The sequence below is a fragment of the Phoenix dactylifera genome, unplaced genomic scaffold (genome assembly GCF_009389715.1).
Source record: "Phoenix dactylifera cultivar Barhee BC4 unplaced genomic scaffold, palm_55x_up_171113_PBpolish2nd_filt_p 000304F, whole genome shotgun sequence".
Lineage (NCBI taxonomy): Eukaryota > Viridiplantae > Streptophyta > Magnoliopsida > Arecales > Arecaceae > Phoenix > Phoenix dactylifera.
Window position 1 is genome coordinate 418,726 of NW_024067778.1, and position 121,275 is coordinate 540,000.

Genomic DNA, 121,275 nt, shown 5'->3' on the forward strand with positions numbered 1-121,275 from the left:
ACTTACATGATGAGCTCATGGGGGTGTTGATTGACTTGTTTCCCTCCATATCGAACTTCTTGAGCATCTTCTTGATATATTTGGCTTGATTGATGAAGATGCCTCCTTCAGATTGTTTGATTTGAAGCCCGAGGAAGTAGTTCAGCTCTCCCATCATGCTCATCTCAAACTCACTCTGCATCAAATCAGCAAATTCCTCGCAGAGGCGATTGTTAGTAGCACCGAAAATGATATCATCAACATAAATCTGTACTAATAACATATCCTTATTTTTCTTTTTCAGAAATAATGTTGTATCTACATTTCCCCTAGAGAATTCATGTTCTAATAGAAATTTACTAAGTCTCTCATACCATGCTCTAGGTGCTTGTTTTAGACCATAAAGTGCTTTGTTCAGTTTATACACATGATTGGGGTATTGATGATTTTCAAAACCAGGAGGTTGTTCCACATATACCTCCTCATTAATAAACCCATTTAGAAAAGCATTTTTTACATCCATTTGATATAGCTTGAAGTCCTTAGAGCATGCATATGCTAATAATAGTCTAATAGCCTCAAGTCTAGCTACGGGAGCAAAGGTTTCATCAAAGTCTATACCTTCTTCTTGATTATAACCCTTTGCTACTAGTCTAGCCTTATTCCTTATAACAATTCCATTTTCATCTAGCTTATTTTTATATATCCATTTTGTACCTATAATTGGATATTCAGAAGGTCTCTCTACTAGATCCCACACTTTGTTTCTAGTAAATTGGTTTAGTTCTTCTTGCATTGCATTTATCCAATTTACATCATTTTCGGCTTCTTCTATATGTTTGGGCTCAAAGTGTGAAACAAAAGCTAGATGGTTATTCAAATTTCTAAGGGATGCTCTAGTCCTAACGGGTTGGGATGGATCATCTAGAATTAGTTCCTTAGGATGCCCATGAGCATACCTCCAAGCTTTAGTTAGCCCATGATCCACTATAGGCTCTTGGTTTGATGATTCTCCTTCAATCAACTTTTGATTATCATCTTGTAATCCCATCTCATCTATCTTTTCTTCAAGTATTTCAATATCATCATCAAAATTAACCTTCTTACTAGATGAGATGTCACTAGAGTCATCAAAAACAACATGTATAGATTCTTCTATAACTAGGGTTCTTTTATTAAAGATTCTATAGGCTTTACTAGTTGTAGAATAACCTAGGAATATTCCTTCATCAGATTTTGGATCAAATTTTCCTAGATTATCTTTCCCATTATTATGTACAAAACACCTACATCCGAAAACATGAAAATAGTTAACCTTTGGTTTTCTGTTTTTCCACAGTTCATATGGTGTTTTCTTTATGATGGGTCTTAATAGAACTCTATTTAATACATGGCAAGAAGTATTAATGGCTTCTCCCCAAAAGTACTTAGGGAGGTTACTTTCACATAACATCGTTCTAGCCATTTCCTCTAGGGTTCTATTTTTCCTTTCCACAACTCCATTTTGTTGTGGTGTCCTAGGTGCTGAGAAATTATGGGTTATCCCCTTTTTACTACAAAATTCATCAAATAATTGATTTTCGAATTCGGTACCATGGTCACTTCTAATAGCTATAACTGAGGACTCTCTAGCATTTGTTACTTCCTTATGGAACTTCTTAAACATAGAAAATGCTTGATCCTTATGCGCTAGAAACATGACCCATGTGTACCTAGAGTAATCATCTACTATGACTAGACCATATTTATTTCCACCTAGGCTTGTTGTTCTAGTTGGACCAAATAGGTCCATGTGTAATAATTCTAGAGGCCTAGAGGTAGAGACACATTTTATGGGTTTAAAAGAATTCCTAGATTGTTTGCCAAATTGACATGCTTCACAGATTTTGTTCTTTTCAAATTTTAACTTTGGCCAAACCTATCACGGAATCTCTTTTTAACTAATTTAGTTATTGTGTCCATGCTTGCATGACCTAACTTACGGTGCCATAACCAACCAGCATTATTATCTTTAGTTTCATTAACAACTAAACATTGGTTATATTTTGCAAGGTCTTCTAGGTCTACCACATATACATTTCCACGTCTAATCCCTTTAAAAACTAAACTATTATCATTAGTATTTGTTATAATGCACAGTGATGGTTTAAACATAACATCATATCCTTTGTCACATAATTGACTAATGCTTAACAAGTTATGCTTAAGACCATCAACATATCTAACATTATCTATAAAAGTAGAAGGGGTGATTTGAACTTTACCAATACCAATGATGTGACCTTGGTTGTTGTCTCCAAACGTCACAGCACCTCCCTTCTTAGCTTCAAGGGTGAAAAATTGGTCTTTATCACCCGTCATGTGCCTTGAGCAGCCACTATCCAATACCAGCAATTTTTGTTGACCTTGGCTGCAAGACACTCCTACACAAGCAAATCATGTCATCTTAGGTACCCAAGTTTTCTTGGGTCCTTCATGGTTAGTCAAGTTGGTTCCTTTTGGAACCCATACCCTTTTAATTTTTCTTTTAGTTTTACTTTTCCTAAAATTACATACATTTGCTTTATGGCCTACTGTACCACAACAAAAGCAGGTTATTTTCTTAGTTTTTGTTTTCCCAGCTTTAACAAAGAAGTTACTAAGAAGTTTTTGCTTATTCCTTGGTTTATATCCTAAACCGGCTTTATTAAACACTGCACGTTGACTATTTAGTATCATGTTTAATTTTTCAGAACTATAGGTAAATCTTTCAACTAAGGGTTTGTATTTGTTAAGTTCTTTAGTTAGTGTCTGATTTTCGGCTTTTAGATCATTAAGTTCTTTAGTAAGATCCTTATCTAAGGTTTGTTTATATTTTTTAAGTTGTGAAAATTCCTTAGTTAGTTTTTCATTTTCTTTAGTTAAGGTGTTGGTCTTTTGAGTTAAAAGTTGGTTGCTTGTTTTAAGTTCTATATTTTCTTTGGTGATTAAATTCTTATCCTTAACTAATTTATCGTATTTATGTAGGTATGATTGATTAGTTATTTTCAGTTCTTTATTCTTAAGATTTATAGCCTTATATTCTACCATTAATTCATTAAATGCATCATAAAGTTCATCAAATGAAAAATCATAGTGCGTATCGGAAGTTACCTCATTTTCGTTGGCCATGAAACAAAAATTGGCCTTCTCTTCTTGTTCTTCATCCGATGATGAAGATGATGCGTCGGAGTCCGATAGGGTGGTGACAAGGGCTTTCTTCTTCTTCTTGTACTTGCTGCTCTTCTTTAGTAAGGGACACTCAGCTCGGATGTGTCCCGGCTTTTTGCACTCATAGCAGCCGGTCCCCTCACTTTCCCTTTCCTTACCTTTGTCCTTGCGGTAGGAATTTGAGGGGCCTCTCCTTTGATGATAGGACTTCTTGTGGTTGATGAATTTCTTGAACTTGCGCACAAGAAGAGCCTCACCACCATCTTCCTCATCTTCTTCTTCTTCACTGCTGCTGTTGCAAGACAAGTCCTTGTTAGAAGAAGTAGATTTTAAAGCTATTACCTTTTTCTTATGGGAGGACTCTTCCTCGTTGTGTTGTTTCATGGTAAGCTCATGCGTCATAAGGGATCCAAGGAGCTCTTCAAGTGGAAGCTTGTTCAAGTCTTTAGCTTCTTGGATTGCCGTCACTTTAGCTTCCCACGACCTTGGTAGACACCGAAGGATTTTCCTGACAAGTTCACTGTTAGTATAGTTCTTGCCAAGGCTTTTTAGGCCATTGACAATATCAGTAAACCTAGTGAACATGCATGTAATTGTTTCGTTAGAGTCCATTTTAAATATTTCATATTTATGAACCAAAATATTTATTTTGGACTCTTTCACTTGATTCGTGCCCTCATGGGTCACTTCAAGTCTGTCCCAAATCTCTTTTGCAGAATTGCAAGTAGAGACCCTATTGAATTCATTACGGTCTAAGGCACAATAGAAGACATTCATTGCTTTAGAGTTTAATTGTGCCTTCCTCATGTCATGTTCATCCCAGTCCATTTCAAGTTTAGGTACCTTAACACCATCTACGTATATGGATGGGATGTATGGCCCATTTACTACAATGGACCACATCTCATAGTCTTGGGCTTGGATGAATATTCTCATCCTAGCCTTCCAGTATGAGTAGTCAGATCCATTGAAGAAAGGGGATCTTTGGGTGGACTGACCCTCAATGTGAGAAGATCCAAATGGGGTTGTCATTTTGATCTTTTAACTCTTGAGTGGAAGAGTTTTTGGCTCTGATACCACTTGTTGCCCAGATAGACAACCCAAGAGGGGGGGGTGAATTGGGTTTTTAAATTAACTTAGCTAATTAAAACTTTGTGGATGATTAACTAAATACTATAGCCAGTTATTTAATTAAAGCTAAGTGCTGTGAGTAATGTGTGGGGAAGAAGATGAGAGACAATGCACTACAAACACAAAGTTTTATAGTGGTTCGGAGCTAACCCTTGCTCCTACGTCCACTCCCCAAGTCTCACTTGGGAATTTCACTATAACCCCCTTGGATTACAGCCGGTTGTTTTGCAAGCTCACAACCGAACTTGTTGTTTTACGAGCTCACAACGAACTCGGTCGGTTTTTCCAGGCTCACCGACTAGAACCAACCCCGATTGTTTTCCCGGGCTCACAATCAAACCCTTACACTCGTTGGTTTTAAACCGGCTCACCAACCAACCTTAATCTCCTTGAATCAACCCCCCGATTGAATCAAGTAAATACACGAGATAGAAGAAAACAGAAGATAGCTTCTCAAAAAGCAGATTTAAAACAATATAATCGTAAAGGAGTTAGAAGCCCTCAAACGCTTTTAAGATGGTGAAGAGGTGTGGCTTCTGGAACTCCGGTCTCCTCTTGAAAGAGTGATCGACTTGAAAGCAGGAGGAGGAAGCTTTGAATGCTGGGAAGATGTTGGTGGAGCAGTAAATGCAGATCTTCCCTTTTTCTCGTTGAAGAGCACTTAGAGAGCTTGAAGACTTGAATGCTAGGAGTGGAATGTGTGTTCTCTACCTTGCTACAGTCTTCTGTGGCTATTTAAGCCAACCCCCACGGAAACTAGCCGTTACTCTGCTTTTTCTGGCCGTTCTGCACACTCTGCGCAGCCTGACAATGTGACCGTTGGTGGGTTGGAGTCGACTCGCGCGATCAGGAGTCGACTCGGCTGTAGCAGGAGTCGACTCGAGCTTTTTCGGAGTCGACTCGGCAACTGTTCCCAGTTTGAATTAAAGTTGCCGTCTTGACTGGGAGTCGACTCGTCTTGACCCGGAGTCGACTCGCCAACTTCTGGCGCTGACCTGGCAATTTTGGAGTCGGCTCATCCTCTGTAGTCCGTGGATCCAAATTTGAATTTTGTCCACTCGAGTCGACTCGACTGTCCTGGGAGTCGACTCGAATCTCAGAGCCCGAACTCCCGATTCTCTGTCTTTTGGCTCATCCAGTCTTGGAGTCGACTCGAACTTCCTTGGAGTCGACTCGGCTCTCAGTTTCCGAAAGTTGGTCTTCTGCCTTTTGACGTGAAGCTTGTCTTGGAGTCGACTCGAGCTGTCTGGGAGTCGACTCGAATCTCAGAGGCAGTAACATGGTCTTCTGTCTGTCGATGGTCGCACAGTCTCGGAGTCGACTCGCGTACTGCGGGAGTCGACTCGAATCTCAGAGTCCATAAAACGCTCTCTGACTTTTTCTTTGTGTACCGCTGGGAGTCGACTCGCGTTCCACTGGAGTCGACTCGAATCTCAGAGTCCATAAAACACTCTCTGACTTTTTCTTTGTGTACCGCTGGGAGTCGACTCGCGTTCCACTGGAGTCGACTCGAATCTCAGAGTCCATAAAACGCTCTCTGACTTTTTCTGTGTGTACCGCTGGGAGTCGACTCGCGTTCCACTGGAGTCGACTCGAATCTCAGACCTGAAAAACTGCTCTTCTGTCCTTCTGTCTGTTTTCAGTCGGAGTCGACTCGTACTGATCAGGAGTCGACTCGAGCTCGTGCCAGTGACCTTGATACGCTTGGAGTCGACTCGTGAAACTCGGGAGTCGACTCGTATCTCTGACATTGGTTCATGCAGACTTCTTAACTTATCCAAAATGCTATGAACCAAGTCTAGAGACACTTGGACAGGATTTTCACTGAAGCACTCAATTGAATTCATTAGTAATCACAAGATATACTCCAATGCTTTGAGCTCATCAAAATCAAATGGGATTTTAATCAATCACTCCACACATCTCAATCGAGGACAGGGCTTTTGACAGGGAGCATTAAATGCATCGGTTGATTTTTTCGAAGCATCACCATATCTGGCATGTCCCGAAGCGCCATTAATACAGCGATCCTGATGAGTCGCTCACGCCATATCTCAAGCTGACACGTGGCCGAATATGTTTGAGTAGTCGAATCAGCACTTTGATCAGTATCGTCGGTGCTTTATATAAGGGTAACCCCCTCTCTCAGTTTAAACTCTTGCTTTATTTGCTTTATTCACAGATCTTCTTGAGTGCTCGAGTGCTCAAGCTTCCAGGTGGTGCTCCAACGAGGTTTCTCTTCTCTGGCTTCGGCGTCCTACGTGTTCCTCCATTTCTCGATGGGTACCCACTCTCGGTTGCTCCGCCTTCTTTCTTTGTTTTCTTCTCCATCATTTTCTTCATCTCCTCCACCACCATGAGCGATGTCGAGGTCAACACCTCATGGGGAAGTTGGTTTTCCAACCACTCTCCTCAAGCTTAGCAGTCCTCCCCTTCAGGTGAGGCTGAGTCCGATGTCCAATCAAGCCCAGACTATAAGGCGTTAGTCCTCACTCAAGAGAAAATGGACCTCATTCGAGCTCAGTATTTCATACCTCCCGAGTTCACCTTTAGCTTACCGTTCATGATGACCGGGTGACTAGCCCTCCTCTTCTTGGCTCGGCTTGTATAAGAAAACCCTCAAGGTCGGGCTGAGATTACCCTTTCATCCTTTTTTTGTCTAGTTGATGAGGGTTTACAGGCTTGTCCCAACCCAACTGGTTTCGAACTCTCGGCAGTCCTCATCGATTTTCTTTCTCTTTATCTTCTCTCAAACATCCGAGTCTTGGTTTTCCTCTTTCGAGGATGCTTCTGAGGAGTCAAATGAATAGAGAAGTCCCTCAAAACATCCACTAAATACTTCAAAACTATCAACAACAAAAGAATACAAACAAGAAAAGTACAAATGAATGGAGAAGTCTCTCAAAACATGGAGGACCTGAAAGAAGGATGCAAGTAAGCTTCTTAACTGATATATCTATCACTTTGTGCTCTTCAAGACACAATTATTTTAATATAACTCCTACATATTAAATGCAATACTCCACCAAACTATGATAATACATCAAAACACATAAAACAACTGAACAACTAACTTTCAGATGAAGTTACTGCAAGAACACCACAAGCAATAGTAAAAGGTATAAATACAAAATTATAGTAGTACGAACATTATAATCACTCAGCTAAAACATGATGGCATGTCTAATACCATGTCTAATATCTGGAGTTGACTATCTCAGGGGAGGATGCTGCTCTACTTCCGATGAAGCATACAGACAGGCCATATGAAATTACCCGGGATAATGCTTGTTTGCGATGGTTATAAATCAATAGAAGCATTATATTATTTTTATATCTTCACATTCAACATTGCAGAGACATGGATGTAAATGATCCTCCAGTATAAGTCCTATCAGAACAATCTGATCCATTCATGTCAACAAGGTTTGTGTTGCCTATGCTCCTCTCTTGGACCTCATCACGGTAGCTCCACCTGCGACCAAGTCACGGCCTCAGCAGAGGGGGGAGGAAGAACCCTCTCTGCCTTACCTACACGCGGCAGGGGAAGAAAAAGAACCCCTCAGAGGAGGGAAGGAAGAATCCTAGTGTGGCTGTCGACAACTATGGCCACGACGGCGATCAAGCATGACGCCGGATCCACAGCCGGAGACCCTAGGTATTCCTTCCCCCTTCCTCTTCCTCTTCTTCTTTTCTTTTATTTTGTTATCATAGGGTAAAAGAAAACGGGGTTAGGGTTTACCTCACTCCGAAAAGAACCAGTTGTGGGTTCTGAAAACCCTTGCTGAGGAGGAAGAAAGAGGGGGGCGTCGACGGGGTGATGTAGGCACGATGATCTCGTCCCGGGTGAGAGTTGGATCGGCCGATCGGGGGGCATGATGTAGCCATGGTCGCCATTGACGGGGAGGCAGAAGTAGTCGGAAAGGGGGAGCTGGGGAAGAGAGGGCACAGGCGGAGGAGAGGAGAGGGGAGACAAGAGAGTAGAGAGCTCGGATGGCGCTTGTCACAAGCCCTAAGTCCCTAATCGGAACTTATAGGGTTCTGGATGAGGCCAATATTTTCATACAAGGGAAAAACTTATGAAGGGTGTATCTATTTCCTTAAACTGGGTTGTATAATTTATTTGGGCCAGTATTCATGATCTTTTCCTTAGGATTTATGCACCATTCAACAAATTGCAACTGGATTTCACAAAATTCTTGAAAAAAGAGATTTGTAGTTAGATATGTTGTGCCTAAAAGGAGCTCGGTGATGTTATAGAAATTTTTCAAAGCTTGACAAAATACTTTTCCTCTTTCCATTGATCATTTGTTGGACATATAATCTATAAGGATCAAAGCACTGTAATTTCTTGAAGGCTTCCTTGTAGTGACAAGCATCCCTAAGCATTATATACGTGGAGTTCCACTGTGTAGGGACATCAAGGGACAAACCTCTGTGTGTCTTCAAATTACAATTGTTAACCCTTTGCTCAAACTCCTCAAACTGTAATGGAGAGCTTCGAATGATCTTTACCATTTTTTGAATATTTGAAATTGCCACATTAATTTTTTTCAGTCCATCTTGCACAACTAAATTAATAATGTGTGCAACACATTTCAATGAAAGAATTGGCCATTACATATAAGTGTTTGTTGAAGTCTTTCCACAATTTCTTTAGCACAAATATCATTGGCATGATCATTGTCCAAGGTTAATACAAATAACTTACGATCTATATTCCAATCAATTATATTTTTGATAAATGTGTTGCACAAATTGACTCCCGTACGTCTTCCTCCCACATGCATAAAATTAATTATTATTTTTTCAAAATCCAATCATCGGCAATAAAATATACTGACTTATTTTGTCTGGAAGTCCATAAATCCATAGTTGTACTTATCTGGAAAGAAAGTAGACCAAACATATCATAGACCTTCTTTTCTCCTTAAATATGTCTCCATAATCCCTTTTTTAAGAGTTATGCAACTCTTTAATTCAAAAGATGGCTTCAAAGATTTAATAAAATCCATAAATTCTTCATGCTCAACCATAGAAAATGGATATTCATACATAACAAACATCTGTATAAGCTTCTTTCAGCTAACCTCTTCATCATATTTATGTATCCAAAGAACAAGTACCCTCCTTTCCTGTTAACAATAGTTGCAATATTTGTTGGCTTTAGCATCAACATCTTCAAAAATCGATGACACCTAGCGAGATGATTTTCAAATTAATGTGTTGTCCCTAAATTGCTGAATCCATTAAATGTTCTTTTGCAATGATTACATCTTGCTTCTTCTTTTTAATAATTTTTCCACTTACTTCTTTTTCTACTTGACTTTACAAAATCATCCCAAATTTTAGATGTTAGCTTTTTCTTTTTTTCTTTGCCCATCTGTTGATTTGTAGGCTCAACTAATTTACTATTTTTAAATTCAACATTTCCACTAGAAGACATGATTTATAACAACTGTATTCAAATTACAAGAAATAAAATATATGATAAATAAAAATATATTTACGAATATACATAATAGTATAATGATGCAAGAACTTTTAACAAACATCATTGTACCACAAGACAAAAATAATGAAAACTTTTAACAATTATTTTGGTTGGTATAGTAGAATTTGCTACCATGCCTGAAGTTGGCTTATTCGCATCTCTGCTGTTTGTAATTATAATGAAAATTAAAATTCAGAATTATAGAAAAGGCATGATCAATAATGAAAAGCAATTATAAACAAAAACTTATAAGCAAAAACTTTGTGCAATGGATCTAAACAATAGCTTCATCACCACTGAGTAAGCATTAAGCTCTAAATGAATCATGCAGCAAGGATTCTCTAGATGTTCATGTATAGTCCATGAAGAAAACTTCGAGTATACATGATCATTAATTTCTTTTCTAAATTAAATAGTTGTGGTCCAAGCATTTGCATGTATAAATTCAACATAATTCCTATTACCAACTTTTACAGGATTGAGGTTTCACCTTGTTTGTTTGGTTCTATTACAGTCCAATCACCAGAAAGGGAACACATTTAACTGTTATTGTTTTTTGTTCACTCACACAAAAATACATAATCATTGTAATAAATTTGGGACTCTGTTTGATGTTATTATCTTTTTATTTCTCTCTGAAAAAGTGCTTTAACATTCAAACCATTGTAACCAACAAAATGACTGTAGATGAGAGCTGAAGTGGGTCAAACTCCAGAGTGTCAGACTTTAGAATTGGTGATGAATTGCCAGCGAGATTGTTCTAAACTTGAAGGAATAGGTGGATTGAGTTTGGGTCTTCAGAATTAGCTCTTTTTTCTGCATCATTGCTGAAATATTTCATACTATTCTAGCCCTAATTTTCGACTTCTACTAACATTAACTAAATGGATTGCAACGAAGGGATTCACAAGTCTCCCTTTTCATACTGCATGCGAACTGATCCATGAAGGCCAAGTATAGTGTGGAAAGCACCCTGACATGATGAAGATATGACACAACGACACTCTGACCACCAGTTTTAGATGAGTCTCGTGTTTACTTTAGAGAGAAACAGAGAGCCATGATGATAAATCAAGAAGAAGAAGAGATGCATCAATTGGAGTAGAGAACAGGTGATTATCGAAACTTGAAGAGGCATTGACTCGTGATTTCGTGAAGTTCTTGAAGCAAAGGAGCCTGCTTCCGACATCAAATGCCATATCAATAGTATGGTATAGACGAATATTTGAGGAACAAACTAAAGATTTAGAATTTCCTATGGGCTTTGGATGGGGCAATTTGTTGGTTATTAAACTTGTTTTTTAATATTAGTAACTTATGGTTTGATTTTCTATAATTGCATATTAGTATGGTGAGGAGTTACATGTTTTTTGGATTTTTAGTCATGTGAGAGTTACATGTCTTTTGGGTTTTTAGTCATGTGGGAGTTACATGGACTTATAAGAAATTTATTTAGAGGGAGTTATTTGATATTTATTTGGGGTTATGAATGGTGTAATGACTAATTCAATTAGGAAGGTTAAAAGATCATCTAATGATGCCTACAAATATCCATATACTCTAGTTGTTTTTTGAATTAAGTGGAATACAAGTTATTCATGTGTGCCTAAAATCCTCTCCACTTTTCTTCCATAGAATAATTTGTGAGTGTGAATCCTCTTGATTTCCAATAAAGTGGTATCAGAACCAAGACTTTTATTGTGACAAAGAGCGATGGCAAATGGAATGCTTTCGTTTCTAATGCCGCGGTTCACCAAGGATAACTATGAAAATTGGTGTATCCATATGAAGACAATCTTGGGATCTCAAGATTTGTGGGGGATCGTTGACAAAGGCTATATGAAATCAGAGAATAAAGATTCCTTGACTCCAGCTCAAAAGGAGTCCTTACAAGCCACAAGAAAGAAGGATCGGAAGGCCATCATGATCATCCATCAATGTTTGGATGATGGCATGCTACAACGAGTTACTAATGTAACTTCTTCGAAGCAAACTTAGGAGATTCTCCAACCTATCAAGAAATTGACAAAGTCAAGAAGATTCATCTTCAATCTTTGCGTGGTGAATTTGAAGCCTTACATCTGAAAGAATCTGAATCAATCTCGGATTACTCTTCAAGGCTGTTGACCATCGTAAATCAATTAAGAAGGTACGACGAAAATGTGAGTGATACGAGGGTTATTGAAAAAATCCTTCATTCATTGGATCCCAAGTTCAATTTTATTGTTGTAGCCATTGAAGAGTCCAAAGATCTAGACTCCATGACAATCGATCAACTCATGGGGTCACTACAAGCTCATGAAGAGAAGGTTGTCAAGAAGCAAGAGACTTTAGAGCAAATATTACAAACAAAAGTCTCTTTGAAAGAAAAATAAAATCGTAGTTGGAAAGGTGAAAGAGGTCATGGACGTAGAAATGGACGTGGTAGAGGAAGAGGTGGTCGTGGATCATCCAACAAAGAAGAAAAGAAGCAAGAATGGTATCAATCAAGAGGACGTGGAAGAGGAAACAATTTGAGATCAAATGGAGGGAGGTATGATAAATCTCGAATTCGTTGTTATAATTGTCAAAAATATGGTCATTTTGTTTCGAAGTGTAAAAGTCCTCAAAATGCCAAAGAAAAGCTAACTATGTTGAAAATGAAGAGACGGAGCAAACTTTGTTGTTGGCATGCAAAGGAGAAGAAAATGGAGATCATGATTTATGGTATCTTGACAATGCAGCTAACAACCACATGTGCGGTGACAAAAGCAAATTTGTGGAGTTGGATAAAACTGCAAGCGGTAATGTGGTTTTTGAAGATTCTTCCAAAGTATCGATCAAGAAAAAAGGTACAAGTTTGATTCGCTTGAAAAATGGTGATCATCAATTTATTGTTAATGTTTTCTATGTCTCAAGCATGAAAAATAATATTTTGAGCTTAGGACAACTCTTAGAGAAAGGCTATGATATTCAAATGAAAGATTTTAGTCTTTCGATAAGAGATCAAAAGGGAAGTTTGGTGGCCAAAGTTAAAATGACAAGAAACCGCATGTTTTTGCTCAACCTTCAAACCGATATTGCTAAATGCTTGAAGGCTTGTGTTGAAGATCCAAATTGGCTTTGGCACTTGAGGTTTGGGCACTTAAATTTTAATGGGCTAGAATTATTGGCCAAGAAGGATATGGTGAATAGGTTACCCTTTATTGACCACCCAAATCAACTTTGTGAAGGATGTTTCTTTGGCAAGCAATTAAGAAAAAGATTTCCAAAAGAAGCCAGCACAAGAGCAAGGGAACCACTACAACTTGTTCATTCGGATGTTTGTGGTCCATTCAATCCACCATCTTTTGGTAAGAACAAGTATTTTCTCTTATTTATTGATGACTTTAGCCGGAAAACTTGGGTGTATTTTCTTAAAGAAAAATCGGAGGTGTTTGAAGCATTTAAAAGATTCCAGGCACTTGTTGAGAAACAAAGTGGTTTTGATATAAAGGCTATACGATCCGATAGAAGAGGTGAGTTCACATCAAATGCTTTCAAAAATTTTTGTGAAGAAAATGGAATTCACCATCCTTTAACGGTTCCAAGATTCCTGCAACAAAATGGGTTGCGGAGAGAAAAAATAGAACCATCCTTAATATGGTTTGGAGTACGTTAAAAAGCAAGAATATGCCTAAAGATTTTTGGACCAAAGTCATTAATTGTGCAGTGTACTTATCCAACCAGTGTCTTACTAAGAGTGTGCCAATCAAACACCACAAGAAGCATGGAGTGGAAGAAGACCAAATGTCTATCATTTGCGTGTTTTTGGAAGCATAGCCTATGCACATGTGCTGGATGAAAAGCGCTCTAAGCTAGATGTCAAAAGTAAAAAATTGGTCTTCATCGGTTATGATGCAAGGTCCAAGGGCTACAAGTTGTACAATCCAAGAAGTTACAAGATCATTACTAGTAGAGATGTTGAATTTGACGAAGCAAGTTCATGGGATTGGAATTCTCCAAAAGAAGAGTATGACTTTTTTCTTTTCTTTGAAGAGGAGGAGCCCCCTTCTCCACCTTCAACACCTCCATTATTTGCTCAAGTGCAATCATCTCCATCATCAAATGAGTCAAGTTCAAGTGAAGGACCAAGAGGCACAAGGAGTCTTCAAGACATATATGATGCCACGGATGAGGTAACGGAAAGATTAAGTGATTTAACACTTTTTTGTCTTTTTGCCGGTAGTGAACCTCTAAGCTTTGAAGAAGAAACTCAAGAGAAGAAGTGGAGAGATGCTATGAATGAAGAAATCAAAGCCATAGAGAAGAATGAAACTTGGGAGCTCACCACTCTTCTTGAAGGGCAAAAGGCAATCGGAGTCAAATGGGTGTACAAGGCAAAGAAGAATTCAAGAGGAGAAGTCGAGAGGCACAAGGTAAGACTTGTTGTCAAGGGATACAACCAAAGGCCTGGGATCGACTATGATGAGGTATTTGCATCCGTTGCTCGTTTGGAAACTGTTAGATTAATTATTTCTTTGGCGGCACAAAACAATTAGAGAATCCATCAAATGGATGTGAAGTCCGCTTTTTTGAATGATTTTCTTGAAGAAGAGGTTTATGTAAAACAACCTTTGGGATACATTGTGAAAGGGCAAGAAAACAAAGTTTTGAAATTAAAGAAAGCCGTGTATGGCTTGAAGCAAGCACCAAGAGCCTGGAATACCAAATTTGACAAGTATTTCCAAGACAACAAGTTCACCAAATGTCCTTATGAGCATGCCCTTTACACAAAGGTCAATGATAATGGAGATATATTTGTGGTTTGCTTGTATGTAGATGACTTAATTTTTACCAGCAACAATTCTATTATGTTTGAAGAATTCAAGCAAGCTATGTCTCAAGAGTTTGAAATGACGGATATTGGCCTTATGGCTTATTACCTTGGCATTGAAGTGAAGCAAATGGAAGATGAAATTTTCATCTCTTAAGAAGGTTATGCTAAAGAAGTTCTTAAAAAATTCAAGATGGATGATAGCAACCTGGTGAGCACCCCCGTGGAATGTGGAGTCAAATTATCAACATATGAAGATGGAGAAAAGGTAGATCCTACATTCTTCAAAAGTCTTGTTGCAAGTTTAAGATATTTAACTTGCACAAGGCCGGATATTTTATTTGGGGGGATATTTTATTTGGGGTTGGACTTGTTAGTCGGTATATGAAAGCTCCTACTTCATCTCATATAAAGGTAGCCAAGAGAATTCTCCGCTACATCAAAGGTACCCTAAATTATGGCCTATTCTATTCATTTGTTGATAACTTCACACTTGTTGGATATAGTGATAGTGATTGGGCCGGAGATATGGATGAAAGAAAAAGTACGACGGGATATATTTTCTTTATGGGAAGTGCGACTTTTATATGGTCTTCAAAAGAGCAACCTATTGTTACACTTTCTACTTGTGAAGCGGAGTATGTTGCTATCTCAAATTGTGTTTTGTTAGGCCATTTGGCTAAGGTATTTGTTGAAGGAGCTTCATATGTTACAAGAAGAACCAACGTTTTTTGTGGACAACAAATCAGCAATAGCATTAGCCAAGAATCCGGTGTTTCATGAGCGTAGCAAGCATATCGATACAAAGTATCATTTTATTAGAGAATGTATGGCTAAGAAGTAAGTAAAGCTCAAGTACATGAAGTCTCAAGATCAAATTGCCGATATTTTCACTAAGCCCCTCAAAAGTGAAACTTTTTGCAAGTTAAAAAGTTTGCTTGGAGTTGCAAAACCAAGTTTAGGGGGGGGGGGTGTTGGTTATTAAACTTGTTTTTTAATATTAGTAACTTATGGCTTGATTTTCTATAATTGCATATTAGTATGGTGAGGAGTTACATGTCTTTTGAATTTTTAGGTATGTCAGAGTTACATGTCTTTTGGGTTTTTAGTCATATGAAAGTTACATGGAGTTATAAGGAATTTATTTAGAGGAAGTTATTTAAGATTTATTTGGGGTTATGAATGGTGTAATGACCAATTCAATTAGGAAGGTTAAAAGACCATATAATGATGCCTATAAATATCCATGTATTCTAGTTGTTTTTTGAATTAAGTGGAATATAAGTTATTTATGTGTGCCTAAAATCCTCTCCACTTTTCTTTCATAGAATAATTTGTGAGTGTGAATCCTATTGATTTCCAACACAATTGACATCGCCAACTACCTCACACTGCCACGCACAGCTGGCCAGTTGCTAGTTACCAAATTGGATGGGAACTATGGACCTAGGAACCTCCAAAGAATCTCACGACCGTCGCCAGTTGTAATCGCCGGGCTTTGGTTCTTTGGAAACTGAGACCCCAACTTCTCAAAAACCATGTGGGACTAGTTCCAAAGTAGTAGAGGCATGCAACGATTTCTATGGCACCTCCAAGGAATTTCATGGCCATCACCAGTTGCAATCGTCGGGCTTCAGTCCGAAACCCTAGCTACTTGAAGACGATGAAGTCACGAAGAGCGGGAGAGTCGAAGAGAAAAGAGGGGTACTCGGGTGGAGATGGCTGAGTCGAGGGAAAAGTGGAAGGAAGGAAAGATTATTAAAATTTGGGTGACGGATTTGGGTTAGCATCTGCCATCCAAGTTCGATAAAATTGTTAATACGGATATCCAAATCCGAATTCAGGAGAAGTAGGTTAATCCGACTCAGTATCCGCATCCGGGATATTTTATAGTTGACTATCCGATTCAATTGGATAAAAAAAAATAGTAGATCTAAAACATAAACAGAGACGAATGTGATGGAATAAAATTCAACCCACTTTCACCCCTAATTCAGCAAGCTGAACTACAGGCTGAAGAGCCGATCTTTACAGCTCTCAGCACAAATAGCTCACCCGGGTGCCTTTCAAAATTAAAAAAAAAAGGGTTTCAAAATAAAGAAGACCAAAATGCATTATAATATTTTTTTAAAAAAAAATTAAAAACAAGAGGATTAAACAAACAAAAATGAAATATTATTTGCATGTAAGACTGTAAATAAAAGGAGCAGCTCCCGGCGAGGATCGAACTCGCGACCTTTCGCTTACGAAGCGAACGCACTACCACTATGCTACGGAAGCACACGCGGCGTTTTTGTCAAAAACCCATTCCAATTGTTGGTATCACCGGCGTCCGAGCGGAGAACGGGAACCCGCGCCTCCCCTTCCACAATGGAGTCCCCGCCGGAGCCTCCTCCATGGCTTACGACCTCATTCAACTTATTCTCGCTATCTCCACCTGGTAATTTTCTCTCTCCTATTTTCTTCATCTACAGCTTTTTTTTGGAAAAAATAGAAATAATCTCTTTAATGCATTTAGTTTGATGTTAGTTGTGGTTCAGTGATTTCAAAAGGTTTTTCTAAGCGGTGAACTTCATGAGAAAACTGGCTTTTAGCTTGTTCTATAATATGTGGTTTATGGTGTCAGAGATGGACAGATGAAGTTACTCGGGAAGGACAAACACCCAAGCACAGCTTCAGTCGCAGGAGGCTGTCCCCAGCAAGCTCTTGCAGGTCCTTCCACCTCCATCTCGTTTCCTTGCTTTCTGTTAATTTCTTCAATGATTTTTAGTAATTTGCTGCTACTTTTGAGTTTTTTGTTGCCGATGAGTTCAAAATATAATTGAATTGGTCTAAGAAAAGTCAGCAAATTAAGAATTAAGCTTCAGTCTGCAGTCAAAGTCTAGGTACTCGAATTAAAGCAGATCTGAATATTTTGAAATTTTAAGTAGCGTAACTCATTTTTGAAGAACAGAAAGATTTTATATATTCTTCTGGAGATGTACATGGATCGCCAAAGAAGTAGCGGTTCTGTTGTTGTGCAAATAATTATTTATTAATGCAAGCGTTTTATGCCCCATGGAAAGCTTCTCTCAATAGTTTCGTGCTTCTTTCTGTATCACCTTTCACTTATAACCACTGTCGCTAGATTCTGAGCTGTGGTTCGTCTTCGCTCGGTGTGCACTGACCAGTGAGAATCGAGGAGAGCTAAGGTCAGGTGAGACCTAGGAGATCACAAAAATTGGTTGCAGCTGAGGCCAACCTACAAAAAGCCTACTTGCTTGAAGGTTTTCGACGGAAGAGTAGAATATTAGAGCAACAACGACAATCAGTGAAACCAATAAGAAGACAACTAGTGGAATGGAAACTGGAAATAATAATTAAAAAAACACACCAATTGAGATTTGATAAAGTTAACGATAACATGTAAGCCTTCATTATAGATGGATCTATGCTAGTTGGAAGGCAAAAAGATTATCACTTGTCTGTTTAGGGTGTAAACCTAGCTTATCATCAACAACACTATTTGAAATGCTGTTACCAAGAATCTTTATCTGAGGACTGCTTGTTCCATTCCAATGTTTGGTTTAACTGCATATATAATGGAAAGAAATGAACTTTTTATTAGTTGTCCTGTAATTCCTTTCACTAGATAACGTATACTAAATATGGATTACATTAGTATACATATATAATGTTATTTAATATTTATTACAACGCAATTACATTATTGTTAACAACTTCATCATTCCTAATAAAAATTCAGAATAAACAATTGCCAAATTCTCAATTTCTATCCAAATATTTTATATATATAGGTCCAAAAAATAACATATATTCTAAAACTCATCAATTCAAGCATATTGAACATATTTATTTATATTAAAAAAAGATTCATCATCAGACTAATGTATAAATATCTCGAACAGCACGTATCACAAACTAATCAAAATAATGACAATGTCCATGCAACATTCCAACAAAACAAGTTAAAGATCCCTACATTAGAATTACTGCATCTCAAATACAAGCATCTAGTAGCGCCCACATACAAGCTTCTGCTTCTCATCATCATGAATAGGAAAAAGGATACCAATTATTTCATGATCAAAACTGAACACCCCGTACTGCTTGCTGTCTTTCAGACAGTTCCAACAACTCTTTGTTTATTTCCCATCTTTTCTTGGAAACTGCAGCATTTATCCCAATTGCAATACTAAGTCCAGCAGTCACATATTTAATGTTGGACCCAATATTTAGCACAGGCTCTATAATATATATTCTCCCAGGGCATTGGTGCTTTTTCTTTTCTTCATTTTACCAGACCCTCCCTCGGCTTGGCATAGCAGTTGATGTTTAAGTGGCAGGAAAGATAACTTCAACATCATAGTCCAAAAAATTCATCTAAAATCTCGTTTAAGTTGTCATTACTCCCTTCCACATTCTTCATCATCTTTTCTGAAAATTATATTAATCTCTTCATTGCAAGGATGGCTTGTTCCTAAATTGAGCTACATCCTTATGACACTGCAAAACATAAAGAAGAAAATAATATTAAAATAGCTAGACAACCAGTTTTTTGCTTGTAACTGGTGCATCCTAGACAAACTTGTCAATGGTCACATATTTCTTGATGTTGTCCCAACCAAACTTACTTATACTTCCATGTTACATATCATGCACAATGATGAGGTCCTTTTTAAGTCTTGATTCAATATGTAGCCTTCCTAGATCCGAATCCAGAAAATTTGGTGTATCCGCATCCGTATCCATATCCGGAAGATTTTTGAATTAACTATCTATATCCGTATCTATATCCGTATCTAGATCCAACCAGACTAAAAAAATAGTAACCAAATTTGACCCAAATCGAATGTAAAAATAGTTACGGTCAGATATAATCAGACCCACTTTCAGCCCTATTTAGCTTAGATTTATTTTGTTAAAGAAGACATTCCTAACAATCAAAAAATATTTTAAATAATAACAAAAATTAAGAAATAACAATATCAGATCATCATCATCATCATCATCATCTTTGCCATGATAACACAAGGCACATCCAATACTAGGTAGACATCAGTAAAACCGCAATTACCATACATGCATGAAATGCAATTATTAATGAACCAAGTTGAGAACTATAATAAAAATATAAAAGGAAATGCCATGAAAGGAAATTGTACATGTGATTCCATAAAAAAATTTATTAGCACAGACAATTGTTCTTAGTTGTTATACGAATATTTTCAGAGATCTCAAATTAAAATAAATGCAAATAGCTTATCTTAAAAGCCATACAACTTTATCTAGATTGTCTGCTTTCTTTCCAATTATCAAACATTATAAGTGCCAAATCATCTATCTATGCACTCCATTGATCCGATGGCTTGACAACTGTAATTGGATCGATCACCATCAATTTTGTTGGATATTTGATTTTGCACCTTCACCTCTTCCTCCAATGGATCTTTGTTCATCTCCATTCTTGCAAAGTTATGGAGAAGACATCATGCCATGCTGATTCGATTTTGTATCTGGATTGGGTAGAAACAAGGACTCGTTAGAATTGCCCAGCATGGCTTAAGCAGGCCAAACATCTCTCTTTCACGTTTCTAGCTACCGAATGCTTCAGTATGAAAAATCCAGCGCATTTGGTTGGTATCCTTCCCTCAATAAACTTAAATGATACTGTTGCCCTCTAAATGGTACAAGGAATCCCTCTCCATCCATGTATGTAGCATAAGATAGCAGTAAACTAAGATCAAAAATAATTTTGAGTCAGATAAAATTAAATAGTAGAACAGAAGATCCAACTCAAATTTCATGCATTAAAGACATTGTTCGCAGTCAGATCTTATCTTATGACCCTTAACTCATTTCTCCTACTTATAGTTTGCCAAAGCGCTCTGCTATCAGTAGCTGACCCCTCCCAACCTAGTAGAACATAGATGAATTGCATATCTTGCAAGAAAACTCCTAAGATGTTGGTAGCAATTTCAGTTTTCAATGTTTTTACTTAGGCTTGTCTTCTTTCGGCACCTTTAGCTTGATGTATTCTAACATAAATAAGAATTTGGCCACCTTTTTCATGTATTTAATTAATACAAAGTAGTATTGTACCTCAAATCATTTCCACCTTTCATCCATGGAGTGTGCAACAATTGGCTGAGGTAACTTGAGTAACTATCCTTGTATTCTTATGATGGCATGCTAATTAAACATTATTAAAATACATACTTACTAACTTCTCTGATCTTTGAAATTGAAATTTGGTAATCATGTTCTTAACATGATGGGCAAGGATATGCAAAAACATAACAACTTGTTTTTCTATGCTTATATTTACTATTAATTACCTAATGGTTCTAATCATGAAACATATTTGTTGTGGTAATAAATAATCGGAGTGATATGGCGCAAAAGGATTCATCCAAGTCCAAGTGCACAACCTATGTTGCTGTTTCAGTGCAATCTCAGCCTAGTCTCCTTGGTCGAGGTGGGGGTTAAGTCGAGCAGATCATAAGGGTTCATCTCCTGAGACGGCCTTTTTCCCAGCTCAGCTCGGCAATGTTGACCGTTGACCCACATGGAGAAAAATTCCCCCACAGAAGAAGCAGCTTGGCTTCTAAGGATGTGCCTAGTCCCGTCACATGCCAGATTGATGCAGCATGACCCCAAGATTTTTATGGCACGTCAGTAGGCTGTTACGCTACAACTCCGAGTTTGTTGAGATGAAATTTCGAAAGATTTAAGATCTCAACTATAAATAGGTCCAAATGGCTCTCTGAAAAAGGTAACAAGAAATTCACTTGGCTGGGAGAGATTTTGTCTCTCTATTTTTCCTATTCCTTCTTCTTCCTTCTTCATTCCCACCAAACCTTGACTAACTTAAGCATCGGAGGACCGGAACGAAGCTAATCTCGCGAGCTTTTCATCCTCTTTCTATTATTGTAGGTCCATGGAGGCAACCTACATCAATGTTGTTGGGGAAAAAACCCAAATTCAGTCAGTTTAGAGGCGCTCGGCTGGAGAGCGCCGACCAGGAAGGTGCTCGACTGGAGAGCGCCGACCAGAAAGGCGCTCGACTGGAGAGCGCCGACCAGGAAGGCGCTCGACCAGAGAGCGCCAACCAGAGAGGCGCTCGACCAGGAAGGCGCTCGACCAGAGAGCGCCGACCAGGAAGGCGCTCGACCAGAGAGCGCCGACCAGAGAGGCGCTCGGCTGGAGAGCGCCGATCCAGAAGGCGCCGACCAGAAAGGCGCTCGACTGGAAAGCGCCGACCAGAAGCAACCCCGCCACAGTACACTCCGCTAGGTGACCTGCTCGGCACGGCACCTGTACCAGGCCCGTGCCTTAGCCGAATACCCAATCTCCGCCTAATCCTCCAAAAGATCTGACAACTAAGTACATGACTCCACTACAATCTGTCACCATCCCTAAGTCATCAAGGCACAAGATCTCCGCAGGAACTCAGCACGACCTGTCATTAATGCATAAGACCCCCTCAGGCCTCCGATGCACTGAGTCATTAAATGAACACGGCTCAAGACGATCTCCGGATCACTGAACCATCAAAGCATATGGCTCACCCTGACCACCGGTTCACTCAGCAATTAATGCACTTACCGTCTACGAACCCAAAGCCCACCACGGCCGGCCGGTTCAACCACCCCAGCAGGTCCGATCAATCGTGACGGCTCCCTGACTCCGGTCTGATCCGGCCTCATTCTCCACAACGCCATTAATGAGCGTGATCGTGCCCAATTATTACAAAAGAAGACAAATTCCTCTGCCACCTTCCAGGTAACACAATATCTCTCTATAAGAGGGAACTTGGGGGAGACCACCACGACAGGACCAAAAACAAGGGGATTCTCCTCCTGGACTCCCCCCACATATTAGCCCCCTCTGACTTAAGCTTCGGAGGGCCGGCGCAGGAAAATCCGGCCACCGGCTTTCTTGCAGGACTTTCCAGGAGGACGCCACCAGTCGACGTACTGCCATCCACCGCCCCGGCAGCGGAGCTCCTCCCCTCTTGGTTCGCGGCAGCCCCCGGGTCCAATTTCCAGCAACAGTTGGCGCTAGAGGAAGGGCCCGAGTTGCTGCCATGAAACTAAGAAGTAAAGGGGCTTCCAATGCCTCTCGACGTCCTCCACCTAGTCCTGGACACTCTGTCCAGAACTCGCCACCTCCGGCCGAGTCAACTCCTCAAGTTCGGCCGGAGCAGTTTGATGCCCTGGTGCAACAGGTGCAGGCCTTGGCTACTGCTGTCCAAAGCTTGCAACCTAGGGGCGTCCCGACGGTACTACTCCCTCCGGCCCCAGTTCAACCGGAGCCTCCTACAAGTGGACTTTCTCTTCGAGGTCAGGACTCTCAAGTCCATGCCTCCCTCTGGAGAGAACACCTAGCTAGAGGCCCTGGTGGCTGGCCACAACCCTCAGAGGCCGAGTCAGTTCCAGGACAACTTGCACCAGAATGGGCCGCTGCAACGATCCCCCAGAATGATGAACTCGACAAGAAGGTCGAGGAGTTGGAGCGCCAGATCCAGGCACTCCACGGAAGGAAACTGGGACGTAATGGTGACTTTGAGTTCACCATGAAGTCCCCCTTCTCCCAGCAGATTGATGACGAACCAGTCCCGCTGCGGTTCAGGATGCCCCAGGTGGAGCCCTACAACGGCAGGGTCGACCCCCTTGACCACCTGAAAAGTTATCGGGTTTTAATGGCCTTACAAGGAGCCTCAGAGGCCATGATGTGCAAAGCTTTCCTGCAACGCTCCGAGGACCGGCCCGGCTTTGGTTCACCGGGCTGAAGCCGAGTACTGTTTCCTCCTTTGAGCAGCTCGGCAGGCAGTTTGCCAGTAATTTTGCCGTTAGCCAGCCCCAGCGGCGGGCGTCGGACTCCCTCCTTGATATCAAACAAAAGGAGGGAGAGTCCTTCAGGGAGTACTTGGATCGGTTTACCGCCGCAACGTGGGAAGTCCGGGAGCTCGACCAGTCGATCGCCATGTCAGCGCTAAAGACTGGAGCCCGGTCTTACAGGTTCCTCTTCTCTATCGAGAAGAATTTTCCTGCGGATCTCACTGAAATGCTCGTCCGGGCGCGGAAGTATGCCAAGGCTGAGGAAGCCGTGGCTACTAGGCGGAGCGGGGCCGAGCAGACCCCCAAGAGAACAAAAAAGACGCCGCGAGGAGCGTGGCCAGCCCAGAAGCCCGTCCCCGCGCCGAGCCAAAAATCCGCCCCGCCAAAAGAGTCCACCCCGACTACGGGGACCGCCTCAGCCGAGGCCATCATTCCGCCCGAGGTTTCCACCCCGGGCCCATGCACCCGAAGGGAGGTACGAAAACTATACTCCCCTCACCGCTTCCTCGGGCCGAAATCCTTATGGAGATTGAGGGTCAAGATTACATTCGACTCCCACCTCCGAAATGAGATTTCGGAGCTCGGCGCGATCCTCGGAAGTACTGCCGTTCCATCGGGAACACGGCCATGATACTGAGGACTGTTACCAGCTCCGGAACGAGATCGAAGCGCTCATCCGCCGAGGGATGCTCGATCGATTCGTGCGAAGCCGGCGTGAAGAAAAGAAGCCGGCCGAGGAAGCCGTGCAGCTTGAAGGTTCAAATGCAAACAGGCCCATCGCCGGCATCATCAACACCATCCGGGGCAAGGCCTCGGTTGGAGAAACCTCAGGGGAAGGAACCTTCTCGAAGCGCCTACGCGCCTTGGAAGCCATCTCCTTCTTAGATGATGATCTGGAGGGAGTCGAAACTCCCCACGATGATGCCGTTGTCATCTCTATGATTATAAATAGATTTAATGTAAAACGCATCTTAATCGATAATGGAAGCTCGGCGAATGTTTTGTATTTCAATGGCCTACTGTAAAATGGGGATGACAGAGGAGCAACTACGGAGGATGAATGCTCCATTGGTCGGATTTACTGGGGATTCAGTCCCAGTAGAGGGCGAGGTCGACCTCCTGGTCACGGTCGGGCTCGCCCCCTGCGAAAGTACCGTGAGGATGGACTTCCTTGTGATACGCCTGCCCTCGGCCTACAATGTCATCCTCGGAAGACCAGGTCTCAACGCCCTCCGAGCAGTGGTTTCGACTCGCCACTTGCTCGTGCGATTCCCCACCAGCCAAGGAGTTGGCGAAGTTCGTGGGGATCAGACGGTAACCAGACGATGCTACATGGCGACTCATGAGGCGAAGCAACCAGCTAAGGTGCCTATCCCAACAACCGACCAGCCTTCAGCTAAAGCTCTGGAAGCACGAGTCAGCCCTCAGAAGGAGCGGGTAGAGCCTGGTGAGCTACTAATCCAAGTTCCTTTGCGTGAAATTTTTTCCGAGCTAACCGTGCAGGTCGGCTCTGGCCTCAATGAGTACGAAAGAGATCGCCTCGTCAACTTCTTGCGAGACAACATGGACGTCTTCGCGTGGTCGCCCGCGGATATGCCGGGGATAGATCCAGAGATCATGGTCCACTGGCTCCAAGTAAAGCCAACCTGCAAGCCCGTGCGACAAAAGAAGCGAGGCGCCGCCCCCGAACGACAACGAGCAGCAGCCGAGAGGTTAATAAGCTCCTTGAGGCTGGCTTCATCCGGGAAATATCCTACCCGGAGTGGCTCGCCAATGTGGTCCTCGTTAAAAAAGCCAGCGGAAAATGGCGCATGTGCGTGGACTACACCGACTTGAATAAAGTCTGCCCAAAGGACAGCTTCCCACTCCCCAGCATCGACCAGCTCGTGGACTCCACCTTGGGGCACGAGCTATTGGCGTTCATGGACGCCTTTTCGAATACAACCAGATCCGCATGGCGCCAGAGGACGAAGAAAAGATGGCCTTTATCACCGACGGGGGCACTTACTGCTACAAAGTAATGCCATTCGACTTAAAAAATGCCGGGGCAACTTATCAAAGACTGGTCAGCCGGATCTTCAAAGACCAAATAGGCCGAAACATGGAGGTCTATGTTGATGATATGCTGGTAAAAAGCAAGGCGGCGCAAGATTATGTGACCGACCTCGATGAAGCATTCTCCACACTCCGAAGGTACCAAATGAAGCTCAACCCAGCCAAATGTGCATTCGGAGTCACCTCCGGCAAATTCCTTGGTTTTATTATTACACAACGGGGAATCGAGGCCAATCCTGAGAAAATCCGAGCACTCCAAGAGATGATGCCTCCGAGGACAGTCAAGGAGGTACAACGGCTCACAGGCCGAGTTGCAGCTCTCGGGAGATTCATCTCCCGCTCGGCCGAGCACTGCTTCCATTCTTTGCGGCACTAAAAAAGCCAAAAAATTTTCTATGGTCGGACGAGTGCCAACAATCTTTTGAAGAGCTCAAGCATCTTCTGGCCTCCCCTCCCCTGCTCACAAAGCCTCAACAAGGTGAACTTCTCTACCTGTATCTAGCTGTTTCCCCTGTAGCAGTAAGCTCGGTCCTGGTCCGAGAGGAGGGCAAGCTCCAAAAACCAGTGTATTACACCAGCCGGGTCTTGAGGAATGCTGAGACCCGATACAATAAGCTGGAGAAAACTGTTTATGCCTTGGTTATCTCAGCACAAAAACTCCGGCCTTATTTCCAAGCCCACACAATGGCCGTGCTGACCGACCAGCCAGTAAAGCAGATCCTGCAGAGATCGGACCGCGCAGGCCGGATTACTAAATGGGCCATCGAGCTCGGGAAATTTGACCTCGAGTACCGACCCAGACCGGCGATCAAAGCGCAAGCACTCGCCGACTTCATAGTCGAGTGCACTATACCGGACGAGGTCGAGCCCGAACCCGAGCCTACGCCAACAAAACAGACCCGAGTTTGGCATGGACCTTACATGTCGATGGCTCTTCAAACTCGGAGGGTAGCGGAGCGGATCTCATCCTCACCAACCCGGAGGGGGTGGTCGCTGAGCAAGCCCTACGCCTCGAGTTTTCTGCTTCCAACAACATGGCGGAATACGAAGCACTCGTCGCCGGGCTCAAGCTAGCCAAAGAGCTAGGAGTAAAAGACCTGGAGGCCCTCAGTGATTCTCAGCTCGTCGTCAACCAAATCCTGGGTGACTTCGAAGCAAGAGACCCCACAATACAAAAGTATCTTCAGAAGGTACGAGATCTCGCCTCGTCCTTGGATTCTTTCCGCATTCAACATGTTGCCAGGTCAGAGAATCTCAGGGCCGACCAGCTGTCAAAGCTGGCGTCCTCTCGCATAAGCGAGCTCCCTAAAACGACGGCACTGGAGTATCTTCAAAAACCCAGTACGGAGGAGCCCGAGCAGGCCCTCTGTGTCGAGCTCGAGCCAAGCTGGATGGACGAGATCATCAACTACCTGCAAGACGAAGTCCTCCCCAATGATGAACGAGAGGCTCGCAAATAAAGCGCTCCCGCCACCCGGTACATATTGTATGAGGGAAAGCTTTATCGGAGATCTTTCACCTCTCCCTCCTCAGATGTCTTCGACCAACAGAGGCCGATTATGCGATGCGCGAAGTCCATGAAGAATTTGGCGGAAATCATCTGGGAGGACGGGCATTGGCCCATAAAATTTTGCGCCAAGGATACTATTGGCCGACACTCCAGAAGGATGCTGTGGACTTCGTCCGAAGATGCGACCGATGCCAGAGAAATGCCAATATCCAACGCCGACTCGGCTCCCTTACTTCTATCAGCTCTCCTTGGCCCTTCGCCCAGTGGGGAATTGACATTCTAGGCCCTTCCCTCTGGCTACCGGGCAAAGGAAATTCCTGGTCATCTCCATCGACTATTTTACAAAAGTGGGTGGAAGCCGAGCCACTTGCCCGGATCACCGAGCAGAAGATGCGGAACTTCGTCTGGAAGTCAATAATTTGCAGGTTCGGGCTCCCTCGCATCCTCATATCCGACAACGGCCGCCAGTTCGACAACCTCCATTTAGAGAATTCTGCTCCGAGCTTGGCATCGACCACCGCTTCACCTCGATCGCCGCACCCTCAAACAAATGGAAAAAACCGAGGTAACAAATCGTACTAATCTTGCAGGGGCTCAAAGCCAGGCTCGACAAATCCAAAGGACAATGGGTCGAAGACCTATACAATGTTTCTGTGGGCTTACCGGACTACATTCCGTGTTCCCACGGCGAGACCCCCTTCAACCTAACGTACGGAACAGAAGCAGTCATCCCATTGGAGATCGGACTCCCTTCCCCAAGGGTAGAGCATCATGATGCCAGCTCCAACTCCTCACGGCTCAGGAACAACCTCGACCTGATCGAGGAACAAGGGAGGCCGCCCGAGTTCGCATGGCAAGGTACAGCAAAAGACAGCTCGTACTACAACGCCAGGGTCAAAATCAAATCCTTCAAAGCAGGGGACCTTGTCCTCAGAAGAGCCGAGGCCTCCGACCAACCGAGCAAGGAAAACTGGCTCCAAACTGGGAAGGGCCTTACCGAGTCACACGCATTCGGCGACCCGGAACTTACAAGCTGGAGTCTCTCGACGGGACTCCCATTCCACAAAGCTGGAGTTCTGAAAATCTCCGCGTGTACCACCAATAGAACCCCGAGGGGTCCCCCACTATTTAACCATAAATCTCATTTTATGAACAGCTTGTGCACTTGTTCGAACTCACCAAATCTCCTAAATTGTCTCAAGGTGCCAGGCTCGTTCTTCCTACCCCAACCACGGTCGGGATGCCCCGATTCAGGCGGGATGCGATCTTTACCGGCCAACGAGCTCGGCTCGTTCTCCATCGGCCAACGAGCTCGGCTCGTTCTCCATCGGCCAACGAGCTCGGCTCGTTCTCCTACCCGACCACGGTCGGGATGCCCCGAAACAACGGGATGTGGTCTCCACCTACCAACGAGCTCGGCTCGTTCTCCATCGGCCAACGAGCTCGCTCGTTCTCCATCGGCCAACGAGCTCGGCTCGTTCTCCTACCCGACCATGGTCGGGATGCCCCAAAACAACGGGATGCGATCTCCACCGACCAACGAGCTCGGCTCGTTCTCCATCGGCCAACGAGCTCGGCTCGTTCTCCTACCCCGACCACGGTCGGGATGCCCCGAAACAACGGGATGCGATCTCCACCGACCAACGGAGCTCGCTCGTTCTCCATCGACCAACGAACTCGGCTCGTTCTCCTACCCGACCACGGTTGGGATGCCCCGACTCAGCGGGATGCGTTCTCCATCGGCCAACGAGCTCGGCTCGTTCTCCATCGGCCAACGAGCTCGGCTCGTTCTCCATCAGCCAACGAGCTCGGCTCGTTCTCCATCAACCGACAAGCTCGCCTCAACTTAATCTCCTGTTCGCGATCAACGAAAAGCCCAGTGATTGGCCAGCAAATTGGACTTCTATCTTATCGGCATCCCCAAGAACGGACCCCGAGCAGAAGAGCGTCTTCAGTAGCCAGGCGAAGTTCTTAGCCTCGGCATAATACGCTCACGGTAACCAGGTACCCATTCAATTAATGTCTACATTATTTATTTTCATTCTCGGATTTTTCTATCTTATCGCGTCCCCAAGAACGGACCCCGAGCAGAAGAGCGTCTTCAATAGCCAGGCGAAGTTTTAGCCTCGGCATAAGAACGCTCACTGGTACCAGGTACCCATTCAATTAATGTCTTTACATTAATTTATTTTCATTCTCGGATTTTTCTATCTTATCGCGTCCCCAAAGAACGGACCCCGAGCAGAAGAGCGTCTTCAATAGCCAGGCGAAGTTCTTAGCCTCGGCATAGGAAGCGCTCACCGGTACCAGTACCCATTCAATTATGTCTTACATTATCCATTTATTTTCATTCTTGTTGATTAATCCGATCATCCGCCTCGGCAACCCGAGGTCCGGGCTCAAAGTTCGCTGAAGAATTTTAAGTCCAATGTCCTAAGGGCTCGGTCGAATTCTGAGCTAAGCTCGAAAATCCCCCCCGAGCCCGAGCACGTCCTAGACATAAGCATCGCTACATTACTGATCTTAGGACCTAGGCTCGGCTGTGCCGAGCCAAAGCGCAAGTCCAGCTATGTGGCGGACGAAGTTGGAGCCATAGAGCCCAATTCCTAGGAGCCTAAAAGCGGATCCAAACGAAGTTCACCGAAAATCAAATCAATTTAGCACAAGCCAAGTCGCAAGTTATAGCGAAATATGTATATCCATTTCAAAAAGGCCCGTTAGGCTAAGTACAGAGCTCGGACTTAACCTTAACAAGTATAGAGGCCACTCCGGCTTACAAAAAACAACTAAAAAATTACCACTCAAGGCTCGGGCTCGGCGACTTCAGGAGCAGTTGGCTCCTCTGCGGTCGAGGCCTCTTCCCGGTAGCCCCAGCAGCGTCGGGAGCCGCCTCGGTGACCTCGAGAGCAGCCTCGCCCGCTTTAGCTGGACCCTCCTGGTCGGCCCTGGCAGAGGTCGGAGCTTCTGCCTCCGCCTCCGAATCTTCAACCCCTGCTCCTGCTTTGAGCAAGTTCAGATCAAAATCCGGGAAGAAGTCGCCGCAGCTGGGTTACGGAAGTCCTTGAAGCTCTGGGAAGAAGCCCGTTGACGCCCTCCTCTTCCATTAAGTCGCGAAACTCTTCCGATTCACGGAAGAGCTTGACAGCCGTCTTGGACCTGCTCCCGAGCCTCCCTCTCCCGAGCCTCATGATACGCGGCTTTCCGCTCAAGGTTTCTTATTTCCCGCTCAAGCTCTAAGGTTCTGAGGCGGGCATTCCCCAACCTCTTGCTCGCGGGCGGCCAGCACCAGCTCGGCCTCGGCTAAACGAGCCTGCCGCGGCGCGCACTTCGGATCTCGCCAACGTGTGCGCGCCCTTCTCCTCTTCGAGCTCGCCGGTCAGAGCTCGAACCTCGTCCTCGGCCGCTCCGATCCTTGCCTGGAGCACCTGGCGCTCGGCCTCGGACGCCAGGCACCTTGCCTCGGCCTCCTCGTGCCCCCGCTGATGCCTCCGAGCTCGCTCCCGGTAGTCTTGCACAATGTGCATCATCGTCTCCGTCTCATGCAGATGCTGTAAAAAAGAGGCGTGAGAAACGTGAGAAATTAAAAATAAAACTTTTACGTAACTATACATGTAGGAAGATTAACTTACCCGGACGGCAGAACAAAGAGTGGAGTCCATGAAGGCATTGTAGTTCATGGACCGAATTTTGGCCTGGTCGGCTGGAAGCAGCGCGACCCGGAATATTTCGCGCGCCCACTTGAGGATTGGTCAAGGGCCCGAATCGCCCTCGAAGACCGACCAAACGGGAGCGAAAGGCACCCCGCTCCCCGTGGGCCCGACGAGCCCGGAAGGCCACCCTCGGCTGACCTAGATGGGAGCCGGCCCCGTAACCCCTTGGCTTGCTCCCCGGCTTCGGAATTGGAAGGGCTGGGGCTGGACAGGCGGCCGATCTGATTGCTGTGAAACTGGAGCAGGGCGCCGCGAGCGCCAAACTTGCTGAACTTCCTCCCTGGTCGGCGATGGGGGCCTCCTGCCGGCCAGGGATCTGCGAAATTGGCGCCGAGCACGGGAGCGCTATCGTGGCTCCACCAGAGGCCGCGCCCTCCCTCCGACCAGCTTCGGAGCGTGCGGGGTGAGGAGCGCCCGTCTCGGCCGCCGCGGTCGCCGAGACCTTCGCCTTCTTTCTCGGCTCGGTCGACTCTTCCGAGAGCTCGGCCGCCCTCTTTTGGAACCGGGCGTACAAAACCTCGCTCTTGGTCACCATCTTTGCGATATCTACAAGGACGAGCAGGATTAGAATTCGAAACTATAACAAAATGGAAAAGACACCCTACTGTTACCCTTACCATGGGGACGCGCCGAGCTCAGGCCAACGTTCACTAGAGCGTCCTCACTTATGAGGCCGTTCAGTAAGATACCGTCCCGAGGCTGCGGATGGTGTCGATGATCCCCTGCTCACGCGGAAAAAGCTTGGAAACTTTGTTGACGGACCTGAGCTGGGTCGGCCCCCACCTAGGGTCAAATCTCCATGTCCGTTCAGAACCTAGGAAGAAGAACTTCTTCTTCCAGTCAATGAATGGACGAAGGAGCACCCTGAAAGAGTAGCCGACCCGCCCGAAGGGCGATATAAAGCCACTCTCCGTCTTCCGGATTCGACTTCAACACAAAAAGTCGCCGAAAAACGTTAACAGAGGTCGGAATCCCATGCAGTAGACACAGCGACAGGAAACCGACCACTGTCCTCCAGGCGTTCGGAGCAAGTTGCGCTGGAACCAACTGGTATTCCATTAGCAACTCATTCACGAATCCGTGAAGAGAAAATCGTAGGCCGGCCCAGAGTTCCTCCAAGTACACTCCGATCCGGCCTACCGGGGGATTAGTTACCCGATCCCCCCGCCTGGCGGGCTCCAACCGGAACCCTTGTAGAGCAAAAAACCATTCCTCGGTCATTTCCACCTCCAGGACACTCATGGTGGACTCGACTTCATTCGGACCGGAACCCATTAAGAAGAAGGAAAACGGATTCTGGAAGAAAAAAAAAAAAAGAGAGAGGGGAAAGGGACCTGCGAGGTGCCGGGGACAAGAAACTTCGGACTGAGAAAAGCTGAGGGAAGAAGACAGTAAAGAGCAGGAGGAAGCCAGGTGAGGATTTATATAAATCCCTCCAAACGGCCCAGATCAACGAGGAAAAACGCTGTTCCCCGTTCGGATTACGACACGCATCAACCTAAAAGACGGAACGCCACATTTATTTCGGGTTGGCGCTTCGAACACAGAAGCGCCTCATCGAATCATACGGCCCCATCATGAGCCCACGACGCGAGGACGCTTCGGAGAAGGCGTCCCAATAATGAGGCATTTTTGGGAAAGAAGAGACGCCGCCTATTAAAGGCATCTCGAAGCGCCCAATAATTTAAAACGCGCGACAATTTAAAAATTTCCATAATTCATAATGACCCAACTGAAACTACTTCCCGCGTTCAAGCTGGTAGCCAGCTGGAACTCAGAAGTCGGGGTAGTGTTGGAGGAAAAACCCAAATTCAGTCAGTTTAGAGGCGCTCGGCTGGAGAGCGCCGACCAGGAAGGCGCTCGACCAGAGAGCGCCGACCAGAAAGGCGCTCGACTGGAGAGCGCCGACCAGGAAGGCGCTCGACCAGAGAGCGCCGACCAGAGAGGCGCTCGGCTGGAGAGCGCCGACCCAGAAGGCGCCGACCAGAAAGGCGCTCGACTGGAAAGCGCCGACCAGAAGCAACCCCGCCACAGTACACTCCGCTAGACGACCTGCTCGGCACGGCACCTGTACCAGGCCCGTGCCTTAGCCGAATACCCAATCTCCGCCTAATCCTCCAAAAGATCTGACAACTAAGTACATGACTCCACTACAATCTGTCACCATCCCTAAGTCATCAAGGCACAAGATCTCCGCAGGAACTCAGCACGACCTGACATTAATGCATAAGACCCCCTCAGGCCTCCGATGCACTGAGTCATTAAATGAACACGGCTCAAGACGATCTCCGGATCACTGAACCATCAAAGCATATGGCTCACCCTGACCACCGGTCCACTCAGCAATTAATGCACTTACCGTCTATGAACCCAAAGCCACCACGGCCGGCGGTTCAACCACCCCAACAGGTCCGATCAATCGTGACGGCTCCCTGACTCCGGTCTGATTCGGCCTCATTCTCCACAACGCCATTAATGAGCGTGATCGTGCCCAATTATTACAAAAGGAGACAAATTCCTCTGCCACCTCCCAGGTAACACAATATCTCTCTATAAGAGGGAACCTGGGGGAGACCACCACGACAGGACCAAAAACAAGGGGATTCTCCTCCTGGACTCTCCCCACATATTAGCCCCCTCTGACTTAAGCTTCGGAGGGCCGGCGCCGGAAAACCCGGCCACCGGCTTTCTTGCAGGACTTTTCAGGAGGACGCCACCAGTCGACGTACCGCCATCCACCGCCCCGGCAGCGGAGCTCCTCCCCTCTTGGTTCGCGGCAGCCCCCGGGTCCAATTTCCAGTAACAAATGTCTTAATATCAAAAGCAACAATATTTATCAAATCTGCATCCTCCCATCCTATATTGTTCAATACTAGTGAATCATAGTTGGTTAAGAGTTTCAACCTTTGAAAAAACTCAGTGGCATATCTTGTCTTAAGGGCATGTTGTGATTGCATCAAAAATTGAGTAGGAGACAAAACCATTTCACTACATGCAATATATCCAACACATAGCATTAGCATGGCAAACAATTATCACTCCCTTTTAACTTTGCATTTGGCTAAATTTAGGCAGGCTATAACTGAATAATAAAATTTCTTTTACACAATTACAATAAGGAAGCCATAAATATAAAAAAAATAATACGAGAATGTTCCAAATACTATCATAGTAAACAACAAAATCAAAAGAAGGAAAAAGGTGGCTAACACCTTGTCTAGACCAGCCCTTTAGTCCATCCAATGCCCATATCTCAAAGAAATCCGATGGATCTAGATGATGGTAGACCAAACCTGGGCACACAATAATATTACTCTTTATGTATATATCAACTAATATTTATGATGGATCTAGTGTGACAAAGAGGTCAATCCATTGAAACATTTATTTATTATTCAACTATTTGACTAAGATCCAATGGTTGATCTTTCAAGTGATATTTATTTGGGAATTAGAGAAACCATAATCCCTAAGACTCCCACTCTTATTGCATCCACCTTAATAATCCCCCTTCTCTTTTCCAACCATTCCAATCCCCTTCTCTTCTCCATTTGTCCACCACCTCCATGTTTGCCTCCCTCTCCTATCTCTAGTTTTCCCCTTTTCATCCTCTCTTCAGGTCTTCTCCATGTCTGGTTCCATCTTTGATCTCTCGTCGAACTTGACCTCACCTATAAACATTTTGAGCTAAGCTTTAATAGAGCCTACCTCGCTCAAGTTTGGCTCCTGTCGACCCCTACACCCGCCACCTCACAAAAATCAAGTTATTTACTCTTTTGTCAATCATGGAGAAAAGAAAGCATCGGAACTTTAACATCACCATAATGGAGGATCTAAGGGCACGTTTGGTTGGAGGGAGTTGGGCTTTGAAATGAAAATGGGAACAAGTGACTTCTATTCTAGTCGTTTGGTTGGGGTCTTCCCATTCCCATTCCAATTCCAATGGGGAATGAGAATGCCCTAATCCTCCAAAATCTAATTCTGACTCTCCTCCAGATTCAAATCTCATTATGATTCTGATTTCGATTTCAATCACGAATCAAATACGTTGGAGAATATGACAATTTTGATTCCCATTCCAATCTATTTTGATTTCAATTCCATTTCTAATTCCGATCACGAACAAAACATACCTACAAGTTTATACTTTATTAGCAAGTATTGAAATTGATGATTCTCAATAAGTTTTTTGGTAAATTTAAAATAATGAAATTATGAAATGGCTTTCTAAAGCTGAATGGTAGAATTAATATTATTGAGAATGTGACCTTGAAAGTCATAATCTACACTCATTTTTAATAAAGGATTTTGGTTATGACAAAATAGATAACCATCCTATTTTATCTCAAATTTGGAAATTCTAGGATTTAAAGGAGTAGATCCCTGCAGATTACACATGCAGTATGTATTGCCACCTTCACATACTATTGTAATGAGAGATAATGATGCATCTAACAAGGAGGAAATGGATTTTGATAAATGAAAGAAATATCATCTTATGTTAGCTAATAATTGCGGTAACATTACATCCATCAAGTTGTTCCACCATTTAGGTGTTTTCAAATCCAAAACTATAATAAGAAATCCGTTAACATCTTAATAATATTAAAGATACTTGACCTATCTCGTCCATGCTAGACCATAATTACCATATGGACCTGATCCACCATAGATCTAAAATGAAATCACTCCATTTTCTTTACTCTTTTTTTTTTATGTATTATAGCAACACGACCTAGGATGATTTCATCCTACATCCATGGTGGATCTGACCCACCTAATAATTTCTCCATGCTAGAAATCAACTACGAGCCACAACCTTTTAAGAGGAGCACTATAGATTTTTTTTTCTCTAGTTGTTGTGATGCAGCACTGTCACGGGAGAAGTGGCTGCAATGGTAATGAGTCACCCGGAATGGTTGTGACTGTTGTAAAATAGAGTGACAGAGGAAGAGGAAAAAAGAAGAGGAGGAAAGTGAGAGAGGAAAATAGGTAGAGAGGAAGAGAGAATAGGGAGAAGAGGAAAGGAGGAAGAGAGCAGGAGAAACGTGGGGGGAAAATTATTAAACCTTCATTAACCCTAATCATGAAAAAAGTTTCCTATATATAGGGCCCAAATACACAATTTGCATAAACCCCCTTACACAGAAATAAATCTTAATAAGCCCACAAATAACACAAATAAACCACAAATAAGTCCTAAAATGCAAATAAGCCCAAAAATAAATAAACCACAAATAAGCCCTAAAATGCAAATGAACCCAGAAATAAAATAATAAAATAAACATGCAAATAAAATGGTGGCCTAGCTGATGTCCCCATCATGTTGTTTAAGTACTAGGTTTTAATCAAAGCCACTACAATGTTGGTTTGTGGAAATTCGCAGCCTCATCCAGTTCACCAATATCTCACAAATGGAGTTGATCCAAAATGAAAAAAGAGTGCCGGCATTTTTTTTTCCTAGATTATAATTTTCTCTAAAAAGAGAAAATTGAGTCCAACCCCTGGATTAACCACCATTTTATGTTTAATCTGCATTGACCTAAACTTTATTTCCCATCCAGTTATTTTGGTAATTTTATTAAGAGGTATGCGAAGTGTGAAAGGCGTGTGAAAACAAGTCTACTTATATATAAGAGGTTAATATAAAATGCTAATCACGCGGGATCAATAGTTGACCTGGATATGCCATGTCGTCAGATTGCAGAAAATCCTAAAAAGTTGGGCTGCTCTCTCTCTCCCTCCCTCTTACTGAAAGGACTTGTCACCAAACCCTCAAATTTTACCAAAAAAAAAAATACACCTAACAATTCCCTACCAACTAACCACTGACAATATCTTCAACTATAAGTGTCATTATTCCTTCTCTAACTGTAGGTTGCATCCTCTAACTCCTCCATGGCCTCCTTCCAATCTAATCCTCTCCTCCTTTTCCTTCTCTCTTTGATGGCCGTGGTGGCCTCAGCCTCTGGTAGTGAGTTCAAACTGGGAGAAGAGAAGGCGACCCGCCTCCACTTCTACATGCATGACATCCTTAGTGGTCCTAACCCCACTGCCATCCGGGTCGTGCAAGGGCCGCTGAATTTGACGGGGTTCAACTTCAACTTTGGAGATGTTTTTGTGATGGACGACCCACTGACAAAGGGGCCAAACTCGACGTCGGAGCTCATCGGACGGGCCCAAGGCTTCTATGTGTTTGCATCCCAGGATTCAGCTGACATAGCTTTGCTATTAACAACCAACCTTGTGTTCAAGGAAGGGAAGTACAATGGAAGCACGCTTTCCATACTGTCGAGGGATGCTATCTTTGCACCGGTGAGGGAGTTGCCGGTGGTCGGAGGGACCGGCGTGTTCCGTCTGGCTCGAGGCTATGCTCTGTTGAAGACCTTCTCATTCAACACCACCTCGGGTGATGCTGTTTTGGAGTTGGATGTTTATGTCATGCACTATTGATATGTCATTGCTTGTTGCATGTTCTCTCTCGCTAGTTTACTTTGTTCTTGGATCGAATCCTTGATGTCTGATGGTTCTTTCTGATAATCGTTAAGTGGCTTTGAATAAAATTCTCACTTGTGATGTTTATAATACTTTTGTTATTCATCTCTCTCCAGCATTTGTGTTCATATTTGATGTTTTTGTGCAAGATACTTCTAGCTTGCAAAGAAAATGCACCCACATTTTGCCTGGTGCACATCGAAGAAAACAAAAGACGTGCAGGGCCATACAGAACTGATTTTTATCTAATGCAGGCTAAATTTTATATTGTTTCTTCCTGTAGAAGAAATTTTATATTATTACAAGATTAGTCCTTTTTTATTTTTTTTTTAAAAGATGAGTCCTTGACTTGGGCTTGTAATTTGATATTGTTCCAGGCCAGCTCATTAGCTCCGGTCTGCAGTTTAATATAGTTTGAAGGCAGACCCTTGAGTGATTCGGCATATTTAACAGATGTACTGTATACTATTTTACTTTTTATAGATTACTACCCATTGGTTACCATTGAAATTGTAAAAGATTTTTGAAAGAATTGTCATAGTTCTTTTAAAATTTTATTTTCTATCAAAGGACACTGCCTATTAGACTTCTAGGTGACCACTTTTACTATGGTAGATTGATTTACTAGAGCTTCTTGACAAACTCAAGGAAGTTCAATCATTAATGCTAGTTGGGAGAGGTTTAGTTAGAGCTTTTTTTTAGATAGAGTTTCTAGATTGTTTCATGGATTTTGTTAATGATTTTATTTTTATTCATGTTAGAAGAAAATAGTTCTAGTTAAAGCTGTATTCATTCTTGTTGAGAAAATATTATGGGATTGATGTATATTGGTTAATTTGAGATTTCATACACTATTAATTTTATGGAGTATAACAGTTGGAAGATTTTATCTAGCATATGATTGTAGGAAACTATTTGGTTTTAGTAATTATGCATAATAATTTTACTCATGCTTTGAGAAATTTATAGGTAGTCATGTACCTAAACATATATAGTAACTGGGTTTGGTCATGAATGCATCTAAGTTCGTTGATGTATTCAAGAGGCATCGACATTGAGGGTGCATTTGCATGGTTGCTCGTATTTACACACTTGAAGTCACTTTACGTAGGCAGGAACTCACCTCAGGTATTTGGTTGCCCTAGAATGGTCAAAGAGGCCTAAGCAAGTCTCCACTGTATGAAGAAATGGACTAAAAGATAATTAAGGTGACTTCTTTTAGTGAAGAGCCAAAGTGATCACTTCGATGAAGTGACTCTTCCTGCTTTTCCAGTAAGCCCTCTATCTCAAAGCTCGATTAGAGTTGGTGGTGAATAGATTTCCTTCTCCCAACTTTATAAGGAAGGAGGGAATGGGGAGTACTTCGATTTTTGAGAAGAAAAGCATGGGATCTTCTTCGCTCGTTTCCTCCCATGCACTTGTGCTTCGCTTGACTACTTATTCCACTGAATTTCCAAGTACAAATGGGAAGATATATATGAAGGCTAATCTAGCCATAACTCAATATGGTGTAAACAAGACGAACACAAGCGAGCTAGGCCTGGCTGAAGCTTGGCGTTTTCGTAATTGAGTCAAGCTCGAGCTAGCTCATTTAATCTCAAGACGAACTGGAGGCAATAGACAGCTTTTTTAGAAAAAATAATAAGAGCTTGTCAGTAATCACTGCATTCAGGAGGAGGAAGGAAAAGATGGCAGTGAAGCAAGCTGTAAAAGAAGATGAATGGAAAAAGAAATGGGAGAGAGAAGTGCACAATTTTGTGGTTGGGGAGCTTTGGGTCTTTCAACCAAAGTAGGATTTTTGAGTGTGGAGTCATTGATTTACATAGAGATTCGGATTGGTATTTATAGACTACCCAGTATACCAACATTGCACCAAGTTAAAAGTTTGACATTCAAATTTAGTTTAGAACGTTGCTCTTCTTTATTCCTGAAATATCTCCCACAAAGCCTCTGTCACATGTACCATCCCATATTATGTGCAGCCACTTAGCAGATTGTTTGACCATATCAAACACCCCAAAGCCAATATAACCAAACAAGCACTCTAATTTTAGTTAATGCATTAATTATCAATTAGTAATAAAATAACAAATGTAAATATAATAAGGTAGAAAATATAAATAAGCACTCCATTGATCAGCAGCAAGGATAAATTAATAGAGATGGCTGATGAGGAGGCAATGAGGGAACCTAGGAAATAGCAATTAGCACTTGCTACTTAGCTTGGTGATGAATGAGAATGGTAATGGGCTGCTGCTAATTATATGGTTCTTTGAAATGCTGTCTGACTGCCACCAGGTATAGTATGCCTAGGAAATAATGCTATTTTTATCGCCTGAAGTTGAAGCTGTGGGTGCAGATGAGCCAACCCAAGTATATATCATGCTACTCAGACTTGCTCCGCATCGGGTTGTCTTTCGTATCCGCCATTGGATCACCTACTATATAGATCTTAAAGCACTTCAAACTCCATCATTCATCCACCTGCACACCTCTCAAAGTGAGCAGTGGATGATCCCATGACAGATTCGTGCATAGGAAGGTGAGTCTTTAGTTCGCATGAATCATTCAACCTCAGTCCTCGGATTAAAAGGGTACTATAGATAAAGGCATGCTTGATAATAGATAAATGCTCAACTTTGGCTCGTATTTTAACTGCATGAGCTTGACATCGGAGTTTGTTACTAGGCTTAGCTAGCCAAGCTTCACAAAATTTTAGGACTTCTGACTTTGTTGTTTATTATATGAGCCTTAAATAAACTTTGAGCTTGGCATGTTCAATTAACTTGATTAATTTGCAAGCCTTACTCAAGGAAACCATGCTGCGCCAACCTTCTCATGAGGGATATCTTTTATTTATCAAGGTAAAATGCTTTGGGATGCCCATTAGCTGGGAGATTAAAAGTTTAGCTGCTAATGCTGGCTGCTTAATTATTACATTAAGTTCTATAAATTACACCAATCTGCTTTCCACATATGTAGGAATTATTAGTTGCATCAGATTTACTATGGACCAGTCTAACCTATATAATAGTAATTTTTTTTCTTTCTCTTTATTCTTTTATGTGTAATAGTCATATAACCTAAGATTAATTTATTAGTAGTTTAGGATGGATCTGATCCAATTATTTTTTTTTTTTTTGAAAGACTTCTCTGCATTCCCTGGCATTAGTTGTGTTGTAAACCGTTGACTACGGAGAAGAGCAGTTGTAGCTGGGCAAGAGTTGACTTGGTTATAGGTGGGGCAATTATTAATAGATTTTGGAGGACCGCAGGAAGCCTGACATGTTACCATTTATAGTTGCTAGAAGGAATGCGCGGAATTTTTAGCAAAAAAAAAAAAAGAAAAAGGAATGCGTGGGATCATGGATCTCCCCTTTGACTCTGGAAGGAGAGAGGCAGGTGATGGCCTGGCAGTTGACTTACCTTATAACGTTACGCGCTTTAGACTTCTAGGGATAACGTTAATTAAATCTATTAAACAAAAAGCCGCATGTGCATTAAAAGGAAAAAAGCCGACCAACCACGTATCTGTCCAGATCCATTCAGTTTATATATTTTTTTTAATAAATTTGATTTGGTATTAATTGAATATTAAAAATTTGATTCGATTAGAAAATAAATTCAAGCTGATCCGATCCAATCCAACCGATACATCAGCTTATATTTTATTTTTTCTTCTAATCGAAGTTTTATGTTTAAATTTAGTCCAACCTATTAGCCCAATTCATTGGACATCAATTCTATATAATATAAATTTTTTATATTTAAATTTAACCTAGTCTATTTAGTCTAGTGCATTGATTTTCAATTCAACAAATCGAATCAAACTAAATTTCTCGGATCAGTTCTAAGTAGTTTTTATTGATAGTCGGTTCGATTTTAGTTTCAGATTTTATCGATTTAAAACATTCAATTTTTGGAGATTCCTTGGATGACTATGTCCTGAAAGAATGGGCATTAGTCAGTCACCCTCCAAGAATTGATTCCTTGGTGTAGTGCTTCTTCCCCTATGCTGCCTATTGGTACTAGTGGAATACCATGGAACTGGCTATGACTCATCTGCAGCTGTTTTTCTCAAATGTAGGTTATATGGGGACTAGCTGCAATCCAAACTTAACCCTAACCCTACGAAAGGAGAACCCTAGATGCTACAAAAATAAAAGAGGTAAGGGTGGTCGTAGATCAGGCTACGAACTCATAAGTTGATATAGGCTCCTCCTTCTCTAGCCCCGTCTTGGGCAAAGCAGTATACTGGTCCCATAAGCACGTCAGATGCTGGAGTCAGTCGATGGTGTCAACCAGCCTTCCACAGTTCAGTATAGAATAGTCATATACTGTCCAACTAGAATAGCACATCAATTCGGTTATGATATGTATCATCCTATAAGAAACAAGTTGTCCCTTTTTAATGTATTTACCCCGCCGAACCTGAAGTTTTTGATGCAAAAAGGGCTCGTTTGGTTCGCGGGAAGCATTTTTTTTCCTAGGAATATGATTCCTGGGAAATAGATTCCTGGGAAGAGAATGCCTGGGAAAGTACTTTTGGCATGTTTGGTTGACCATGGGAAAGTGACAGATTTCCAGAGCACTTATGTTTGGTTGACCATCCATTTTCCTAGGAAAGTTATGTGTAATTCCTATTATACCCTTAATAAAAATTAGGTTTTTAATGCCTCTTTAATGCTGAAGGGTTTTTTTAGGGAAAAATAAAAATGCGATACTCTAGCCCCTTGACAGGTAGCTTTGCCACCATCAAATTTGGATCTAGCACGAGTTATGATTGGTAATTACAACAAAATTGCCTACATGAATACTCATATGCTGGATGAAGCATCTTCACACTTCACACTTCATCCAGCACAATGATGAGGGGAAGCGTGTGGCAGAGACTTTGATGTTCGATTATCACAGGCAGCATGGCATAGGTGAAATACTGTTTTTTACTAACTGGAACTTAATTTTCTAAGCTTTTGTGTCTGAGTTAATGGCTTCTGCTCAGTGTTATGTTTATTGTGAGTCCTAATGCTTCTCGAAAATTTCTATCTTTTGATGGATCTTCTGTAACAGAAATTCGAATTGCTAGAATTTTTAATACATATGGACCACGGATGAACATTGATGATGGTCGTGTAGTGAGTAACTTCATAGCCCAAGCACTCCGGTAATACTTCCAAGGGCCCTTATTTTATTTTATTTTTCTATGAGAATTATAAGGACTTTTGTCTGCATTCCAACTTTCTAATTGACTCCCATCTCATCACTTTTTGTTTATCTCGTTGTAATCTTTCTTACTTTCTTAGATTGCATGCAGAGGTGAACACTTAACAGTTCAAGCACCAGGAAGACAAACTCGAAGTGATATTAATAACTCGTTGCCTACATGAATACTCATATGCTGGATGGCCTACCTAAATCATGATGATAGTGACCAATAATAATTCATGAAAAGAAGGATATTAATAACCATTGTTATCTATTAAAGTAACCATCCAAATTCATACAAGTAAGCATCTAGCAACATACGAAACAAGAAACAACATAAAGAAAGTGCAAAACATGAACTTGTAGTTGATCCAAAAGTAGTGTTTACATCCATTGTTATCAATAAGGCCTACACCAAAAAGCTACCCAATACATAATATCCCAAAAAGATACACAAACCCTACCCAACTTAGCTACATCCCATTTTGAAACTCTGAGCAAAGAGTTAAAACATATGCCCTTCTATAGTCATCTGGAAGACTGAAAAAGTAATCAGTCTCCAGTGGGTCCATTGCAATTTTTTTGCCCACCTTAAGAATCTCAGATTGAGAAAGACCCTGCACCTTCATCACCTCAGAGACCACTGTCATTCTTCTATCTGCAGTCTCAGACTCGTGCTTAAAACATTGAGCCAATTTCTCAATATGATCTCCAGCAGCTGCCATCATGCCTACTACCTTAGTCATCTCAGATGTAAGATCTCTCACAACCTCAAGGGCCTCATGCCTAGCTTTCTTAGTTCTGGTTGGCCTACTTGGACCTGCAACTTCAGTATGAGTAGCTGTCTGGGGAGTATTCATATTGACATTCTGACCAACAAAATTGCTATCTGCTTCTTGGCTCTCATTGATAGCTGGTGATGTGTACGGATACTGTTGCTCCTCCATCTCTATTTTTTCAACAGCATCTGCAGGTGCTTCAGCTCCCATTCCGGTAGCACGATCCCTTCCAAAGATATTAGTCAAGTCCTCAAAGTGAGGAAAAGGCTTGTTCCTCATACCTTGAGCATTTGGGTGACTCTGCATTAAAAAAAATAAAAAAAAAGTAACACAACATGTATGAAAGGTATTCATAGAAAAAATAAACAAATTTATAATGCCAATTTACCTTAACCCATTCCTTGAAGGTATCCTCCTCACAGGTCACACACTTGTTGATGTCATCCCATCCAAATCCACTGCAGTTAGGTCCCAACATCTCTGTAATAGCATTGTATTGTTTCTTCAAGAGCTTGACCCGAGACTCGATATATGGTGTTGCTTTCAGTCCACACCCAGGAAGCTTCTCTTCTATTAGTCTCTCCAATTGCTGCAAATATCCACTCCTAAAAGTCCCATTATCGCCCCTCCAACCTCCTCGGGTTACCAACTCAACCAATGCCTCAACAAGCTTTGCATCCTCCACATAACCCCATTTTCTGTTGCACTTTGTTCTTTTGTTTCCTGTTGATGCTTCTCCAGCTATTGAGGTGCTCATATCTACATTCACAATCTCATATATTATAAATATACATTCACAATCTACAATGTATAATAGTTATACATTCACAACCTCACGACATGATCTTACATTTGCATTATCTAAATGAATGGATACAAGGGAACTATTAAGTAAGAATTTGACATAACACAAGATTATAATATAGCAAGGAAAATATTAAACAAGGATTACAGCATAACACATAATGTTCATACAAATATTAAGAGCCCCAAATATTAAACACAACAAACATCACAATTTTTTCTCAAATTCTATTATGCTGCCACTCTTCAAACATTTGGGCAGCAAGATTAGCTCTGAATGCATTCCAAGATGCAGATAACTCAATATACTCAATATATGCACCCTGCTCCTGTGAAAAATTGCCATGAGAGCACTCCTCTTCATTGTACAAAGCCTCAATAGGATCTACAGACATCTCTTTTCTAATGTAGTTGTGCAGCAAACAACATACAGAAATGATCCTACACATTGTCTTAATAGGGTACCAAGTATTGCTCCTAAGGATTGCCCATCGCATCTTTAATAGGCCAAAACATCTCTCAATTACATTCCTAGCTTTTGAGTGCCTCATGTTATAGAGCTCCTCTGGTGTAGTGGGTTGATGACCATGTCTCCACTCATTGAGGTGATATCTTTGACCTCTAAATGGAGTTAAGAAACCTTCAGAATTTGTGTACCCAGCATCGCACAGGTAGTAATAGCCTACTCATTCAAAAACATACAAAAAAAGTGAAATCAGAAAAAATTAGGTATCCTACTCATGTAAGTAAAAAATAGCTGCAATATTAGACTTAAAATTACCTTGCGGAACTTTTAATCCATTTCTACGAGAAATGGCATCCCTAAGGACTCTATTATCATGTGCTGACCCCTCCCATCCTGGTAGCACGTAAATAAACTGCATATCTTGTGAGTAAACGCCAAGTACATTTGTAGATATCTCATTCTTTCTCGATCGATATCTAGGTTTGTCCTTCTCCGAGACCCGCACTCTAATATGGGTACCATCCAATGCACCTAGACAATTCTACAATGCAAGTATGAATATAATAATCAGTACTTTTAACAATTTAATAGGCCAAAATATTGCCTTTAAAAATGTGAAATGTAATATTAACTTACCGGAAACCACATCCATTTCTCATCTGTTGATCTTTCTGTGACAGGCTCAGGATTCTTTAGCAAGTGTCTATGTAGCCTCAAGATAGCATTCAAGACAACATTAAAATGCCTACTTACTGTCTCACCCGATCTACGAAAGTACAATTGCATAACTCTATTTTTTGAGTGATGGCCTAGGGTGTGAAGGAATATTGCAACCATCTCTTCCACTTGAACATTTCTATTCCCTTCCAATTTGCTAATCGATTTAAGCATTTCACAAAGCTTCCAAAATGCCCTCCTATCCATTCTAAGTTGATCAATACAAATTTGATCACTCTCCATTATCATAAGCCTAAGATTAGCTATTCTATTCATCACCCTCTTATCAAGTGTTCTATCAAAAACATACACCATTTCTCTAGGAATTCTAACATTTACTTGTGCTAACGTTTCAAGAATCTTGGCCATCATTGACATTATCATCAACATCATCTCTGTGTATATTACCAAAATGGTACTTGCCATCTTCTTCTTTTTAGAAACAAATAAACGAGCCATAACTGCATTAAGCAAGCAAAAAGTATTACAACAAATAATTAAATTATCTATAAATATGTTGGTTCTGATCGATCAAAATAAAGGAATGCATAGACCAAAAAAGTTTCCTTTACGCTAAAGGAAGGGCCCATGATACTGATTAAATAACTGAGATTGTTTACAATGTCAAGCAAGAGCAGAATAGGAAAAGGTAATCCCATGGCACTTTATGGTCCCATCCCACCATCCCCTTCAAGTGAATACCCAAGCGGCAACTGCAACATCACAGCACAGCAGCCATTCAATCTCCAAACTCTCTCCTTTTCTCTCTCTACCAGCCAAGAGGGGAGAAGAGACCGAGAAGAGAAAATTAAAAGAATCTCCACCCTCCAAGAAGTCCATCTCCAATCCCCCTATCTTTCTTCCTGATGGCCCAGCTGGATCAGGAGTAAGGTGAGGGAAGGAAAACCAAGACCAGAACCAAAAAAGAGAAGGGATGAAAGATAAGAGTGGCTTCAGACGTGTATCAAGCCAACCAAAGAACTCCTCTCTCTTTCTCTCCACCCAAAACAGAACTACTGTCTCCAACTTCCCAAGGACTCTATTAAGGCCAGGAAACTCTCCACGTCCCTTCCCTCAAGAGGGAAGACTCGTAGCCAGTTCCTGTTCCCTTTTTATATGGGGCATGGCAAGAAACCCTCTCGGCCTTTGCTTCGTTTTGGTCATGGTTAGACAAAAAACAGGGCAAGAAACCCTCCCAGAACCCCCCAAAACGAGAAAGAAAATCCCTACGACCATAAACCAGGAATTCCACAAAACAAAAGGAGAGGAAATCTTTATCAACCTACGACCATAAATCTGCAGAATACTCCGAAATCGGGAGGAAAACATCGAATTGGAGAGATGAAACCCGACTATCATGAAAAACAGATTGCAGGAAAAAAAAAGTTGAAAGGAAATTATGCTTACCTCTTTGGATTCGAGAGGAGAATGGTAGAACTCGAATTCTTCCCAAGATTTTCGTCGGAGCTAACACCCACGAGATCGAGAGAGTGAAGTGAGAAAGAGGAAGATGAGCGGGCTTTTACGATGGAGGAGGGTTTGAGGAGAGAGATCGCGATGGTCGGTCGTAGCTTTCCCACGGAAGGGGCTTTTACGATGAGAGGCTTTTTGGAGAACAAAAAAATATTTTGATTCCTGCCACACGGGAAAGTTGCTTTCCCATGTTCCCCATGGGAAAGCCTTTCCCATAAAACATGGGAATTACATTCCCCCGGGAAAAGAACTTTCCCATCTCTCTCCTTTGAAAACTCCAACCAAACAAGAGCCATTTTATTACTTTCCCATTGACCATACTTTTCCCCCTTCTTTTCCCGCGAACCAAACGAGCCCAAAAGGATTTTGAGTCGCTTTCGCAGCCATCCATTTGATCAGAAAAGAAAGAACCCGAGCCCGAGCAGTTGGCAGTGATTTGAGAAGAAACTTTCAGACAACAGGAAGTAGGAAGCCAAGCATGCATGTGTCCCGTGGACATCATGGCTGAGTTCAAGCTACCCCGTGTACACCATAGACACATCTTACTTCAACCACTTTTTTACGCATTTCTCACACCTGATATTCATCTCCAAACTGGCTGATCCTACCTATACACCCTTAGTTGCTAGTTTTTTTTTTTTTTTGGTACAATAGCTGCTCACACTGCTCTAAGGTGAGTGCAACCAATAGAGTCGTTGGAGAGGAAATGGCGTAATGGTGAGGGGGCGGCTACAAAACACGTCCAAAGGATCTCTCCAGAGTAGTGAGCAACGAAGAAGGCGACTTAGTCTGCAGTCCTATTCGCACCCCGATACACATGAACAGCCTGAAATGAGTTACAATCTCTCACTATCATGCAGATATCCCTAAGTAGTAGATGGCCTCACCCCTCCACTTCTCTCCTCAAGGCCTCCTTCAGGTGGTGTAGAAGCTCCTCGGACGACCCCATGGACCATGGCCTGGGAAATAAGGCCCTCCGCCAAAACTGCACTGCCGAGGGCAACCAAGATGCACATGGCTGATAGACTCCTCCATGTTGGAGCACTCCTCATACATCAGGGTAATCCTTACGCCCCTCCTGACCACCATGCTCCGGGTTGGTAGATAGCCTCACGCCACCTTCCAGATGAACAAGGCTACATGGGGTGGATAAATCCTCCAAATTCTCCCACCATCAATATGTCGAGTTGTTTCCCCTCCCAGCATTAAAAGATCTCCGACAAAATTGGTAAACAAGGTGAGGTTGCCAAACTCATGGAGCTATACACATGCCTCTCTCTCTCTCTCTCTCTCTCTCTCTCTCTGCGCGCGCGCGCGCGCGCCAATCCTTAGGACACTTGGTCTGTGGCAATTTGACCGTAGGCGTGAATGGGATTAGGTTCAATGCACAACTATCCGCTAAAGCGTTGTTGGATACTGGATGGTCGTTGCAACGGGTGAATGGGCACAAGGTTGAATTCGCACTAAATTTTAGCACGCACTTTCATGAACGTACCATGAACTTGTGCTGTACATGGTTAGCCTAAGAATTTGTTGCCATCATGGCATTGCAAACTAATACTAATTCATCATATTTTTGTCAAAAGTGACAAGGGATCTTTCATGAAATTAAATGGTATAGCAGTAAAGGACTTTTCGTTTTGGAAGCAGACTTGGAGGTTTAGCTGTACCAAATGGAGGCCAATGTGGCATTATAACTAATATTAATTTCATTCACGTCGTCAAAACAAGATAAGCTGAATGCAATAAGTAAAACGTTACGGATGGAATGGACATTTGAAAGGATGCAACTCAGATAGGTTGGGTGGGGTTTAGGACAAATCTTAACCAACCGCATCTCTGTATCTCCAAATCTTAATCCAACCCCGTCTCTAAATCTCTTAACGCTGATCCAGGATTTCTATAAACCAACCAAACCGTCTCAAGCTAACTTTGGCTTGGGTTGGATTACATGGGTCTGGTCCGCTTGTGCCGCATTAGTCGAATTAGATCGGGTTGAGTAGAGATTTAATAGGACAAAATTGACACTACCAGAAAATACGCGTATAGTGACGGAGATTCCCGTCACTATACCGTGTTTCCGGTTACTAATATGGAATTTGTGACCGGAGCTCCCGTCACTGACTTCGTTACAAAAACACGCGTCGCTAAATTCTCCGTGACGGCGGCGATTCCCGTCACTAACCTCCGTGACAGAACCGCCGTCACTAAGCCGTTACAAATTCAAGAATTAAATATTTAAGAAATTATGTATTTCCCGTCACTATCCAGTTGCGGAGTTAGTGACGAAGGCAACTTGGTCACTGATTTTGTCACAGAATGCGGTCACAAGTTTGGTCACTAATCTGTCACGACCTTTAGTGACAGATTTAGTCGTCACAGACATGGTCACACATTTTGTCACTACATTTGTCATTAATCCCGTCACTGACCTAGTGATAAGTTTACGGTCACTAATTGGTTACAAACGCGCTGAGCAAAATCAATTTTTATTGACCAAAATCCTGTCACTAAGTTTATGACTGCTCGTCACGATAGTTGGTAAATAATTTAGTAACCAAAATTTGGTCATCGATCACAATCTAATAACCTGGTACATTTGGTACATTGATTGGCACATAATAATAATAACAATAATATCATTAATAGCAAAGGCATTCAACATTACGCAAAAGTCATTTTAAATGTCATTCAAAATTGGCATCAACATGTCCTGAATCTATCAAAATCAAAGTCTAAAAATATGTCATAAAGATCAACAGAGATTTCATTCCTCCTAGGAATGCAAAGACCTATCATCTAAGGCAAAAACAATTATAATGAAGCATGATCAGCAGAACCAGAATCACCATTACTCCCCGATCTGCATACTTTGGTCCAAAGCCAATCTCTTCTCTCATCTTTTGAAGAACCTCCTCTTGCCATTTTTTCTTTTCCTGCTCAAGAATACGTAGAAGGTCTTCATGAGTGTACAGCTCTGGAGCTTGACTTGTAGAGGTGGAAGCAGATGATGATTGCCCAATAATTCCAGTGAGATCCTCTAGGGGACTAAAGCCATAGACATGGCCATGAGTTGGGACACCAGTTGTGTCACGCCCCGAGCCCGAGGCGCGGCAGACGCCGCACGCCCGCACGGCGGGCCGCGCAGGCGTGCAAGGCAACGGATTACATCAAAGCAGATACAGATGTTCAAAATTGACATAATTATTTAAATTGTTCAAAAGCAGTCTTACAAAATTTCAGAATAACATATGCCAATATAATTCAAATGTCCAAACTAAACTAACTAAAATGCCAATAACTGAAGAATCATCGGAAACTCTAACGCACTCCCCAATCCCGTGCGATCAAGCCTCTGGATCTGAAAAATGGAGAAAAACAGAATAATGAGCTACACTAGCCCAGTAAGCAACAAAATATCCCAGAGTGGGGTCAGAGCATATCAGATCAAAATACAGGATAATAAGATAAATCATAAATAACATTGTTTTACTATTTTCAAAACTTATTATCATTTTTCCAAAAACTCTGATACCAGAATCTCAACATAATAGGCTACGGCCACGTAACCCAGTGGCATGGGTTGCACAAGGTGCCAAACACCACTATTATTAAGCACCGGTGGTACGGTGTCCAAATACCACTATTCTAATCACCGGTGGTACGGTGTCGAAATCGGTTCCTCACAGATTACAAGTCGACAGGTCCAACGTATAATCCCCATTGGCGGGGCCAGAACTGAACAGAACAGATCATAGCCATGCTGAGAATGCATATATATATATATAAAAATATATTTCAGAAATTGTCCAATTATATTTCATGGATTTCAGAGCATATAACATGATTTTCAAATAAAATTTAACATGTCTGACCCATTTTACTGAATGCAAAACATATATCAAAACATAATCAGTTTATTAAATAATTTAGAAATCACACTTGAAGTATTAAGTTACTTACATCTTCTCGCTTGATTCCTACTTCAGGTAGACGGATCAGGTTCACCTGTTTAAAGTTTAATTAATTTCTTGTTAATTTCAGACTAAGCAAAATTCAAAAATAATACTATTGGACATGGCCCAACAGAGCCCAAAGTTGGCCCATAATGGGCACGGCCTGATAGGGCCCATATCGGACTCGGCCCAATGGGCCCGCATAGACTCGGCTAAATAGGGCCCCCAAGGTTGGCTTCTAATTTGTTCATTTATACAATAAGATTTATTGCAGGGACTAATACTTAATTACAGGGTACCATTCTATAATAAAACTTGAGTGAGGGGACTAAATAAATATAGTTGGGGGCCTTTATGTAATAAATCTTTCCTATAGGGATCAAATACAAATTACAGGAGTCCCTATTTCTGAAATAGCATACTGCCAAGGGCTTAACTGCAAAAAAATCTGTTTATTGGTCAAATGGGTTTGGGTTTCGGATCTCGGGTTTCGGGTTCGGGTTCCAGTTCAGGTTCAGGTTCAGGTTTGGGTTCGGGTTCGGATTCTCGGGTTTGATCTGGATCCAAGTTGGGCCCATGGGGGTATTGCCCAACTGGGCCCAACCGGACTGGACTGGGCCCAACCGGACTGCAGTGGACTGGGCCCAACGGCCCAGTTTGGCCCGTGATGGGCCTCCTCCTTCCCCAAACTCCCCCCCACGAACAGGGGGAGAAGAAGAGACGGAGGAGAGAGGGAGGTGGCCGGCGGGGGTGACCAGCTTGGGTGGCCGGGGGCCACCCCTCGATCGACTGCTAGCCAGCCGCCATGGCGGCCGGCGGCGTTGCAGGGACCGACGGGGAGGAGAAGCAACCGAGATGATGATCTCGGCTGCTTGGGCTGAAACAGAGGAGAGGAGGATCTCGACGGAGGAGGGCTTACCGGCGGTCGACGGAGGTGGCAAATCCCGGCCGAGGGAGGCTCGGTCCGGCGTCAAGCGACGGCGGCGATGTTTGAAGCCGAGGGGTTGGATCTCGGAGCAGGGGAAGCTCGCGGAGGGGATCCGGGCGGCGCTCGGTCGGGAAGACACATCGATCGGAGAGGAGGAGGAGGGAAGGAGGAAAGAGAAGGAGGAAGAGGGCTCGGTTTGCCCTAGGGAGGAGGATTTGGGGGGTTTTATCACCCCCTCGTGATGGCTCTCCGCCGCGAAGATTGCGGCGGCCGAGCGAGATCCGCGGCCGCGGTTCGGCCGCGGATGAGCTGGAGGGGGGGTGCCGCGGGACTAGCGACATCCCCGCCCTGATCATCCCCGGAAGAGCCGGAGAGGATCGCAAATCGCGATCCTCTGTTCCGGCCTTCCAAAAAGAGAACGGGACTGAAGTCGGCAAGGCCTGCCGACTTCAGCCCGTGTCTCACATTCTCTCCCCCTTAGAAAAATTTCGTCCTCGAAATTTAACATACCTTAGCTTGCAAAAAGGTCCGGATATTTTTCCTTCATCTTGTCCTCCAGCTCCCACGTGGCTTCACGTTCTGAGTGATTGCTCCACTGGATCTTAACATAAGGAATCGTGTGCCTCCTCAACACTTGCTCTTTTCTATCAACCACACGTACAGGCTGCTCAGGATATGTCAAATCTTCTCTAAGCTGCAAAGGAGCCACTTCTACCACATGGCTCATATCTGGAATATACTTTCTTAACATAGAAACATGAAAAACGTTGTGGACTCCAGACAGTGAAGGTGGGAGTGTCAATTTGTATGCCACAGCTCCTACTCTTTCCAGAATCTCAAAGGGGCCCACATAGCGTGGACTGAGTTTTCCACGTATTCCAAATCGCATCACTCCTTTAACTGATCAAATAAGTCATCAATTCTTGGTAGAGGATACTTGTTCTTTATTGTTACTTTATTTATCTCTCGATAATCAATACATAATCTCATACTACCATCCTTCTTCTTTACAAATAAGACTGGGGCTCCCCAAGGTGAAACACTAGGTCTGATGAAACCCTTATCAAGAAGATCCTGCAACTGCTCCTTTAATTCTTTCATTTCAACTGGAGCCATTCTATAGGGGGTCTTAGAGATTGGTGTGGTACCAGGAATCAAATCAATTGCAAAATCAATTTCTCTATCTGGTGGCAAGCTAGGGAGGTCTTCCGGAAAGACATCGGGGTATTCATTTACTACTGGGATATCTTCAAATCTTTGATCTGACTGTCTAGTGTCAACCACTGTGGCAATATATGCCATACTCCCCTTTCTAAGTAGTCGCTTAATTTGCATAGCAGAAATAATTCGAGGGGAGGTATATGCACCACTGCCGATGAAGCTGAATTCAGTATCTCGAGGGATCTAAAATTTTATCCGCTTTTCATGACAGTTAATGGTAGCAAAGTGTGATGCTAAGTAGCCCATACCGAGAATTATGCCAAAGTCATGCGTATCTATAACTATCAAATCAGCAGGCAAGTCTTTACCTACTATCTGAACCGGACAAGTCTTGCAGACCTGATTACCCATCATCCCACTTCCAGCAGGGGTGTTAACATGCAAATCATACTCTAACAGCATGCAAGGTAGATCATGTTTTCGCACAAATATCGATGACATAATGAATGTGCAGCACCAGTATCAAATAGTATATAAGCATAAACAGAAGCAACCGGTAGTGTGCTGATCCCTCAAAGGATAATGACTAACCTTAGAGTCAAATTATTATGTTGCTAAGAATATGATTCACAAAATAAACATGTACTGATAATCATTAGATAGCAACGATTTATCTCAAAAATGATTTGTATCAAACCGCAAAAGTAGGTCTAAGAAGGCAAAGTATTGATACCATGATTCAATATGCCAGCCTTTAACTTAAACTTATAAATCATAAGATGAGAGCAAATAATGCATGGTTTATTCAAATATTTAACAAATTAGACCATATTTGGTCATCAATCAACTAACCCGAGTCATGATACGTTCAAATTATCATTATTATTATTATTTTCTTAGCATACCCAAAAATAGCAAAGTCTATCCAAGAAATAACATAATCATATCAGGATTGACCTGAGAATCAATAGTGTTCACCTTCCCTTATTAACAAAATCTTTCATTATTGAATAAAATAGTCTTTCATCATAACATGTTACCAAAACACAGTCAATATTTTTGACCAGTTTAAATTTACTCAGTTCATCAAATTTCTGCTGCACAACTCAGATCAATATTTTCCTTCTATATACGAGCTCCATGCATGATCCACATACAGATTTCAATGAATATTTTCTAGTCCAAGCTTTAAACATCTTTTTATAGATGAATCTTAAATTGCTACCAAAATAATTAACTTCAACTAGAAGCAATATTCACAGTGCCTGATATCAAGTTAAACTTTCCAAATAATTACATTGCACGATAATAACTCATGATTAATATTCCTTCACTTAATTTAGTCAAAATCTAATTAATCATAACTTGAAATACAAGTTGCTCTACCAAGAAAACTCTTAGAGTAGCTCATTCACACTTTGGTTACGACCATAATTAGGTTGCAGTCTAATTTTAGCATTTCAAAATTATGATAAAATAACTCAAATTTATCAATAACAAAAGCAAATAAATGCCTTCATCAAATGGCCTAATGTCTACCCATCTCTCAAACTTTCTGACGAATCCTAAAGATCCTAAAACTTAAGCTCCATCTGACTATTTCAAATACAATCCCTAGGAATCTGAAACCTAAGCTCTGATACCACCAAATCTGTCACGCCCCGAGCCCGAGGCGCGGCAGATGCCGCACGCCCGCACGGCGGGCCGCGCAGGCGTGCAAGGCAACGGATTACATCAAAGCAGATACAGATGTTCAAAATTGACATAATTATTTAAATTGTTCAAAAGCAGTCTTACAAAATTTCAGAATAACATATGCCAATATAATTCAAATATCCAAACTAAACTAACTAAAATGCCAATAACTGAAGAATCATCGGAAACTCTAACGCACTCCCCAATCCCGTCCCCGAGCCCGAGGCGCGGCAGACGCCGCACGCCCGCACGGCGGGCCGCGCAGGCGTGCAAGGCAACGGATTACATCAAAGCAGATACAGATGTTCAAAATTGACATAATTATTTAAATTGTTCAAAAGCAGTCTTACAAAATTTCAGAATAACATATGCCAATATAATTCAAATATCCAAACTAAACTAACTAAAATGCCAATAACTGAAGAATCATCGGAAACTCTAACGCACTCCCCAATCCCGTGCGATCAAGCCTCTGGATCTGAAAAATGGAGAAAAACATAATAATGAGCTACACTAGCCCAGTAAGCAACAAAATATCCCAGAGTGGGGTCAGAGCATATCAGATCAAAATACAGGATAATAAGATAAATCATAAATAACATTGTTTTACTATTTTCAAAACTTATTATCATTTTTCCAAAAACTCTGATACCAGAATCTCAACATAATAGGCTACGGCCACGTAACCCAGTGGCATGGGTTGCACAAGGTGCCAAACACCACTATTATTAAGCACCGGTGGTACGGTATCCAAATACCACTATTCTAATCACCGGTGGTACGGTGTCGAAACCGGTTCCTCACAGATTACAAGTCGACAGGTCCAACGTATAATCCCCATTGGCGGGGCCAGAACTGAACAGAACAGATCATAGCCATGCTGAGAATGCATATATATATATATAAAAATATATTTCAGAAATTGTCCAATTATATTTCATGGATTTCAGAGCATATAACATGATTTTCAAATAAAATTTAACATGTCTGACCCATTTTACTGAATGCAAAACATATATCAAAACATAATCAGTTTATTAAATAATTTAGAAATCACACTTGAAGTATTAAGTTACTTACATCTTCTCGCTTGATTCCTACTTCAGGTAGACGGATCAGGTTCACCTGTTTAAAGTTTAATTAATTTCTTGTTAATTTCAGACTAAGCAAAATTCAAAAATAATACTATTGGACATGGCCCAACAGAGCCCAAAGTTGGCCCATAATGGGCACGGCCTGATAGGGCCCATATCGGACTCGGCCCAATGGGCCCGCATAGACTCGGCTAAATAGGGCCCCCAAGGTTGGCTTCTAATTTGTTCATTTATACAATAAGATTTATTGCAGGGACTAATACTTAATTACAGGGTACTATTCTATAATAAAACTTGAGTGAGGGGACTAAATAAATATAGTTGGGGGCCTTTATGTAATAAATCTTTCCTATAGGGATCAAATACAAATTACAGGAGTCCCTATTTCTGAAATAGCATACTGCCAAGGGCTTAACTGCAAAAAAATCTGTTTATTGGTCAAATGGGTTTGGGTTTCGGATCCTGGGTTTCGGGTTCGGGTTCCAGTTCAGGTTCAGGTTCAGGTTTGGGTTCGGGTTCGGATTCTCGGGTTTGATCTGGATCCAAGTTGGGCCCATGGGGGTATTGCCCAACTGGGCCCAACCGGACTGGACTGGGCCCAAGTTGGGCCTGCAGTGGACTGGGCCCAACGGCCCAGTTTGGCCCGTGATGGGCCTCCTCCTTCCCCAAACTCCCCCCCACGAACAGGGGGAGAAGAAGAGACGGAGGAGAGAGGGAGGTGGCCGGCGGGGGTGACCAGCTTGGGTGGCCGGGGGCCACCCCTCGATCGACTGCTAGCCAGCCGCCATGGCGGCCGGCGGCGTTGCAGGGACCGACGGGGAGGAGAAGCAACCGAGATGATGATCTCGGCTGCTTGGGCTGAAACAGAGGAGAGGAGGATCTCGACGGAGGAGGGCTTACCGGCGGTCGACGGAGGTGGCAAATCCCGGCCGAGGGAGGCTCGGTCCGGCGTCAAGCGACGGCGGCGATGTTTGAAGCCGAGGGGTTGGATCTCGGAGCAGGGGAAGCTCGCGGAGGGGATCCGGGCGGCGCTCGGTCGGGAAGACACATCGATCGGAGAGGAGGAGGAGGGAAGGAGGAAAGAGAAGGAGGAAGAGGGCTCGGTTTGCCCTAGGGAGGAGGATTTGGGGGGTTTTATCACCCCCTCGTGATGGCTCTCCGCCGCGAAGATTGCGGCGGCCGAGCGAGATCCGCGGCCGCGGTTCGGCCGCGGATGAGCTGGAGGGGGGGTGCCGCGGGACTAGCGACATCCCCGCCCTGATCATCCCCGGAAGAGCCGGAGAGGATCGCAAATCGCGATCCTCTGTTCCGGCCTTCCAAAAAGAGAACGGGACTGAAGTCGGCAAGGCCTGCCGACTTCAGCCCGTGTCTCACAAGTTGCCTCAAACCACAAGTCATAATCACGTGGAGGAGCATCTGAGGTGGAGGCATCACCATATTTTTTGGAGTATTCAGCTGAATACTTTGCCTGCCAGTTGATTTAAAAGAAGAGAAAAACATTATGGTGGATCAAACAAGAGATAAACATGAGCAAGCTCAATAATATTTATGAATCATAAAAAAATTATACTTTCCATGACAGCTTCACTTCTCTTATCTACATATCCTCCCATGCCTTGCTTTGTCTTATGCGTCCGATTAAAAGATTCAACTATTGTTGGCTCCCTGCCTAACTTTAATTTCTACAAAAGAGAAAAGAAAAAATTCATTAACATATAATGGGCTAATTTAAGATGACTGAACAATAATATAAAAATTATTATAGAAATCTAATTGAATAAAGATATGTACCAATCGTTCGTCATGATTGACAAATGTGATTGATCCTCCACAGTGTTTAGAGATGCTACCGTTCTTCATGGTGTTTCTATTATTTTTGTTGGCTTCTGATTTCTTCTTCCATTTTGGGGAGATCCAAATATCAATTAACTTATTCCAATTTTCTCTAGAGATCCAATTAGGGGGTTTATCACGGGCTTTGTTTAAATCTCCTTTTGCTTCCAGAAGCTTTTGGCTTCTGACCTTCCCTAATGAGGTTGTCAATCGTCGCTGACAATGCTTGTTCCAAACTTCATGTACATGATGCAATTGTCCTGGAAGAATTGTGTGTATCTCCTAACAATATATAGATCGCAAGTAATCAGACTTACTATTTGTTAAGGGCAAAAGTTAATGATAAGAAATATAAATTAATTACATCACCTCAAATTTGTTCCACATTCCAACTTTAGCATGTGTAGGGACCTCCCTCCATGACAACCACGGACCATTAAAAAATTGGCGCATGATAGCAACAGCTTTGTGACTGACCTCATAATCAAAAAACCTGCAATTTAAAAAATATTCATTAGAAAATAAATTAAATACTTTAAATGCAACAAACACATAAATTCAAATTAGTGATATAAGAAAGTGATATTTTCATACATTCCTCTTTTGCACCTAACAATCACTTTTCCATTTGCATCAACAGGGGCTTTAAGGGTTGGTTCTGGGCCATTGCTCTGTCTTGGATCAATTCCAAGTTCATCATTCATCTGATCCTCATTCATTGTATCCTCATGATTTTGCACTGCACCATTCATTTCTTCATCATTTATTTCTTCATTTGCATCCAACTCTTCAATCATGTCCCCATCAGGAATGTAATCATCATCATCATGACATTCCTCGACACGCTCAGGCAACCTAGGAGGTTGAGGAGGAACTTGAGTAGCAGTCAGGTACTTCTGCATCTTTCAACAAAGAATAAAAATCTGCAGCATCCTTGTTTGGCTCTTCCTCATGATTAACTTCAAATGCACTTCTCAAATGAAGTTTCTCTTCTGGACCCATAGCTTCCATCACCATGGTTCTATATTGCTGACCATGTTCACAACCAACATCCATTGATGTGGATGCTTCTACTGCACTTGTACTTATAGGAGCAACTGCACCAAGTAACTCCCCATGTGCAAACCATGTTGAATATCTCGGTGTAAACCCCTTTCTCAACAGATGAACATTGACCGTATCACGGTTAAGAAATTTCTGGTTGTCACATCTTATACAAGGGCATCTAATCTTATCACCACTACAATACTCTAACTGAGTAAATGCAAACTCAAGGAACCCTTTAACTCCATCACAGAACTCAGCTCTTATATAACCATTTTCACTAAGTCGGTGGTACATCCAATTACGATCAACTGACATAGTTCCTCTAAAAATCAAAAAAATAAAACAACATAAGAAAGCCTAGAAAATATTAGAGAGATGATAAAAAAAGAAAACAACATAAGAAAAACCGAACCATTAAAAACACGAAAGGCAAGATCGTAAAAAATGTAAAAGAAACAAAAACTGGTATGATATTTATGAAGATGAGAAGTTATCATAAGCATGACAAAAATAAGTCATTCAATCTTGTCCCAGCATCATTGACATTAAGAAGGCATTCAATCTTTACAAAAAGCTGAACATAAGGAATTAACCTTTACAAGTTATCTGTTCATTCATCTAATACCAGCAATATTCAAAAAGCATTTAATCTTTACAAAGACAAGGAATACAAGTCAAATCATCCAAATTTACATATGGAATACTATCTGCTTCACATAGAACAAATGTGAATATACATGATCGCCTCTGATGCTAGGAAAGCATGGTACTTCTTAGCAAGCTTTTTGACCAGCTTCTTGATTGCACACTGGAAATAACTCACAACCATGAAGCAACACCACTTTCCACCACTTTCCATTATTCCTTGCAGATGAACAATGATTGTAAAAATGAATAACATGACGAAAAAATTAAAATCCATGAACTTTACATAATCCCAACCCATCAACCCTCAAAATTACAACAATAATCAGTGAAGCAGTCTAAATATATGCAAACCATTGGTAGGACTAACAAATGTGTCAGAATAAAAATGCATAATATTAAGGAGCTCCTCAAGTACAACATTATTTTTGTCTATTTTAGCAACAGTAAATTCGACACAGTGCTACCCAACCAAGTGATGTGTCCAAGTATCATAATAAAAGCAGCTACTCAGATATATCAAAGTTTCTTTCGTCTATTTTAGCAAAAAAAAAAAAAATCCCTCCTCTCTTTCTCTGTCTCCCGTCTCCACCCAAAACAAAACCACTGTCCCCACTCCCCACTCTCCCACTGTTCCGAGCTGTCTCGCTGCCCCACCACCTCTCTCTCTCTCTCTTTCTCTCTCCGGGCTTGGGCAAAATCTACCGGGATCGAGCTTGAAGAGGAGGAGGAGGAGGAGAAAACTCTTACCGGTGACTGTGAGTCGGTGACCGGAGCCGCGGAGGTTGCCGTCCGGGGGAGAAGGACGCGAAGAGCCGCCGGCCGGTCGTTGAAGAGGCGACGACACCGAGAGGAGGCGGCTATCAGGCTCTCAGCGAGGGAAAAGGGGGGGCGGCGGCGGCGGCTCTCAGCGAGGGAGGGGGGCCGGCGGCGGCGGCTCTCAGCGAGGGAGGGGAGGCAGCGGCGGCTCTCAGCGAGGGAGGGGGGGTGCGGCGGCGGCTCTCAGCGAGGGGGTGCGGCGACGGCTCTCAGCGAGGGAGGGCGGCGACGGCTCTCAGCGAGGGAGGGGGGCCGGCGGCGGCGGCTCTCAGCGAGGGAGGGGAGGCAGCGGCGGCTCTCAGCGAGGGAGGGGGGGTGCGGCGGCGGCTCTCAGCGAGGGGGTGCGGCGACGGCTCTCAGCGAGGGAGGGCGGCGACGGCTCTCAGCGAGGGAGGGGGGCGAGGGAGTGGGGGGGGGGCGGCGGCTGCTCTCAGCGAGGGACGGGAAGGGAAGGGAAGGGAAAGGTTAGGGTTTTGGTATTTAAGTCGGTTTGCAAGCCAAATTGTATATAGGCTGATTTGGGCTAAATCGTGATTTGGGCTAAATCGGTTTGCAAGCCAAATTTCATATCAAATTTTTTTTTATTTATAAGGCTGATTGGATGGGACTTGCAAGGCAAAAATATTTTTAAACTATAAAGTATGGTAAAAAAATTCTATAAAGCAGGAAACTTGCAATAGGGGTGCAAATGGGTCATGGCCGACACCATGAGATTTTAAAATGAGAAGAAGAAATTTGAGTTTTATAGAGAGCGATTGGAATTTGGATTATCGAAGAAATTTGGGCGGAACGGCGGGCACACTTAGTTTCATTTTGGATATTCCTCCTTTTATTTTTTCTTTTAATTTAGGTTTACTCAAAAATAATATTTTTAATATTTTTGGAATTAAAAATTAAATTTGGTGACAGAAATTTTTGTCAATAATCTGTTACTGCCAAAAATAATCTTTTAAAAATTTATAAATACTAGGATTACTATATTTGTGACGGCTGCATTTGTCACTGTCTGGTTGCAATTTTGGTTATCATATTGCTGACAGATACCCCGTCACTATGATGGTCACTAAGGTTTGGCGCCCATCCTACCCGCGCATTCTGTGACCGGTCTGTCACTAAACGGTCACTAAGTTTACACCACGGTGACCAAATTTCTGTCGGTCACTAATCCGTCACAAATAGTAACTGATAACGGTCCGTCACTAATTTCCCGTCACTATACGCGTGTTTTCTGGTAGTGTGAGATGGTATTTTTTTTAATTAATTTGTTGGAGTTATCAACTATTTATCAATCAAGCATTCATCAATCAATTTTAGAAATACAGTTTCATATAATTTAGTAAGTCTAAATACATAACTACATAATCATATATGTCTGTATGAAAATATAAATACAAACTATTTGTACATTTATATATTGATTTGGCTTAGGTTAGGTTAGATTGGTTCAAGTTGGGTTTGATTCAGGTTAGGCTAGAACATAACCACATAACCCTAACAATCCAGTTTCGCCAACAACCATCAAAGAATGAAACAACGATTTACTCAAGTCTCTTATTATGTTGTTGTACCACCAAAAACTACTGAACACCATGCAACTATTTCAGCTAAACTTTTATTAAGTTACATCCTGATTCAACAAATTTCCCTATAAAACTACTTGAGGTAGCAGAAACCACTAAAACAACTTTGTTACAATAACATACAGTTTCCTGGCTCCACCTAATTACAAAGCCCAAGGTAAATCCCTGGTAACCACTCCAGTGCAGCAGAATTCATTGAACCATCGCTAGATAAGCTAGATGTACATCCAGATATTGAACAAATTTGACATCTCTGTAGAAAACTCGCCTGGAAGTCATTCTTGGCATCACAGCTGATTTCATGTCAAAACGTGTCGATGCAGCTGAATTAACTATCTGTCCCCTCCGAACATCCCGCCCGTCATGTCTTTCGAGCCCATCTGCTTCATCAAACTTTGTAGGCCACCAACTCCACCAACTTGCTTCAGCAACTGAGGGGGAAGGACTTTGCTCATGTGTTGGACATTCATATTTCGGGACAGCGCACTCATTTCACCTTTCTTTGGGATTTTGAGCCCCTTCATCTTACTCCAAATCTTGGCAAGGCGCTTGTATTCCTCCAGCATATCCATGACATCCTTGACAGGCCTGCCTGAACCCCTCGCTATCCGTATGATCCGTGACTCATTCATGAGCTTTGGATTCGTGCTGTCCAGCTCTGCATTGATGCAATGTCAGAAGACATCATCACTCCATGTGTAAATCAAAGTTACATATAGTGCATTCTCATGTTGCAAGGATTCCAAATGACCAAGCTATGGCAAAACTGGTTAGTGAATCAACCCATCTGTTGGTATGGATTACTAAGGAAACTAATGTGGTTTCCTCGAGGGAATCTTCTGAGTAGCATAATGTCATCATTTTTGATCCAAATATTAATTCTATGTAGCTTCCTACAAGGACCACAATTACCTGCATTTGTCATGGAATCCATCATTGTCATATAGCGCTTGATCTTAGCCTGACTTTCCTTTTCATGACCTTTTGGCATCAATTCTGCGCTAAATCCAGGTAACATCGAGAAGACCTGCTCACAAAACTAGAAGTGAAAAAAGTTTTCCCAACAAAAAAAAGAAAAGAGAGAGAGAGATAGAAAGAGAGAGGAGAGAGAGAGCACAAAACTACAGGCTGTGAAAACAAGTCAGACTGATGACTTCCATCTTGTCAAAGTGACACTCTACCATTGAGTTATATCCCTTCCGAGCCCCATCGAGAAATAGAACTAACCTACCTCGGGCGAGTTGTGAAACTCAATATATATATATATATATATATATATATATATATATATATATATATATATATATATATATATATATATATAGATAGATAGATATATAGATATAGGAGTGGCTAATTTGTTCCTAGGGTATATCCAATTTAGTTGTTCCTTGTGCATAATGACACAAAGACCCTGAAAATTTAATTTCCCATGGATAATTTTCTAATATCTCATGAGATTTTTCAATATAACATAAGATATCTGAAAGGGCCCTAAGATCTCTTCTCCACCCTTTTGCCTATACTCCTTCAACCTTCCATCTAAATCCCACCATCGTTGTTGCTTTTATTTTTCCCCCTTCTCTACCACAACATCATAGGTAGCTCCACCAGCATCTCCAACCGGATGAGTGCCTAAATGGAGGAGCCAGCACCATCATCACTACTAGGCTCACTCTGCCTCCCCAGATTAAGATACCAGCAGTTTCCAAAACTCCTTCCTTCCCATCCAGGCTAAAGTTTGACTTGAGAGAACCCAACAGCCATTGTTTTGAACTCTACCTTCAATGTTGTCCCTAGTATCCAATATCAGCAACGCAAACCACAGGTTCCGATAATCCTAAATGGGTTTGCCCTCATGCTTGCTTTAAGAAAATCATATTCTCTTATCCATATGATGAAGCATATTTTTCCAAGGGAGTGATGGAATTTTGGTCATTTGCTAGGTCATTCTATCTCTGCTGACTGGTGGTGTTGTGGTATGCTAAATCTATCACTCCACTGGAAAATCTGTATGTTCCGGCAACTTATTTGGGAGTGGGGTTATTATTGGACAGTAGTGGAATTCACCAAATTACTGCTCATATAAATCATAGGAATGCTCGTGTTTATTGGTTATTGCTTTTAATGCATAAGATTTCAAGTTTGGTGTTGTATAAGATTAAACTATGAATTTTCTTTCTTCGTCTATATTTCAAGCGTTTTGTTTCAACAATCGAGATCAATAAGCTATTCTTATATAAATTTTTCACTCAGGAGAGTATGGTAAGATTGCAAATATGCAACTCAATCAAAGAATGCTATGCTCCCAACCCCACCTCCCCCTCCCCACCTTGTGCCATGTTACTAGTGTTGTCATAGGAAAGAAAACTAACGAAGCTGAGTCAACATTTCTGTACTTCCAAAACCAAAATTCAATCAACGTGTTCAATGAGATGTCCAGAAATTGAGACAATACCACCCAGAAAGAAATGTGAGATAGTTTGAAAATCTAGGGGCAAACAACTTACCACTTTTTTTAGTTTAACAATATTAATTCCTCTCCAAATCCCACATCCTCAAATAAATTCAAATAGTTATGGTGGGTGAGGTATCAACATTCTCTAGGACTGATGTGAGTGATTATTTTGAACAGCCTCTTGCTTAGTCTGAAGTCACAAATGAACTGAGCTTACAAGTATAATGTGCAATGATGAGGTTTTGTTCACAATATTTTGATCAGTGTGAACCAATACATCCTACATAATTATCTTTTGGGGGTCTATGCTCTTGACTCATTTCGATCTATGTATCTTTGATCCACACCATACTTGAAGTAGGAATACATGGATTGAGCAAAGATCACAAACTAAAAGCTAAACATCTGCCTCTTCTGAAGGTGACTTTTTAGGAATCTTCTGAAGCTGTTTGTGCTGAGTTGGACGCTAACCTGAGCAGAGCCTCATTAAATTTGATCACTTGGGACTAGAATTTGAATTTCCAAATTGTAGCATTTGCACATATAAGATAAATATTTTTCCCAAGACATGCTGTTAAATGGTGTGATTATGACCGCGTGATTGTAATATTAGAAAAGGTGGGTAGTTTGAATATAAAATACTAAACAAAGGGCTGATGAGAGTAATATGCGGTGGGAGAAGAGATGGAGGTGGGTAGTTTGAGAAAGAAGGGGATGAGAGGGAGGGAGGGAGGAGGAGAGAGAGGGGGAGGGAGAGGCAACAAGGAGGGTTAGCCTGTTAGTGTTTGATGAGAGAACGGAGAGAGGCAAGAGGAAAGATGGATTGGGTTGTATTGGAAGGTAGCAAGAAGAGTCAAGATGGGTTTGGCTGGTGGGAAGAAGAATGAAGGAGAGAGGACGAAGGAGGATTTGGTTGAAGCTTGAAGTGGAGAGGTGGGAGGAAGAAAGAGAAAAGGGCACAAACACTAGCATGCAGTGACCAGGACTGTGAATCTTTCAGATATCTAATGATATTATCAAATATCATGAGATGTCGGCATGGAAAAATTACGAGAACAAAGAGAGGCAAGAGGAAAGATGGCTTGGGTTGTATTGAAAGGTGGCAGGCTGAGTCAGGGTAGGTTTGGCTGGTGGGGAAAGGAATGAAGGAGAGAGGAAGAAGGATTTGGTTGAAGCTTGAAGTGGAGAGGTGGGAAGAAGAAAGAGAAAGGGGCACGAGCGCCAGCACCCAGTGACCAGATCCGTGAATCTTTCGAATATCTCATGATATTATAAAATAGGATTTTTTGCATATATACCCTCCAACATATACAAAATTATATGAATACCCTCATAAAATTGTTATTTCCATGTATACTCTTCTTTATATATATATATATATATACTTATACCATCTAACACGCCGTTAAAAAATAAACGATTTAATTTTGAAATGACTGAAATACCCTTATAGGTAGACGTGCAAAAGAAAACTTTATAAGGATACACATGTAAATAGCAACTTTGCAATTGCATTTACGCATATTTAGATGGGTATTACACTTAAAAAATCCAATAAAAATGAACAAAATTCAGTAAAGATAATTCAGTTGTTCTTAATTAAAAAAGGTGACAAAAAAAATTAATATTATCATGTCATATGATCTCATGTTAATATCAACTCTTATAAAATGAATCATGTTGCTTTTACCAAATTCTCACCTCAAAAACAAACAATAACTCAACATTTACAAATCACTAAAAAATATTTTACTAATCTAAACATCTATAATTAATTTAAATTTGATTTACTATAATTTTTTAAAAATAATGAAGAAGATATAGATGTCATAGATTCAATAATAATAATTATATCAAAATCAAATGGAGAATAGCATTACCAAAATGATCACCTAATATTTCAACTTGACCGAGTCATGATATTAAAAAAGAAAATTAGCAAGGTAGCTCAATCTTTTTTTGATTTGTCAATCCAACTGAATCATAAAAGACTTAGCAAGTACCAACCAAGTTTTGATCTCTTTTTAAATATATTTTTTGGCATGAATACCCTCATAAAGTTGCTATTTACGTGTATACCAGTATAACTTTTTTTTTTGCATATCTACCCCTACAGGTATTTCAGTCATTTTAGTTTTAAGCCGTTTATTTTTTAGCAACATTAGATGGTACTGGCACATAGAAAAAAGAAAAAAAAAAGAAGGATATGCATGCAGATAGTAATTTTACGAAGGTATTCATGCAATTTCATATATTTAGGAGAGTATACATGCAAAAAATCCTATAAAATATCATGCGATGTCGGCATGGAAAATTACCATAGTTACCTATAGAAAGTTCAATTTTTATGGGAAATCTTCCAGGAACAATCAAACTGGATGTTCCCTGGGAACAAATTAGCAGCACCATACACACATGCACACACACAATTCCTCATGATGCTCAAATAAGATAATCAACAACTCATAGAAGAGCAATGCAGTATAAAGAAGAGAGAAGCATTATTTTCATAGAGACCGTAAAAGGCAGAAATAGCACAGTTGAACCTGGCCTATAGGACCCATCTTGAGTATGTTCTGGAATTGCTCATACATAAGTCGTAGAGTAAAGCTTCCTTCTGAGAGCTTTTGCAGAAGCTCGGGCTGTTGGTCAGTAGGTACAACTTCATGAATTTTGTCCATAAATCCGGACCAGTCACCCATGCCTAGAAATAGCACCGCCCATGAGTATGTTAACCAGCAAAATGTAAAGATTGCAATATAAACAGCAGTCGTAGCGGACCTAAAAGACGGCTAACAAATGGTTTGACATCAAAAACTTCAAACTCGTCTATGTGCTCTCCTGTTCCAATAAATATCACTGGACTTTTAGTGGCTGCAACCCTGCACATAATACAAGGCATAATATAATATTTTAGCTAAACGATTAGCCTCTGATTATACATTATTAGTAAAAATAAAACCCATGTATCTCAAAAAAAGAAACTATTAACTCAAAATGAAAAGTTAAATGTAGAAGAACAAAGAAAATAAATAAGATAAGCAAATAGCAAATAAAAGAGATCTACTTGGTAGTTATCAGATGGCATCAGTCGAATAGAATCATTGCCTTTATTTTTCATCCAATATAATTTATTCTCCATAGTTAACATTTACAAAACCACCAAGCAGTTTATCATTTGTTATTTTATAAGTAGCCCATTGACTCCTTTTAAGTTACCATCTACTCTTATTAACCTCTTTAACAGAGATATAATTTCCTCCTTAGAATATGAGTCCCACTTCTTTATCAAGGTTGGTTCTCATTTTTCATTGCAAACTCAAGAATCATCACTAATCATTCTGCATCAGTTGTTATCATACTTCCTAGATGACCATTGACCCATCAAAAAGAATGCCTCCTCAAGGACAAGCATGTTGTTTCCTTTTCTTTTTTCTTTCCTGGCATAGGTTAGCAGGGTGAGTTACCTTCATGCTTATTTTGGATTAAAACTCCGGTTTTATTTGTTTTTCCATTCTTTCCGGGATAGATTAGTAGGATGAATTACTTGCATGCTCATTACGGATGGAAAGTCGCTGCTTGTACGAGCTTGCATCCATACAGTACTAGATTATCATGCTACTTATGGGCATTCAACTTGCATGACCTTAAAATTGTGGCACAAGTTTATCACAAGATGACATGCACACAAATAAAGCGCATGTGCACCCAAACATACATAAATATATATGTATATAGATTTTATGCATGTATGTCATAGGTATGTAGGCATGCATGTATGTACGTATGTATGTATATATGGAAGCGGTTATAAATTATAGGATTTTTTGCATGTATAGCCTCCATAATATACAAATTTGTATGAATACCCTCATAACCCTCATAAAATACTTATTTTGCATGTCTACCTCTTTTTTCCTTTCTTTTTTTATATATGTACCTATACCATCTAACGCCGTTAAAAAATAAATGATTTAAATTTAAAATGACAGAAATACCCTTACATGTAGACGCGCAAAAAGAAATCTTCATGCAAGGATATTCATGCAATTATGCATATTTAGGAGGATATACACTTAAAAAAATTCAATAAAAATGAACAAAATTCAGTAAAGATAATTCAGTTGTTCTTAATAAAAAAGGGTGACAAAAATTAATATTATCTTTCACATGATCTCATGTTAATATCAACTCTTATAAAATGAATAGTGTTGCTTTTACCAAATTCTCGCCTCAAAAACAAACAACAACTCGTCATTTACAAATCATTAAAAAATATTTTACTAATCTAAGCATCTATAATTAATTTAAATTTGATATGCTTTAATCTTTTAAAAATAATGAAGAACGCACATATATAAACACATATATATGTACGTATATGTGTGTGTGTATACATATATATAGAGGTAAACTGGGTTTAGCCAACTAAATTTGGGGCCCCACCCTACTAACTCCCTAGCCACAAGATTCCGTGTGCATCTCAGAGTGCTAACCCCCTGTTAACTCCTCCATGTTCTGCTATAGCAAAAAATAGAAAAAAAAAAGCGAAATTGGTCAAATCGGGATAGAGGCATGCCCCTTTCCCTCTTTTTATGCTACCTCTCCCCCTTCTCTACTCGCCGCCTTCCTCTCCCTCTTTTTATGTAATGCACAGTTATTAAACCCGCATGGAGACCGACGTGGTCAAGGGTCCAGATCACCCATCCGAATGGGTTTATATTAAAATATTAAAATCAAGAAATTGTTTAAGATAAAATATAATATAAAATATTAATAAACCTTTTGTATCAAATACCATTATTACCTCTTTAATTACATCATAAACAAAAATTAATATTGAATTATCTATTTCTTAATAGCTTGTACGAAAAAAAATTATATGCAAAAATGGGAATACATAGAAGTTGTTAATATTTTTAAATATTTTTAACAATAAAATTTGGAAAATATCATAAATAATAAAATAAAATTCATTTTCCATTTTTCATTAAAAAGAGAAGGATTTATTTTTATAAGAATAATGAAATATCACAATATAAATCAAAGGATTATTTAATGACCTGAATAATATAAATAAGTGAAATAAACTACTTATATAAAATAGAAATGCATATCATAAACTGGTGGTCTAGTGCTTGTCATCTAAGTGAAAAGTCACTGGTTCGAATTCTGAGTATCACAGTTTATTTTAGAGAACTTTTTATTGGACCCGAATCCAAAAAATTTTTAAAATCCAAATTTCTGAGTGTTATAGTTTATTTTAGGAATTTTTTTACCAGATATGAATCCAAAAATCTTTAAAATCCAATTTTTTAAGTGTTACAGTTTGTTTTAGAAAATTTTTTACTGAATCCAAATCCAAAAATTCTTTAAAATCCGATTTAGGATCAGGATCCAGCAAGATTTTCAAGTAGATATCTGAATTCGTATCTAAATCGGATCAAATACCAGAATTTCTATCCAAATCCGATCCGAATCCGATACAAAAATACATAAGATCAGATTTTATCCAACCCATTTTCCACCCTAGGAGCCATATGAATTTAATCAACGAACCACCCCAAGCACAATATATTAAAAGAGGATTATTATGGTCCTGTCTTGTTATACATAAGATGAACTATTACAATTCTTTAAATGTATGTACAAATTGCAACTAAGTTACAGGCTTACAGCACAGCGAATTTCATCTTTTTGGGAAACATATTCTGAAAGTTGGCTTTAGAATCCTTTCAAGAACATCCGGAATCAGCATTCAAGATATTTCCGCAGACAAACAAGGTCTGAATATAACTATGACTAAACCATCAAGAGTTGTAGAGTACATGTGCAGGCATGCAAGCATGAGCATACAAATATATGAAGCGTCATTTTTTTCTGAAGACAATGAAAAAGTGAAGATGAGGCAACCAGATAGTGAATCACTGTTCAAGTATAATCAACTGCACTTACGCGCTAAGTGCACCACCACCTTTTGCATGACCGTCCATTTTCGTAACAATTACAGCTCCAACTGCAACACTTTGTTTAAAAGCTTGTGCTTGATCAAATGCAGCTTGGCCAATACTACTGTCCATGACAAATATCACAAGATCGGGTTTCTGAGACAAGAAGCAAGAAAGTTAGTGCACTTCGGCCAGCATACTATAAAATTTGAGTGGGTATACTTGGAGGTAATGACAGGTGTACCGTTGCTTCTGAGACTTGACGCATTTCCTCAAAGAGTGCAGCTTCCTGTTTGTGCCGTCCACTTGTATCCACAATAATTAGATCGCAGTTTTCTTTCTTAAATCTTTCCACACCCTCAACAGCAATTTTTACAGGATCTGATTCCGTGTAGCTGTAGAAACAAGTGACCTATCATAGGTAACTCAAACACAAAGTGATGTGACCCCAAGAGTATTATAGCTTTGTTGCAGGACTACTGACCTGATTCCAATTTGAAGCAAAATCATGCAATTGATAGTACTCATATATAATTCAGAAAAACAAGGGGAAAGTAAAAGAAGAAGAAGAAGAAGAAGAAGAAGAAAGTTTGCATGGTCGAAAGTATGTGCAGTTTATAGTCCAACTACATGTGCCATTTTAACATGATTTGCTCACTGCCACAGAAATAGAAACAAAAGCAGGGCAAAACCATGAGTGGTAAACTTAAAATAAAGTAGTAAACTTTTTCTCATCCATTTGGGGTAGGTTTTATTCCAACTTCGGCCATCAGCCATGTGCTATCAACAAATATTCATGCACAGAAACCATAAACTGTGATATTTTGCCATGACAGTTTTCATCAAATTATAAGATATTTTAAATATACAATTATGGATAGCTTTACAGAGCTCTGAGACACTTTAGTTTTTTAAAAAATGGTGAAATTTTATTCTCCATGCATACAGCACTTGTATGGGCCTAATTAGGATCTCAGATATAATATTATTTTATATAGGAGAACTGAAGAAGGTCCCGTATCACTGATAAATAAACCGGGACTTCAGCTGATGTACATACTAGGACAAAGGAAAGTAAAGCCCAAAAGCTGATAGCCTCCAGTTATAATGCTGCTTGGCTAGAGGGTAAAGCATAAGACAACTTGACACAGCAGTTCTTATCTATAGTAATCCAGTCAGAACAAACTGCCAACTCACATGGCATGAGGGAATAAGATTTTGAAAATTTCACCACATACCTCCAAGTTTCATATGTCAGACAAACTGTTACATGAGTCACTCCTATCTTCTAGAGAAGATACAACTGTTGATTCATGAAATTACACTTAGCTGAAGATTTATGGAGGTGGTTAATGATGACAGAGTCAAGCATTTGACATAATTTGTACCTTTCTCTGGAAGTTGTAAACTACTTTGCATTCCAAATATAACAATAATTATAAGAAGGCATCTCAAAATCAAGGCACTTCTAGTTAAATCTTTGATGACAACTGATGATTTTCTGGTCATTTATGTGCATCAAGTACATGCCTACAAAATCTCTTAGATTTGTGCATGGAGAAAAGTAGCAATAGAAATAGCCATAACCAATAAAACTTATGTATATTAGGCTATCAATTCAAGGTCTTTTCAGGGTTGGCAACGGGCGAAAACAGAACAATGCCTGTCAGGCTGCACTTTGGACTGAGATTTGGCAATTTCGTGTTTGTGGCTAATGGCACATGGAGTTTCGAATGTTAGCACCAGTTTCCTTCATCTACTCGAGGAGATCAAACCATTGTTCCCTCCTTCAAGCAAACAACCTCCAACCAACACCAATCTAACCACCATCATTGGGTAATGACAATGCCCACTGCATGAAAACCCCCTATCCCCATCATCTCCACCTTACTCTCCCAGACACAAACACTATCTTGCCGTGTGAAAACCCCATCCTCCCCATCACCATCAATTCAGCGACATTCCATTCTTTTGTTGCAAATTGCAACATAATCAAGCTAGTTTGAGTCCTAGTCAGGCTCAACCTAGGATTTGGGGCTCTGGGCTAGGCTCAGGCCTGACTTTGTAGAAGTTCTTCATTTAGGCCCAATCTGAAGCCTAGCAGTAGTTTGGGCCTTGGTCATCCAAGGAAAAGCCAACCCAAGCCCAACCCACCTTCAGTCCTCGTATTGTCTACAAGGCTTCGAAAACATTATGAAATTAGCTCTCAATCATGCTAAAGACCTATAAACTAGTACCCAAATTTGTAACCACAGCAACTTTGCATGTAAGAGAGGCTTATCAAGCATAAATAGCCAATAGGTTGTTAGGTAGTTCTACCTTATCGGCACTCAATTCAGGTCATCCTTCGACTCTATATGAAGAGAAAGCACATCATATGTTAAATAGTCCAGCTGAAAAGCACTGTCAATATCCATCTTGAATAATTAAATATACCAAAAGGCAGGAGCGGTAGCCTAGTAACCATGGTATATCGTACCGACCCAAACCAGACGATACAGAGCGTACCGTACCGTACCGGTTCGGTACCAATACCCAATATGGATGGCGTACCGATACTCGGTATACCAAAAAAATCTCATTCATACCATACCGATACTGTGCTAATGTGGCACCGGTACAAGGTCCAGTACCAAGATAGCGAACCTTGCTAGCAACAAAAGGCTCAATCACTCGGGTGGTAAATTAGACACTAGTGTGTATGACAGCTCAATATTACAACAGAATTAGCAATGCAGCACCTTCTGTCCAAAGCATATAATGAACACAATAAGACTCTAAACTCTCTCTGTCAAGACTGAAAAGCTGAAGCCCGCTAAGAATTATCTCATTGCATACATGGGACCACACCTCAGCGAAAATTGAATTGTTGTTCTTCAAGTTTTCCTTAACAACAGATGTGTTTCTGAAGCAACTACTCGCAATTCCTTTCGAGCTCGTTTGGTTCGCGGAAAAAGAAGGGGGAAAAATGTGGTCAACGGAAAAGTAATGAGATGCCTCTTGTTTGGTTGGAGTTTTCAAAGGAGAAAGATGGAAAAATTGTATTCTCCTGGGAATATGATTTCCATATTTCATGGAAAAGTCTTTCTCATGAGAGACATGGGAAAGTTACTTTCCCATGAGGCAGAAATCACTCCATTTTTATTTTTTCCTAAAAAGATCCTTCAGCATTAAAGAAGCATTAAAAAGGCATTAAAGACCTAATTTTTATTAAGGGTATAATAGGAATTATGGGCTCGTTTGGCTCGCGGGAAGCATTTTCTTTCCTAGGAATATGATTCCTAGGAAACAAATGCCTAGGAAGAGGATATGTAGGAAAGTACTTTTGGCATGTTTGATTGACCATGGGAAAGTAACAAATTTCCAAAGTACTTATGTTTGGTTGGTCATCCACTTTCCTAGAAAAGTTATGTATAATTCCTATTATGCCCTTGATAAAAATTAGGTCTTTAATGCCTCTTTAATGCTTCTTTAATGTTGAAGAGCCTTTTTGGAAAAAAGTAAAAATGGAGTGATTTCCATCTCATGGAAAAGTAACTTTTCCATGTTTCTCATGGAAAAGACTTTTCCATGAAATGTGAGAATCATATTCCCATGGAAATACAACTTTTCTGTCTCTCTCCTCTGAAAACTCCAACCAAACAAGAGGCATCTCATTACTTTCCCGTTGACCACACTTTTCCCCCCTTCTTTTTCCGCGAACCAAACGAGCCCTATACATAACTTTCCCAGAAAAATGGATGGTCAACCAAACATAAGCACTTTGGAAATTTGTCACTTTTCCATGGTCAACCAAACATGCCAGAAGTACTTTCCTAGGCATCCTTTTTCTAGAAATCTACTTCCCAGGAATTATATTCCTAGGAGGAAAAATACCTCCCGCAAACCAAACAAGCCCTTCGGTTTAAATTATTATTGCATGAAACTTTTTCTTTTAGCAATTATATGTCCTCTGATTAATTTAAAAATTGCTTTTACTACATTAGTTCCTATATTTCTTTAATATATGCAATTTAAAATTGCAAGTATTCATTATTTTGATTCTCCAACATGAATCAAACATGTATTCAAATGCAACTATATACCAAGATCACACAAAAGAACAATATAAGACGACTCTAACTTGCAAGTATTCATTATTTTCTTGACATGTTGAACATTGTACTCAGTAAGGCATTAGAGAACTATCATCAGCATGCAACAAATCCAACCTGATTCTGTCGTTCAACATATAGAGCATATAGCTTGCACATATTACAAATAAAGTAGAATAACTAATACCTTCCATAAAAAGGAATCCTAGCTTTAGTTGCATTTTGCTTTAATTGATCAAAAGCACCAGCTCTGAATGTATCTGCACAAACCAGTGCAGGTTTCCATCCCTTCTTTTGATGATAATATGCATATTTGGTACAAGTTGTGGTCTTTCCAGAACCTGGATACACAATATTGAGAGCAAAGCAAGAAGTGATGCAATCAGAGAAAGTGAAAAAATAAAACAAGAATCAGCAAATAAAGTCAAGTTTAAGAACTGAAAGTAACAATCATGGGAAATTAGGTTTAGAAAAAAATATTTGCGAAATAAAGAATTATAACTTAACCTTGTTTAATTTAAAATAATAATATTCAGAATATTTATCATGTCACATTTTATTAACAATGAGCACTATAATGTAGCTTTTGCTTATTAATGTGTTGATGTCTAAATATAGATATTAAAAAGTTTTGCAAGAGATTGAAAATGGTATCTATATTGAAGAATACAGCGAAAATGCAAACAGACTTCATATAGATAAATCTTATAATATGTAAAAATGGTGATACTTTAAACAAAATGGCATTATTTACAAAGTCACCTCCTTCTCGGATGAACATTCACAATGAAGGATATATAGAGCTAAGTAGGCTACACCCTCAAGCATGTGGAAATTAGGGGACATGATGTTTCAAGCAAGGGGTTTAAAGATTTGAAGAATGATATTGTATGTTGTTTTTATGGACATTATGGAACAAAGAGAATATAGAAATTATCAAGAATTCAGTTTTCAAAAAGTTGTAGTGCACAATTTTTCTGACATGACCACCAACTTGAGAACTCATGGCCAAAATGTATCATCTTCCTGGCAATCACAGATTCAAAGATTTCGTAAAGAGGAACTCCGGAGGTCTGTCATGTCTTCTACTTTTAGGGTGCCAGCATTTACACCTGATGGGTGCTTAGGTATTCTTTTTTTTTTTATTTTGATTGGAAATTTAAGAAGTTAAGTATAAAATTTTATCTGAAATATTTAGTGGTATAACCACCACTCCACTATAATGATGATGCAGTGTGTCTGGATGATTGCCAAGTAATTTACCTTGCAAACCCACAAACATGATCACACTCGTCTTTCCCTTCTTGGGTGTGAAGGAAGGCTTTCCAGGATCCAACATTTTGCAAAGTTCATTAAAGATAGCCTGAGAAGAAACGACTCTGAAATTTACTACAATATAGCAGGTGAAATGAACATAAAACAAATCATATTCGGAAGCAACAAAGATAAACGGGGATAGCACAATACAAGATACGTAAAATGCCATATTAGCAACAAATCTTCACAGAAAAATAGGTTCACAGAAAGGGTTACTAATGATTTGCTTATTTGTGGAATTGTGAGCTCTTAAACAATATTATAACCTTTAATGGTTCAGGGGAGTATGACAGGAGGAGACATGGTAAAAATAATTATTAGAAGCATGAAGAAGAATAGTCCTATCCGAAAAGGAGAAGAAGTTAACAGAAATCATTCCCAGTCACAAGTAAAAAATATATCACAGATAAATAAAATGAATCAAAAGAAGAACCAGCTAGCGATGACAGCAGCCAATCAAGATCCACAAAAGCAAGTCCGATCACTACTAAACATAAGTTCCAACTAGACACATCTTAGTGTCTTCAAGAATTCCTTAGTTTTTTCTCCTCCAACCCCAAATCATATAACAAGTGGGCCAAACAAACAAAAAACTTCTCACAAACTAGTGTAATATTATTGAAGCAATCAACCATTTCTCCACATACGCATTCAACAGAAACAAGGTGCTGGATCCTGGAAAAAAAATCAATAATTCATCCTCATAGTAAAATCATAATGAAAGAGCAGATAAAAAATGTTTCTTTCTCCTTGCATAATCAACAAATACCGCATTAACTTTGTTGCTTAGGTTCCATAGTTATCCACAAAACTCACCAATCAAGTGGTAAATTAAATTCTTGGAGGCTGTTTGGTTGTCTGTGAGGTTTCTTAAGACAAATAATAATAAACATGATTTTCTCTAGAATAGGTTATATAAAAAACAAGGAGGCCCTTTTCTCAAAGAAATACTCATTTTCGAGTCTTATGACTTGCCAATTTGTACAAAACTAGCTTTGCAGGAAGTAAACAAGCATGTTTATAAAACTCATTCATTTTATGTTTTATATAAACATGTTTTAGTAAAACCTGACAACTAGTGTTACCTGGAAACTTGGAACAGGTCTCAAGTGTCTAACTATCCCATAGTGTCAGACATTGCAGCCTAGTGTGTGTGTGTGTGTGTGTCTTGGATTAAGAAGGAGAAACGGGAAAGGAGAGATAGAGAGAGAGAAAGAGAAATACTCATTTTCGAGTCTTATGACTTGCCAATTTGTACAAAACTAGCTTTGCAGGAAGTAAACAAGCATGTTTGTAAAACTCATTCATTTTATGTTTTATATAAACATGTTTTAGTAAAATCTGCAACTAGTATTACCTGGAAACTTGGAACAGGTCTCAAGTGTCTAACTATCCCATAGTGTCAGGCATCGCAGCCTAGTGTGTGTGTGTGTCTTGGATTAAGAAAGAGAAACGGGAAAGGAGAGACAGAGAGAGAGAAAGAGAAATGCCATCTGACAAACAAAATAATGAAATAGCCATGACTTTACAAGTTCTTTCAATAGATTTAAGGTTACTTAAGCTATGTTCAGATACTTAAACTGATAATAACCCAATAACTTTACACAATATATATATATATATATATAATGATACTAACTACAGTGTCCAGATAACTATGATTTTACTCTATATAAAAGACATGATAACAGCACTTCACTTAAAGTATCCAGCACTTGAGACTAAAAGTCACTCTAGACATACGAAATGTTGGTAGTTTTTTCCAATTACTTCAAAGTGGATTGTCCTGTTGTGTCCAGGTGTCCAGAAGTGCAGATGCTTCCAAAACCCTAAAAAATGAAGTGCTGAAGTAACATAGGCTACAACCAAACAAACCCTAAGACTCCAAGTGAATCATGGAACCAGGCCCTCCTCTCCCTAGCAGACTCAATCTCCATTGGGTCCATAAAAAGGATATCGATGACATCTGTCCTATCCATCTGTATCATTTCATCTACTTCATCATTGTTCAAAGACTCATCATAAACTAGACCTAAGAAAATTAGGCCCAGCCCACCCAGCCCATTTTTCAATAACCTTGGGAAGGAGTTTGTAGCCCATAAGACCTATCCAAATCCAGATTTAGCAGCCAACTAATTCTCAAGTCAAGCCTGGTAGCTGGCCAGAAACTAAATTAGCATGGCTCAGCCCAAACCGAAGTGAGATAATTATTTTGTGTTCAATATTTGACTAAATTATGGTTAGGATTGTTTATTAGAATGTAAAGAATTTAGTTGGTTGCTAAATGCTTTAGCGAAAAGCTTGTAGATATATTAATTTAGAGAAAAGAAAAAACAGGGTTACTTTGTTCCCTTTTTTCTAGTTATCTTGGGTGATCAACCTGCATCACAGTAATTGCAATTACAACCTTCTTTTCAGAAAACTTAGATATGCTAGAACCCTTATTCAACATTCCAGAAAAATATAAATCATATTGGTTGGCCATGATGTTTATGAAAGACCATTATCTCTCATATATTTTCTATCTGAAATTTTGAATATATGTTCTAGTTTTCTCTGGCAATACATAGTAGGACCCATGTAATTATCTTCCTAGCCTTTATTATGGCCTTGACCAATAATCCTATCCTCACTTTTTCCCTTGTTTCTCAAGAAATAATTTAGTCAAGTATAATCTTCAAGTGAATTAGATTAACATATCCATTTAACAATAACAGACATCAAAGCATGTCAAATAAATATCATGGTTTTGTTTTGAAGCTATTAAGAAGTTGCAAGAACAATATGCCATGTTTCATTATCATTAGAAGAAAGATGGTGCCTTTTTAGAACTCATCCATGTTAGTGGTCCTGAAAAGGCAAGTATCTGATTTTGTGAGGAAAAACATTGATGAAGCCAACTTGGAGGATGAAGAAAGATCCATTTGTTCATGAACCTAAAAATCCTAAAAAGATGAAGATTAAGGCCATGTTTGGCACTTTTTTTCCCTATTTTTTTAGCAGAAACATGGAATCTAACGCAGAAAACATGTTTGGCTATCATGTTTCTGATTTTTATAAACAACTTCCATTATTTTTGGAAAAAGTGGAAGCAAAAAATTTTCACTTTCTCTTTTTTCTAAAAGTGGGTTTCAACCCTCTCCTCTCAACCCCTCTTCTTCTGCCCGACCTCATGCTCTACCCCATCACTCTTACCCAATAGTGTCGGCTCCTTAAGTTTCGCTTGCCACCTCTCCGCTCAACGCTGAGCTATCCCTCATTCCTAGCCGTGTTGCCAACCCCATCCCCCCTCCCTCTCCCTTTGCTGCTTCCTTGGCCGCCTCTCCGCCCAACACCAAGCTCTCCCTTGTCTCTGGCCATGTCGTCAGCCTATCTCCCCCGCCCTTCATTGTCCCTTACTGGCGAACCCATTCACCTTCATGGTTGCCTCTCCTCCTCTTCCCCTCCAAAAAAATCCCATTGTTTAAGGGGGAAAAAAAGGAGTGAACCACACATGGTTTTTGTTGTAAAAAATCTGAAAAAAATAAAAAGAGAATTCCTGTTTCAGTTTTTTTTTTTGAAAAGAAAAGTACGATGCCAAACACAACATGAGGCTCTTGCTTATTTCGCAGAAAGAATGAGAAACAAGATTCACCATACCAGTGTATACTGCTCCGTACCAGGCATACCGTACCAAATTGGTAATAAACGAAGACTCAATATGGGGCATACAAAGTCTCGGTACGCCGAACTGACAAGAGAATACTTATACTAGAGGGAGAGAAAGAGAGAACAAACCAAGAGAGTGCATCTCTTAAAATCAAAGTAGTACTATTTGTTTTCATAGCACTTAAGAGAAAGAATCGGTGGAGAACCAACTAAAGAAATAAGACGAGGTATGAATCTGAATTGATCATGATGTCAAGAAAACAAGGCATGAGTTTGGACTAAATATTGTATGATGTTAGCAATTGGCCTGTTCTAACTATATGACATAATAGCAATATGAAAACCACAAGGAGGAATAACATCTAACACGACATCCAAGAAGGCATCATGTAAGGATAAAGAAGCTGAGGTTTGAGAACCAACGTGGACAGCAAAATTCACATAATTTTCAATAAACAAATTGTGTCCCTTGACTCAAATGAGCAGTGTTATCTTCTGAGTTCATGCACAAAAATGTCTGTTTGTGGAGGATTTTCCATCCAATGTGCATTGCAAGGATATCTTTTATCTTCCCATGACTAACATAAGGGCTAGGCATCACTTGTGTTGGGTGTGCATCACTTTTCTTAGGTGTGCTACTAGAAGCATATAAGATGACTACACAAAGAAAAGGTGGATGGCAGATGTAGAGCCACATCAAAGTTTCTAAAAGATGTCATTGCTTCTCGCAAATCAGATAGACTAGATTGGATTTCTTCATGGAAAATCATCAAAGAATGTTTATGGTGGGAAAGAGATACCAATGCATGAGGATCCAAAAACCCGTTAAACCAATCCTTTTCTGTTCACTCTTACTCTTCTTTATCTTAGCATGTCTCTCCATTCAACATCGTCAAGCTTCATAATCTCAACCTGAAAATGTTCTGTCATATTGATACTTTAAACTTAAGCTAAGCAGATCCCATCTAGTGCCCCCCTCCCCCCCCCCCCCCCCCCCAACCCCCCACCCCCCACCCCCACCCAACCAAAAAAAAAAAAAAAAGATCCCAGGAATCATGTATCCCTTAACTCCCTTATTAGTCTAGTGCTGTCCATGGACCTAGGTCCGACACAAGTTTGATAGAGTAAGACAGGATCTCAAAAATTGGACTAAATTTTTTATAGGGTCCATGATGGAGATAAAAGACCACCAACATACTAAATGCTTAGGCATTCAAAGAGCCAAGCTCACAGAAGGCCTGAAATATTAAAAAGTAGCCAAATTAACAAGTTCAAGAAGGCTTGTAATATGGTGTAACTTGGTATGGCTTGTAATATGGTGTAACATTTTCCTGACATCAGCTAGAATATTTCACTCATAAGTTTTTTGGCAAATTATGTTTAGAATTGTCTCTTAGAATGCACTAAAGAATTTAGTCAATTGCTAAATGCTTCAATTAAAAGCTTGTAGATCTACGAATTGAGAGAGAAAAAGTAGGATTGTCTTTTTTTCCTTCTTTCCCCTTTAGTGATTAACCTTGCACCATAGTAATTGTATTCTGCTCCTGCTTTTTTAGAAAACTTAGACATGTTATAATCCTTCCAAATTATGGAAAAGCATAGATCAAAAGGGTTGACAATGGTGTTCTTAATAGACCATTATCTCTCATAAATTCCTGATCTGAAATTTTGAATTTATGTTCTGGTTATCTTTGGCAATTCATAGAAAATCCCATGTAATTATCTTCCTAACCTTGGTCATGACCTCGACCAATGACCTTATCCTTTCTCCTTCCCTTATTTGACAAAACTAATCAAACTCAGGTCTAATCTTCAAGTAAATCAGATTGCCATATTTATTTAACAATAATTGACAGCAAAGCATGCCTAACTCATATCATGAATGTTTGTTATGAAAAGCCATTATGAAGAAGTGCTGCAAGAACATCACCTCTTGTAATCCCCAATTTCAGACTATCTCCCAAAAAAAACCCTTCCAGGTCACGATTCCTTTTTGGCAAGCCATTAATTCTTTTAATTTTTTAAATCTGAAGTTCTAAATAAAAGAAATCATGGGAGACCCAGTGTAATTATGACATTCTTCTTCTTGATACCGTACTCAATTAGAACTATACACCTCTCCTTCCTTTATCTTTCTCAATCTGATACAAAAAGTTATTCGCCCTCCTTTTCCTTCCTAGAAGTCATATTCAGCCGAAAGAATCATGATCGAAACCGTTCAAATTGCAGCAAAGTAACATATCCCATCACCCAAAACGAGTTACAGTTCCAAACAAACACCTCAACATAATCCGTACACCCTATTCCCAAAAGAAAAAGAAAACAAAAAAGGGATCTTTTTCACTTCATCAGTAAACTGCGGTACATCTATCTGGTTGACCAATATTTCAACTTCGAATTCCAGACTCAGCATACGAAATTATTCAATTTTGGATATCAAGAACGGCGTACAAAGATGTAAAAGAGACATCAAACTCGGAATAAAACTAAATCGAATTTCGCAAGGATTACAGAGGGATTGAGGGGATAAAATTTTGGGGAACGAGGACAATAATTAAATATAAGAATAGGAATGGGGACAAAGCGTACCTGCTGGATGATGCGGCGCTTGTTGTGGCCGGCGGCGAGGTCATCAAGGTTGACGATACGCTTGATGTTGGCCTGCATGTCGCGGACCATCTTGAACTGGACATCAGCCTGCAGCAGCGCCCGCGAGATCTCGTTCAGGCACTCGCTCAGCACCTTCTCATCGATGATCGTCGCGTTGCTCATATGCTGCAACGCCCGGGAGATGCTCCCGCCCAGCTGCGCGAGAACCATCTTTGCCCACCTCTGGAGCTCGGATTTGGGTTTTTTCTTTTCCGATCGGAGTTTCGAAGGAGGATGCCCGAGGGGAGGCGGAGGAACGTGGGAAGCAGGAAGGGTGGGGGGCTTCGGAGCGCTGCTCGCTTACACGCAAATAATTGTCACGTGCGATGCGCGTGATTATTATGATTAGAGTGTACCTCTCTTATTTATTGCCGACTTGCAGCTGTAGTCCGTTTTTGGTCCGGGGGGTTCTATATACACCCCCCCTATTGCTAAGGACACCCCCCAAAAACCAAAAAAAAAATACCCAAACTAACCTTTTGTGTAATTACCATATTGCCCTTGAAATTTTCTCAGTACACCCCCCTCCTCCTCCTCCGTTTCGTTTTGAAAAGAAAAAAAAAAAACACCCCTCAAACTCCCCTTAAACCCCTCGATCCATTTACATCGTTTAGGCGATCTTTGAAGGAGATTTAAGCCCCATTCGAAGCATGGACAAGCAACTAGTGATTTGGGACGAAGAATCGGCCGCAAAGGTACGTGTTCCACCTTGTTTCGAAATTTTTTTTTTTCACGGTTCGTGCTCCGTTCGGCACTGGATCGCCGAACAAAAGGCTTCTGTTCGGCTGAACAGTGCCGAACAGAAGCCTTCTGTTCGGCAACCCTCAACCGAACAGAAGCCTTCTGTTCGGCTGCATAGTGCCAAACAGAAGGCTTCTGTCCGGCACTGTGCAGCCGAACAGAAGGGTTCTGTCCGGCTCTGTGCAGCCGAACAGAAGCCTTCTGTTCGGCACTGTGCAGCCGAACAGAAGGCTTCTGGTGCCAAATCGCGTGTCTTGCTGAATTTTGTGCCGAACAGATCCTCTGATTCATTAATTCTTGGTGATAAATTATTTTATATGTAGGGCTATGCTACAACCGAATCGAGTATAATTGGATCAGAATTTGTACTGGATTACACAAGCGAATTTACAACTTACGAGGTATTATAATGTATTGTGCAATTTTGTATTAGTTTAGCGAGCTATTTTTACAACTGTGTACTTACATAAATTGTTTAATGTATAGATCTTCAAGAGTAGAGAGGACTTGTGTAATTGGTGTCGTGAAGCTGGGAGGCGAAATGGTTTTGTTGTTGTAATCAAATCATCCGATGCAGGTACCATTTCTAAGAAACCCAGAATTACGTTAGGTTGTGAGAGGGGTGGGACGTACCGAACCAAAAAAGAAAAGCGAATAAAGACTGCCTGTGGGACAAAGAAGTGTGGATGCCCTTTTGCATTAAGAGGAAAGAAATTGGATACTGCGGATGATTGGATATTACTGGTCGTATGTGGAGTGCACAATCATCCCGCTGCAGAGAATCTGGAGGGGCACTCATATGCAGGGAGATTATCTGAGCAGGAGACGGAATTGTTAGTGGATATGTCGAAGAGTTTGGTTCGTCCAAAGGACATATTATCCACATTGAAGGAAAGAGATGCCCTCAATGTTACGACTATCAAGACTATCTACAATGTACGTCAACGGTTTAAGGTTGTAGAGAAAGCCGGAAGGTCTGAAATGCAACATCTATTAGGTAAATTATCAGAGGCTAAATATATTGAGTGGCATAGGAATTGTACTAATACGGATGTTGTGCATGACTTATTTTGGGCACACCCTGGCAGCATTGATTTGTTCCGTGCATTTCTCCGTGTGTTGATAATGGATTGCACGTACAAGACGAATAGGTATCGTCTTCCGCTCTTAGAGATTGTGGGGGTGACATCTACTGACATGACATTTTCAATTGCTTTTGTATACTTAAATTCTGAGCGGGAAGAAAGCTATACTTGGGCATTAGAGAGATTGCGCAGTGTCATAGCTGATGATGTTTTGCCTGAGTTGATTGTTACAGATAGAGACTTGGCTTTGATGAATGCAATTCATAGAGTATTTCCTACTGCTAGACATTTATTATGTAGATGGCATATTAGTAGGAATGTTTTGGCCAAGTGCAAAAAAATTTTCGAATTGAAGGAGAAATGGGATAAATTTATTATGAGTTGGAATGTACTAGTGCTGTCCTCCACGGAAGACGAGTATAATGATCGCTGGAGTGCACTGCAGAGAGAGTTCGGTACCTATCCAGATGCACTACAGTATGTGTCAGATACTTGGCTGAGCAAATACAAGGAAAGATTTGTTGCGGCGTGGACGGATACATGCAGGCACTACGGAAATGTGACGACAAATAGGTATCACAAATAAAGACTCATTTAATTTTAATTTGCCTCAATTGTTATATCTAACTTTCATTTGTTTACTAGGGTCGAGAGTGCACATGCAAAGCTCAAAAAGCAGCTTGGATCAAGCCAAGGAAGTTTCGAGTCATCTTGGACTAGAATACATGGATTGATTGAGTTGCAGCACAGCTCCGTTAAAGCCTCATTGGAGAAGAGTTTATTGGTAGTGCAGCACAACTTCAAGCCAGCTGAATTCAAAGAGTTGCGAGGTTTCATATCTATAAGTGCATTAAATCATGTCCTCGCCCAATCGAAACGAGCCAATTCAGTTGGGTTTGATGATTCAAATTGTGGGTGCGCTATTCGACGCACACATGGTATACCATGTGCTCACCAGATTGCGCGGTACAGGGTGGAAGGTCGGCCCATTCCTCTCGACTGCATAGATCCTCATTGGAGGAAACTTGATATTCTGCCTACTCCCCCGTGCAGCCAATTCAGTTGAGTTGTGATGCAGAGTTAGATTTGATTGCGCTACGATTCAAGAAGTTAGATGGGGCTTCTCAATTGCAGATGATCAAGAAGTTACGAGAGATTGCAAGTCCAGATAGTACACCTCTTTTAGAGCCTGCAAAACGGAAGACCGGTTCACGTGGGCGCGCTTCAATGAAGGTTGATACGTCTACTCAACGTGACCCGTCTGCGTTTGAGTTGGTTCTATCTGGACAGGATAGTTATTCACCTGGTGTTGAGAAAGTTACCATCCGCAATCCATCTACTCAGATTCAAAAGAGGCGGCCCAAGCAAAAGGTAAGTACCAAATATTTATTTCCTTACAATAGGTATCACAACGTCTACGGAACGGTCCGTGCCGTGCCGGTATGTGATGTGCCGATACGGGACATGTCGGGACGTGCCGTGCCGAGATGTGCCGATACGGGACATGTCGGGACGTGCCATGCCGAGATGTGCCGATACGGGATGTGCCGTGCCGAGATGTGCCGATACGGGATGTGCCGTGCCGAGATGTGCCGATACGGGACATGTCGGTACGTGCCGTGCCGAGATGTGCCGATACGGGACATGTCGGGACGTGCCGTGCCGTGCCGGTACGGGATGTGCTGAGACGGATAACTATTTGGATATTTCTGCCATTGTTACATATTTTCTATCATTTGATATTATTTGCAGGTTTTTCGTACTAGAGCCCAGTCACATACGCCCATTATCTATATTGATGCTATTCCTTCTGCCTTGAGACCATACATCCAGCATATCAAGGATGTAAAAGCTGATGGGAATTGCGGATTTAGGGCAATAGCTGACTTACTGGGATTTGGAGAAGATGACTGGGTGCGTGTTAGGAAGGATTTATTGCAAGAGTTGCAATGTCATTCGGACCACTATCGCACATTATATGGTGTGGAAGGGACGATTGCTGAGATCACTCATGCATTATCATATTATGATGATTGTCCACCATATGACAGATGGATGACTATGCCGGACATGGGTCATCTTATAGCATCCTGCTATAATGTTGTCCTATACCATCTCTCGTTGCAACAATGTCTGACCTTCCTACCTCTCCGTTCTGTGCCAGTACCTCTTCTATCCCGCAAAGATATCGCTATCGGATTCGTAAATGGAAATCATTTTGTTGAGGTACTACGTTCACAACACTTGCGAATATTTAATTTTGCTTATTTAATTTTGCTTATTTATAATTTTGTAGCTATTAATATTTTCTTATTTCTAATTTTGAAGGTGTTCTTGTTGCCGGGACATCCCGTTCCGCCAGTAGCGACCAACTGGCAAAAATATCATCTTCCTTGTGCTACCGGATGGGAAAATTCATATGAAGCCCGGATTCAACAGTTCAAAGAGAGCATCTCACCTAATGTTATAATTAGCGAGACAGTAGAGTTAGATTGATTGTTTATATATGTACAATTTTTGAAAGTTGTAAATTTTTTTGGGCTCTTAGAGTCATGTACTGTGAAACTCCATCATCAATATAAATCAAAAAATATCTGTCTTCGCATTGTTAGATTGATTGTTATGTGCACTGTTATATTTGTGTAAAATAGAACGGGCCAGGCTTTACAAAGATTACACGTAAATGTACCAAAAATATATATTTTTCATTAATATCAAAATAAAGGCTCCATCATCAATCCCTATGACGCCGTCGTCGACGCGTGTACTGCTGTACGTCCGAATGAGAGGGTGCTGGATCCGAATGAGAGGGTGCTGTACTCGGGCCAGGCTCATCACCCAGAAGTAACTGATGCATCTGACAAATAGCATGAAATAGGTGCCCGGCACCTAGTGACGTAGCCTCTGAGGGACCCATCCGTACAATGTCGGTACTGATACCGAGTGCATCTGCAATACGCCGCCGGTGCATGTCAGCATCATCATGACCTCCCCTAGCTCCAGAATGAGTACTCGAGCGCAGATGAGGAGGCTGAACTGCAACGTGCGTGATACGGAGATACCACTCCATGTATCCCGGTACGCTGTCTGATGGCCGGGTAACTGGGTGGCTCCTGCTCGCCTGGCTCAGCACGTGGTCCTCCCACCGCTCCCAAAGCTGATCCATATAGGAGTAATGTATCCGGTACGAGCCTGCTGTGGAACCTCTGTTGGCTCGCGTAGGGGCTAGTGGCGCTCGAGGGATGGTCTGAATACGACCAAACTGTCTAAGAACCCTTTCTGGATGATAGGGTTCTACGATATCAAGGCACTTGATGGAGCCACTAAAAAATGCGATATCAACATATGGGCGATCTCCCCGAAGCCGATGATGGGGATCCTAAATAACCTGCAAAACAAAAGGTCCATTTCAGTTTTATACTATATCGCATATTAAAAGTACTGACAAACACAAGCAAATGGTAATATGATACGTACCTCATCGATGCTCAAAAGGTCCAATGACTCACGTAGAACCACTAAATGGTCCATCGTGGTACGGGATGGAGTACCGGGCATCCAGCGGTGCACGCGGGGACTGGCATCAGTATACTCAAGCGACGGGTGAGGACTGAGTGCTGGAAAATGCTCATAAATCCATGCCTGCAGAAGCGTCATATAACCACTGATCTGTCTCACTGATGACCTCGACGCAATCCCCAACTGCCGATACAAATATGCTAAGGCAGCTGTACCCCAGGCATATGTGCTCACCCTATCCAGATCCCGCAGTAAACACAGATACGCTATAGGCACCTTGGTCCCACTCTTATCAGCAAAGAGTGTGCAGCCTAACAAAAATAACAAATAGGCTCGTGCTGCACACTCTATCCTCTGCTGGCTGTCTCTATCAGATACAGAGTGAAACTGAGTCCTCAGCCACTCCATCCTCACAGACTGACCGCGCGATGACAGTACCTCCTGACGCGCGTCTCCAGCTGACACCCCCAACAACTCCACAAGTAGCTCCTCAGCATCCCGATCACTCATCCTCTCAGGAGAAACTGCTACTGAGGCACCTGCGACAGGAATCCCTAAAATGGCGGATACATCATCCAACGTGATAGTGATCTCGCCAAATGGTATATGGAAGGTGTTCGTCTCGGGCTGCCATCTCTCTACGAAGCCCGAAATCAGAATCTTATCGGTGAATCGATAAGAGCACTATACTAACTCTATGAGGCCCGACTGCCTCAATAGTGCTTTGAACCTGGTATTTGGTTGGTTTGAAGACCACCACTTCCATTCACCAACCTTGGCAGTATGGTTCATGCACTTTAGTGGAGCCCGTTCCTGTAATATAAATGTATAATTACTACTACTTTATAAAACATCAATAAACAAAATATAATGCTATAACAAATAAACAATACCTGTTGCCTCCAGATGGAAGCTGCTATATGCGTCCTGAAACTGATCAGGACGGACTCATCCTCTGGACCTCCTGGACATGGTCCAACGGACTCATCGTCTTCGCCCCTAGCGGGCATATCATCATGCTCTGACTCAGGAGAGGGCGATGGCATATGAGCAGGCTCGGGAGAAGCAATCCTAGCACGACGTCTCCTAGCTGACGCCGTAGGTCTAACTCTGGAGGGACCGGGATCCATGTCTGAAAATATAGAAATTCAATGTTAGGCTATATCAAAGAAAATAATTCAATTGCATACATAAATGATAAATGATAAAACAAGCCAAAAAAGAAACAAGTTACTTCTTGGAATCTACATGATTGGGTTTTGTGATAAATAATTCAATGTTACTTCAATTGCATACATAAATGATAATTCAAAAGTATACGACTCGTAAACTCAAGACATAACTCAATAATAGACTTTACCTAAAACTATGCCGCAGTTCTTAGTTTTTGTTTTTAGTTTTTGTTCGTTAACTAATGTTGTGGTTTTATTATTTGATAGAGCATTTGATATGAGATAATCATTCCAAGATCAAGAATGACATCGATGAAGGTAACAAGATCATCATATTTGGATGCACCATGTTAATGCTATATGATAATGATTCTAAATTATCCCTACTTCTCAAATTACTATCTAATCTAGTAATGAAAAACTTGTCCTTGATGTTGGGTATCCAATTCACCCTAAGGACGTGATCTAGGCTAAAATTTGGGAATAAAAATAATCCTTAGTCTAGCAACAGAAAAAAAAAAAAAAAATTGGATTCGGCCCCATGGGGACCAAGATACATTGGGTCGGCCCCATGGGGCCGAACCAATGTATTTTGGTCGGCCCCATGGGGCCGACCCAATTGCAGCGGGTCGGCCCCATGGGGCCGAACCGAAGGCACTGGTTCAAAGAACCAGTGCCGAACGATTTGGGGAGGCGGGGGCGGGGGGGGGGGGGGGGGGAGAGGTGCTCGTTGCTCGGGAGATGGCCGGGGAGGTGGTTCCGGGAGAAGCCGGGGAGGTGGTCGGAGATCGGGAGAATGCCGGCGACGAGAGGGAGAAGGGGGAACGGGGGGGTTTTGGGCGTTGGCGAGGTGCTTTGGGCGGAACAGTTCAAAGGGAGACGGAGGGGGTTTGGCCGCCGGCGAGGTGCTTGAGGCGAGGTTTTTTGGGCGGAAGGGAGAAGCCGGTGGGTGCTTTGGAGGGGAAGAGCGGGGTGGGGGGGGTTTGGGGGGTGTAGAGAGCAATTTAGGTGAGGGGGTGGGGAGGGTGGAGGGTAATTTAGGAATTTTTAATTTTTTAGGGGTGTCCTTAGCAAATGGGGGGGGTGTAGAGAGTATTTAATTTTTTTTTAATTTTTGGGGGGTGTCCTGAGCAATAGGGGGGTGTCCTGAGCAATAGGGGGGGTGTATATAGAACCACCCTTTTGGTCCCTGGCGAACTCTAAATTACATTAATGCAGCTTGCCCGCACTTTTATCAAACATAAATTACTAAATGCTGCGCAAACAATGAGATATTATTATATTTTACAAATTTCAGCAAAATTATTTAAATAAAAAATAATAATAAATATCAGAAAAAATTATGTTTTTGGTTTTTCAAATTTTGTTTGGAATTTTAATAAACCTCTAGACTTAAAAAAGCTAATGCCTAATTTTTCTTATCAATTTAAATGCCGTTCTTTCCTCAGCCACTTTATTTTACTAGAAGATCTGATGGCATTTACCAATAATTGCGTGGTCTACCATATGATGGAAGCTTTTTAAATAGATAATTATATAGCCGGTTGGTGATGATATGGTATATAGATGATGATATAGCATAGTAAATAAAAAAATTTATTTTAATGATCCGGCATATGGGTGATGACGTAGCATGTGCTATAAAATTTTCTATCTAAAAAATATTTAATTGTCGAGTGCCACATCATCGCCTATATAGCATAAATTGTGTTTTTGATCTTCTAAGTTTTACAAATATTTTTATATGATCCTCATCGTTTTAAAAAATTTTAATTAGATTCCTTGATTTTCAAGTGTAGTTTAATGTAGCCTTGTTGACCTAGTTGCAGGGCAAGTGATAATTCTAAAGTAGGCTAAGCCGTTGGATGTATTTAAAAAGCCAGAGATGACGACAATATTTAAAACGCGGAGGCTGGGGCTGGGCCCAAAGATGACCCAAAGCAGATCAAGTTTGGAGATTTGAATATTGCCACCATGGTCGTAGTGGCAATGGTGGAGAGGTACGCAGGCAAGCTCGCTATCGCTGTCGAGATTCTCTTTGAAGAAGGATGGGTCGACAATCATAAACTATACGGCTAAAGATCTCAGACGTTTTCTCCGACTAAAGTAGAACGAGAAAGCCAAGAGAACAAATGAATTAAAAATAGAAATTATTATATTTTTTTTTAATCCTCCTTTACTTTTCATTCTTCGTGGGTTCGATTCGGACTCTCTTTGTTTGCATTTCTAGAAGAATGAGATTAGAAGATTGAATGGAAGTTTAGATTAATAACATATGATGGGGTGTTATATACGAGTCATGATGGTGTAGATTTTCTTTTTGCCTTGCGTGTATTTATGTCTATTTTGGTGGAAGGTAGGAGGAAAAGAAAGATGAGGTTAAAAATATGATTAAAGATAGAGTAAAATCAACAATATAATAATATATTATTAATATAATTATATATATATATATATATATGTATATATATTACTCTTTATATTAGTGTTAACTATCCTCGTTATATTAGTTTACATTTGATTTTTAAACTATAAGAACCATATAAGAAAATTTTTGAAACTTGAAGGACCAAAAATACAATTTATGGTACATAGGTGATGATGTGACATATCGGTGATGATGTAGCACTCAGTAATCAGACACTTTTAGGTAAAAAATTTCACAGCATGTGCCACAACATCATCCATATGCCATATCATTATCCACATGCCACATCATTAATCGGCCAAATAATCATTTATCTAACTAGTTTCTGCCATATAATCAGTTACGTAATCACCTATTAATGCCAATAGGGACTTCTAATAAGGGAAAGTAGCCAGAATCCAAGGGAAGGACAATAATAAAATAGTTGAGAAAAAATACAGACCAAATTTGAACTTTTAAAAGTTTAAGAATTTATTAAAACCTATAAATTTGGAGGACCAAAAGTATAATCAAGCCTAAATGTCATAAAAAATGGCTGGAACCTTGATCTTCTAGTTATAAGCTACCCAAGTACCACAATCCACCAAGCTAAGTTGAGTGAGGCAGCTCCACCCACACGACCCAACTTGGAAATGAACCATCAGAAGCCAGATTCAAGATCATATTCTGTAGCAAAAGCATCACATCTACATACTCTCTTCACTGCACCACTATTTGCTTCTATGTAAATAACATCACCTACAACAACCTTTTCCTTAATTAAAGCATCATAAATGGTTGGATCTGTTGCTGGAATTTGGATCCGGGGGTGACCACTGGGCTAGGAAGGTAGACCTCCGGTGCTGGATCAGTAGGTGGCGGCGGTCTGGCGGCGCACGACGTCCTCCCGGAGACCTGCAAGAAGCCGGTGGCCGGGGTTTCCGGTGCCGGCCCTCCGATGCTTAAGTCAGAGGGGGTGTATGAATGGGAGGAGTAGTGAATACCCAGAGTTTCCATCTCCCGGCCCCCTCTAAAATGGAGAAGTTCCTCTTTTATAGAGGGGGCTGGGTTACCTGTGATGTGACGGGGCAAACGGTCTGTCGTACGATTGAGCATGTAGTAGAAATTAATGCTCGATCGTGTGAATCAATGCTGTTGCTGCAGGAGATTAGGTCGAAGCTCCCAAATCATCGTGGAGTCATGCCATCATTCGTAGCCACGTGGATTTGCCGTAAGAGGCTTGATGTCCGTAGACAGCAGAGGTCATACGCCTTAATTGTTGAGTGAGCTGAGTGCCTGTAGGGGCCATATGCTTTGATTGTTGAGTAAACTGAATGCCTGTAGGAGCCATACGCTTTGATTGTTGAGTAAACTGAATGCCTGTAGGAGCCATCCGCTTTGATTGTCGACGAAGGCAAAGCGTAGTTTTTCGGTCGCGCTGCGGGGAGATGTGACCACAGCGCGCGAGTCGGGCGTCTTTGGGTCTGTAGAGCTGCTCGGACGCTTCCAGGTCGGAGGGGCCATTCGGGCACCTCCAGGTCGGAGGATCCGCTCAGATGCTTCCAGGTCTGTTGCCCAGATAGACAACCCAAGAGGGGGGGTGAATTGGGTTTAATTAGTTGCAAGATGATTAATTAGTTGCTATGTGTTGTGAGTGAAATGAGAGTAAGAGAGAGAGACACAAGCAATCACAAACACAATATTTTTATAGTGGTTCGGAGCTAACCCTTGCTCCTACGTCCACTCCCCAAGTCTCACTTGGGAATTCACTATAACCCCTCGGATTACAGCCGGTTGTTTTCCAAGCTCACAACCAAACTTGTTGTTTTACGAGGTCACAACGAACTCGGTCGGTTTTTCCAGGCTCACCGACTAGAACCACCCCGATTGTTTTTCTGGGATCACAATCGAACCCTTACACCGTTGGTTTCAACCTAGGCTCACCAACAAACCTATATACCCTTGATTCAATCCCCTGATTGAATCAAGTAAGGACAAGATGGAAAGAACAAAGACAAATAGAAAAAACAGAGCTTCTAAAAAGCAGATATACAGCGATATTAATAAGAGTAAAGTTAAGAGCCCTCAAACACGTTTGAGTTGGAGAAGAGAAGGGCTTCTTGAACTTTGGGTCTCCTCTTGAAAATCTGGAAGACTTGAAGGTAGGAGGAGACTTCTTTTAATGCTGGAAAGAGTTGGTTGAATGGAGTTAATGGCCCTCTTCCTTCTTTTCCGTTGAAATCAGTTTGCAGAGAAAGGATGCTTGATTTCTTTGAGTGGAATGGTACTTCTCTGCCTTGCTACAGTCCTCTGTGGCTATTTAAGCCATCCCCCACGGAAACTAGCCGTTAGACACATTTTTCTGCCCGTTCTGCACACTCTGCACATCCTGACAATGTGTCCGTTGGGGTCGGAGTCGACTCGCGCGATCTGGAGTCGACTCGGCTGTAACAGGAGTCGACTCATGCTTTTCTGGAGTCGGCTCGGCAACTGTTCCGAATTTGAATTAAAGTGACCTCCTCGACTGGGAGTCGACTCGACTTAACCCGGAGTCGACTCGCCAAAAACTGGAGCTGACTTGGCATTCTTGGAGTCGGCTCATCCCATGGAATTCATGGAGCTATTTTTCAACTTGGCCCACTCGAGTCGACTCGACAGTCCTGGGAGTCAACTCGGCGCTCAGAGCCCGAACTCCCTATCTTCTGTCTTTTAGCTCGTCCAGTCTTGAAGTCGACTCGAACTGTTCCGGAGTCGACTCGGCTCTCAGTTTCCGAAACTCAGTCTTCTGCCTTTTTGGTGTAGCGCTGCCTTGGAGTCGACTCGGCTCTCAGAGACAACAATTTGGTCTTCTGTCTTTTTGGGGTCGCGTTGTCTCGGAGTCGACTCGCGCATTGCGGGAGTCGACTCGGATCTCAGTGTCCGAAAACTGCTCTCTGACTTTTGCCTTGAACTCCCTGGAGTCGACTCAAACTACTTCGGAGTCGACTCGGTAAGCATTGGAGTCGACTCGCGCACTTCAGGAGTCGACTCGCTGACAGGTTTTAAATTGTGTCTTTCTGTTCATCTGTCTGTTCTCAGTCGGAGTCGACTCGTAATGTTCCGGAGTCGACTCGAGCCCGTGCCAGTGCTTCTGATACGCTTGGAGTCGACTCGTAATATCCCGGAGTCGACTCGAGTCTCAGACTTTGGTTCAAACTGACTTCTTAACTTATCCAAAATATCTTGAACCAAATCTAGAAACACTTAGACAAGATTTTCACTGAAACACTCGATTGAATTCATTAGTAAACAAAAGATATACTCAAATGCTTTGAGCTCATCAAAATCAAATATGGTTATAATCAATCACTCCACAATCTCCCCCTTTTTGATGATGACAAAATATTGAGTATATGTAAAGTGAATTGCTCAATAAACAAGGAAATGAAATCTATAAATGAATTCAAGTGTCTGGTTTTTTAATTTATCCAAACTTGAAAGGTGTGAAACAATAAATTTTGGAGTTAAAGCTCCCCCTTTCATTTGGAATTATATAAGCCTTCATGTCATGCACTCAATTGTTTGGCTTATATAGATATAATGATTTGGCTTTCTTAAAAATTCAGATTCTCCCCCTCAACATATGCATTCAACTTTGTTTTGATTTTCATTTTGATTCCTTTTACATATCTATTAAATATTTCTCCTCCTTTTTGTCATCGTATCAAAAAGGAGGTAAGCAGAACATACAAGCGAGTACAGATAAATGTGCACAATATTGAAGAAAATTGTCTACTCATTGTATTGATGTATATGTATTTGTGAATACAATAAGTAAAGCTGTAAATACAAGTCAAAATACAAAAAAAAGAGCTAAGGCTTCCTCGAGGAGGATGCGGCTCCCCGGGGCATTCGTTCCGCGAGTAGGGTGACCGCATTGGTGACATGCTCTAACTGTCTGATAATGGCCGAGGTGGCCCTGCTGTGTGTCATGTCGAGCTCGGTCACAGTCTGCTGAAGTGTGTCTAGCTTGGCGATGAGCACATTCGCCAAGCGCTCGGCCCCCTGACTAGTGGTGCCCATGTCATGTCGGATGTCATCGCGCATCTTCCGAGTGGTGCTCGTGACATCGCTCATGCTAGAGAACTGGGCTTGTATCAGGCTCCTGACATTGTAGATTTCTTCCCGCACATGGGCCGTCATCTCGGTCACGGCTTACAGGGAAGGAACCAATGCAGAAGAGGGTGTAGGGGAGGGAGCAGTCGCTGGACCTCGGAGCTCCCTCAGCAGGTCGTCCCGAAGATCCCTCACTATCTCCTGCCGCAACTCCCGGAGCTGCTTAGGAGAAATGCGAACCTCCATGGGCTGAGTAGGTGGAGCTGAGGAGGAGGGTCCGGCTGAAGTGGTGGGAGCTGAGGTGGAGGGAAAGGTAGGGAAGTCAGAATCAGGGTCAGGATTGGGGGAGTGTCTGGAAGTATGTGTGGAGGTAGATGATTTCCTAACCCAGGTTTCCTCTACCTTACGAAACCCCATCCTGTGTAGGATTTCCGGACGCATGCGATCTGTCCATCGCAATGCGCGAGAGGGTTCCCCCTCAGGAATAGGAATCTCGGCCTCCCTAAAGATAAGTGTGTATAGCATGCCATAGGGGAGGGTGAGCCTAGGTCTATCTAGTGGCTCACATAGATATCTATAAATGAGTTTCGGAAAGTTGATTGGGGTGTCCTGGAGGATGTAGAACATAAGGGCTAGGTCCCTCTCAGAAACAAAATCGAAGCGGCCAGTCTTCGGAAAGAGGGTCCTAGAGATGATGCTAAGGAGGAGCCGCATCTCAACAGAAAGTGAGCTAGCGGACACCTCATCTAAGGGGGACTGGGGTGGATATCCTAGAATGGCCGTAAGGGCCTCAGTCCTATCCTCGGGGTGTGTGGGAGCTACCCCTACTTGTGGAAGGTGGAGGATTTGGGCTATGAAATCCTCGAAAATAAACAATGGGACACCGGCTACAGTTCCCTCTATTCCCCCATTGCCCCTATGGACAGTACCATAAAACTCTCTAACTAGGCCAGGGTATGTGGGGAGATCTAAGGAACAAAAATACTCTAAACCCTGGGCCCGCAATCTCTCTCCTATGGTAAAGCCCTCCCGGGAGAGATAGTCAAAATCGACGTATCTCCCGGTGGAGACCGTCTTCCCGGCGCACGGCCTCGAGGGAACCTCCCTCGGCGGGGAACGAACCGGAGGTTCTGGCCTCACGGGATCGTTCCGAGCCTTGGAATGTCTCTCGGCACCGGTCGCGGGTTGGGACCTCTTCCGGCTTGGGACAACGGCTTTACGAGGCATGGTCGACCTAGAATGGGGTAAAACGCTAATGGATGGAGGAAGGTCGACGGAAAAAAAAACCTAAGGGCGGCCGGAGACGACGTAGGAGACGACTCTAGGGTTTGTGAATAGTGGCGGCGGTGAATAGAAGTGTTGAGTAAACGCTTGAATTAGGGTTAAAAAAGTCGGATCCCGACTGCGAGTCGACTCCTGTAAGTCTTGAGTCGACTCGACCTCGAGTCGACTCCAAAATATGCGCGAGTCGACTCTCCTTATGCGCCTATTGACCTCGAGTCGACTCCCGACTGTATGCGAGTCGACTCCCCCTCTGCTGCCATCGATCTCGAGTCGACTCCCGTAAATATGCGAGTCGACTCCCCCTTACGAGCCGACTCTGAAACTTACTCGAATCGTCTCGAACTCTGGCACGCACCTAAAAATCATGCTATGTTCGTGCCGAATGAGGAAAAATCACTAAGTTATGGTCTGATTTGATGATCATTGAAAAGAAACTCTATATATTAACCACAATCTAATCATCAAAATCAATGAACTAGAAGAGAATATCACTAGGATGGATCAATCACTTCTAATCCTCTTCTAAGTACACTAAATCTCTCTTCACTCAAGGGTTTTGTGAAGATATCAGCTAATTGATCATCAGTGCAAACAAATTGAAGTGTCACATCACCATTCATTACATGATCTCTTATGAAGTGATGTCTTATCTCAATATGTTTAGTTCTTGAATGCTGAATTGGATTTTTAGTTAGATTAATGGCACTTGTATTATCACAATTAATGGGAATTTTATCCTGTTTAATGCCGTAATCTTTCAATTGTTGTTTGATCCACATGATTTGAGCACAACAACTCCCGGCTGCAACATATTCAGCTTCAGCAGTAGATAATGCAACCGAATTTTGTTTCTTGCTAACCCATGAGATTAAGTTTTCTCCTAGGAATTGACATGACCCGCTGGTGCTTTTTCTATCAAGTTTACATCCAGCAAAGTCTGAATCTGTGTATCCTATTAAGTTCAGGCTAGATTCTTTAGAATACCATAACCCTATATTCTTTGTTCCTATTAGGTATTTAAAGATTCTCTTGACTGCAATTAGATGAGATTCCTTAGGATTAGACTGATATCTAGCACACATGCAAACACTAAACATGATATCAAGTCTACTTGCAGTAAGATACAATAAAGATCCTATCATACCTCTATATAACTTCTGATCTATAGATTTACCTGATTCATCTTGGTCTAATTTGCATGATGAGCTCATGGGGGTGCTGATTGACTTGTTTCCCTCCATATCAAACTTCTTAAGCATCTCCTTGATGTATTTAGCTTGATTGATGAAGATGCCTTCTTCAGATTGTTTGATTTGAAGCCCGAGGAAATAGTTCAGCTCTCCCATCATGCTCATCTCAAATTCACTCTGCATCAAGTCAGCAAATTCTTCGCAGAGGCGATTGTTAGTAGAACCAAAAATAATATCATCAACATAAATCTGCACTAACAACATATCTTTATTTTTCTTCTTTAGAAACAATGTTGTATCTACATTTCCCCTAGAAAACTCATGTTCTAATAGGAATTTGCTAAGCCTCTCATACCATGCTTTAGGTGCTTGTTTCAAACCATAAAGTGCTTTATTAAGTTTATACACATGATTAGGGTATTGATGATTCTCAAAACCAGGAGGTTGTTCTACATACACCTCCTCATTAATATACCCATTTAGAAATGCACTTTTTACATCCATTTGAAATAACTTGAAATCCTTAGAACATGCAAATGCTAATAATAATCTAATTGCCTCGAGTCTAGCTACAGTAGCAAAAGTTTCATCAAAATCTATACCTTCTTCTTGATTATACCCCTTTGCTACTAGTCTAGCCTTATTCCTTATTACAATTCCATTTTCATCAAGTTTGTTTTTATATATCCATTTGGTACCTATGATTGAATATTCAGGAGGTCTTTCAACTAGATTCCATACCTTGTTTCTAGTAAATTGGTTTAATTCTTCTTGCATTGCATTTATCCAATTTACATCTTTTTCAGCTTCTTCTATGTGTTTGGGCTCAAAATGTGAAACGAAAGCTAGATGATTGTTTAAGTTCCTAAGAGATGCTCTAGTCCTAACAGGTTGAGATGGATCATCTAGAATTAATTTCTTAGGATGCCCGTGAGCAAACCTCCAAGCCTTAGTCAGCCCATGATCCATAATAGCCTCTTGGCTTGATGATGCATTTCTAATTAATTTTTGATTATCATCTTGTAATGTCATCTCATCTATCTTTTCTTCAAGAATTTCAGCATCATCATCAAGATTAACTCTCTTACTAGAAGAGATATCACTAGAATCATCAAAAACGACATGTATGGATTCTTCTATAACTAGGGTTCTTTTATTAAAGACTCTATAGGCTTTACTAGTTGTAGAGTACCCCAAGAATATACCCTCATCCGATTTAGAGTCAAATTTTCCTAGATTATCTTTCCCATTATTATGAACAAAATACCTACATCCAAAGATATGAAAATAGTTCACTTTTGGTTTTCTGTTTTTCCAAAGTTCATAAGGTGTTTTCTTTATAATGGGTCTTAATAAAACTCTATTTAATATATGACATGAGGTATTTATGGCTTCTCCCCAAAAGTACTTAGGGAGATTACTTTCACATAACATAGTTCTAGCCATTTTCTCTAGAGTTCTATTTTTCCTTTCCACAACTCCATTTTGTTGTGGTGTCCTAGGTGCAGAAAAATTATGAGTTATCCCTTTTTTACTACAAAACTCATCAAATAAATGATTTTCAAATTCGGTTCCATGGTCACTTCTAATAGCTATGACTGAAGTGTCTCTAGCATTTGTTACTTCTTTATGAAATTTCTTGAAAATTGAAAATGCTTGATCCTTATGACCTAAGAACATGACCCAAATGTATCTAGAATAATCATCTACGATAACTAGACCATATTTATTTCCACCTAGACTTGTGGTTCTAGTTGGTCCGAATAGGTCCATGTGTAGTAGTTCTAGAGGTCTAGAGGTAGAGACACAATTTATAGATTTAAAGGAGTTCTTTGATTGTTTGCCAAATTGACATGCTTCACATATTTTATTCTTTTCAAACTTTAGTTTTGGCAAACCTATCACGAAATCTCTTTTAACTAGTTTTGATATGGTGTCCATGCTTGCATGACCTAACTTACGGTGCCATAACCAACTAGCATCATTTTTCTTAGTTTCATTAACAACTAAACATGGGTTATGTTTGGCAAGATCCTCAAGATCTACAACATACACATTTCCACGTCTTATTCCTTTAAAAACTAAACTATTATCATTTGGGTTTGTTATGATGCATAGTGATGGTTTAAACATAACATCATAACCTCTATCACACAATTGACTAATGCTTAGTAGATTATGCTTAAGACCATCAACATATCGAACATTATCAATAAAAGTTGAAGGGGTAATTTGTACTTTACCTATACCAATGATGTGACCTTGGTTATTGTCTCCAAAAGTCACAGCACCTCCCTTCTTAGCTTCAAGGGTGAAGAATTGATCCTTGTCACCCGTCATGTGTCTTGAGCAGCCACTGTCCAAGTACCAACAATTTTTATCGACTTTGGCTGCAAGACACTCCTACACAAGCAAATCATATAGTTTTAGGTACCCAAGTTTTCTTGGGTCCTTCATGGTTAGTAGTGTTGGTTCCTTTTGGAACCCAAATTCTTTTAATTTTTCTTTTAGTTTTTCCTTTCCTATAATCACATACATTTGCTTTATGTCCTAAAGTTCCACAACAAAAACAGGTTATTTTCTTAGTTTTACTTTCTCCTGCTTTAACAAAGAAGTTACTAAGGAGTTTTTGCTTATTTTTAGGTTTATACCCTAAACCCGCTCTATTGAATACAGCTCGTTGACTATTAAGTATCATCTCTAATTTTTCTGAGCTATATGTAAATTTTTCTACAATGGGCTTGTATTTTTCAAGTTCTAGTGTCAATTTTTGTTTTTCTGTTTTTAGATCATTTAGTTCTTTTGTGAGACTCTCATTTATATGTTTATTGTTTTTAGGTTCTAATGTTTCTTTGTTCAGCCTTTCATTTTCTTTAGTTAAGGTATTATTCTTTTGTATCAAGATTTGGTTGCTTGTTTTAAGTTCTGCATTTTCTTTGATAAGAACATCTTTATCCTTAACTAATGAATCATACTTACGGAGATGAGTTTGGTTAGTTACTTTTAGTTCTTTGTTTTTAACGTTTATTGTTTTGTATTCATCCATTAATTCATTGAAAGCATCATATAATTCATCGAAAGTAAAATCTAAATGTGGTGCGGATGTTACCTCATTGTCGTTGGCCATAAAACACAGATTGGCCTTTTCTTCTTGTTCTTCATCCGATGATGATGATGAGGTGTCGGAGTCCGATAGGGTGGAGACGAGGACTTTCTTCTTCTTGTACTTGCTCCCCTTTTTCAGCAAGGGACACTCAGCTCTGAAGTGCCCCGGCTTCTTGCACTCATAACAACCGATCCCCTCATTTTTCCTTTTCTTACCTTTATCCTTGTGATAGGAATTTGAGGGGCCTCTCCTTTGATGTGAGGATTTCTTCCGGTTGATGAATCTTCTGAACTTATGCACGAGAAGAGCCTCATCATCATCTCCCTCATGATCTTCTTCTTCACTGCTGCTACTGCAAGACAAGTCTTTGTTAGATGATGTAGATTTGAGAGCTATTACCTTTTTCTTATGGGAGGACTCTTCTTCGCTGTGTTGCTTCATTGTTAGCTCGTGTGTCATTAGGGATCCAAGAAGCTCCTCAAGTGGTAGCTTGTTCAAGTCCTTGGCTTCTTGGATTGCCATCACTTTGGCTTCCCATGACCTTGGTAGACAGCGAAGAATCTTCCTGACAAGATCACTGTTAGTATAGTTTTTGCCAAGGCTTTTTAGGCTATTGACAATGTCAGTAAATCTAGTGAACATGCAAGTGATTGTTTCATTAGAATCCATCTTAAATAGTTCATACTTACGAACCAATATATTTATTTTGGATTCTTTGACTTGATTCGTGCCCTCATGGGTCACTTCAAGTCTATCCCAAATCTCTTTTGCAGAATTGCAAGTAGAGACCCTATTGAATTCATTCCTATCTAATGCACAGTAAAGCACATTCATTGCTTTGGCATTGAGTTGTGCCTTTCTCATATCATGGTCATTCCAATCCTTTTCAAGTTTGGGTACAGTGACACCCTCTACATAGATGGATGGGATGTATGGTCCATTTAATATAATGGTCCACATCTCATAGTCTTGGGCTTGGATAAATATTCTCATCCTAGCCTTCCAATATGAGTAGTCGGATCCATTAAAGAATGGGGGTCTTTGGGTGGACTGACCCTCAATGTGGGAAGATCCAAATGGGGTTGTCATTTTGATCTTTTACTCTTAGGGTAGAAGAGTTTAGGCTCTGATACCACTTGTTGCCCAGATAGACAACCCAAGAGGGGGGGGTGAATTGGGTTTTAAAATAATTTTGCAATTAAAACGTTTGTGGATGACTAACTAATACTGTTGCAAGATGATTAATTAGTGCTATGTGCTGTGAGTGAAATGAGAGTAAGAGAGAGAGACACAAGCAATCACAAACACAATGTTTTTATAGTGGTTCGGAGCTAACCCTTGCTCCTACGTCCACTCCCCAAGTCTCACTTGGGAATTCACTATAACCCCTCGGATTACAGCCGGTTGTTTTCCAAGCTCGCAACCAAACTTGTTGTTTTACGAGGTCACAACGAACTCGGTCGGTTTTTCCAGGCTCACCGACTAGAACCATCCCGATTGTTTTTCGGGGAACCCTTACACCGTTGGTTTCAACCTAGGCTCACCAACAAACCTATATACCCTTGATTCAATCCCCTGATTGAATCAAGTAAGAACAAGATGGAAAGAACAAAGACAAATAGAAAAAACAGAGCTTCTAAAAAGCAGATATACAGCGATATTAATAAGAGTAAAGTTAAGAGCCCTCAAACACGTTTGAGTTGGAGAAGAGAAGGGCTTCTTGAACTTTGGGTCTCCTCTTAAAAATCTGGAAGACTTGAAGGCAGGAGGAGACTTCTTTTAATGCTGGGAAGAGTCGGTTGAATGGAGTTAATGGCCCTCTTCCTTCTTTTCCGTTGAAATCAGTTTGCAGAGAAAGGATGCTTGATTTCTTTGAGTGGAATGGTACTTCTCTGCCTTGCTACAGTCCTCTGTGGCTATTTAAGCCATCCCCCACAGAAACTAGCCGTTAGACACATTTTTCTGCCCGTTCTGTACACTCTGCACATCCTGACAATGTGTCCGTTGGGGTCGGAGTCGACTCGCGCGATCTGGAGTCGACTCGGCTGTAACAGGAGTCGACTCATGCTTTTCTGGAGTCCGTTCGGCAACTGTTCCGAATTTGAATTAAAGTGACCTCCTCGACTGGGAGTCGACTCGACTTAACCCGGAGTCGACTCGCCAAAAACTGGAGCTGACTTGGCATTCTTGGAGTCGGCTCATCCCATGGAATTCATGGAGCTATTTTTCAACTTGGCCCACTCGAGTCGACTCGACAGTCCTGGGAGTCGACTCGGCGCTCAGAGCCCGAACTCCCTATCTTCTGTCTTTTGGCTCGTCCAGTTTTGGAGTCGACTCGAACTGTTCCGGAGTCGACTCGGCTCTCAGTTTCCGAAACTCAGTCTTCTGCCTTTTTGGTGTAGCGCTGCCTTGGAGTCGACTCGAGCTGTCTTGGAGTCGACTCGGCTCTCAGAGACAACAATTTGGTCTTCTGTCTTTTTGGGGTCGCGTTGTCTCGGAGTCGACTCGCGCATTACGGGAGTCGACTCGGATCTCAGTGTCCGAAAACTGCTCTCTGACTTTTGCCTTGAACTCCCTGGAGTCGACTCAAACTACTCCGGAGTCGACTCGGTAAGCATTGGAGTCGACTCGCGCACTTCAGGAGTCGACTCGCTGACAGGTTTTAAATTGTGTCTTTCTGTTCATCTGTCTGTTCTCAGTCGGAGTCGACTCGTAATGTTCCGGAGTCGACTCGAGCCCGTGCCAGTGCTTCTGATACGCTTGGAGTCGACTCGTAATATCCCGGAGTCGACTCGAGTCTCAGACTTTGGTTCAAACTGACTTCTTAACTTATCCAAAATATCTTGAACCAAATCTAGAAACACTTAGACAAGATTTTCACTGAAACACTCGATTGAATTCATTAGTAAACAAAAGATATACTCAAATGCTTTGAGCTCATCAAAATCAAATAGGGTTATAATCAATCACTCCACAAGGTCGGAGAGGCCACTCGGGCGCCTCCGGGTCTCCTGGTCGAAGGATCTACTCGGTCGCCTCCAGGTCAGAGGAGGCCTGCTCGGACGCTTCCAGGTCGGAGAGGCCACTCGGGCGCCTCCAAGTCGGAGGAGGTCTGCTTGGATGTTCATGCAAGCGTGACGACTTATATTTTTCCTCCCAACAGGATCCAACCTCAGTTGCTTGGTTCCTTCGACAGTCTTTACTCCAATTATTACATGACTAATGGTTTTTCTATCACGCCCCAAACTCGGAGCGCAACAAACGTTGCATGCCTGTACGGTGGACCATACAGGCATGCAAAGCTACATATTATATCAAAGCAATAATGAATCATAAAATTTTATTTAATTATTAATTTATTCAAGGCAATGTTACAAAGTTTCAATATAACATGTACTAATTAATAACATAAATCAAATTAAATACTCTAGCTAGTCTATCCAAAATACCAATAACTGAAAAAAAAATCTTCAGAAATCTAATGCACTTTCCAAGTCCCGAGCGATCATGCATTTATGCATATGGATCTCAAAAACAGAAAAATATAGTAATGAGTTATACTAGCCTAATAAACAATATAATACCCTGAAGTGGGGCCAAAGTATGCCAATATTTAATTTAAGCACAAAATAATGACTGAAAAATAAATCAGCAATAATACATAAATTTCTTTTGAAATTTATTATTATTTTTATAAAACTGATGCTAGAATCTCGATATCAATAGGCTATGGCTACGTAACCCAGTGGCATGGGTTGCACAAAGTGTCAAATCTACTATTATTAACTATAGGTGGCAATAGAGTCCAAATACTACTATTCTAATCATCAGTGGTGCAGTGTCGAAACTAGTTTCTCACAAATTACAAATCGATAGATCCAACGAATAATCTTCATTTATGGGGCCAGAACAGATCATAGCCATGCTGAGAATACATACATACAAAATAGATTTTTTATAATTTGTCCAGTCATATTTTTCATATTTCATAACATTAACATAATTTTAAAATAATTATTAACATGTTTCACCTATTTAATTAAGTACAAAATATATCAAAATTTAATCCGCTAATAATTATTTTACTAAATATTTTAAAAAATACACTTTGAAGCATTATGTTACTTATCTCTTTTTACTTTAAATCCTACTTCAGGCAAACATGTTAGGTGCATCTATTTAATATCATTAAAATATTATTAATTTTAATATTTTTCTAGAAGATAAAATTAAACACTACAAGAGAGTGGCCTCATGCCCTCATATTAGTTTGGTTAGATAATTGTGCCGGACTGCTCAAGTCGGTCCACTTAGATTTAAGCAAAAGAAAGCCAAGACCCGAGTCTGACTTAGAAAGAGAAAGTGGCTTAAAGAGAGAATCTCTTGGTCTGATCCTAATCACGGGCCTGATCCAAGTGGTTCAGGTTGAACATTAGGAAAAGCCTAAGCCTACTCAATTAAAAGGAGTCATGGACCAGTATTTTTTTTCCTAGCCCAAAATGAACAAACTCGGCCCACATGGATGAACAGTGCTCAAAAGAATATACGGCTCACAATAGACACAGCCCAACGAGATGAATAGGGCCTGAACTCGGCCTATAATTGACATGGCCCAACATGGTGCACAGGGCCCAATAGGGCCCAAAATAATATAGGGCCCACAATGGACACGGCCTAACGAAATAAATAGAGCCCAAACTCGGCTCACAATGGATACGGCCCAATAGGATGAACAAGGCCCAACAGATATACAACCCACAATAGATACGATCCAACAGGATGAACAAGGCCCGAACTCGGCCCACAATGGACACAATCTAATTGGGTGAACAAGGCCCAAACTCGGCCCATGACGAGCATGGTCCAATAGGTCCAAAAATGATTGAATTGGGCCCAAATCTGGCCCATAATGGAGAGAACCCAACACGGCTCAAAATTACTAAACTAGGCCCAAATTTGACGAGAGGCCATCATCCGATCGACGGCCAGCCAACAACACCGACGAGAAGGAAGAGACCAAGAGTGTCCTCGATTTAGCCCGAATAGACATGGTAGATTGGCTTCAATTTGACTAAGAATAAAAGAACAGGGGGAAGAAAGCTTATCGGCAGGCAGTAGAGGTGGTGGGTCTCAGCCGAAGGTGGTTCCATCCGGCGGCCAGTGGCAGCGGTTCTCAAAATAGGGAGAAGGAGCCTCGAAATGGAGTGTATGGAGAAAATGGAAAGAGAGAGACACTACAGGAGAACTTACCTTTTCCGACGCTTTTTAGGGCCTTTAGCGACGCTTATAAGCGTCGGCTAAAGCTTCGGCGACGCTAACCAAAGCGTCGCAGAAGCGTCGGCGATACCGGAGTGGAAAAACTTTTTAGCGTCGGCAAAAACTGGGATTTGCTGACGCTTTTTTCCGACGCTATAAAGCGTCGGCAAATATGTTTACCAACGCTATAAAGCGTCGGAAAAAACTGTCGTGGCACGCGGGTTACGCCTAGGCCGACGGTTTTTACCGACGCTTTAAAGCGTCGGAAAATGTAATTATTTTTTAAAAAAATTAAAAATATCAAACTCTATAAATTTACATAAATCATAAAACACACATTATACAATATGAACCAAACATTCAAATTACATTGATATTGACAAACATTTAGATCATTCGAAATATAAATTTACATAAAAAGTTATGAATTACAATGTACTTTTACATATCAAACTCCATAAAAAACAATCTACAAAGTATCAGGGACGGGATTCAGCTCCATCATCATCATCTATGCGAGCATTTGAAGTATCAGGAATCTACAAAGAAAAAAAGAAAAAAACCTTAGATATTTGTTAAAATGGGATACATTAACTTATACATCATAATTGATAATATGTAAATTTTTATTCAGCCATAGCTCCATTTAATTTATCAGATATGCCGAAAATTATCATCCAAACAAAGTGAGACAAGAACTGTGATGGACATGTAAAAAATATCGCAATAAATACTTAAAGAACAGAGAAAAAACATTACCAAAACACCTGCAGGAGGATCACGATATCCTGTGAGTAGGGCAAAAACATAGTTTTGGCCATTGTGTCGTGCCTGGAGGAATATGCAGGAGAACATTAGTAAAAGAACCAGACAGACATTGATGCAAATCTGAGTCCAAATTTTCAGTGATACTACCTTGGTGATAATGCTTAAGTCTGGAGGATATGCTCCTCCATTGGCAAATCTTGCTGCTTGTTCATTTGGATATGGCTGAGGGAAACGATCGCTTAATTTACCTTTACCAGGATGTGTGAACATTTCACCTTCACCATTTGGCCCATCAACCACCTCAACCTCAGCTGCCATAGCCTTTGTCTCCTCTTCAGTGTATGCTACACCAACAAGATCTCGATATGAAATCAGAGACATTGAATGGCAAGAAGCACAAACTTGTTGGTAAACTTGGTGACCGCGCCGAATTCTGCTCAAGTTCATTATAATTAGTATTTCAATCATTGCACAAACTTTTTAAGATATTTTATTTAATTTGAATAGATGGACAAGGGACAGTGAGGACGAGACGGGGACCCACTCAAGCAAAGGATGTGTGGAAGCTTCCTCCGAGTGAGAAGATCATCATCCGATGCAACGAATTGGGGCAGCCCATCAATAGAGCTGGAAGTCTACTATCAAGCTTTTTAGGATCGGTTGCACGCAAGGGTTAGCTGTGTCCGCTCAATATACGAAGTGGAATGACATGCTTCCTTCATATAAGGTTGAGCTTCTTAGACTTATATAGGTAATGAATTGAATTTATTCTTTTTAATTCGACACCTCCTGTGTGTTAATTTGCTTAGTACCATAATTTTATTTTAGAGATTTAATATTATTATAACATTCTGTATCTTGTTGTAGGGTAAGTTTGTACTCCCTCCAGAGAGCCATGATTAGGTGCTAAAGTCCCTCAACCGCAAATGAAAAGAATATAAAGCAAAATTGAAGACGGACTTCAAGCGCGAGGGTATGATAGAGGAGGAGGTTGCTCGTGTGACTCCTCTTGATGTATACCCTCAGCAGGGAGCTTGTTCACTACTGGTTTTCTGAAAGAGGACAGGTCACGTATATGGTTTCAATATCTTCTATTATCTTTATTATTAATATAGATTGCAAATATATACATTGAATCATATTATACTGTGTGCTTTTATTTTGGCAGACATATTCTAATATTGGTAGAGCTGCACGAGCATCTCAAGCAGTTCCTCATACTTCAGGCTCAAAGAGTTATGTAAGACGTAGAAATGAATTCGTAAGTTCTTTTGAAACTATTTGAAACTCTACTAACATATAGCACGTATCATGATATATAGTTTGTCAATATACTTTACGTATGTGTAGATAGTAGAGCATGGAAGGGAGCCTGGTGAGGTAGAGTTTTATAAGATGACCCACACTCACCGAGATGGTAGCTTTGTCCGGGACGAGTCGAGAGATATAGTTGTATGTATTCATTTTTTATTTGATCATAATTTTTTTATTAATTTTACTTCTTTTAAAATATTAATGTGACTGGTTATTTTTTTGAGAGAGATATAGGAAAGAGCTACAAATCTTATTTCAGAGCGCGTCGGGGAGTCATCATCATCCAAACAAAGTGAGACAAGAACTGTGATGGACATAGAAAAAATGTCGCAATAAATACTTAAAGAACAGAGAAAAAATATTACCAAAACACCTGCAGGAGGATCACGATATCCTGTGAGTAGGGAAAAAACATAGTTTTGGCCATTGTGTCATGCCTGGAGGAATATGCAGGAGAACATTAGTAAAAGAACCAGACAGACATTGATGCAAATCTGAGTCCAAATTTTCAGTGATACTACCTTGGTGATAATGCTTAAGTCCGGAGGATATGCTCCTCCATTGGCAAATCTTGCTACTTGTTCATTTGGATATGGCTGAGGGAAACGATCGCTTAATTTACCTTTACCAGGACGTGTGAACATTTCACCTTCACCATTTGGCCCATCAACCACCTCAACCTCAGCTGCCATAGCCTTTGTCTCCTCTTCAGTGTATGCTACACCAACAAGATCTCGATATGAAATCAGAGACATTGAATGGCAAGAAGCACAAACTTGTTGGTAAACTTGGTGACCGCGCCAAATTCTGCTCAAGTTCATTATAATTAGTATTTCAATCATTGTACATCCACATTAAAACTAGTATACAGCTTTGCTTATTTCGTTGTGCAGATGAACAAAATGTTAGTTATCTAAAACGGACAACCTTTTTTTGCAGCCAAGCTACTAAGCTACTCAGGTTAGCCATTAAATGATAACAAGAGATCTCTTCAAAGTTGATTCAGCAGATCTCAAAGCATAAATTCATTCAAATTCATGTAATATATAATTAAATCAGTATAGCGAATAAGAGAATCTTATAGAAATGAGAAAAAAATTAGTAAATATAGAGATGGTACTCCACTTATGATGCGTGGTCATAGGAACTAAGAATGCCTTTGTGAGGCCAAGGATAGATTGGACATGGTAGGCCATGCTCAGCTTCATCAGCAGATGCCAAAGTAGCCAGGCTCAATATACCAGAAACACCTACTCCAAGGAATGCCAATGCTCTTAGTGATTTCACACCAGCAGATCCAACACTTTCTTGATCTTACTTCCACACATAAGATGGAAGCAAAAACAGGGCCTGCATGTAAATGATAGATAGTTAAATGCACAAAGAATGGAAACAATAAAATTAATGCAACTTGACTAGAAACCACCACCAAAACTAGAAAATGGAACTCCCTTCAACCAGAGGAATATAATAACTGGAAAGGCCATCAGTAATTTTTGTTCTTCGCCTACTGCTCAGAGAACAAGTTTCATCTATTTGCGTAATGAAGATTAAGTACCTGGGTGGAGGAAGATCTCTCTTATGGTTGTGCTGGGAACTCCCTATCTTCTTGCTCCAGGCGAATCTTTTTCAGAGCTTTCATCTCATTGGTCGGACGGTCTCGAGCCTTGTACACCACTCCGTAGGTCCCTTCCCCAATCTTCTCCACCTTCTCGTACTGCGACCAAAATCCTCACATTATCACTCAAAACATCACATTCTACTACCAGAAGAAGGGAAAGCACATTGCTTCTAACCTGGTCCATTAGATCCCAACCAAACTCTACTGGGGCACGAACACAAGAAATCCAAAACCTAGCATTCCATAAAGGAGAATAAACGAAGAATGTGAGTTGAGAGCAAACTCAACCAGACAAGAAACAAATCTAGACCGCGCATGCCGCATTCATTAAAAACCATATCGATCAAGATCATAGAAATCGATGGCATTTAACCAGAAACCAATTCCGATCGGCGAAGACAAAGCATTCGGAACAAAGCCCTAAAGTCCGATCAAATCCATCAACAATCATGTAATCCAGCGGATCACTTTCCATGAGCATTCGTATAGAAGGAGAAAATCAGAAACAACAAAAAAGGAACAAGAACGGAAACGAGGTGTAGAGAGCTAAGTATCGAGCTACGACGGAGGATCGGATCCCCGAGACAGCGGAGGAGCTGCCGGAATCGAACGGAGTCGGGCGTCGAAACCGAGGAGACGAGGGTTACTCTACTTTGTGGGCTTTGAAAGAAAAGAGAGTATGGGGACTGGGAAGAGAGCACACGCGAGAGAGACACGAAGCTGCCTGAATGCCTCTCCGCCCCTCTCCCTCCCTATCTCTCTACCCTTTTTCTTCTCCTCCCTGCGTAGCTGGTGGATGGCTCTTCCTGCAGCCATTTTAGTCAACTCCTCAAAGAGATTTGGTTTTCAACGACGTGAATAAGCGTCATCTTATCCCAACTCTACGACCAACGCTAATAAGCATCGTAATTAGCCGACGCTTGTAAAAAGCGTCGGCTATTTTCGGCCGTAGTTGGAAAATTGCCGATGCTTGTTCAAGCGTCGGCAAAAAAGCGTCGTTAAAACCCATATTTTCTGTAGTGAGAGAAGGGAGAAGGGCTCGATAGAGCTTGTTGTGGCGTCACGTTAGTCGCCGGCGGGAGAGAAGAAGAGAAATGCTTGGTGGTGGTGGATTTTTTAGAGAGTTTAGGGAAATTTTATAGGGAAGGTTTTCGAATGGATAAGCCCAAGGACGGTTGCACCGCCCATCCCTTAGTAGTCAGGGAGTTCAACTGCCCGTGGAGTCGGCTACGACCCTGCGGTCTCGTTGCTCCAAAGAAGACGGAGTAGTGGATCGCGATCGCGATCCTCTGTTCTTTCCTCACCTCAAGGCCATAGGTAGAAGTCGTCACATTACGGCCGATGGTCAGGGCCTATCCTTACATTTTCTATAACCACCATATGTACTCTCAGTTTCTTCCGGGGAGAGCTCAGTCACCTCTCCTGCATAAACTTCCTCATTTTCCTTAATACGCAAACCAATGTCCCTCCTGAAAATTTCCATAAGCACCTCAGTCCTCTTGACCTCCGACGAGTAACAATGGGGAAAAAAGGCACCTTGCTTCCATGTTCCTGAGAGATCCCAAGAGCCAACACAATCTTGCCAGTGATGGGAGGCCCAACAAGCAGAAGCACCCGCGCGCCAAGCCATCTTCTTCTGCTGTATCATATCAACGACAAGACCAGCAGCTTCTCTTGCATCCACTTGCCCTACAAACCCAGCAGACATAGGCATCGCAGTTCCATTCGCATCGAGGCCGAGGCCTTTGATGTGGGTGTGGGTGGCGATCCGCTACTTCTTCGTGGTCGATTGGACCTCCTCCTCCTCCATCGCCTCCACATCGTCGGCAAGGTCCAGCTTCCCGTCCACCACTGCCTCCTCGCCCTCCTGAGCGTCCGCAAGGAGTACCTCACCCGCGTAATCAGCCACCCCCAGGCCCTCGCCCAATGCTAACTCGCTCTCATCAGCATGGGCCTCAACGTCGCCCGCGAGGCCTTCGACGACACCGTCGGCGCCGCCTAGTACGTCGCCGTCAACGGCCACCGCGACACAGCCGCCACGGCCTCCACCCACGCGCCGACACATCCCATGCCAACCCATGAGTGCCGTGAGCGGGGGCGGCCCAATACATTTGGGGGCCTTAGGCGAACTCATTAGAAGGGGCCTTTTTTATTATTATTTAAATAATAATTTTTTTAATAAGTATAAAAATATTTTAAAATTTTTATTTAAAAATAATTCGCCTAGCTTTTTGAGAAGCAAAATTACTAATTAAACTTTTATACTCAAGATCCATTAAAATACTATTTTCAATCGATAATATAGCTAATTCATTTAATCTTTCTTGTGACATAGTTGATCGCAAATAAGATTTTATCAATTTTAATTTTAAAAAACTTCTTTCAGCAGAAGCAACTGTTATAGGTATTGTTAATAATATCCTATATGCAATGCATGCATTTGGAAAAGAATCTGTTTTTTTTATAAAACTTAAAATATCAATAGGGGTACTAGTTTCTGTTTGTAAAAATTCTTTTAAAATTTTTAACTCTGAAAACAGATCAATACCATCAATATCAGAATATTCACCATGCTTTAAAAAGTTTTCAAGATTAAGACAACACTTTTTCAAATCATCTTCATTCAAAGATTTTAACTTTCTAAAATTAAACAAAAAACCAAAAACATTTTCATATACGGTAAATTGTTCAAACCTATTTTGAATTGAAAAAATAGCTTGATCTACTATATATAAAAAGTAATCAATTCTAAAAGATTCTTCAGCTGATCTTGTTATCTCATCATCATTATTTTCATCAAAATATTTTTTTCTACGGATCACACGTTTTTCACGAAATATAGGTTCTATTTCCATTTCATTTGCAATTTCTTTAGATGAATTCAAAGCATTCATGAATCCATTTTCCTTATAACTTTTCAAATAAGAAAGAAGACCTTTTAATTGATCTATAGCAACATCAATATGCATGTCTTCAGATTGTAAAATCTTACTAACTGAGTTAACAGCAAATAATATATCATACCAAATATTCATGCCTAATAAAAATTCAAAATTTTCAATCTCATATGTAGCTAAACATGTGGCTTCACTCTTTATTTTAGGATCTTCACTAGTTTCCGCTAATTGAACTAAAGCATCTCTTATTTTAGGAGCTTGGTTTTTAATTGCTTTGACACTTTCAATACGACTTTCCCAACGTGTTTGTGACAAGGGTTTAAGAGTTAATGTAGATATATTATCTTGTAAAATTTTCCATCGTTTTGTAGAAGAAGAAAATAAGGTATAAATCCGTTGTATCACTCCAAAAAAAGATATAGCTTTAGGACACGAGTTAGCAGTATCACATAATACTAAATTCAAGTTATGACATCCACATGGTGTGTAAAATGCTCTAGAATTTATATCTAATAATCTTCTTTGTACACCTTGATGTTTTCCTTTCATATTAGATCCATTATCATACCCTTGTCCTCTTATATCATTAACATCAAGTTTATGTTTTTCTATTATATTTATAAGTTCATTAAAAAGGCCCTTTCCAGAGGTATCATCTATTTCTAAAAATTCTAAAAAATATTCTTCTACTTTTACTGAACTTGTTGAAGTATCTACACATCTTAAAACTAGGGTCATTTGTTCCTGATGGCTTGCATCAGGAGTGCAATCAAGTATTACAGAAAAATATTTTGCTTCTTTAATCTTTTTAAGTATTATAGCTTTAATTTCAGATGCTAACATTTGAATCAATTCATTTTGAATATTATGACCTAAATAATGATTGTAAATTTCACCATGTTGAATGCGTCGAATATGTTCTTGCATTATTGGATCAAATTCTGCAATCGTTTCAATAAAACTTAGAAAATTTCCGTTATTGCTTTGATAGATCTTTTCATTCTTTCCTAGAAATGCTAAATTATTTTTTGCAAGATTTTTTACGACAGCAATAATTCTAAATAGAACTTTTTTCCAATGATCCTTCTCTTGGTTTATTTGTTCTTGGAGATTTTTATCAATTGTATTATTTTTTAGCAATCTCACTTCTAACTCAATCCACCTATTCATGCTAATGATATGTTCATTAGTTGTTTCATGACTTTTAAGCTTGATATCTAGATTTTTCCAATCCCTACTTCCTTCATTGACTAATTGACTCGTGCTAGACTTTGAATCAAATAATTTACAGCAAAAACAATATACTCTATCCAAATCTTTCGAATACACTAACCATTTTCTATCATGTTTTTCACCATTAGGTAACTTACGAATATAATATATCGTAGAAAAGTGTCTATTGTTTTCATCCTTAGGAAAATGAAAATCATAATCCCTAATTGGACCTCTTTCCACTATTAGATCTCTAAATTTTGTATCAATTATTTTCCATTGACCAGGATCATATAAATTTGTAGGAATAGAACTAGTTTCACAATCTTTTTCCTTGTTTATCCTATCTCTATCTGATTCTCCATTGTGTTCTTCACTAGATATTGTTTCACTGGCAATCTCATTTTTTAACTCTATTTCGGGTGCATGTTCTATTGCTAATTCTTGAGTTGAATTTGATGTAGTGTTATGTTTGTTTGTAACAACAAATCTATCCAGAGCTCCTTTTTGAGATTGAATGAGTTTATCGATTTTTCTTTTTTTTTGAGTTTTTCATATCCACAGTCATATTTTCTATTAGACATTTTAATCTATAAATAATATTATCAAACTAAGCAATTAAAAAACTACCACAAACAAATCAAAATATAAAAAAGTTAAAAATGATAAAACTTAATTGTGTCAAGAAAAACAAACTCGGGTCCCGACAAGTAGTGCCGAACTTAATTGTGTCGAGAAGAGGTGGAATAGTTCCGAACTCGACAGCGAGAAGAGGCCGAATAGTGCCGAACCGCTGAAGTAGTGAAGTCACAACCAATCTACAATTGAACCAAAAAATAACAAATTTTAAATTAATTACTTAACTAAATATAATTTAATTAAACCAAAAAATAATTAATAAACTAAGTAACTACATACTACAGTTACTTACTCAACTCAGTGGGATTGGGGAATCGGGAACAGTGGACTGTAGACAGTGCCACAGTGGGAACTGGGAACAGCCGAACCTCGGGAGGTGGCCCGGTGGGACCGTGGGACTGGGAGCCTGGGAGGAGGTCGGGTGTCGGGTCCGTCGGCCGTCGGGACTTGGGATTTGGGAACCGGGAACCCCGAGGAGGCCGCCGGCCGGAGCGGCGGAGGAGCTGAGGTCTGAGGAGAGGACGGGGCCACCGCCGGCGCCGGTCACAGCCTCACGGGAGGCCGAGGACGGCGAGTCGGCGACGTCGGCGAGAAGAGGATGGGACTGAGTCACTGAGGCCTCACCGCCTCGGCCCTCGGTCGCCGCGGAGTCGGATGTCGGAGGAGCCGAGGACGGCGACTCGGAGTCGGCGAGGACGCTGGACGCCGAGGAGAGGACGGAAGTCACGGGACTCTGCACGGACGCACAGTGGACCGGACGTCGGCGAGGAGAGCTAGAGAGGGTTTTGCAAGCCGAATAGCCGATCTGCCCTGCCGAGTGCTGAGACCGAGTGCCGAGAACCGGAGAAGGTTCCGGCATTAAAAAGGCAGAGAAGGGGAGAGTCGGACTGTCGGAGAGAAGGGGGGAGCCGGGGAGGAAAAAGCCGTTGCCCACTTGCCCGTTGCTTGTCGAGTGTCGACGACTCGACCGCTCGACCACCGACCACGCCATCGCCCGTCGCCCGTCGCCAGTCGCCGCAGTCGGCCTCAACCTTTCACCGTTTTACGTCGCGTCGCCGCCGCCCAAACCCGCTGCCCACTCCGCCAGTGATAGCCCATAGGCATAGCCAGTCCCCTCCCAGTCTCCCACATAGGCGATAGCCCTGAGCTGGAATAAAAAAAAAAAAAAAACAAGTGGGTGGTGGGGGCCTTCCCTGGGCCGGGGGCCTTAGGCGACCGCCTCGGTCGCCTAAGGCTCGAGCCGGCACTGGCCGTGAGTAAGTGTCTCACACCAACTGTCGTGTGGGCCACGACTGGTGCTACCCAACTGCCGCTCGCTTGCATGAAACCGAATCGGTCATGCTTGCCACTGGTAGTGGAGCCGTGCACGCACACTGCATGGATCCTCCAACCTGGTGACGAGCCAACCATGCCCAGCATCCATGCTCAGGGAATCGCTCCGACTCTGGCACATATGCAAAGGCAAGGACCCAGAGCGCTCCCATAGACAACACCATAGATAGCATGTTGCCGCAGCCAGGGCAGCCATGCCGACGGATGCCCCTCGACCATCGCACCCCATCTTGTGCGTGGACTTCTAAATCTCCTTATCCTCAATTTATGTAGAGTGTACTTACCATAACTAACTCTTAAGCCAGTAGTCAAGTTTGAACCTCCAAGTCATTTTAACAACATATGAAGATGGTACGGTATAACCGGTATGCCATGGTTAACCGTCTTACACTTATCTTAAGTCAAATCTTTCTTAACATGATCAAAGACAAATCATCTGGTCCTTTTATACTCATCATATATCAAACCCAATGTACACATTATATCACAATGCCTAGTGATTTTACACCTATGCACTGAATTTATTTCTACAACTTTTGTCATGTCCCAAGTGATCATAACCTTAAAATTAGATACATTCTATCATAATCCCTAGTGATCTTAAACCTATACTCTAATGCCATTTCTGTCACACCCCGAAGCCGCAACCCGGGTTGGCCACATAACATAGCCGCATACTTCCTAGAGCAAGGCCCTAGAGAATATGCTAGGCCTGAAAAACTTATCACAACCTTAATATTCATGAACAAAAATGACCTCAATTCATAACAAATAACAACTTGAATAAAATTACAAAATTCATCCATCCTACCGAAAATAAGAATACTATATCTACTCATCGCTTCCACCTATGATCTCAACCATAGCCAAGCACTACGCAACCTGCAACTTTAAAAAAAAAAATGCAAGAAAGTATATAAGTTTTTTCTTCCCAGTAAGAATTCCAAACTGCTACACCATAATTAATAGAAAAATAATCACATAAATAATACCAGATAAAATGAATATCCTATCAATACTCAAAAAGCTCATATAATTAACATGCATATAAGCCCTCATTATCATTTTATCAAAGAAAAGCGCGCGCACACACAGACATATATATATCTCAAATTTAAGTACTTGTTCAACAATAATTTCTTATGTCACATCATCCATTTCTCATCAACTTGATTTCTAGATTTCATAACAATTATTTTTTCAACTTTGGACTAACCAAGATCATGACGCAATTTTAGACTGACAAAATCCCATGCGTAAGTCCGAGGATGCTATTATACGCACAAGCTTGTTGAGGTTATCCCACGTATAAGCCCATAGAGGCTATCCCATGTATAAGCTCATGGAGGCTATCCCATGACAAGGTTAGTCCAAACCATATCTTATCTATCTGATTTGCAAGATACACTTGTCAAATCAATTTCGACTTACACAATGTATTTCTCTCAAATTCAAGGTAATATTGTTCACTTATCATATTTCCAATATTTGATACATATACTATCACGCAAGTATATTTGTACTAGAAATCATATAAAATATACCATCACATACTAAATCAAATCTATCCATGTAAATCATGATGCAAATCCAATAGTGGAAATCAATAACATGTATATATATATTGGTAAACAAGTAAAGAAATCCTTACCTCTATTGCAGTCCAACACAGCAATTACTGATCCACTTTCCGATCTATGAGTTGGGGCGTAAACTGCCCTAATCAACACCTTCTTGCATACCTGATTCTCCCTCCATCACGATAGTTCAACCTATAGAGGGCCTGGCAATGGCTCCTAGGTCCCTGAAAGCTCCTCAGCTGAAGCTAGTCCTAGCACCAGGGCAGTATCCATAGCAATGTATGCACACTGCCCAATACCACAATCCGCCTAGCTAAGTTGAGTGAGGTACACTACAAAAGAAGGAATAAATTCCGGCGGTTTTTTTTGTCTCTACCGACGCTTATAAGCGTCGGCGAATTCCCAGCCCACGCTTTACAAAGCGTGGGTCAGACGTCGGGCAGGTGGGCGTGGGTCGGGTTTAACCCGACGCGTCAAAAAAGCGTCGTCGGTTTATGCCGACGCTTTTAAGCGTCGTTCCTTTTATAAGACTCCGACGCTTAAAAGCGTCGGCGTACCTCAACCCACGCTTCACACCGTAGTTTTCGTTGGGCTATGCCAACGCTTAAAAGCGTCAGCCTAATCTGCTTTACCGACGCAATAAAGCGTCGTTAATGGCATTTCACATTCCGTGCCAGTTCGTATTTCCGACGCTAAATAGCGTCGGCAATGGCATTTTTTTTAAAAAAAAAATTTTGTAAATGCAATTTTTAATTCTCTGTATACATTAATTTCTAACAAAACACATACACTAAATCACATAGATAACAAAATACACAACACAGACAAGAACTTTTCATTCAAAATCTCAATATTATCATATTTGATTACATTGTACTTCAAAAACATTCTAAAAACATCCATCTCAAATTCCTAAGTACACAATCTACGATGTATCAAGAGTCGACGGCATCATCTCTACGAGTAGATGAAGTATCAGCAACCTACAAGAAAAAAAATACTTTAGAAACTAAAAATATGAAAGTCATCACGCTAATACAAGAATACATTATAATTATATAAAATATTCAAATATATTTAGTTATGTACCGGAGGAGCAAATCTCTGCAAAAAAGATGAAATATGGTCAAGCTGATCCTGCAAAGATTGTATCTTCAACTCTTGGCTCTGCTTCAACTCCGCCATATCAGTCATATGACTCTGCCTCATCTCCTCTATCCTTGTCTCATATGACTGCTTTATCTGTGCCATCTCTGTCTTCAAACTACAAACCTCTGCAGTGCTAGTACCTTGTCTGGCATCTTGGGTATATCGGCTCACTGCAGACAGCTGAGTGGGGGTAACTCCGATACCGTAACCCCTCACGCGACCATAACGTTCTGGGCCCATCAATTCGGCATAGACCTGAGCCTCGACGCGACTGGCCGCGTCGGATGATGATGACTCCCCGACGCGCTCTGAAATAAGATTTGTAGCTCTTTCCTATATCTCTCTCAAAAAAACAAACAGTCACATTAATAATTTAAAAGAAGTAAAATTAATTAAAAAATTATGATAAAATAAAAAATAAATACATACAACTATATCTCTCGACTCGTCCCGGACAAAGCTGCCATCTCGGTGAGTGTGGGTCATCTTATAAAACTCTACCTCACCAGGCTCCCTTCCATGCTCTACTATCTACACATACGGAAAGTATATGGGCAAACTATATATCATGATACGTGCTATATGTTAGTAGAGTTTCAAATAGTTTCAAAAGAACTTACGAATTCATTTCTACGTCTCGCATAACTCTTCGAGCCTGAAGTGTGAGGAACTGCTTGAGATGCTCGTGCAGCTCTACCAATATTAGAATATGTCTGCCAAAATAAAAGCACACAGTATAATATGATTCAATGTATATATTTGCAATCTATATTAATAATAAAGATAATAGAAGATATTGAAACAATTTACGTGACCTGTCCTCTTTCAGAAAATCAGTAATGAACAAGCTCCCTCCACTGCTGAGGGTATACATCAGGAGGAGTCACACGAGCAACCTCCTCCTCTGTCATACCCTCGCGCTTGAAGTCCATCTTCAATTTTGCTTTATATTCTTTCCATTTGCGATTGAGGGACTTTAGCACCCAATCATGGCTCTCTGGAGGGAGTACAAACTTACCCTACAACAAGATTCAAATATTTCAAATAATAATATTAAACATCTAAAATAAAATTATGATACTAAGCAAATTAATATACAGAAGGTGTCGAATTAAAAAGAATAAATTCAATTCATTACCTGTATAAGTCTAAGAAGCTCAACCTTATACGAAGGAAGCATGTCATTCCACTTCATATAGTTGAGTGGACACAGTTGACCCTTGCGTGCAACCGATCCTAAAAAGCTTGATAGTAGACTTCCAGCTCTATTGATGGGCTGCCCCAATTCGTTGCATCGGATGATGATCTTCTTACCCGGAGGAAGCTTCCACACATCCTTTGCTTGAGTGGGTCCCCGTCTCGTCCTCACTGTCCCTTGTCCATCTATTCAAATTAAATAAAATGTCTTAAAAAGTTGAAGACAAATATGAACATAACTTTAAATCGAATTATCCTGGATCCGGAGCTCATCCTCCGGACAATCAGCAGGAGGCTCGCGCTGAGATTCTGACTCGTGCTGCTGGTGCTCACATGACTGCTGGGACTGATCAGAAGTAGATCCCACCTGAGAATGTTGGAACTCCACATCTCTAAATCGTCTCCCTCGGGGCATATTGTTACCTGGTATGCATAAAAAAGAATCAATATTTGGTTAAATGATAAATTTATACTAAATAAAGGGCTAATAAACCCATCCAAACCCATCCACCAATATATTAACTCTTCATTAACTCTTCTTCGTTGTATGGCAGACAAGGTCCCTTTTTTAATCTTTGGGAATACAAGGTTTGGGGCCGCTAGATTAATACAATTCACAGGTTTTTCCACCATATTAGAAAGAAAATAAACAAAGGGATCAAGCTAAACATCAGCTGCTTGGTGACGATGCAAACATGAAGAGTCCTCCCAATGTCAAAAACTGCAATCACAAAGAAACAGGGATGAAAACCGAGATAATCCATGACTATGACATCAGGAAATCGGTAAATCTTAACACAATGAAGGTATCAAGGTCTGAACCTTTTAGTGGGGTTACTCCTGCTCGCGATCATTCAGGAAAATGTTGCAATGAGGAACCCCTTGTAGATGCTCATGAACTTAGCCACAAATGCTGTGGAAGACATTGTTGGAGAGATGGAAACAATAAAGAGTTACAGAAGGGTCTAAAAGTATATAATAAACTCACATACACATGGTGTAGCATAAAAACCAGGGGCATATTGTTACCAAACCCATCCACCAATATATGGCATCATACTTGGTATGTCAGTCCACTTACTCCTTGGTCATGACAGCATAGAAACTCGTGATGGGACAACTCCTAAACCACCTTCCATATGCAAATCACCAAACTCAATTTCCTCGTATTGCAGTCCACTTACTCCTAAAATCATCTAAGGTCCTCAAGTTTAATTACTTTTAAGTTCTCTAGAGAATCTGATGCATTATCAGAATCGCTTCTCATTGCAGACAAAGTTGCATCTCTGTTCTTTCACTTCGATCTCAGTCTTTTAATACCTCAAGCTCAGATCTTATATACACTGCCATCAAATCCCAAACCATCACCCTCGAACTTGACCACCACATATATATCAAAACCTAACACCTAAGTTTATGATATAATATTATAAAAATTATAATAATTAATATTATAGTAATTAATATCTTTGATCAATGCATCTGTGATTAGGCAAAGCACCATATTGCTTTTGTCAGAAAGCTTCTAATCTTGTTTTGCCAGTGAATTGGCACTACTTGTTTTCTTCAGCTGGGGCTACAAGGAGTGAGACTTTTCTTGCTTATGAAAGGCTTTGGCTGAAAAAATGGAACGTAGATCAAACCTTTTCTGGACAAAGTGCAAAGACCAGTTTCAGCCATCCCACAGCATGCTAAGATAAAGCCCTACAGCTTTAAGTTGTGTTTAAATAGAGAGACCAGTTTGTGGGTCAAAAGTTTGTGCTTTTGTTTGGGGTCAAAGCTATAGTACCCTACCACTCCTTCTCAAAGCCAACAGTTTAGGGCAGTTCCAGGTTTCCACCATTCAAGAAAACAAAAGAAAAAATTAAAAAAAAAATCAGAAAGTGGCTGGAATTCTTAACAATAAGTGTTATTCTCCATCATTATCCCAAGTTTCAAAAATCTGCCACCACTGCTAGAATTGGAAGGCATGTGGAGGCACATGCAATGATGCATTCCAAGATCCACAACCATTACACCAACCCCTTCTTAATCATTAAAAATCCAGCACCATCAATTATCCCCTGGTCCTCTCAATCCCTCCTATAGAAATCCATGCAATGGAGCTTTTTCAGCTATACACACAGTCATAGGCCCCTTCAAACCAGTTCTCACACACAAAAAAAAGAGACAATTTCAGAAACTAGTTGGAGAT

General features: G+C 41.2%; 7 protein-coding genes, 2 long non-coding RNA genes and 1 other non-coding gene across 10 annotated transcripts; 2 read left to right on the top strand and 8 right to left on the bottom strand.

The window, feature by feature from the left end:
• Positions 1–16,796: 16,796 nt before the first annotated feature.
• On the bottom strand, positions 16,797–16,868 carry TRNAT-CGU. Its single transcript has one exon. It is a non-coding gene; the product is annotated as a tRNA-Thr (tRNA).
• Positions 16,869–36,567: 19,699 nt separating this feature from the next.
• Positions 36,568–37,293, top strand: LOC103695523 (pterocarpan synthase 1-like). Its single transcript, XM_008776883.4, has one exon. The coding sequence runs from the start codon at positions 36,605–36,607 to the stop codon at positions 37,157–37,159; it is 555 nt and encodes a 184-aa protein (XP_008775105.3). The 5' UTR covers positions 36,568–36,604; the 3' UTR covers positions 37,160–37,293.
• A 4,721-nt stretch (positions 37,294–42,014) lies between these two features.
• On the top strand, positions 42,015–42,590 carry LOC103697250 (UDP-glucuronic acid decarboxylase 5-like). Its single transcript, XM_039118058.1, has 3 exons — positions 42,015–42,129; positions 42,272–42,365; positions 42,516–42,590. Exons 1-3 carry the CDS (start codon positions 42,030–42,032, stop codon positions 42,586–42,588), a joined length of 267 nt encoding a protein of 88 aa, XP_038973986.1. The 5' UTR covers positions 42,015–42,029; the 3' UTR covers positions 42,589–42,590.
• Positions 42,591–42,879: 289 nt separating this feature from the next.
• Positions 42,880–46,744, bottom strand: LOC120105506. Its single transcript, XM_039118060.1, has 3 exons — positions 46,580–46,744; positions 43,574–43,944; positions 42,880–43,485 (listed from the first exon to the last, which is right to left on the bottom strand). Exons 2-3 carry the CDS (start codon positions 43,940–43,942, stop codon positions 42,880–42,882), a joined length of 975 nt encoding a protein of 324 aa, XP_038973988.1. The 5' UTR covers positions 43,943–43,944; positions 46,580–46,744.
• On the bottom strand, positions 44,027–45,449 carry LOC103700088 (protein ALP1-like). Its single transcript, XM_008782058.4, has 3 exons — positions 45,092–45,449; positions 44,771–44,996; positions 44,027–44,671 (listed from the first exon to the last, which is right to left on the bottom strand). Exons 1-3 carry the CDS (start codon positions 45,446–45,448, stop codon positions 44,211–44,213), a joined length of 1,044 nt encoding a protein of 347 aa, XP_008780280.4. The 5' UTR covers position 45,449; the 3' UTR covers positions 44,027–44,210.
• A 9,996-nt stretch (positions 46,745–56,740) lies between the features above and the next one.
• On the bottom strand, positions 56,741–58,229 carry LOC120105507. Its single transcript, XM_039118061.1, has 5 exons — positions 57,907–58,229; positions 57,682–57,805; positions 57,271–57,594; positions 57,054–57,161; positions 56,741–56,947 (listed from the first exon to the last, which is right to left on the bottom strand). Exons 1-5 carry the CDS (start codon positions 58,212–58,214, stop codon positions 56,741–56,743), a joined length of 1,071 nt encoding a protein of 356 aa, XP_038973989.1. The 5' UTR covers positions 58,215–58,229.
• A 3,117-nt stretch (positions 58,230–61,346) lies between these two features.
• Positions 61,347–81,852, bottom strand: LOC103695525 (signal recognition particle 54 kDa protein 2). Its single transcript, XM_008776885.4, has 9 exons — positions 81,458–81,852; positions 75,167–75,266; positions 74,091–74,244; positions 70,054–70,204; positions 69,817–69,965; positions 66,643–66,743; positions 66,408–66,565; positions 62,316–62,430; positions 61,347–62,061 (listed from the first exon to the last, which is right to left on the bottom strand). Exons 1-9 carry the CDS (start codon positions 81,686–81,688, stop codon positions 61,736–61,738), a joined length of 1,485 nt encoding a protein of 494 aa, XP_008775107.1. The 5' UTR covers positions 81,689–81,852; the 3' UTR covers positions 61,347–61,735.
• Positions 81,853–105,758: 23,906 nt separating this feature from the next.
• On the bottom strand, positions 105,759–108,296 carry LOC120105508 (cytochrome c1-2, heme protein, mitochondrial-like). The gene is made up of 4 exons (XM_039118062.1): positions 108,083–108,296; positions 106,288–106,388; positions 106,132–106,203; positions 105,759–105,911 (listed from the first exon to the last, which is right to left on the bottom strand). The coding sequence occupies exons 1-4, from the start codon at positions 108,294–108,296 to the stop codon at positions 105,852–105,854; spliced, it is 447 nt and encodes a 148-aa protein (XP_038973990.1). The 3' UTR covers positions 105,759–105,851.
• A 290-nt stretch (positions 108,297–108,586) lies between these two features.
• On the bottom strand, positions 108,587–109,314 carry LOC120105510. Its single transcript, XR_005507907.1, has 3 exons — positions 109,251–109,314; positions 109,013–109,171; positions 108,587–108,804 (listed from the first exon to the last, which is right to left on the bottom strand). It is a non-coding gene; the product is annotated as an uncharacterized LOC120105510 (long non-coding RNA).
• Positions 109,315–119,606: 10,292 nt separating this feature from the next.
• On the bottom strand, positions 119,607–120,597 carry LOC120105503. Its single transcript, XR_005507904.1, has 2 exons — positions 119,904–120,597; positions 119,607–119,802 (listed from the first exon to the last, which is right to left on the bottom strand). It is a non-coding gene; the product is annotated as an uncharacterized LOC120105503 (long non-coding RNA).
• Between the last annotated feature and the right edge of the window lie 678 nt (positions 120,598–121,275).

Excerpts from the sequence above, each read along its gene's own strand:
- LOC103700088 (XM_008782058.4), bottom strand. The coding sequence starts at position 45,448 with ATGAATAGAATAGCTAATCTTAGGCTTATGATAATGGAGAGTGATCAA. Across the intron at positions 44,997-45,091 it reads AGAAATGGATGTGGTTTCCG|AATTGTCTAGGTGCATTGGA; the intron begins GTAAGTTAATAT and ends CTTGCATTGTAG. Across the intron at positions 44,672-44,770 it reads TGGATTAAAAGTTCCGCAAG|GCTATTACTACCTGTGCGAT; the intron begins GTAATTTTAAGT and ends TTGAATGAGTAG.
- LOC103695523 (XM_008776883.4), top strand. The coding sequence starts at position 36,605 with ATGGCCTCCTTCCAATCTAATCCTCTCCTCCTTTTCCTTCTCTCTTTG.
- LOC103697250 (XM_039118058.1), top strand. The coding sequence starts at position 42,030 with ATGAAGCATCTTCACACTTCACACTTCATCCAGCACAATGATGAGGGG. Across the intron at positions 42,130-42,271 it reads TCACAGGCAGCATGGCATAG|AAATTCGAATTGCTAGAATT; the intron begins GTGAAATACTGT and ends CTTCTGTAACAG. Across the intron at positions 42,366-42,515 it reads TTCATAGCCCAAGCACTCCG|AGGTGAACACTTAACAGTTC; the intron begins GTAATACTTCCA and ends GATTGCATGCAG.
- LOC120105508 (XM_039118062.1), bottom strand. The coding sequence starts at position 108,296 with ATGATTGAAATACTAATTATAATGAACTTGAGCAGAATTTGGCGCGGT. Across the intron at positions 106,204-106,287 it reads ACTTAAGCATTATCACCAAG|GCACGACACAATGGCCAAAA; the intron begins GTAGTATCACTG and ends ATATTCCTCCAG. Across the intron at positions 105,912-106,131 it reads ATCCTCCTGCAGGTGTTTTG|ATTCCTGATACTTCAAATGC; the intron begins GTAATGTTTTTT and ends TTTTCTTTGTAG.
- LOC120105506 (XM_039118060.1), bottom strand. The coding sequence starts at position 43,942 with ATGAGCACCTCAATAGCTGGAGAAGCATCAACAGGAAACAAAAGAACA. Across the intron at positions 43,486-43,573 it reads CCTTCAAGGAATGGGTTAAG|AGTCACCCAAATGCTCAAGG; the intron begins GTAAATTGGCAT and ends TTTTTAATGCAG.
- LOC103695525 (XM_008776885.4), bottom strand. The coding sequence starts at position 81,688 with ATGGTTCTCGCGCAGCTGGGCGGGAGCATCTCCCGGGCGTTGCAGCAT. Across the intron at positions 66,744-69,816 it reads GGTGGTGGTGCACTTAGCGC|GGTTGCAGCCACTAAAAGTC; the intron begins GTAAGTGCAGTT and ends TATTATGTGCAG. Across the intron at positions 66,566-66,642 it reads ATTTGTTAGCCGTCTTTTAG|GCATGGGTGACTGGTCCGGA; the intron begins GTCCGCTACGAC and ends TGCTATTTCTAG.
- LOC120105507 (XM_039118061.1), bottom strand. The coding sequence starts at position 58,214 with ATGCAGAAGTACCTGACTGCTACTCAAGTTCCTCCTCAACCTCCTAGG. Across the intron at positions 57,595-57,681 it reads GAATGTGGAACAAATTTGAG|GAGATACACACAATTCTTCC; the intron begins GTGATGTAATTA and ends ATATATTGTTAG. Across the intron at positions 57,162-57,270 it reads TCAATCATGACGAACGATTG|AAATTAAAGTTAGGCAGGGA; the intron begins GTACATATCTTT and ends TCTCTTTTGTAG.